The 143,842-nt window shown below is 39.1% G+C and overlaps 5 protein-coding genes and 1 pseudogene across 13 annotated transcripts; 3 read left to right on the forward strand and 3 right to left on the reverse strand.

The window, feature by feature from the left end:
- Positions 1 to 3,565: 3,565 nt before the first annotated feature.
- Positions 3,566 to 13,746, reverse strand: SLC7A9 (solute carrier family 7 member 9; the record flags this gene model as incomplete). Its single annotated transcript, XM_082290100.1, has 12 exons — positions 3,566 to 3,630; positions 4,604 to 4,778; positions 5,337 to 5,486; positions 6,243 to 6,339; positions 7,132 to 7,235; positions 8,200 to 8,323; positions 8,673 to 8,717; positions 10,036 to 10,135; positions 10,469 to 10,594; positions 11,148 to 11,390; positions 12,326 to 12,473; positions 13,642 to 13,746. The coding sequence occupies 12 exons, from the start codon at positions 13,744 to 13,746 to the stop codon at positions 3,566 to 3,568; spliced, it is 1,482 nt and encodes a 493-aa protein (XP_082146226.1).
- Positions 13,747 to 30,905: 17,159 nt separating this feature from the next.
- CEP89 (centrosomal protein 89) lies at positions 30,906 to 75,257 on the reverse strand. 3 transcript variants are annotated; one of them, XM_082289938.1, is made up of 19 exons: positions 75,180 to 75,257; positions 72,735 to 72,841; positions 71,390 to 71,545; positions 70,589 to 70,790; positions 69,197 to 69,302; positions 67,564 to 67,592; positions 66,326 to 66,380; positions 64,763 to 64,981; positions 64,238 to 64,380; positions 63,827 to 63,877; positions 62,653 to 62,736; positions 61,128 to 61,229; positions 56,133 to 56,244; positions 55,314 to 55,494; positions 54,273 to 54,440; positions 53,429 to 53,570; positions 52,004 to 52,093; positions 39,619 to 39,788; positions 30,906 to 32,597 (listed from the first exon to the last, which is right to left on the reverse strand). In XM_082289938.1, exons 1-19 carry the CDS (start codon positions 75,216 to 75,218, stop codon positions 32,360 to 32,362), a joined length of 2,394 nt encoding a protein of 797 aa, XP_082146064.1. In that variant the 5' UTR covers positions 75,219 to 75,257; the 3' UTR covers positions 30,906 to 32,359. The 3 variants fall into 3 exon arrangements, with proteins under 3 accessions (XP_082146064.1, XP_082146065.1, XP_082146066.1); XM_082289939.1 differs by lacking the exon at positions 54,273 to 54,440; XM_082289940.1 differs by lacking the exons at positions 71,390 to 71,545; positions 72,735 to 72,841; positions 75,180 to 75,257 and adding an exon at positions 71,085 to 71,197.
- LOC309577642 (E3 ubiquitin-protein ligase RNF182-like) lies at positions 43,695 to 50,428 on the forward strand (annotated as a pseudogene). Its single transcript has 4 exons — positions 43,695 to 43,758; positions 45,102 to 45,547; positions 48,636 to 48,761; positions 50,420 to 50,428. The product of its transcript is annotated as an E3 ubiquitin-protein ligase RNF182-like (transcript).
- A 286-nt stretch (positions 75,258 to 75,543) lies between the features above and the next one.
- Positions 75,544 to 79,405, forward strand: FAAP24 (FA core complex associated protein 24). 2 transcript variants are annotated; one of them, XM_082289846.1, is made up of 5 exons: positions 75,544 to 75,848; positions 76,105 to 76,253; positions 76,842 to 76,981; positions 77,296 to 77,448; positions 78,047 to 79,405. In XM_082289846.1, exons 2-5 carry the CDS (start codon positions 76,142 to 76,144, stop codon positions 78,287 to 78,289), a joined length of 648 nt encoding a protein of 215 aa, XP_082145972.1. In that variant the 5' UTR covers positions 75,544 to 75,848; positions 76,105 to 76,141; the 3' UTR covers positions 78,290 to 79,405. The 2 variants fall into 2 exon arrangements, with proteins under 2 accessions (XP_082145972.1, XP_082145971.1); XM_082289845.1 differs by having other exon boundaries at positions 75,544 to 75,843.
- A 3-nt stretch (positions 79,406 to 79,408) lies between these two features.
- On the reverse strand, positions 79,409 to 108,574 carry RHPN2 (rhophilin Rho GTPase binding protein 2). Its single transcript, XM_082289844.1, has 15 exons — positions 108,464 to 108,574; positions 99,794 to 99,909; positions 96,508 to 96,636; positions 93,679 to 93,754; positions 92,606 to 92,683; positions 91,801 to 91,925; positions 90,694 to 90,860; positions 88,229 to 88,416; positions 86,800 to 86,956; positions 86,213 to 86,332; positions 85,922 to 86,116; positions 85,061 to 85,137; positions 84,179 to 84,325; positions 83,204 to 83,359; positions 79,409 to 81,948 (listed from the first exon to the last, which is right to left on the reverse strand). The coding sequence occupies exons 1-15, from the start codon at positions 108,530 to 108,532 to the stop codon at positions 81,697 to 81,699; spliced, it is 2,052 nt and encodes a 683-aa protein (XP_082145970.1). The 5' UTR covers positions 108,533 to 108,574; the 3' UTR covers positions 79,409 to 81,696.
- A 7,142-nt stretch (positions 108,575 to 115,716) lies between these two features.
- On the forward strand, positions 115,717 to 141,992 carry GPATCH1 (G-patch domain containing 1). 5 transcript variants are annotated; one of them, XM_082289795.1, is made up of 25 exons: positions 115,717 to 115,820; positions 116,861 to 116,995; positions 117,277 to 117,362; positions 117,704 to 117,864; positions 118,205 to 118,302; positions 118,436 to 118,494; positions 118,824 to 119,069; positions 119,857 to 120,004; positions 120,741 to 120,820; positions 121,824 to 122,028; positions 122,626 to 122,913; positions 124,676 to 124,854; positions 125,121 to 125,248; positions 125,517 to 125,650; positions 125,980 to 126,149; positions 126,812 to 127,022; positions 127,740 to 127,841; positions 128,308 to 128,426; positions 128,941 to 129,086; positions 130,232 to 131,903; positions 132,637 to 132,806; positions 133,290 to 133,538; positions 133,948 to 134,047; positions 141,180 to 141,315; positions 141,906 to 141,992. In XM_082289795.1, the coding sequence occupies exons 1-20, from the start codon at positions 115,745 to 115,747 to the stop codon at positions 130,251 to 130,253; spliced, it is 2,793 nt and encodes a 930-aa protein (XP_082145921.1). In that variant the 5' UTR covers positions 115,717 to 115,744; the 3' UTR covers positions 130,254 to 131,903; positions 132,637 to 132,806; positions 133,290 to 133,538; positions 133,948 to 134,047; positions 141,180 to 141,315; positions 141,906 to 141,992. The 5 variants fall into 5 exon arrangements, with proteins under 5 accessions (XP_082145921.1, XP_082145920.1, XP_082145922.1 ...); XM_082289794.1 differs by having other exon boundaries at positions 133,948 to 134,015; XM_082289796.1 differs by lacking the exons at positions 141,180 to 141,315; positions 141,906 to 141,992 and adding an exon at positions 141,119 to 141,171 and having other exon boundaries at positions 133,948 to 134,015.
- Positions 141,993 to 143,842: the final 1,850 nt, after the last annotated feature.

Below are 143,842 nucleotides of genomic sequence, written 5' to 3' on the forward strand. Positions count from 1 at the left end.
GATCTACAGTAGCCCGAGCAATGCCCTGGCCTGCCACACCTCTTGCACTGGGGGATCGGTGTGTTCTCTTTTTGGCTCGGCTTAAGCCGTTTCCATTTTTTTGCGCGTTTGGGTTGCTTTGGTTCACGACCTGAAGATGCGTGAACAGGCTGCAGGAACGCAGCCAAAGCAGACCTTTTCTGGTTCCCAGATCCCACCTTAGCACAGGCTTCGACCACGTTTGTCACCTCAGGATCCCCTGGTAAGGGATCTATGATTTTTCTACACTCCTCGTTTGCGTTATCTGTCACTAACTGCCTTAACAACAAGTGCCTTAACCCATCATCCTCAACCTGCTTCTCAAGAGAAGCAGCGACTTTCTCTACAAAAGAGAGGAATGACTGATTTGCCTTGAACTATTTCAGTATATCGCTTTCTGGGTGCTGACAACTCTATGGTTTTCAACAGGGCAGCCATGCCGACCTGCTGAGCTTGCTGCAGGACACTAGAGGACAAAGTACCCTGTAGGCTGGGATCAGAGAAGGGACCAGTCCCCATCAAAGCATCCATCCCTGCTGCACGTCTAGGATCGGCAGCAGGGAGCTGCATATTCCCTAATGCAGCCTTGTCGGCCAGCTTTCTCCAGGTTTTCACAAAAACTGTAAATTGTGTATGTTGAAATAGGATTTGACCTAAGTGTCTGCTTTCAAATGGAGCAAACAAATCTGTATTTATCACCCTTATTATCTGCATAACCTCAGCAGAACCTAGCCCGTATTGTGCCACCTTGGATTGCAGATCCTGTGCAACCTTCCAAGTAATCACCTCATGCTTATCACGCTCGCCAGAATTTGGGAGAGCCTTATACACTGGGAAAGCTTGGATCTCCCCTTTTGGGGAGTCACTACCATCCTGAACTACTGGCACAGCCTGCAGATGGAGTGTAACAGCTTCTTGATTACTCCCAGAATCCTCAAATCTGTTTGGCATCCCAAGTGTTTCCAATAAATTCCAATCTCCCTCCTCCAAGGCTCGCATCTTAACTGACTCTAAGAAGCGACTGTAGTGAGTCAGACACACTGTCACCATGCAGTCCGGGAAGGTCCAGGGGCGCGACGGGAGCAGCCTTTTCTTTCGCCGCCCGGCTACGGCAGCTTTACGCTCCGGGGCCAGAACCTCATCTGCCTCACTGCCTGACAATGAATCATCGGGTAAAGACAACTCTGAGGTGCTGTGAGCGAACAGAGGGGAGCGGGGAGGAATGGACTGATCAGAGGCAGAACAGGCAGCACAGGCTACAGTCGGCTGCGCTGTAGTTTGAACTGCAGCCTCTTTCTGGGATGCCATCTCGGCCGGTTCTGACCGAACTGGTGCTGGAACTGCTGCGGCCATCTCCGGGGCTGCAGCCACGCCCGGCGCCGCGCCTGTCTCCTGTGCTGCGGCAGCGCCTGGTGCCACCACTGGCCGGGCCATGGCCACCGCATCCGCCGCTTCTGCCGCTGGTCCCGGCTCCGCAGGAAGCCGGAGCGCCGGCGCTGCGCCAGTCGCTGACACCGGCGGCAGCAGCGGCACTTCCGGTTTCAGCGCTGGCCGTGGCACTTCCGGGTTCGGTGCCGCGTCTCCTGCGGGTGCCGCGGGCGGTGCGGGCCCAGCGCACCCCACACGGCGGGGTGCCTCTGGCATCTGCAGCAGCTGCTTTTGCAAGCTGAGCAGTTCCGACAGCTGTCGTGAGATACTCAGCAGTTCCGATAACTGTCGTGAGATATTCAGCAGTTCCGGCAACAAAGGCAGATGACATTAGAAGGTCGACCGCTCGGGTCTGTGACTGCGCAGAACAGTCCGGCGCCATGGAGAGTGATGGGCCGCACCCGGGCATTGTCGGTGTAGCGGCTACACCGGCCCAGAAGGTGCCTCTGGGCAGTTTCGGCGCAGCGGATGGGCTAGAAGCCGCCATAATTGACATGGGTCAATTATGCATATTCAAGCTTTCCCCAAACTAGTTTACATGTTCCAGGAACTGTTCAGCATGGGTTCTCCTTAGATCTGCCTTTTTAGAGCATGCACATTTCTTGGCTGTGGTTTTAGTCAGTTTTTATCATCACCCTCAGCGTGGGCTTTGGTCGATGGTTTCTGCAGACGGTAGTTGCTGATAGTTGGCATGTCAGTAGCAGGGGTCTTCAACACATGTTGGTTGGATGTTATCCAACCAAGCAGACAGTTCAATTACCACAAGCAGAACTATATTAGCTATTTTACTATTATGTCTAAGTTTAGTTCATGACAGAAACAAAGGCATTAGTTATTGTTACAAAACTACATCTTTATAACAAAGCTACTTTAACATTATACATATAGCATCTATTTGTAGAAAGCCAATATTATAATATGCATCTATCATAATAACAAAGCTACTTTATACATATTGCATCTATTTTAACATTTGTAGAAAGCCAATATTATAATATGTATCTATCACATTAAGATTATGATCTGGGCTCAGAGAGAGAGCAAAAATGTAAAGGTACATGCAGCTGAAATCAAAAACCGTAACACATATGTGTGTTCTGCAGCTTAAAGTTGCATAGAGAAGTGATTCCCAGCACTGTCTTTTTATATTCTAGGATGTTTTTTAAGGCAGCAGACCCTGAGTGTGTCTCTGTGAGACTGAAGTTGTAGGATGCAATATTCAACTTCAAAGACTGATGTTTTGATAGCTAATGTTTGGTCTAAGAACCTGAGGAGAGAGCTAGTCTGGCATTAATGTGATTTTTGTCCTTTCTGTGATGCTGTAAGTAAGAGCTGCATTGTTCTTTCCATAGTGTCATCAAAAGCATCTTGACACTGTTGCTGCTAATTTCTGCCATCTTCATAACTGAAAAGGTTTTTGAGTCATTTTGTACGGAAAATCACGCTACGACAAGCCAGTGTCCACAAAGGAGACAGAGGAGTCCTGCAACTTTATTTGAATAAACGGAAAGAGGCCACTGGGGCACACACCCACCGGGGTTTCTCTCCGAGGTTTTAGAGGGTACAGCCTCCTTTTATCCTAAACTCCTGGCTGCATGTTGCCCTCTTCCTTTCCCCGTTGGCTGAGATACTAGGAAAGTACAGCCTTCCCAAACCACCTACCACATATCCCCACTTGAACCTGTCATTTTATCCCAAAGTTCAGAAGTTCAGGCTTGTGCGGACCCTTTGTCTGTCAAACAGTCTGGGTTCTGTAACAAACCTGCGGCTTGAAGTTGGTAGAGACATTAAGACCCATTTCAAAGACATTAAAACCCACCCCTTCAACCATGGAATTGTTTGTAAAGACATGAGCACACATCTTTGCTTTCAATTTTAATTCAGAAAACAAGACACCACAACTGATTAGCAAACAGCTGATTAACAAAAACAGCTTTGCTGGACACTGTAGTCTGGCTTAGAAATCTTTTATTATGTATATTTAATGCTTTAAAGTACTAATGTGTTGCAAAACTAATACACCAGTACAAATTTAGCAATTATGTATGTGTGCCAAACTACATTGAATCTACTTCAACCAGTACAGCACTTAAAAACAACCTGGTAGGTATAAAATACTTCACTGAGTAACTTCCTCTTCTGGAACAACTTCCAAAAGCATCTGGAGGTGCATAGTGATGGGCTCTGAGGAAAAGATTTATTGTGAGAGGCTTTATCAGAGAGAACAATATTTCAATTCAAACTATTTTTCTAAGTAAGAAAATTATCCTTCTGCATAGTTGTTTGTCTTACCTGTATTCCTATTTCAAAATGAAAAATAAAGGATGGGGAATAAACAGTCTTAATATCCAAACTACAGCATTCCACATTTCCAAACTTACATTAGAGTACAATGCTTCCAATTACATAATTTAAATTATAATTCATTACCATTATTTAATTATAATTAATTCTATTAATACATTATAATTAATAGGCCCAGGGGACAAGAGAGACAGTTGATGGATTTTTTGAATGCTGTAGAACTACTAATCCTGTTGTATTCAGCCAGTTCCAATTAGCCTCTTAGAAATACCTGTGTATCCTGTTTTACCTGAGATAATATCAGAGTTTCTCTAGCGACTATGCAATCAGTTAATAAATGGTCATGCTGGGTTCTTGCAGCTTTCACTATAATCAGCACTGGGATTATTTTTTTATCTTAATGCTGTTAACATTTTCTTTAGTAAGTATTGTAAAATTAATAATCAGACTTAAGAGCCCAGTGTTTGGTGGCATAAGAAGTTATGTCTGCTAATCTTTAGTTAATCGCTAAAGCAATGTTTTGAAATACAGATAACTGAAAAACTAACTTTACGGACTAATTAGTTCCATGAACTTTAAAAGTCCGTTTCTTTGTGCTACTACAGTGATGTGTTGTTTTTTGTGAATTAAGTCTAATTTTTCCTCAAGTCAGACATTACTTCTTTTCAACGGGAGGAAGTAAAATACAGTCTTCAGTAAAGCCCACTACATGCTAGGGAAATTGTTTCCCCCCACATCCTGCTCATGTGCTTTAGAAGGGATGGACCAGATAGTGAGCTTTATTATAGTAATTAATCTCAAGTTTAGCAAATGTTCTGTTGAGTTTGGAGCTGGCTACCTGATGTATACTTACTTGATATTTTCTGGGGCCAGTTGAATTTGAAATGAACAAAAAGTACATAAACTATAAGTCCACTAAGTATAAATAAAATACAGTACAAATAGGCCAGTTCAGGTGCACTGATGATTGGTGCCAATACCAGTAAAATTGAGACCAGTGTCACTATGACAGGAATGATGATGGGTATCTGCAAGATACAAAGAATATAAAGTCACTTCTTCATTCTTTAGCTGTTCTTACAGAAGTTTCCTGTATGAAAGAATATTTTGATCGTCTTATGCATTTTTTAATTTTAAAATTTCTGGAATCAGACGGGACAACTGAAGGAGTAGCAGAAGTATGGATAGGGAAAACTCTTCTGCTAAATTATTCACTAAGATCTCTTTGTCTGCGTTTCAAATTGCAGTGTACAAGTTTGCAGTTTAATAAATGTGGGACCTGACTTATGTGCAATGACCTGGGGTCTTATTTTGGATATTCTTTCAGCGGTAGTCTGCTGACTGCAATTACACATCTCTGAAAATTTGGCTTGTGCCCTGTGGTCTATACAAGTGAAAATCAACATCTTTTCCCAGTCCTTATGAGCTTAGTCCTAGTGCAGAACTACTATTTAATAGCTAGATTTCAGGTAGGGGGAGTAAAAAACGAGGATAATGCACAAGGGTCCCGGTTAAATATCCAGATACGTAGGGTGAATCCATGCTACAGCATCTATGGAATGGAGGAAAAGCCATACAGAACTTACCCTGATAGGTCTCCTGAGTTCCTTCCTTGTAAACCTCATAAGAATTAGTCCAAATACAGTTAAACCATAAAATATCCAGACTGCAAAACTGAAGTAATTTATGAGTGTGTCAATGTCACCAGGAATAATATAAATAATAGCAATGACACCCTAAAAATGAAAACAAAAATTAGTATAGTCTATTATAGAAGAAGGCTGAATTTTACTTATTTCCCAATACTGTTGCATGCTTGGTGTTCCAGAGAATGAACTGTGAATGTTTTTGCTTAAACATTTGGGTGTAAATGTATTGCAGCACCTTTAAAGATTGTGACTACATCCTGCCAACATGTGGTTATTTTTGTATGTAATCTTAATTCCATTTTAAGTCAAAATGCTTATAATTTTTATGCATAAATCTGTTTCATTGTTAATTTTATATCTTGAAGATACAAAATGTATTTTTAGGTTTTTAATGTTACTGGGATTGAATAGATCTTGTTTTTCCTGGAAGATAAATGGGTAAAATAAAAATAACAAGATGTTCTAGATTTTTTCTTAAATGTATTTACTGACTGGATTTTTTTTAGTGAGATGTAAATTTCGTATGTGGAGGAAACAGGGCAGTGATAGCTTGCTTGCAAGCATCCTGTGAAAGGATTCTGTAATACTAACCATTCATTTAAGTTTTTGATTTCATGCCATTGATCCTTAACCATTTTGATTTTTAAAATCCAGTTCTGGAATGAGTATGTTCAATTTACAGAAGTTGGGGGTTTTATGTAGTCTTTTTTCCAAAATGTATTTAGCAATTTTCTTGTCTAGATAGTTAAAGATATGTGTCAAGACTGCTTGTAAGAAACTGAAAGTATGTATTACTGGAGAATTTTTGTTGATAATTTTTCTGTACTTGGAATATATACTTACATAAAATATGATAGCAGGTGCTGGTGTTAAGTGCTTAACACTAATGTAAGATAGTACCTTTAGCATGTGCCCTTCACGACCTGCAACATAAACAAGTCTGACAAAACAAAAACAAGGCAATGTAGTTAGTGTGGCACCTAGACTTTAAGTGGCACTACTAAAAATAGACATCTGACTAATTTAATCAGTATTTTCTTTGATATGCATTGGGATTTAAAGAGTATTGTAGCAGTTTAAAATAAGGGAAATAACCAGTATTAAAGCAGTGAGCTAAAACAAATTCTGAACCAGTATTAAAATAGTACACTTGAAATTCATTTCAGAATCATTATTTTGCACATATAGTTGAAAATTATTTTGAGAAATGTTACCTACTGTGTCCCTTTTAATTAAATATTTCCTTTTTCATGTGCTTCATAGCAAAAACCTATATTGACAACCTTTCTCTAAAAATGGCCTTTACATCCGCATTGTTTTCAGGTGGTTTTGAAATTTTAAAATACTTTAAATAGTAAATGGAAGTGCTGAAGAACTAATAGAAAGGAATAGCTACTCAGTTACCTTTGCTGGTGTAGTCATGTTTTTACTGGTAACTTTTAACTGTTTAATTCTCATCTTTAAAACTGATGATTGATGAAAAAACCCTTTTGTGCTATAGTGCTATACCTGCATAGAATTGAGAAGAGACCATGTTTTCTAATTTTTCAAACCTGAATAGCCACTGTTTATTTTTGAAAATTAATCAATAAGGCTAGATTTACAGGCAATTCTAAATTACATTTTTTATAATGTGGATCAGAAGAATGTCTTTATGTCTGTAGATACATGCATATAAATTTTTCCATCCTTCAAAAACTTTAATTTGAAGATATTTAGAATGGGAACTTACCTGCCTGCAGTAAAACAGGTGCCATTGGCAGATCCAAGTGTAGAAAATACCACAAAGAGAGGAACTATCCAAGAGGCTGGATAAAGGACTCTATCTCCAAATGTCTGGGATATGGGATTAAAATTAATAATTTTGGCATTTTAACTACCATTTAGTATATTCAGTAATGTTAGAGCCTCTTTGTAGGTAAAGTAAATGGGTATCTGAGCTATGTTACCAACAAAAACATGTTATATATTTTGTGTTCTTAAACAAGATTTAACTTGATACATTCTTTGCTGTAACTCCTGGTGCAGACAAGCTGCTGAAATGCACAGAAGATCTAAATTTTAAAAGCTTTTATTTAAAAAAAAATTAAGCATTTCAACATGTGTACTTCTTCACTTTGCTACCCTATATACTGTTTGTTTTCCCCAAAGACAAACATTAAAAAAATTGTTGCATGACCTCAACAGTTATTTCAGAGACATGGAAAATTTACTGAGCAGAACTGAAGGGACAGATGTGTTTTTTAAGGTTTCAGAAACTTACATAGTTTCTAATTCTACCTGTAAGAGTATATCTTGCAAAAATGTAAAAATTTTATCTTTCAAATTTGTTAAGAAAAAAACCCAAAAAGAATAAGGGGGAAGTGAATGATGGACCATTTGCTGTTATCTCCAGAACAACAAACTTTGATCTACTGTCATTTGGCATGTGCTTCTTTCTCAGAAATACTGAAAATGGCAAAGCAACTGTCAAATTTTATTTCTCTTTCCATCTTTTTGATGCCTATGGAAAGCAGTCACCCTCTGAGCTGCAATGTTTACAAAACATTTGCTGAAGACTGTACTACTTTTGCTTCCTTCTTTTATTCCTATTGGGATATTATAGAACTACTCTTTAAATTAACCATTACTGAAATTTTAGATTAAGAAATGATAGTAGATAATGGGGGGAAAGGTGGCACTAACATCTTACACTAAAATTAATTTTATCTTAAAAAAAATTAATGGAACTGAATGACTTACATGACTTCAATGCACACAGCCTTCTTCAGATGTTCTATTACAAAATTAAGTAGCTTACCACAGCAACTGCCTGGGACTGCAGGAGCTCTGTTGAAGTCATTACGGTGAAATAGGAAATGTTTATCAGAACATAACAAACCGTAACCAAGGGGATTCCAATAATTATAGACAGTGGTAGATTTCTAAAGAATGGAAAAGTAAGATCCCATCAGCATTGCTGTATCACTGGTACAGTTGTCATAGTAAACTGTGGATTCTTTCTTTTCCTGATATGTTCTTTAGGTGTATTTACTTTTTTTTTTTTTTTTTTTACTGTAGAGCTAAGGAAATCAGGATTATAAAAAAGGAAAACTATAAATTATGCAAAGATACAAAGCCTGTAATACAGGCTAATTAGCTTTGTCTGTTAGTGCTCAAACCTTGAATAACTAGTGCTTTTAAAAAACAAACCAAAATATATGCTTGCTTGTAGAAAAATATTTAGTGCTTGATTTTTGCCAGTAAAAACACTGCTTTCCTACATAGTTTTACCTGTAAGGATTTTTAAGTTCTTCTGTGATGTAATTGAGTTGATTCCTGAAAGGAAAAACATTCATAGAGTATTTTAGCAGTCAGGTGTTTAAATATGACTATACTATAAGGTGAGGTGTTATTTCTTGTGTTATTGTTTTTAATCTTTTCAGTTTAAAAAAAAAATTTAAAAAAAAGTACAATCAAACTTTTAAGTGGGAAAACTGCAGGACAAAACCTGTGTGAGCTTCTTATCCAAAAGTCAGCCTCTTGATTCACCATCGCTTTCTGCATTATCTCTGTTATCTCTGAGACTCTGAAATCTTGGATAAAATATCCCAGAGTAATCAAACAAAAATTTGGTAGACACTAAGATTTACAAGATTGCCTTTCAACTTCAAGCTTTGCAGTATTTGAGTTTTTTCATATAAAAGCAAAAGTGTGCTGAGGGCAAGGAGTGAAGCAAGTCTGCTGGTGTTTCACAGCAGTTCTGTAAGTCATACTAGCATGAAAACCTTTTTAAGGATTATACCTATCTGAATTATAATTTCCAAATACTCATTTTTGCTAGAACATGTAGACAAATTGAAACAAGGTTTTTATATTCATCTGCTCTGAAAATGGGAAGAGTTAGTATTTACGGTTCAAAAGGCAAATTTTCAAATGTTAGTGCCTGATGGTTACATACACAAGTAATTATTTAGGAATTAGCTTCTTTGCCCTTTTAAAAAGTCCAAATGAGTGCCTGGAGACTTACATGCCTGAGTTGAGACACTCAAGCTTGGAAATAGAACCTAAAAAAAATCTATTTAAGAATAAATTCAGTTTCAGAAGCTTTTAAGTACAGACCTATACGCAGATTTTTGCAGTTTGTACATTTAAGAATATCAGTGGATTTGTGCCAACAGAACACTATGCCATTGTGACATTCCCTAAGAAAAAATCTGCAGGTTGAACATCATAATTTCTGATATAATGTTCTTTTTTATGTTCTCCTGTACTAATCAAACACCACTACATATTTTGCAAGAAATGGAATTTAATGGGGTAACCTGCAGGGAAAGCTATTTTGCCTAACCCACGGGAATTAAACTGTGTTATATCCTCCTCATCACTTCAGTTTCTAAGCACCTTCAGCAGCAAAGCAGTAGTAGTAGTAGTCCTTTTGGGGTCTAATATAATTTCTTTCCCTAGTAAACAGCAACTAAAAGAAGGTGGAGTTTTGGGGGGTTTTTAACCAAACGAGTGTTCTTTTTCCAGAACTCATCAAGACATTCTTAATAACAAGTCAGTTGTTAACTTTTTCAGAGAGTTCCACAGGGAGAGAGTAAACCAGTTAAAGGCTGTTAAAGTGTAACTGTTAAGGCTAATAAAGATTCCTTACCATCCATCATACGCCCAGAGTCCATTATAAAATGCCAGACTGATAGAGCTAACAGAAATTTTACTGTCCTTGAAAGAATCTTTGAAGTTTTCAGTTTTTCCTGCAAATAAGAGGAAGATTACTGATCAGTGTTAAAACTAATTCTTGTAATCCCCACCAGATGAAAAAACATTCCAACATATGTCTCATGTTTTGAAACTTTTCACTTTAATTAATACCCTTTTGTATTAATTGATTGGTAGTGTTGCATTTCCCACCCATCCCCGTTCTCTAAAAGAAAATACCATAGTTTCCAAAAGATGCAAAACTAAAACTCTGAATGAAGAGATTCAGGGCTGTGCCTTATTACTGTGTCACTTCTGTCAGTGGGGAACTTTTTAATGATCATAGCAAAAGCTAAAAGAATTTTTTCAAATAATGTATATTTTATTACCTTTTGCAAGGAGAACAATTCCACTTACAATAATGATTGTGACAATGATCATTTTAGCAGCTGTGAGAAAATTCTGGAGGTAGCTTCCCAGCTTCACACTCAGTGAATTCACAATTGTAATTACCACTAAAAGAAATCAAATTATAAATATTTGCATTGTTTGTCAGAATTTAAAGAAAAGTTGCCCCTCCCCTTATTTACTGTACTGCTTATCCCTCACACTTTTTGTCTATATTATATACAGTTTTTAATTACTGTGTTTGGATAACTTTTTAAATAGTGAGGAAAAACACATTTATGAATTAGATTTTGATAATACCTTTACAAAAAATATTTTGAAGTTGCACAGCATTCTGATAAATAAAAAAAATAGTATTTCCACACTTATTTTTTCTTCCTTTTCTGCTAGAGATAAGAATTATACAGCTGCATCTATCTTAATGAAGAATTAAAAACCCCTTGGACTAGGAACAAACCATTTTTAAACCTATCCTTTTTATGTTGTTGAATTAGTTATTGTGGGAAGGACTTACTGGACTGTGTCTTAAAGATTTCTGGTGTCTTTGTGAAGATGAACCTAAGGAAGTTTCAGGGTACAGAAATGCACTTACTGATGGGGTCAGACACAAGTCACTATGCAGTTTTGGATCTGGTCTGTCTTAAAAAGTGTGAGTCTTACCAATAGCAGCTGCTGCAAGACACTTGATGACAACTTGGGGTGGATCACAACCTGGATAAAAAGGGGCTGATGCATATTCTGCAAAGCTGAGACAAATGATTGCAAATGAACTGGGTTTTGTAACCAGTAAGCTTGTCCAAGAAAACAAAAATGCTGGAATTGGGCCAAATGCCTCCATAAGGTAAGGATATTCTCCCCCAGACTTTGTGATCATTGTACCAAGCTCAGCAAAACAAAGTGCACCTGAATAACAAGAAAAGCAGGTTCAGTTAATACACTTTTGAACCTGGGACTGCTTGAAGAGATGATCACTTTTTAATAGGTAGAAAAGTTAAGGAAATTTATAGATACAGTGCATCATTACTCTCTTCAAGTTTCTGTATATTTTACTGTATATGCAAAATAAAATTCTAATTACTTGTGCGCAATTGAAAAAAATACCCTGGAATTATTAAGATGCGGTCTAAAAATTACTACAATTGATGTTTAAGACTTCACCAAAACCAGTACAAACAAACATCGTGATTTCATTGGATTTCTGTTTAAGAAATGAACACTATAAGAAGTGTTTAAGTGGCTGACATACCTTTTGGAAACCTCAAAAAACAGACTTTCTGCACAATTTTGAAATAAAATGGCTGCTAAGTACAACATTAAAGTACAGTGATACTTCCTGTTCTATTGCTGTATGTGGCATCTTGAATTAAAGGTTTTCTGTATGCTGTCTGCCTTGATACAATGCTCAAAAATTTATTTGTTTTACTTCTTGAAATATTTTGAGGTGCTTAGTGCTAAATTTTCAGATAACAGAGTCAGAATCATGGAAGTAGAAAGCTAGCAGAAAGTACCTAGCTCACTACCAGTAAATTTCACATATTGTCAGTTATTTAAGTAGAAGAGTATTCTCTTTATTACAGTCAGTGGATGAAGCAGGCAAAACTAAAACTTTGTTTCAAAATAAATTGAGAGTGTGATTTACAATTTTAAAAACTTAATTTGTCTTCTATAAACACCCCATTTTAAATTTATGGTGGAGTACTGCTATGCATATATACAGCAGGATTTAGTTGATTTTGGTCTAGGTGCTATTAGCTAATTTGTGAAATGACAGTAGTATGCAGAAACAGCAGATATAAAGATTTAAGGCAAAGATTCAGATTCTTTGTTGACTGTTTTACCTAATGTTGCCAGAACTCCACAGGCTGCCCAGATGGTTAAACAAGGACCCACAGCTTCAACATTGGCAAGCACTGATTTTGGAGAAACGAAGATACCTGAACCAATAATTGTACCAACAATCATACAGATTCCACTAACGAGGCCCACCTTGAAATAAAATGAGATGTATTTGTAAGCAATTTCTAGTAATTCAGCAATTACTTCTCAGTATCATAGAACTATAGTAGTTGTCATTACTGACTTATTTTTATTGGCTTTCAATATATCGTTCTATAAAGAAATATATTAAACAATTTTGCAAGGTTTCACTCTTCTTTCCAAGATCAATGTGTACCCTGTGGTGTACTCCTGCTGTTTTCAAAAGTACATCTATTTGTGTTCTGCCTGCCTGTGTATTTCCTTTATTAAACTGTCTTTTGGATTGGGTCTCAAATATAACCTTGGATGGGTGAATTTGCCCTTTCCTCTCTGATTAAGCAATGACATTCTGTTACAAGCAGTTGGTGAATTCTGAATTTTCTAGAATTGTCTGTCATGGATGGAGTCTGCTTTTCTTTTGTTTTTTTTTCTTTTTGAGCAGCTGTTTTCCTCTCCTTGCTTTAAATATTTGTGCACAGGAATCGTGTTGATACTGCTAGGTGGTGATAAGATCATGTTCTCCTAAATTTGTAGTGACCTACAAGTGGCACAGGCAACTTCATATTTTCTGATAGTTATGGCTACTCTAATGACATCAGTATTTTTCCAGTCTTGCCATCAAACTACATCAAAACCACCTAGAGAATCTTTTTCCAGGTAACTTAAATTAATTTTAAGAGAAATGCCACTCCCATCCTGAGAGGAAGTGAAAACAACTGTTTTCTAAAGCATCTGTAATTTTCTGGAGGAGACAGATTTTCACTTGTCTTCAAGCACCAGTGCCTATTTCCTGGCTGTAAACACTAACAAATTTTCGTAAACAATGAGATGGACAACCCACTACAACTTCTGAAAAGTCCATGTGGAAAAAAAAGTAAAGTTTATTAAATGCCTCAGTTATCGACTTAGAATAAGTCTTTGAATTCTTTTTATATCGAATAACTTAAATGACATATTCCTAGGGTTTTATTCTGTTTATATCAGAACTATTTAACTATAGTAATTAGCAGTTTCTAAAAATTTAAACCAACCACATTGTTGAGATAATAGCATATTTCTGCTAAATTGGGACACAGTAGTGGTTTTTGTAGGCTGATGCATATGCACAAATACCCCCTTCTGCCTCCCTCTGCCAACCCCTCACACATGGATCAAAGGGGAAAAGAAAAAGGTTTGCCTGCTTTTGTAGGTTCATCGTTTGGGGTTCATGATTCTGAATGGATTGTCTGTCCTCTCTTCCTTTGTGCTCTCCTTTTCTTTTCTTCAAGCTTTCTTCACCCATTTGTTTTTCTTGTTGAAATTTCTAAGGAAATAAAAACAAAATCTCACTCTAGCATAATAATGTTGCTTGACTTTTGCTGATGATGTGGGTCCAAAATAGTGTAGGTAAATATTACCAGGAAACAAACACATGCACACACTCGCTCAAAGGCAAAGGACTTCCATCGAACTGCCTACTCAGAGAAGAAATCGAAGAGGAGAAGTTATGTCAACTTCTGATGTCTGACCTGCTGTGGATTTTCCTCATACCCACCCGGCAAGTGAATATCTGTGTCTTCTATAGCAGACTACATTCAGTTTCGAGGATGTCCTTACTGGAACGATCAAGCTTTTATAGCCGGTCCTTCCTCTGTATTCCTCCAAATGTCCAGACAGATTTTATCCTGCTCCCAAAAGCTAGTCTGTTTTCTTCTTATCTGGGAGACCTTCTTTCTGTTCTTCATTAAATTAGGCCCTGCCTCAGTTCCTTGGAGATGGAAGGATCTGATAAACAGAGTGTGGGCTACTGTAATTATCTAATTAGCAACTCTTTGCCTCAGGAGTCACCAGTCTTCTCTGTGTTGATTCAGGATGAATGTCTGCCACTCAACGTTTTGTCCTGTTTAGAAAAGGAATGTAAACAGTTTGTTTTCAAATTTTAGTTTAGACTTACAGTTTTTTTTTGGTGAGGATTTTGCTTGTTTCCCCTAGTATTGGCCTACAATACAGTCTGAGACAGTGAAGGAAATTGATCGGGTTAGGTCCTGAGTCTCTAAAGTGGATTCAGTCAGAATCTCTTCTCTCCTAAGACTCTACAACTGTAATTTCTTGAATTTGAATGCTGAAGATCAGTATGCTTTTATACAGATGGTAACCCTGGAAGGTATCATGTCTAGGAAACGTAAGTTGGGGTTTTTTGTAAATTAAGTAGTAACTGGCTACAAAAACTGCACCATTTTAAATTGACAGAACATCTATCTCAGTATTGTGGTCTTCAGAAACATTTGGGCTATAAAAACATCTTTTTGATGTTTTTTATCTTTTGAATTAAAGATTTTTTAAAGAATCATAACAAATCCAACTTTTAAGATTAAACCTGTGATAGAAAACACATGAAGAATGCAGGGCTTGGGTCCCTGAACTTCATTATAGCTTTGTGCCCAGCGTCTCTCTTTTAAAGTCATGTATTTAGACTGCTTCAATTATCACCTTTAGCAATTCTTGCTTTCACTTACCTTCTTTATTTATATTTGTTTGGTGTTAATCGAGTCCGGGAATTCTTGTCAAGTGTATTTCTCCTATTATTTCCCAGCCAGTTACAAGCAAGGAATGTCCATGTCTGAAACCAGAATATGCAGGAGCAGCAGCTTAAGTACACAGGTAATAATTAAACCCATTAAAAAAGGTAATCATTAAACCCATTCTCTGCCAAGAAGCTTTGAGTTAGGAACCACAGGTAAACTGATAGTCCAAGTAGTTTATCTTCAAAAACAAGTAAACCTGTCTTTGTTCCATTTGTGAGAATGTTTCTCCAGTACCTAAGTAGTGTATTACATAGTGGGAGTGAACCATAATTTGGAGAGTCTATTTTGATGATTTTTATAGCAGGCAGTTGCTAATTAAGAAATGCTTTGGAAAGATAACCTTGAAGTAATTGTCATATTATGAGTGCATTAAAACCATCTGTACAGATGCTATTTGAATCCTATAAAAATAGCTGATGTTTTTATCTTGAGAAGGTAGAGAAGCATGAGAAAAAAAGTTTCCTTTGTTTTTCATTAACCTGAGGCAGCTGAGTGGGCAGCTTGTGTTCCCTTTGCTTGCAGTTACAAATATTTTCCATTTTTGTAAATATTTAAAAATCTTGCTTCCGTGAAAAATGCCATTCTCTATTTCTGTGCAGTTGTATATCCAGGGAAAAAAAAGTATTATTACCCTGAATTCTGTAATAAGGCAACAGCTTTCATTTGAGCTAGTCATCCCTAAAACACTTGAAAAAAACCCCTTATTCATGTTAATCACTTAATTGTTTTTAGCAATGCAGTTGAACAACTCCTTTGCTATATGACATTCAAACCCAAACCCCTCTAAATGCAGATGAGTTTTTCAATAAATATCTACTGTTAAAAGCTAAAAGATGTTCAGATACTGGTTCCTGATGTTAACATTTAACGTTTGTTGCCTTCTTGAGATAATGCCTCATAAACAGGCAGTACAGGGCTGGAAACAAGACCAAATTGCTTGGCCTGAGTATCAACAAAACTATCCTAAGCATGATTTGATAGTCGTTTTCCTCACTTTTTTTTTTAACTTTTTAAGCATGCAGGATTGATCAACAGGAATTTCTTCTGTAATGATGATGTAAATCTGTGACTAAACATGGACTCTTAAGAATATGTGAAACACTTGTTTCACATGCCTCATTTGGGAGCAGGTATTATGTAATGTACTTCTGTGTTCCTTATACTGGTAATTTTGAAATGAAGATTTATAATCTTATCATTCCTATGTTGTTCATGAAATGCTACAGAGACTATTGAAATAGCTAATGTGAAAAGAAAAAAAGAATGGGAGGATCATATTATGGGGCTACCATTGTCCATTGAAATGAAGCAGGCACATCTTTCACATCATCTCTACCCTGCAACTTCCAAACCAACAACAACAACAAAAAAACCCCCTGAAAAAACGTGTAATTTTGATGAAGATAATGGGGTATGTAACCTTTAATGTTCTGTTAAGTAAGGTTTTGCTTGGGAATTTTTCTTAGATTTAGTGTAGGTAGTCTTTGATTTTTTTGTGTAGATGTATGCCTCAGTTGTCTTTTCTTTCTCCTTCAGATCTGTACTCCATTTTGTTTCTTCAGGTCCCATAAAAGCAACATTGAAAATATGCTGTTTGAGTTTTTGCCTAAGCAACCGGTTTCTTTAGTCAACCTGGAATGTCCATCTGGAGAATTCCCACCTGTTCAATAGATGTATTAAGTCTCTGCAGTGATTTGACCTTAACTAGTCTGTGTTTCTTTATAAAAATAGAAAAGTATCTTCGTTTATTGTCTAGATTTGTTTTAGGGGTTACTCTTCTTGGGATGTTGTAAACCTATTAAAAGGTTTGCAATTTTACCAGCAGTCCTTCTTTTCCTCAGCCACTGAAGTTAAAAATAAACATTGATTTCAAGGATTCTAATAGTATTTCCTTCATAGACAAGAGAAATGACATTTTACAGCCCTGGGAAAAGAGTCCTTCCTTCTTAAATAGGTACACAGATGAAGAGATGAAGGAGTTCTAATTCCAAGGGACTACACAGGCAAACACTCCAGGGCTGGTCCTATTTAAACACAGTAGTTTGAACCTTTTCAAAGGTTTTCAAATTGTACCAATTAAATTGTAAAAAGTAACTTTCAGGAATCTTTCAGGAAATAGCAAGGGCACAGTGTAGAAATACACTTTATTATCATTAGTTACTAATAATAAAGGTTAATGTTTGTTAGGGTTGGCATTTATTGCTTGCAGTAATGCGTGTTCTACTTTGACCAATAGTAAAGCAAACCATAAGGATCATCCTAACTTGCAGCTTTTAATTGTAGCTTAGCAGTATCTCAGAGTGGATACTTTCCATTCTAACCTTCCTGCTTACAAGTTATTTAATTTTAATGAGAGGACCAGTGTGTTTCCTTGTATTTGGCCTTGTTTGAATCTGACCATTAATAGATGTGTTCTATGATGTGATCTCAGTAATGTCATCCTTAGAAGCATTTTTTTCCTGAGTAATTGCAGGTATGCTGCAAGTGGAATATAAGGAAAAGGTCTTATTTAATAGCTATGGTGATGTTGAGTTATGCTACGGATTGCAAGATCTTTGCATCTTGTGGAAGTCAAGAGGAAATATTAGGTGACTGTAGTTCTTAACAGAACTACTTAATAGACTATGGTTTTTAACAGAATATATGGGGTTTAAGTACCTGTATGTTTTCCCTACATAGTTCTTGGTTACAGTGAAATTGATTTTTTTTCTGTGACAAATACGGCTTTTGAAAAGATATTCAGGTTTGCTAAAGGTTTTGTACTATACCTACCTGAATAGTGCAGAGTCTTCAGTCTACAGAGAGATTTCTTTTGGTATAATGTATTTTTTAAGTGCAGCTGTTCAGAGACTCTTAACAAATTCCTAAAAGCTGGGTACGTTGTTCTATCCAAAAGGTCATAAAAAAATCAAGGAGTCTCTTCATAAGGATATTCTAAGGGAATTTTGATGGCCTCTGAAGAAAATTAGTTTGAGTATGTCACACTAGGTTTTTTTTTTCAAAGACGGTGAAGTTTTTAACAGTGCATCAAAGTCTGATCAGAATCAATGATTTTTCTGGTAAACAACCAGCTTCTCTTTTAAAAACAAGGCCTGATTTTCATCTCCTTTTTGAGTCCAAAACTCACATTGCATTCCACTGGCCTTTCACCAAGGAGGGATTACCAGGTAACATTGATTTTGGAAGACCCATCTGTCTTGTGCCCATCTCTAGCTGAGGAAGAAAGCAGTGAATACTGAAGCACTCCACTGAGGTCATGATGTTCTGTGCTACTTTTGAAGTCTCATTTAATTTTACATTTATCAAAACCAAATACTTGAGGTATAAAACAACTCTAATTGCTACAATAGATATCCTTCTATATTTCATATCTGAAAGTGTGCTTATATAGGTATGTTGAAATAAATTTAGTACAGAAGGAAAACGTTCAGGACTAAAGAAAATCTGGAGAGCTCATTTCCTGAGAAACCACACTTTTGAACATAAAGAAGCCTTCAAAGTGCATCTGCTTTTCCAGATTCAAGCTGATTGACACCATGGAGTTTTTACCATACTTATTTACACTAGATTTGGAGAGAAGGATGAGTGCTTAGAATTCTCCTAAATGGAAGAGCTGTGCCTGGCCAAGGATTTGTAGTCCCAAGGGAAAAGCTCCTAGAACTCCTGATGCAATGTACCAGGGGAGTGGCATGAATTTTTCATAGTGAAAAAGTCCTAGTGGGTTCTCTCTTCTGAGCTGGTGAAAGGCAATCTGCTGGCCTGAAAAACAGCATCTTTCAGGCTTGAAAATAGAGGTAGGGGAAAAGAAAACAGCTGGGTTTAAATGACTTCTTAATGGTTGGGGGAAATTTTCTAGAAACTGGAAAAAATGATAAGGCAAGTATATGTCAATGCTCTGTCAGTTCACAGGACATTGGTACATACTTACCTTAATGTGACTGCTGAGCGTCAGACTCTTCCAGGTATTTATGCAACCAAAACACAGAATATGAGATGCTTTGTTTTGACAGTAGAGTAAGAAGTAATGCTACTATTTTAGCAGTAGTTGACAAACGCATTGGAACCACTGAGATTTACTCTGAACTCTCCTGTGGTTTTGGTTTTGGAAGGGTGATAGCAATGTTTGCTTTTTGAATACATAATTACATTACTTATTCCAAATTATAGCAACATTATGTTCAGTTATTATGGACAGAATATGCTCTGTAAATGCATCAATGAAACTTGAATGTGACTACAGTTCCACAAATCCTGAATTGTTTTCCCTTTTCTTGGTAGGAATGGAAGAATGTTTTAATGTTGTCTTGTGAAAGGAAGCTGAAACTACTTAATGGATTCGATTTACTGACCGGAAGATCTGGAAGATATTGTAACTGGAAGGCAGGTGCAATATAACGGAGTCAGGATGCTCTGCCAGCTGTGGTCAAGGGAAAAGAGCAAGTTGCTATTGTCAGGTGGGTAACAGAAAAAGAATAAATTGTCATGGGTAGAATTATTGTACTAGAATAAAAAGTCAATTTCTTAAGTCATCTAAATTTAGCATAATATCAAGGCAAAGCTATGATTTTAAAATTCTCATTGTTACACACCTTTTATGAAACATCATCTGGCAGTAGTGACCCAGTAAATCCTCCTATAAAGGCATTTTTTAGTCATCCTGGATTTTCTGAAAACTACACTGAGCATGGGAAAAAAATGAGAACAAGTGTGCCACCTTCATGAGACACAATAGTTAGCATCACCAAAAGCTTTTGTGGCTCCTCAGCTATCGTGTATAGAAGACATCCTGAAAACTTTTGAATTCAGGCTTGTGAACATCAAGCAGGATTCCAGAATGTGCTCTGGTATGTGATTTCTATGCAAATCATGCCAGCTGGAGAGAAGAGAGCAGAACTTTGTTTAGCTGATTGCTGCAGGAGGTAGAAGCTCTAAGGGTTTACAATATCTATATAATGTCCACAGAGTACACTGGAGTTTAGGTAACAAGTTCTTCATGAATATGCATCACAGAAGTTCTGCAGCCTCTGCGAGTTTCAGCATTTTGAGTTTCTTACGGCAGTTGTATAGGTCAGATTGTGCTTTTGATGTTATTTTCTTCCATGAACTTGAACCCATTACTTAGTGTGGTTCAAAGGTTACTAAAAGTAATTTATTTCCATTCTTGATGTTAACAGAAAAATGAAGAACGATTACAATTTTTTTTTCCTTTTCCCACATGCTCTGGGTTTGTTTTTTTTCAGTGAATTTTTCTCCCATGTGCTACCTGGAAACAGGACAGTGCAGGGGGAGAGCGCTGCCTGAGAGACAAATGGGGCAGTTAGGAAACAAAAGATGTAGCTGGCTAACAGAACATTGCATTGAAATAGCCCTGGCTGGGGGCGCGCTGATACCGAGTGGAAAAAAGTAAGGGGGCTGCCCGAAGGCCTGGCTGGGCGTTGCCTGGTCCTGTTTCCGGGGCCTGGGGAGGAAAAAGCTGTTCGCCTGCTTCCGCCTGGCTGCCCGGAGCTCAGAGCCAGCGCGTGTGGTGCCCAAGCTCCGGCCGGAGCCTCTGCCCGCGACGCGTTGCCGCGGCCACTCCTGTGTGCTGGACTCCGAGATCCCCGTCTGCTGCGGTTTCCAGCACTGCAAGTCTGCTTAATTTTCTGTTTCCTGTCCGGTTGGGGGGTCCGGAACCAACGTGTGGGGTGTCCCCGTACGGGCTACCTCTCTGCTCGGTAGGCCGGCAATCGCCGCCTGCTGCCCCCCCTGACCGCCGCCACAGCGCCCCCTGCAGGCGCGGGGGACCATCGCACCCGCCCTGCCCGGCGGGAGCCGCCAGCGCCCCTGGCGGCCGCGAGCGGAGCTGCAGCGAGGGGAGAGCGCCTCAAGAGTGGGCAAGACTGGTTATTGGGTTTGCGGTGTTGGTTTGCTGTTGCTGCCGTTGTTTGTTTGTCCTGTTATTTATATATCTATGTATATATGTGTGTGTGTGTATATATATGTTAGTAGAGAACTCTTATTCCTTTTCCCATATCTTTGCCTGAAAGCCCTGTAATTTCGAAGTTACAATAATTTGGAGGGAAGGGGGTCATATCCCCCATTCCAGGAAGGTCCCCACCTTCCTCGGGAGAGACCTGTCTTTTAAAGCAAAACACCACACTAGTTTAAAATCTATAACCCAGAGGTTCCCTCCAAATATGACACTACAGTAAATGTTATCAGATTATTAGTTTGCTTATCCTTTAGAAGTATGTCAGTTTTTTATGTAATAGCAAGGAGTGGAGAAAATTAAACTGGTCAATATTAGACTAGGGAGTTTAAAAAACAGTAGTAGCAGAGGAAATCTGGTCACTAGTGGGAGTTCAACAGGGTCTCTTCAACATCTTCATAAACAATTTGGATGCAGGACTCAAAGTGATAGTAAGCAAGTTTGTGATTGATACTAAATTGGGAAGAGCTCTTGACACCCTTGAAGGCAGACCCTGGCCAAATTAGAGGACTGAGAAATCACCAACTGTATGAAGTTTAACATGGGCAAACACTGTATTCTCCACCTGGGATGGGGCAAACCTGGATGTATGGACTGACTAGGGAATGAGAGGCTGGAAAGCAGCACCACATACAGGGACCTGGGGGTTCTGGTCAATGGCAAATGGAATATGAATCAGCAGTGCCCTGGCAGCCAGGAGGGACATCCCTGTCCTGGGGGCATCAGGCCCAGCACTGCCAGCTGGGCAAGGGAGGGATTGTCCTGCTTTGCTCTGCATTGGGGCAGCCTCACCTTGAGTGCTGGGGGCAGTTTGGTGTGCCACACCACAATATAAGATACAAAGCTATGAAAGAGAGTGCAAAGGAGGCTACGAAGATGTTGAAGGGTCTGGAGGGGAAGCTGTATGAGGAGTGGCTGAGGGCATTTGGTTTGTTCAGCCTGGAGGAGACTGAGGGGAGACTTCACTGAGGTCTTCAACATCCTCACGAAGGGCAGTGGAGGGGCAGGTAGTGATCTCTGCTCTCTGTGACTAGTGATCGGACCCAAGGGAACTGCATGGCACTGTATCAAGGGATGTTTGGGTTGGGTATTAGGAAGAAAGTTCTTCCCCCGGAAGGTGGTCAGGCACTGGAACAGGCTCCCCAGGGCAGTGCTCACGCCCCTAAGGCTGACAGAGCTCAAGGAGAATTTGGAAAATGCTCTCAGGTACAGGGTGGGATTGTTGGTGTGTGTGTGTGCAGGGCCAGGAATTGGACTCAATGATCCTTGTGGGTTCCTTCCAACTCAGGATATTCTGTGATTCTGTAAATCATCTTTCACTCTGTGAAGGAAAGATAAGATAACCAGATCCAAGTAGTTAATTGGGGTTCAGCTGTAGCTGTATCTAATGGTGTATGAGATAATACATTTAGATTTCTTAATTCTGTAAGAATTCACTATAGTAAAATACACTATATTGTTTACTCCTTATTCTCTCACCTTGTTTGCTTTCATTATTTCTTTCTCAGCTGAAGCCAGGTGGGTGGAGCTGTCTGTACCATCAGTACCGACCAGCTGAATGGCTTTTTGCAAGAGATGGCAGAAGGGTTTTACTGAGTGTCAGTTGGCATTGGATCAATGTTAATGCAAAAGCAGTAGCCAGCAGGTGCAGGTACAGTGTAACACAGTGAGTGCTTTTTAATCTAAGTAAAAGTACAACATCCCTTGCAGTCAAAAAAAGTCAAAGATTTGCAAAGGTGTTAAGATCACAGGAGATTAGCTACTATCTTGATATTGTAGCCCTTGACTGTTTTCACATGCATGTTCCTGCTCTCATTTTTTATAGCAATACTCAGTCTAGATGATGTTCATATCTTCTAAGTGTATCCTGTTGTAATCAACCCAGCATTCTGGAAGCTGATGGCTTTAGTCTTAAAACTGTTTAATGATTTTTGACACTGTCATAAATCTTATTCAGTACCATCACATGGCACATATAGGACAACCTAGGGATCAGGCCTAGCCAGCATGGATTTAGGAAAGACAGGTCCTGCTTGACAAACCCTATCTCCTTTTATGACCAGATGACCCACATATCAGATGAGGGAAAGGTTGTCGATGTGTCTACCAAGACTTCAAGCAAAGCCTTTGATACTGTCTCCCACAGCATTCTCCTGGAGAAGCTGGCAGCTCATGGCTTGGACAGGTGCGTCTTCACTTGGTTGCAAACTGGATGGATGGCTGGGCCAGTGGAGTGGTGCTGAATGGAGTTAAATCCAGTTGGCAGATGGTCACTATTGGGTTCTCCAAGGTTCAGTATTGGGGCCAGTCCTATTTAATATTGTCATAGGTGGAGTGGAAACTTCAGATGAAGTTTATTGGAGAAGCTCCCACTGAGTCACAAGGTGCAGAAAGGACCCTGTACTTTCTAAACTCCTCAGAGTGGAGCCCGGGGGCAGCTGGATCCAATCTTAGTCCCAAACTGTCAGTGACTTAAATCTAAGGAATTATAGACATGTTATTAAACCTTTGTACAACTTTGTCCTGCAGAATTAAGGATGGCAAATTAGATATATTTATATAAAAAATAATTATTTATTATGATAAATTATTAGACAAAAGATCTTAATCAGAATTAATTACTGCACAGTATAGAAGTATAGTATAGTATAGCATAGGATAGGATAATGCCCTATAGCAAAGCAATTGTATTAAAGCAATTGTATCAAAACTAGCAAAAAACCTGTATTATTAAGTAAAGATTTATGTAACTGACCCATACAACAACTTGGGGCAAATGTTGTTCACTCAGTCTTGAGGAGTAATTTTGAGGGGTGTCTCCACCCAAAGGAGGAATCTCCATCCAAACTCCAAGAATGGATATGTTAGAAGAACCTGCCATTTGGAAGTGGGACTGGACTTTCATAGTTTAAAGTGATTGACTGCCAGTCATATGTCTCCAGGTAGCTTAGCAGCTTATCTGCCAAATCTTTGCCTCACCATCAGGATATTAATTTGGGATTGATGTGTAATGCTGGTTTTAGGTTAATTCAACACCAAAAGCAGCACATGAGCCCCTCTCAGTCCACCACTGATAGCCTTGTAAATAGGCATTGTCCAAGTTGCTTGACCACATTCCAGGGCAAAGCATCTTGCTCCAAGCATCCATCCTTTATCTGGATGAGAAGGTCCAGTATGCCTCAGTCATTTCAAAGGCACCACCAAGCTGGGTGGGAGTGCTGATCTGCTGGAGGGCAGAAAGGTTCTGCAGAGCGATCTGGAAAGGCTGGATAGATGGGCTGAGGTTCAACAAGGTGGAGTGCCAGGTCCTACGTTTGGGGCACAGTCCCATGCAGTGTTACAGACTGGGGGAAGAGTGGCTGGAATGCTGGTCAACAGTGGCTGAACCTGAGCCCAGGAATGTCCAGGCAGCCAAGGCGGACAATGGCACCTGGCTTGCTATCAAAAATAGTGTAGCTGGACCAGGGCAATGATTGTCTCTCTGTACTGGGCACTGGTGAGGCCACACCTTGAGTGCTGTGTCCAATTCTGGGCCCTTCACAACAAGAGAGATATTTTGGTGCTCGAGCCTGTCCAGAGAAGGGCAGAACTGGGGAAGGATCTAGAGAGTAAGCCCTGTGAGAAGCAGCTGAGGGAGCTGGGGGGCTCAGCCTGGAGCAAAGGAGGCTCGGGGGGACCTTCTGGCTCTGCACAACTCCCTGACAGGAGGGGGCAGCTGGGGGGGTCGGGCTCTGCTGCCAGGGAACAGGGCCAGGAGGAGAGGGAACGGCCTCAGGCTGGGCTGGGGAGGTTCAGGCTGGACATCAGGAGGAATTCCTTCACTGAAAGGACTGTCAGACATTGGGAGGGGCTGCCCAGGGAGATGGTGGAATCCCCATCCCTGGAGGTGCTGAAGGAACTGGACATGGCACTCAGTGCTCTGGTTTGGTTGACAAGGTACTGTTTGGTCAAAGGTTGGATCTTGGAGGTCTTTTTCAACCTTAATGATTCTGGGATTCTGTCCATATGGATCACAGCCTTTGTGAGGTCAACTTCTCTGAAAACTAAAGCTTCATATATGCAGTTTGAAAAAGTGCTGAATTCCTATTGCTTCTGAAAATGTTTGTAGTTTCAATTCATGTATCTTAAAACAGGGTGACGGCAAGCCCTAGGAGTAGAATTCTGTTGTTCATGCACTGTACAGCTACATTGAAGCCATCAAATACAGTTTTCTCCCCATTTGGTATCTTATCACTCAAGGAGTTCAACATCATAAAAATACTTGTTTCCACATGCAGGTTTAGTTTGAATGGAGTTTCTATGGTTGCTTTTAGTCAGCTTTTCTGTAAAAAAAAAATTTGCCGTAATGGTAAAAAAGCTGCATCTTTTTCCTAGCAACTGTGTGGAATACATATTTTCTTTGCTGAAGCTTTCTCTGGCAAGTGTGTTTTTTAAGTTGGTTTTTTGAAATACCTTCTGTAACCTGGATGTTTGGATGTGCTAACACAGAACTGTTTATTCTGGCTAATTACAATTAGCCAGTTCGTGCCTCTGCACTATCCCTAGTACATTGCTAAAATGCAGGATGAAAGAATTAATTTTCAATTACTTTTCTGTAGTGTGATTCCACATCCTTTTGACTGCATTATTTAGATTATGTAGGTTAAGATTATTTTCCTACCAAAATTTGAGAAGTGCTTGGTTTTCTGCTTGGAATTGCAAGGTGATTAAAATTGTATGACCAGTGGGGAGGAGAACTAATAGGTATTAAATAGTGTTCAGAACACTTGCACATGTATGTATACAAAATGCTGATCACAGTGAATGGTAAAAGGAAAAAATTCACAGATCCGTCTTTGTATCGGAAGTGTTGACTTATTTTTCGCTTTTGATCTTTAGATCAAAATTAATCCTTAATTAAACATTAGATTGACTTAGATTGGACAAGTCCTATCCTAACTTGTCCACTTTGCTTCTAACTCTTGTAAGCACCTCTTTCCTGCCTTCCTGCTGAGTCCTGCAGCACAGCAAGAGTATGACAGTGAAGAGGAATTGCTGGGCACAAGGCAGCAGCATGTTTGAATTGGGATTTTAATACAGCTACAAAAGGAGAAGGTAAGGAAGGCAGTTGTGTCTAACAGCTTGTTGTGGTTTGACACTGGCCAAATGCCAGGCACCCACGACAGCCGCTCACTCGCCCTCTCCTGCTACAGCTGGGCAAAGGAGACAAAAAAAACCAAAATGAAGGGTTCATGAGTTAAGGACTAGGAGAAAACACTCCAAGGGCATAACAGGCTCAACTTAGAGGTACAAAGTGAGTTTATTACTAACAAAATAGAGGAGGATAATGAGAAGTAAAATAAGCCCTTGAAACACCTTTTCTTGCCCCAACCCCTCCCTCTGTCCCATGGACAGTACAGGGGGACAGGGCATGGGGGTTTGGTCAGTTCATCACCCGAGTTCTTCCACTGCTCAGGGAGAGGAATCCTTCCCCTGCTGCACTGTGGGGTCCCTCCCACAGGAGACAATTCTCCATGAACTTCTCCAGCATGGGTCCACTCTCACGAACACCAAAACTGCTGCAACATGAATCCCTCCCATGAGCACACAGTCCTCCCAAAACTGCTGCAGCATGGGTCACTCTTCCACGGGGTGCAGTCCTCCAAGGACAGGCTGCACCAGCCTGGAAGCAGGGACCCTCTCTCTCCACCAGGTCTCCCACTGGATCACAGCCTCCTCCAGGCATCCACTCACTCCAGCGTGGGCACCTCCCCCATGGGCTGCGGGTGGATCTCTGCATCCCCCAGGGATCCCCAGGGGCTGTGGGTGGATCTCTGCATCCCCCATAGATCCCCAGGGCTGTGGGTGGATCTCTGGATCCCCAGGGGCTGCTTCACCATGGTTATCACCACGGCCTGCAGAGGAATCTTGGCTCTGGGGCCTGGAGTACCGCCCTCCCCCTCCTTCACTGACCTTGGTGTCTCCGTGTTGTTTCCCTCACATGTTCTCACCTCCTCCTCTTCTCTAGCTGGAATTAACAGTGCCCCTCTTTGTTTTGATTTTCTTCTGAAATCTGTTATCACAGAGGTGTTACCAACCTCTCTCATTGGCCCAGCCTTGGCCAGTGCCATGTCCATCTTCAGAGCCATCAGGGATTGGCTCTGCTGGACAAGGTGGAAGCTTCCAGCAGCTTCGCACAGAATCACCTCTGTGGTGCCCCTGCTACCAAAAACCTGCCTGTACAAAACCAAGAAGTGTAATATTGTCTTGCCTCATCACTTCTCACAAATCCTTGGTGGCTGTACTGAGGAACTGCTGATCACTCTATCCTTTATATAGTGTTTCACACTATGGTGAGATGCATCTTTGTCTTCAGACCTGTCTGCCCGATACCCCTTTATTTAAGCTATTTTTCCTGTTGCTCTGATAAAGTGAAATGAGTTTCAGAAATACTGTTCCTTGTGACATTTGGTTACCAAATAATGCTATTAAACTCTCCTTAACTGCACCTCCTAGAATTATCTTCAATATTTGATATTCTGAAGCTGAGAAGATTAACTGCCAAAATACACAAAATGTCTCTAACTGGATTGGTTTCTAGTGGTTACTTTTTTTCCTTTCAGTGCTAAAAGATTATTTTCTTCTTATTTTTAACTATTTCTTTAGTGCGGAAGTGATGGAGATACATTATTTAAGTTCTTCCTTCTATCTAGCTTTTGAGACATTGGATTTGGTTTGATTAGGTACTGGTATTGCCTGCTAAGCAATTAAGCTCCTAAAATTATCAGTTTTGTTTGTAATTTTAGCAGGACTTTCCTGTTGGTTTTTGTTTTTCCTTTATATTTAAACGTTGCATGTTTTAATAAAACCATATTTTCTCGTTTTCAAAAGAATATTTATACATGTAATGCTATTCTTTTAATGTTTTTTCTAGTCCTAAAATCAATAGTCAGCAATAAGCATTATTTTGTGTACTTTCTGTACACAGAAATATACTAAAACCAAGCGGTTTAATGCAAGATGAAAAACATACAAAGCATAAGATTTATGTTTCTTCTGAAAGAGATTTACAGGAAAACCAATTCTTTCAGCTGTTAACAAAAGAGAGAATCAATTTCTTTCCTGTCAGAAGGAACTGGAGGGAAGCGCCTGTCTAATCATCAATTCTATTTGTGCAACACTTGGCACACTTGCAAATGTGTTTACTTTTGCTGATCTAAAACAATTCCAGTATTTTAATGTCCAAGTATCTCAAATGGGTGATATGTTCATATGTATTTAAAATATCCTATAACAGGATTATTTGTTATGCCAAAAAAGTGTTCCTGAGCCACAAAAGGACCTTTTCATCCATGGGACATAGTTTTTTTCTCAGTTTTTCCTGTGGAAATGTCTTGGTTTGAAAGACAGGTGTCTTCTAAGGAAGGTAGAAGCCTCCCTTGGAATAGCAGATGCAACCCCCTTCCCTCTAAGTTACTACAATTTTGAAATCAAGGGGGGCTTTTAGGCAAAGATGTGGGAAATAGGAATAACAGTTCTTTACTATTATATATCTCTATGTGTATAACCAGTCAAACAAACAGCAATAACTCTGGCAGTAACAGCAAACAATCCCAAACCCAGTGCCAGCCTTCTCGGCTGTCAGGCCCTTTCCCCTCGGGTGCAGTTCCGCTCGCAGCCGGCAGGGGCGCTGGCGGCTCCCGGTGAGCAGGGCAGGTGCGATGGTTCCCCCGCGGCTGCAGGGGGCGCTCCGGAGCGAGCTCGGGGAGCACGCGGCACCGGTGCCCTGGGATCCCGGGGAAGGATGGAACAAAGGAGCTTCACAAACCCCTGGGCAGCCGATCCCGGTGTCCGGCCGGACCCTCGGGAACAGCAGGCTGGAACGGCAGGGACGAGCACAAATCCCGGATGACAGACGAGATGTATCCAAACAGGGAACCCCCCAGAGGTCTGGGCAGGCAGGGCGAGCACGGCTACAGCACAGCGAAGGCTCGAAGCAGCGGCGGGGCAGGGCGGCCACAGCTGGGCTCCGAGTGGGGCAGGGAAGGTGGGCCGGGGATCCTGGGGTCTTTTCTCCACAGAAGGAAAAAAAACAGCCGATGAAAAAACAGCTTCCCTCTCCAGAGTTCGGGGACCGAACTGCCCACACACCCAGGTGAAACAAAAGAGTAGCCAGGTGCACCCCACCCCCAGTGGGTTAGCTCTTTGTTTTCATTAAATACCCAGCAACTGTCCTCCTAGCAACAGTATGGGGGGAAAATTCCTTTAACAGAAAAAGACCTAGGAGAACTCCTAAAACCCCAACAGGAAACTGAATATGGAGAATCACCCATGGATTTGATTAAATGTTAGCTCATATAAAGTTTAACACCATATTTTAATGATAAGCAAATGACAAAGCAAGTGTAACATTTCTGAACGAAGTCTTAAGAGTGTCACTGTCAAGGTGCTGCCCTTTGAACCATGTATTAAAACTTACTCTAAAACAAGAGCTGTGAAAATGTGCAGCAGGTGTGGCGTAACTACAATTCTAAGACATTGCCAGATCACTTCAGTGGAAGAACAGGCCAATATTGAGAGTTTTGAAAATATTGCTTCTGTTTCTGAGGAATTACCAATACAATAGTTTTTCCTTGTGAAACTGCTTATTTTTACAAACTCTTTTAAAACATACTCAAAAGGACAATTAAAACCAGATGAGAATATTGTAAATATTAAATCAGTTCTGAGATTGTATGTGCATATTCAGAGATGCTTATATTAAAAAATATGACATGAGAGGCTTCATTTTCTAAACCTGCCTTCAAAAACATAAAAAGCTGTGGGTATAGCCATGTTCAATGCTCTTCCAGGGTCTGCACACCTGCAGGTTGAGGCTTGTGTGGAAACAAGAGGAGTGTGTATGTATGTATCTAACATCTCTTAATATTTAAGAGGTATTTCAGACCTGACATTTCAAATCAGGTTTTTTTTTTTGGTCAAATTCAGGGAAGAGAGGAGACAGGACTGGTTTAGCAATAGCCCAACCCCATGCCAATTTCACTTATTAATGAAGATATTTAAGATCATGTTTAAAAATAGTTTCTGGTTGTTGAGGCATAGAGTCCTAAAATAATCAAGTTGAAAAAGCCAGGAGAGGCTTCGAAAGGATTCAAAGGTGTAGCTCTTGTTAAGTCTCTGGGCATGGACCAAATGATAGTGTGCTGTTAAGAGACTAGTTCTGTTAATCAGTGTCTTAATGACTCTGGCATGCTGAAGTTGTATCTTGATGAGCTGGTAAGGTTGTTGCACTTGTTCTATTCCTATTAAAGGCAAGTAATTAAAGCACATCTTAAATCCTGCTTGCATATATATGACTTAGCTACTTTGGTGGTTTCCTATAATCAGGGCAGTATCTGAGTGCACGGAGATTCTGCCAGTGCTTTGAAAGTCTGTAGATTCTTTAACTTTGCACTGTACTGCAGAACCTGGCTTTGAAAGCTGTACATCTATCTGTCCGTGAACATCATGGTGTGACAGGAAGTGCTGTCCCCACCCTCTCCTGAATAAAGCCATTCTGCTGAGTCATGGCCTTACCCTGAAGGAAATTGCTGCAGGAACCTTTCTAGACACAAACAAGATGTAATTCTTTTGGTATTTTAACTTGGTTTTCTGCTCTTTTTGTTAACTTTGATCAAAGCCAATGAAATTCTTCATTATTTCTAATACTACTGTGAAAAACGAGGTTCGCTCTCCTGTTAGAATTTAAAGAGTTTAATATAAAGACAATAAGAGACACATAAAATAAAGCAAAGGGATAACGGCCGGGTGCCTTGGCACTCTGCCAAGAGCACACCTGATGCTCGAGGTGAGTCCTTTTTATACCATTTTTACTGTCTGTTCTCTATTCATATTCAAACTTTTCCGGGAGCTGTTCTGCATGGCCACTCCTTGGGTCCGCCTTTTTAGAGCATGCGTAGTCTTCTGCCTTGCGGTTTTATTTCTTTTGATTCTTGGGGTTGGGCCCGCTAGGTAAGAGTCGATGGTAGGGTGGATCTCTTAATTCTCCAGACAGTCAGGGCTGATTGCAGCTTTGGGCCTCTTTGTCCCCCGGGCAGAGCGGTGATAGCGGCTCTCGGACCCTCCCGGCCGCCCTTTCTCTGGGCGGAGCAGCCTTTGGGCCCTTTTGTTCCCTGGACAAAGTGTTGATCAGCAGCTCCTTGGGCCTCATCCTCTGCTCGCTTGGAGGTTATCTTGCTCACACTTGCTAACATTCTTGCTAAAACAAGAGAAAACTACATCCACACAGCAAAAAGCATTTCTAACATTATATAATATCTACCTTTATACTTTGCGAGAAGCCAATATTATAATACATGTTTAAAACACTACACAACTATGATAGTTACAGGGTTTTTGTATTGTTACAGTTTTCTGGTACCATTTACATTTTGTTGTGAAAATGAAGCAAAACCAAAAAGCTGATCCAGCAAGTTATATGTAAATCCAAAATAAAGTCACATAATAGTAATTACATGCTACTACAAAGCTGATGTGCAATATTGTGAAAAATCAACAATTCTGAAAGCTAAGACAAATACATGTCAATAATCTAAAGACATAAACAATAAGCATTGCTTCAGAGAATACTTTGGAAAGAAGTGGCTTTTGAAGCCACTGAATCTGAAGCAGGATGAACAAAACAATATGGAGGAGAACTGCATCCTGTGCTGGCAGCTCATCCCCTTGGCAAAACCAAGCTTCCCAACACCTACAGGGTTCCTGTAAATCTACATGGTGGACAGTTGTGCATTCAGGCACCAGAGGTTGTCATGAGGATGCTTCAGTCTTGTCTGCTTCACAGTCAAGTTTTTCTCTGTCCTTGAGATGACAAGATTTTTTGGCACACGATCTAGTATAAAGGACATCCTTGCATCTTAGAAGTCTAGATGCTTCATCATGAGAAAAAGTACAAGCCACACATTTTTTTTCAGCTTGGATCATACTCCATCTGGTGTTCCAGGGAGAATTTACTGAAATTTGTCCTTTTAATTTTAATAAGCACTATCTCGCTGTTCACTTGTTTTGTGACAAGGTATGTATCTGGGCTAAACACCACGCTTACCAGCTGCTTATCCTGTTGACTAGTTACTTGTTGTTAACTTAAAGCTGTATCACATTTTGTCTTAAGGAGGAATAGCCCTTTCTTCAAATACCAAAGTAGTATTTTGGGCTAGATTTACACTATTCATAGTACAAGTAGAGCATATGTTGTTGTCATTTTGATGACCTTAAAAATACAGTAATTGTATTGAAGAGAGTAAACATTCCATTACATCTTGTGTTGCTGAAAAAGTCAAATTCAGGCACCAAGTTTTCTTTCTTAGATGAGATGCAGGTTCTTATCACTGAGATTCTTGCTGAATTTCATTTTTAGTAGGGGATGAAGTTTTCACATCGCAATAGCTAAAATCATGTCCATAAACTAGATCCTTCTGAGAGCTTTCATCTAAGTGTGCTTCATGAACTGTGACAGCACTCCACATGTTGCTGTTCCTCAGGGATTTATGTAAGAGTTCTCTCATTCTCCTGTTTCCTTTGGCTGTGGATCCCCATATGATTTCAAGTTCCCCTTCTGTTTTCCTAGGAAAAAAATGAAGAGAAATCCTAATTTTAACAATATTTCAGCAGTACAGAATAACAGTATGTGGATAAGCAAATTAGAAATGGCTGGTATTTAGGTGCTTGAAATTATCTGATAGAAATTCATTCCTGCTTTGCTTTTGAAAAAGCTCATTAAATGTAATGCTAAATAGGATATGACCAGAAAATTACCCATGTAAAATTACCCATTATTGAACCCATGTAACAAGCTGGATTAAGTCTGCACATAGAGCAGTACATGTGAGACCCAAATACCATGACTACCACTCTCCACTGACTTGGGCTCCCTCGTGACCACAGCTCTGCTTCCCACATAACACTGCCCCTTCTGCCCAGAGCACTGGGCTCTCCACTCCAAGGCCCAAAGGGTCTGATCAGAGTGTCAGACTCTGTGCTCAGCTAATGCATCCTTGTGGGAACCAAACAAAAGTGCTATAAACTTAGAAGGTAGACAAAGCCCAAGAACCTGGGTTTCCTTTGACTCCTAGTGTATGTCAAAATACAAAATAATAAAGAAATGAAGATCAATTGATGTGGAAAGCATAGCTGTTGCATGGAAAATGAGCACACATTCTAATACCATAGACTAATACAGTCCCCTCGAGGGCACTTTCTGAAGCACTGAATAGAACTAGCCTTCTATACAAATTGTCCCCAATACCAGGCTCTAAAATCGAGAAACAAGTCAATGCAGAACATAAATGAGTTGAGAGTAAATGCTGTCATTTACATGTCTACATTGAGGGCAAAAGGTGTACACTAGAAAATACAGAATCAGTACATCTTACAGAATCCTTCGTGATCGATAACATTGAGAATGAAGTGATGAAAAGTGGCCCAGACATAGTACCAGCCCACCTTGTGTTTCACCTTATGACTGGATATATAGATGGAAGATAAAATAACCTTATGCAGAAGGGCTTAAGATTATTCTTGTACATACTGCTTGGAATGAACTTTTGGTGGTGGTGAAGATCAGTAACCATTGAGAATGGAATTAAAGCAAAAGGTGGCAGGTGAAAGCAGTACAGTTGGCTAACAGTTCAAGACTTTGCCCAAGAACGTGAGAAGCCACAGGTAATGGGTTGGACCTTTCCCTTTCTGCCAAGCCACTAAAAAGCCATTGAGAAGCAATCTTTCATTTTTGAAACACCAAAACTGTAGATGACTTTGTTCTCACAAAGTATATTTTTCCAAGACTGTCTAATACTACCAGTGCCCAGAATATGCTTCAAAATGCTTTACACAATGGCATTTACCATTATCCTCAGCCTGCATTTGGGGGAGATTTGAGGCATATACACCACATGACTGAACTCCCCCAACTGGCAGTCCTCAGTTTCACTCATTGGTTGATCTTGGCCCTCTGTACTGTGATCTTGGAACATTTTCAGCATCTTGTTTTTAAGTGAACTTGTTTATCTTGATAGGTACACAGTCCTGTTCTCTGTTGTCCCTTGTCTTTAATTGGAGTCTTCAGGCACTGTGCACAGCACTCTTATGTTTGACAATTCATACACAAGAGCTTAATCTGGTTTATCATTATTGTAGTACAGATAATATTTGTAGTACAGATATTGTAGTACAAATAAACCCAGGGTTTATTTCATCTGCTAATTTCTGAAATTGAGACTTCTTTGGTTTTTTACGGTTGTTTCATTGTTAATGCTTTCATGGGCCTAAGGCATAGAAAATTTGAAGTAAGATTATGAAACTAAAGATCACCAAGTTCTGAATTATACATTAATGCTGTCAGCATGCCTGACAAATAGGATTGCCATTTTCAGTCCATGTGTTCAGTTTAATGGCAACTGCATTGATTTTAGAAAAAAATTAGTTCAAAGAGGTTAGTTTAAAAGTGTCCTCATGCTTAAAATTACTTCAGTAGAAAGAAAACAGATACCTTTAGAGGTAGCAGTTTATCTATACTCTTCTTGGAGGACTAATTTTTAAACAGAGATGAGACATGAAGAGCCAGAGTGCTAACTGACTTGGCTTTGGAATGAGCAGTCAGAGCCCCTGCTGCACACAGCACACTGCAGTCACAGGTAAGGCTTTTCAGTGTGGCACAATGTACTGCTTCATAGTTCAGCTATTCTCCAGGTGGGCATCTGAGAAGAAGCAGTTGCATCCCAAGTGTAGTTACACAAGGGGATTTTGTTTGAAAATTCTGACCTGATGGAAATTTAAAAATGCATTCAGCAGAATGGGTTGGGGAGAGGGTGTCTTAATTCTTGCTAGTCACAACCTCCCTTTGGATTACAGAGCAGCTTGGTTAATATAGCTGCTGATGGTCTGTACGTTCTTCTCAACACCAAAATTTCCTTGCCTCTACAGCTGGTTCACCTCTTAAAATAAAAGTCTTTTCCACTTGGCATTTAAAACTAGATACATGTTCTGTTTAGATACATGAGCTGTTTCTGGGTGTCTTTAGTCAAAAGGCATTAAGTTTATTTCTTCCTAATCTAGGCTGTTATTATTTAAATAAGTAAAAATAAAAATTTCATTCAACCCGTAACCTAGCCAAAATGGAAGATTTTATATCTTGTTGAGAGTAAGCAAAATGCCAATGCCCACTGATGTCTGATGAAAAAATTACCAGAAGTAGGTTCTGAAAGCAGATTCTTCTTTAAAAAAGACAGTTTTCTGCCCTCATTGAACTAAATTAATTCAGCCTTAATCTCAGAATCTTATTTGGGCTGGCTCAAGAATTTATTTTCATCTATCCTGTAGCAGTTTATTTAAATATTCCTTATCACAAAGATCAACAGTTTTTATTATGGTTATAATTTCATATGTCACCTCACAGGTAAGACAGCTCCTCCCCCTTGCCTATGCACAACTGCAAAGCTTTTCTGCTGTTGACCTTCTTCTAAGGACAGTTTAATGTACTTTCAAACCTGCCTTCTGCATCCAAAGCACAGCAGCTGTAACTACCTTGAAGTACTGTTTCTTTGCAGAAGTCTTATGAAATAAACTTTGACCTAGAAAACTCATAAAGGTAAATGTCCTGTCAAATTACTGGAAACATTTATGAACCTGTTTTTTAACCCTAGGATCCCATCATGAACTTCTTTTATTATCTCAAACCTCTTCCTTAAGGAAAGGTATGTGATACTGATCTCTCTTAAGGTTACTCAGTGACTAGTATTAAAGATGTCACTATCAGCTGCCTGAAGAACAAAATACTACTGCTTTCTTATCAGTTGCTTTAGGTGAAAGGTTGCTGTGAATTTGCAATATTGTCTAGCAAAAGCTGTAATTACTGAAAAGGCTCTTGTCATGGGTTAGCAAGCATGGTCCCAGAAGTGATGTTCTTGCTAAGGGGTGCTGACAGCTTCCTCTGTGACCTGACCTGACAGAACCTATCAGATGGCCAGGTTGAATATGGACAATTCTTTAAGCCACTTAAAGTTGTGAACACCTCTGTGATCCACACTTAAGAACAGACAAACCCTGGGGGCAGAGGCCGGTCTCGTTTCCGGTGCTGGGACACTGTGGGCCCCGTGTGGGGCTGGCGGGCCCAGCCCAGGCCCTGCTCGGGCCAGGCCGGGCCGGGCCACGGCCATCCTGGAGCCGATGGGCCCTGTTCCACCTGCGGAACCCCCCAACTTCCCCTATCCCTGCTGTGGGCAGCCGGAGCGGCCCGGCTCCCCCTCTCCGGTGCGGCCAAGATTCAGCTGAAGCTGCCCTGCTGTCTGGCAAAAGAATGTGTGACCAACAGCGATAACTGACATTCCAGCTGCAAGGCCTGGGTGAGAGTAACCCTTTTAGTGAAGAGCTGAAAACCTGAGGAAAGAGAAAGAGGAGATGCTTAAAGCTGAAATTCTTTGTAAAGCTATGATGCATCAGAGTACCCATTGTAAATTCATGAAGGCATTGGGGGGGAGGAGAAGTGTTCTGAAGGTGTGGTATGATTTTTTTTTCTTCTTTTAGGTCAGTTAATAAACTTCTTTATATTCTTTCAAGTTTGGTGCCTGCTTTGCGTATCTCCTAATTCTTATCTCACAGAAGGTAAACAGTGATGAGTATCTTGGACCAAACCACTACAATAAATTGGTGCTTCTGCTCAGTTACAAACCAAACCCACTACAGCTCTACAGAGCAGCTTCCAGGAAGGGAAATCTGCATATCTTTAGAAGTTTTTTTTATGTATCAAAAGTACAACTACATCTGTGTTTCTTTTTGAAAACCAAGTAGAAAAATTCTCATCCCTTGGATGCAATGGGTAAGTACTGGAACTCCTGGTTTTTGTCCTGAGGTGAAAGAATGCAGGAGGGGAGAAAATTTCAAAGGCAAGTCATCTCTGTTATGTTTGATGAAAGCCCATGCTAGTTTGGATGTCGATTTGTTAAAAATAGAATGATCAGAGAAACAGCACATGAATATTGCTACTTTGCCTACACATGCATTACTTTTGACCATGTTGTGACTGCAGCAACTCCGCCTCTGGGCACACAAGGGGCTGTGCAATGTGCTGTGACCTGCCACCACTCAGGTGTGCTGCACTCCTGTCCAGATTAATAAGGTGGGGCTGCTTATTTCTGTGCAGGGTCTCACTGAAAGAATGGTACTGTTTGCAGATCTGAATTGGGACCTTCCTTTGCTTTACAAGAAAACTTACCAGCAACAACAGGTACAGTATGCTTTTATGATAAAGAATTTTATGGTGGCAGCTAAGTCAGACTTGCCCCAATCTCCTAACTCCATATTGTTAAACTAAATGCAAGAGCAAAATAAATTATATGAAAGAGTTTTCTGTCTTCACCTGCTTACAGTGATTCACCATACCTTCAGCTAGATTTTAAAGTAAACTGGCTTTTCTGCTTAAAATGTGGCATGCTACTTTGATTTCCATTACCTAACAGTAAAATTAGAGAATAAATCAGAAATTAGAGAATAAATATTTATTGTATGCACTTATCTTAATGTCTATGTAGGCATTTTGCACAGAAACATTATCAGCTAGACAGTATTCTGGACTAAAATTCTGCTCTGTAAACACAGCTAGTCACAGTAAATCTAAATGTTTGGTACTTTCCTAGCACTAGCAACTTTGGTTGCCAAGCTACAGATGATGAGCAACATCTCAACTACAAATAATTTTCCCTTCCTTACTCCTGTGACTGTGTGGAGGGAAGGGAGAGAGAAAATAATTAGCCTTGTAAAATCAGAAATATACAAAGCTGACCAAAATACATGTTTAATTTCTGCCTGATAGGCATAAAAGTGTAGATGCATATTTGGATTACCTTGGGAAACTACTTTATATTGCAGTACTTGAGAAGAATAATGGAATATGAAGAAACTAGCTCATATGAACAGTATCAGCCATGGTGTTAGTTGGTTTTATTGATTTTGTTTCACAAGCATAAAAATTTATTATTTCTTATATAGGTGTAGAACTCAGCTGACTTATCAGTAACGTTTTTTTTTTAATCTACATTTTTTTTAGATAGTAATCAAAGGAAAATAGTGAATCATGAGGTTAACCAAAATACCACTTGAAAGATGACTCTAAAAATTCTTTTTTATTTTTAGAGTTGTGTTCATTATATTATACTCTTAATAATCACTGTTAAGATTTAACTACTACCAGAAAAAAGCAGTCACCCGTCACACTGTGCACTAATGCTGGAGTCTAGAGAAATGAAAGACATATCTTGCTGGGGTTCATCTTGGGCTTGTTTCCATAAACCACTTTTCTTCATCATCATACAGTTAAATGGACTACAGTGGTGTAGTTCCAGGTGCAGACCTTGTTTCTTAAAAGTCAGCTGCAAGTATTAATTGTGTGTGTTTACTGAAGAAAAAATGACTTAATTTAGACTGAAAAGGTAAAAGTGGTTTAGTATACTGTATGGAAAGTGTAATTAATTATTTTACACATCTGTGTTACACCATCTAATTTGCCTGCTTTGGGGCTATAAGGGTGAATTTTGAACGATCCATATTTTGGGACTTCAAACTATGCTCTATCCTATGTTGAAAAAAAACCCTCTTTATTTCATTGCTGTTCTCTACAGTAAAAAATTGTAACATGAGCCTAGAGATATGAAAGGCACTTAATTAGTTAAAAATCCTAAATAACTATTTCCAGAGAAATATGGATCCGTTCAATCTGGTTTTTAATGTAAATTTCAGAGATTAATGGAGTGTTCATTGTACAACTCTGCTACTTACACCTGTTTAATTGCACTGTATAAAGTAACTGAGAGGAACTGTGCTGATATAAAGGTAGATGATACCAAGCCTTTTTTTTTCTATTGTCTGTTAAAATCTATTTAAATCTATTATTTCACAATGGCAGTGATGACTTGAGAAATGACTGCTTTATTACTTTTTTTCAGTTGTAAAACAGTTTTTCCTTTATGCTGATAATGTGAATGTGCTATGAAGCTTTCCACTATCAGAGGGAAAAAATAGCCTGAAAGGACTCTATATTCAAAGGATATTTCAACACTGCAGTCATAATCTTCTATAAATCTGTTAAATTATAATTTCTTCTCTTCATTTTGCATGTAGCCAATCTAAGTCACTTATTAATAGGTCAGTAAGATAGATTCAAAACAGAACAGTTCTTTCTCATTAGATTCCCTTAATACCCTACTATTCTGAAAACTGTTCAGGGGTGTGAATGGGAAAGTGTTCAGCCTTTAGCAGAAGGTGCTATTACATAAATTAACATATATCTTGATTTATAGAATCCTTTCAAATTATCCAAGATTCTCTCAGATTGATATCCTTCTAAAGAAGTCTTAAAAACAGCAGTAGCCATCTGGAAGAAATTCCTCCCTCAAAAGATGTTTCCTGGAGCTGGGAATTATGAGCAGGGTTTCAGCATTTTCAGTATTGCTAAAAAGAGTGAGAAAAGCGACCTGGAACATACCACGTGAAGACTCTGCTGGAAAGTGAGCGCTGGTGGCTGTGTGCAGGTGCTTTCCCTTGTCCCTTTATCTGTTGGACCTACTTGGATTGCTCCCGGCTGTGCCCCACTCACCTGTTCTGCTCCAGTACTTCATTGAGGGTTTCCTGTTTGTCCTGCAGCAGATGCTGCAGGTGCTTCTTTTCTTGCTCATACTGAGCAGTCTTCCTGGAAAATTCTTTCTCCTGCTCAGTCATCTTAAGACTGATATCTCCAAGCTTCCCAGCTGCTTTCTTTTTATATACCTATAAGGATTAAGTTAATAGAAAAAAATGGGATTATCGGAGAAATAAGGACAAATCATTATCAACAAAAGAAACAGCTAGAGATACTGATTTTCAGTTTAATCTTTACATCAATGCTGCCTTGCTTAATTATGTCAGGTAGGTTGCATTATGGGATTTTTTAACCTATTTGTTAATTGGAAGGTATTACACTTCATTTTGTTCTGCATATAAAACTAGTGTGTAAAATGAATACCATACTGTATGTTTGTTTTATAGTGAACAGAATTACCTGCAAAAAAAGGTTTGTTTTCCAAGATGCAAAGCTACATTTTACAGCTTACCACTTGCTGAACAGCACTTATCAAGTACTGCTGAACAGTACTTATCTACATACCAAGAAAAAGTGTTTCTGTTTTGTTAGTTGTTTAATCTTAATACTAAGAGGAAGAAAAGAATAGCTTTGCTTGTTGCTTCACATAACAGTCCTTCTGTTCAGTGAAGCACAAGTGATTTTTTGATCAATGGCTCTAACAACTAAATGATAACTAATGATTGGTCTCATCTCAAAAATAAGAAATAATTTTTGTACAAAGTAACTTTGCTTTCTGACATAACATCCCCATTAAATTGCATAAGCACACAAGAAACTGAAAAATGTTGTTTGTGTATTGTTACACATTTCTAGATGCTGCTGCTCTTGACAATACCAAAATCCAATATTAACTTTTAGTCTCATGATTACAAACAGAAGGCTAAAACTGTTATTTTCTCTGCAGAGTATGATGTTTCCTACAGGCTATAGAACAGAGTTTTGGGATGGAAACACTGCCTTTAATAAAACCGTAAACTAATTTAGTGAAGCTTTGAAAATACTGCTATTTATGTGTTGCTAATACAACGTTTTATCTCAGGTGCTAATCACTAAGGTTTTATCTTAATCTGAAATGGGGGAGAAAGATTTGAGTTTGCCGTTTGGAGGAATTTTTAAAAAAGCATTTTTAGACATGCTGTAAATAAGGCTATATAATCCTTTCCACAAACTGTTTCCTTTCTGGCTCTTGCAAAATGTGTCATTGTGGAGTTTAATTTTCTAGAAGAAATAGGATGATAATAGATAATAATATTTACCTAGAATATTAGTGATTCAATACTTAAGCTTGACTTACATAGGGTTTTTATCCTAACTTTTCCCTGACAGTTCTAATAGAATAAGAAGCCTGCAAGTTAACCAGTCACATCACTCAACTTTATAGATTCCCAGAGAAGTCTTCAAAATGCAGAGTAATGCTATGGAAGGCTAAAGGCAAACAAGTTCCTTCTGAATAGAAGGTTGGTCAGAGCCAGCCTAGAAGTGCAGAGTATAAGGAAACAGCTGAACTTTCCCTTCCGTCAGTAGAAGCTCCAGCATTTGTCAGGTTGTAGTGAGTTGAACCTGAGTTGATGGACAGTCTTTTAGACTAATGACGCTTCTCACAATTTACATATTTAAACCACACGGAAAGGCGGGAATTGCCTTTCGTTCCAGCTCGCCCGCCAGAGGGTGGGGGGGGGCCCCGAGCCTCCGGGCCCTGCCAGGGCCCCTGCCCTCTCCCCTTTTCCCAACGCTGTGGCACGGACCCTGGGTCACTGGGGGGGACTGTCCCAGAGCTGCAGGCAGCTAAACCCAGCCATGGACTGCTCACAGCTAAACCCAGCCATGGACTGCTCACAGCTAAACCAGCCATGGACTGCTCACAGCTAAACCCAGCCATGGACTGCCACAGCTAAACCCAGCCATGGACTGCTCACAGCTAAACCCAGCCATGGACTGTCACACAGCTAAACCCAGCCATGGACTGTCACACAGCTAAACCAACCATGGACTGCTCACAGCTAAACCCAGCCATGGACTGACTGCTCACAGCTAAACCCAGCCATGGACTGTCACACAGCTAAACCAGCCATGGACTGCTCACAGCTAAACCCAGCCATGGACTGCCACAGCTAAACCCAGCCATGGACTGTCACACAGCTAAACCCAGCCATGGACTGTCACACAGCTAAACCCAGCCATGGACTGCTCACAGCTAAACCCAGCCATGGACTGCTCACAGCTAAACCAGCCATGGACTGCTCACAGCTAAACCCAGCCATGGACTGTCACACAGCTAAACCCAGCCATGGACTGCTCACAGCTAAACCCATCCAGCGCGGCTCCCTGGGGCAGGCGGGTCCTTCTCCTCTCCACGCGGAGCCGGCGGAGCCAGCGGGAGCTGGCGGAGCCTCCTGTCTGCAGCCAGCACACTTCGTACTGAAGAGGACACCACGCAGCCAGCAGCACAAAGGGAGCGAGGCTTTCTCCACCGTAAAGCCCGAACAAGAACACTCTTCAACACGGCGGCTTCAGAGTCAGAGAGAAAGAGAAAGCGAGTCCTGTGGGACAGAGCTGGAAATGGCGACGGGAGAAAAGAGGGCGGTGCCGCGATTCTCGCGCGTAGCTTAAAAAACCTTCTTGCATGCCGTGGTAAGAAACTGTAATACCACAAACTGTTTGTCTCTTTGATCCATTTGAAGTACATGGGGGGATGAAAAGTTCACGTGTGGCCTATGGAAATTGTGAAGAGTGCCTATGCCAGGCTACAAAGAAGCATTGAGAGGCTTTTTAGAGACTTGTGGCGAAGAAAAAGCCTTTGTGTTCAGGCCAAAGTAACTCATCCTTAAAAAGATTAATAACCCCATGTGATGGCCCATGTTTTGCAGTGTGAAGGAACTGTGAGATTTTTCATGGAAGAGATGCTTTATACCACAGCAGATTGATTGTTTCTGGGCGGGTCTGCTGTTGGTGGCAGTTTGGGAACCACGTGGAGCTGAAGGAAAACCCCTTTTCTTCCTTAAGCGTAAGAGAGAGACTTTTCAAGAACTGCAACACTGACTAACATCCCATGTTACCCTTTGTGTGAGTTGGGTAAAAGGAGGAAAGTGCTGGAAAGGGGGAGGGGGTTTGCTTTAATTTCTTGTTATTTACTTTTAATTCTATTAGTAATAAAACTTTCTTTGTACTGCAACTGATTAGGTTTATGCCTGCTTTGCTTTCTTCTAATCCTTATCTCACAGAGGGAGAATAATTAAGTGGTGGATATTTTGAGCCAAACCACTACACTAAACTGGTGTTTCTGCCCGGTTTCGAACTGAACCCGCTACACAGGTCCAGCTCAGGGTGCAGGACCTGAAATGCCCTCTGTAGGTCAGATGCCCATAATAATTTCAAAGAACAAGAGAAAAGTTCCTCTCTCAATTTTATCACGAAAAAGGGCTGGTGAAGTGTAGCATTGGTGAAACCCCGTTTTTCATCAGGTGGTCACTGACTATTCAGCTACCGGGCGGTCTGTGTTCTAAGCTGAGGTTTGTGTTTTAAGCTGCACTCTGCCTCAGATGCTTCAGGTCTCTGGCTCCTCCATATCCCACAGCTGCCTCTGTTGGCTCTGCACTCCTGCTCTACCTTTGCCAACTGAAGCTGAGTCTTTGCTGGCTGCAAAATCAAAAGGCAAAAGTGCACCTTTTTCTTATGGCCATACGATTATAGTCTGAAACTAGATATGAGTGGTACCTAGTTCTGATCTTGCCTCTATGGAGGGATTATAATTAAGTCTGTGTAAAATGCAGCCTGGGCAGGTCGGGCTGGTTCTGGACACACTGACACGTGTAGCTGGCGCTTACAGAGCCTTCGCAGCAGGCTATTACCTTTGAATTGTTAAAGACAACCTATTAATGTTTTCTGAAGTGAAGCAAGTAGCAGCAAACGGACTGGTTGAGATGACAGTTTTCAGGACGAGGATATTAACACATAGCTCGAAGTCATAATATTTTCCTCTAGAGCTGGATGGGGCATGCCATGGCCAAGGTCACGGCCTCCCATGTACATAGTAAGCAAGATGAGGAATGATCATGGATGCAGGTGCTGGTACTGAAGAGGACATAATTTACACTCTTCTAAAGTTGTTTCAGGAAGGTATCCTCTTCATCACCATAGTTCTGTTACACCTTTTGTACTGAATTACAAGCTGAAAGTTGGAGAACTCTGAATAAACAGCCAACAAAACATTATTTCTACAAACACAGGCTGCTGGCTATGATATATGCAATGATCTGGTCATTTGTTGAAGTAACAAAGATATTTTCTGTCAATTGTGTCTTCTCCCATCGTTTACCAGTAAAATTAGTATTGTCCCTTTCAAAAGAGAGCAAAGTACCATCTGAAGAAAACTGTCCCACTTCTCTATAGAAAATGTTATAATTCTGATCCTCACAGAACAGCCCTGTAATGGAAGTACTGATGAAATTTTTACTGTGTGCTACAGAACACTGCCAGTTTTCTCCCATGGCACCTAAAAACTTCTAAAATATTTTAAGATCACTGACAATTATCTTCAGGGCTGTGTAAAAAAATCATACATGGGGCTTGGGGAAGGAAATTCCTCCTTAGTAGTAGATGATGACAGTGCTTGTATCTATAGCCTTCCCAGGACAACTGGACTGGGACAACTGAAAAGTGACAGCCTATATATTCAGAAGGTTTAGTGAAAGTTTTGTCAGACAGTACTCTGGTGTTAATAGGGGAAAAATACTTCCTCTATTCTCAGTGAAAAAGATGTGAGAAAACTGTAGAAACTTTTAAATTCAAAAGCCAACAAAATCAGTATTTTGGGAAAAATATTAATATTTTTGGAAAAAGTTAATATGTAGTATTACGTGCTAGAGTAAATAAGCTTCCTTATTTGCAGATTGATATTGGCACAGAGATGAACAGTAAATAGTTGGGAAAGCAATAAAAAGGGAAAGGATTTATACTGGAGAATCTTCAAAACTATATGTCCAAAGGTATAAGAGAATTGTCTGTACATGACCTTTGACAAAAAATAATCTAGTATTAAATGGAACACTGGTAATAGGAACATTGTCTCCTTCAATTGTGCTGGCATCAGCAACCGGTTATACAGACACGAAGCTGTGCAATGAGTACACGTAGTTCTGAAATACACAGCTCCTCAGTGATCAGGAAGTGTTAGGAATAAATCTTTATTGCTTTCTCTTCACTAATGACAATTTTGTACTCTAAATGCAATAGGTAGCAAAATGCCAGAAAAAAAATTAAGGCTGAACTAGTAAACTTGCATGAAAATGAGGACAGTTACAGTAGGAGATGCTAGATGGTAGGTATCTTCAGTACAAAGGTTGTTTCTGTTTTTACTGAAACCTCATGACTAACAAAATTATTATCAAATAGAGATTCAGAACCAATGAACTTGTTGTAATCTAAATTATTTTTTTTAACAGTGTGTGCATAATTTAAAGATTATAACATTTGCAGTGAAGGAAAGGAAAAGGTGTCTAATGATGAACTGGAGTGCAAATTCTGTTATCAGAGATTTACTGCTCACAGTTCTATGTCCAAAATCTTGGATTGTTTTCACAGAATTTATACTAGACGTTTGACTAAAATACTTCATAAAAAACACAGATTTTCCTGTGTTATCTATCCCTTTTGCATGAAGTTGAAGGACTCCCTGATGAGACAAACATTATGTCCAAGCTCATATTAAAAGAGAAAACAGTGTGGAATTCTGACTGTAAAGAAGTAGTTTTAATACCAGAAAAATCTGCTTCCTCAAATTCTTGTCATGGATCATAAATCTCCTTGGTAATTACAATTATGGAAGTACAAAGAGACCCCCAGACAAAGTACTGGCTCAGGTTATCATGCTGACCATGGCACTGAATCAGTATCTCTCAGTTTACAGAATCACAGACTAAACTAGGTTGGAAAAGACCTTTGAGATGATGACCTAACCTCACCTTATGAACTAAATCATGGCACTGAGTGCCACATCCAGTCTTCTATTAAACAGCTCCAAGGATGGTGACTCCACTACCTCCCTGGGCAGCCCGTGCCAATGCCCCATCACTCCTACTGTGAAGAATTTTTTCCTAATGCCCAGCCTAAACCTCCTCTGGTGCAGCTTAAGGCTTTGTCCTCTTGTCCTGTCACTGATTGCCTGGGAGAAGAGGCCAGCCTCCTGTCAGGGATGTGTACAGAGTGATAAGGTCTCCCCTGAGCCTCCTTTTTCCCAGGCTAAACAACCCCAACTTCCTCAGCTGCTCCTCACAGGACTTGTGTTCCAGACCCTTCACCAGCCGTGTTGCCATCCTCTGGACACTTTTGAGCATCTCAATGTCCTTCCTAAATTGAGGGGCCCAGAACTGGACACAATGCTCAAGGTGCAGCCTCACCAGTGCCGAGTACAGGGGAAGAATGACGTCCCTCATCCTGCTGGCCACAGTATTCCTTATACAGACCAGGATGCCATTGGCCTTCTTGGCCACATGGGTACACTGCTGGCTCATGTCCAGCTGCAGTCGACCAGTACCCCCAGGTTTCTTTCTGCCTGGCCACTGTCCAGCCACTCCGTTCCCAGCCTGCAGGGGGTTATTGTGGCCAAAGTGCAGGACTCGGCACCTGGACTTGTTAAATCTCACATTGTTGTACTCAGCCCATCTATCCAACCTGTCCAGGTCCCTCTGCAGAGCCCTCCTACCTCCTACCAGCAGATGGACACTCGCACCCAGCTTGGCGTCATCTGTAAATCTGCTTATGGTGGACTCAATCCCCTCATCCAGATCATCATGGAAGATACTAAACAGGACTGGCCTCAACACTGATCCCTGGGGGGACACCATTAGTGACTGGCTCCCAACTGGATGCAGCACCATTCACCACCACTCTCTGGGCCCGGCCATCCAGCCAGTTCTTAACCCAGTGAAGAATGCACCTGTCCAAGCTGTGGGCTGCCAGCTTTTCCAGGGGCATGCTGTGGGAGATGGTGTCAAAGGCTTTGATGAAGTCCAGGTAGCCAGTATCCTCAGCCTTCTCTGCATCCACCATGTGGGTCACCTGGTCATAAAAGGAGATCAGGTTGGTCAGGCGTGACCTGCCCCTTCTAAAGCCATGCTGGTTGGGTCTGGTCCCCTGGCCCTCCTGTAGGTGCTGTGTGATGGCACTCAGGATGATCTGTTCCATAATCTTGCTGGGCACCGAGGTCAGGCTGACAGGCCTGGAGTTACCCAGATCCTCCTTCCAGCCCTTCTTGAGAACAGGTTTCCTCAAATTCTTTGGCCATCTTACAAATTCATTGGCCAGCTTACAGTCATCTGGGCCCTCCCTGGTGAGCCAGGATTGATGATATATGGAGAGCAGCTTCACAGACTCATCTGCCAGTTCCCTCATCACACTAGGATGGATCCATCTGGTCCCATAGACTTGTGAGCATCTAAATGGCTCAGCAGATCTCTGACTGCTTCCTCCTAGATTACTGGGGGGCTATTCTGCTCCCTGTCCCCATCTACCAACTCAGGAGGACAGCTGTCCTGAGAGCGACCTGTCTTAGTGCTGAAAATTGAGGAAAAAAGGTGTTATGTACCTCTGCCTTTTCCTCCCTGCATCCAATAAAATATGGAGGTTTTCCTTGCCCCTCCTTTTGCCAGTAATATATTTACAAAAATATTTTTTATTATCTTTCACAGAAGTGGCCAGATTAAGTTCTAATTGGGATTTTGCCTCTCTAATTTTTTTCCTACATCACCTAGCAATATCTTTAAACATTTCCTGAGTTACCTGCCTCTCTTTCCAAAGGTGATACACCCTTTTTTTTCCCCTTAGTTCCTTGAAAAGCTCCTTGCCCATGCAGGCCAGCTCATCTTTTGGCACATAGAGACAGTCTGTTCCCGTGCCTTCAAGACTTCTTTCTTGAAGTATGTCCATCCTTGCTGGATTCCTTTGTTTTTAAGGGCTGCTTCCCAAAGAACTCTCCAAATCAGTCTCTAGAATAGGCTGAAGTCTGCCCTCCGGAAGTCCAGTGTGGAGGTCTTGTTAATGCCCCTCCTTGTTTCACTGTATACTGAAAATTATTATTTCATGGTCACTTCCCCAGCGGTCCCCAACCATCACATCTCCCACCAGCCCTTCTCTGTTTGTAAACAGCAGGTCTAAAAGGGCCCCACCCCTGCTAAACTTGCATAGCTTGGAAAAGAGCTCTTGATCCAGCAGACTCTGAGCCCTCTTGCTAGCCATTCAGGCGAAGGGAGGGGCGATTTGCAGGCAATTTACAAAAGGCTCTAGGGAGGGCAAGCGTCTCAAAGCACAGCGAACAGGAGTGGGCAAGCAGGGGCAACTACAAGAAGAAGCGATCCTCCATACACACTAAGAACCTCCTAGATTGCCTCTTCTCCGCTGTGCTGAGTTCCCAGCAGATACCTGGCAGGTTAGTTACCTACAAGAACAAGGGCTGGCAAGCTTGAAACATCCTCCAGCTGCTCGTAGAATAACACATCCACCTCTTCATCCTGGTTGGGTGGTCTATAACAGACTCCCACCAAGATGTTGGCCTTTCCACTTCTTCCTTAAGCTCTGCCACCAGAGCAGATCATTCACCTGCTCACACTGCACGCAGGGGTCTTTTGCACTATCCTCTGATACTACCACCAGGCTCAGACACTCTCTGCAGCCAGAGGTCTGGACAGCTGCCTACTTCTTGGAGAATTCTGTTTGTTAGTACGCTTTTACTAGCAATGGCTTTTGATAATTTGAAAACAATTACTGGGAAAAAAGAGAGCGAAAAAAAAAAGACACAACCCACCACCAGGAGGGTGGTGGCAACCCTGCCTTTGCTAACTGCTGAGCAAACTGCCATTCCATGCCCTCACAGACTGCCATGCCCCTGCTTGCCCACTCCTGTTCGCTGTGCTTTGAGACGCTTGCCCTCCCTAGAGCCTTTTGTAAATTGCCTGCAAATTGCCCCTCCCTTCGCCTGAATGGCTAGCAAGAGGGCTCAGAGTCTGCTGGATCAAGAGCTCTTTTCCAAGCTATGCAAGCAAGCACTCAGTATACTGGTATGGCTGCTTGGATTTCTTTACTTTGGTTCCCCCCCTCTTGGGGTCTATTTACTAGTGATTCAAAAGGTGGTGTGTGTGTTTTGTTTCCTTCTAAGTGTATGTGTCATATATGGCTTAGTGCATCTGCCATGGAATTTGTGACTCCTCTTCATAAATATGGTATGTAGTGTTTTAGCAATTGATGAATTTTTAACTGAACACAAACTTTGACCTCTACAGACTGTTAAAAATCCATATAATATGCCATGTATGTATTTTTGTTAAAGCACAATAACTTGTATGAATATTGGCAAAATTGCAACATGGTCCTGTGTTTTTCCTTTTACTAAAAGGATGGTGGTTACTATCACCTGATTCTGATGTTACAGATGGGTTTTTGACCACCATCTCATTAACTGTTAATAAAACAAATATTTGAAGGTTAGTTATTGTTTAAAAAAAATCCTGTTAAATACATTGTCACTGTTTTTAGAAACAGATGGAGATTGGAAATATTCTGTGTATCACTGTTCGAAAAAACCAAACCAAGTTCCATTTATAAGCTGCTTCAGGTCTGAGTCAAGTATTTTCTGATGTCAAAGGGAAATAAAGTTGCATGAACTGTTCTGCTCTACAACTGTTGAATCCTAGAGGGCCAACTAAAGAACAGTTTTCAAGTAAGCTTTTAACACTTTCCATGATTCCATCTGCCTGAAAAATTATCTGACATAAGTCAGTAGAAATAAACCTAAAAATGTTTTCAGAACTAAAATACCAAACTAAATTTTGTTTCCTTAACACAGTTCCTGCACAAAAATGATTTATTTTGTATTCAACTTATTTGATTCTGCTCTATCACTCTCTACATTTCATGTGGTTATACTGGTAGCCTACAAAATGTTTTGCACAGTGAATGAGTTTATAAAGTTTGTTTACAGTAATATCCAAATCCCAAACTAAAAATGGGTATTTATAAAAAGAATTACTTTTAATTTCCTATATAACTTCAGCATATACCATTTAAAATGTCATAAAGCTATGTATATAAATATGGACGTAGTTTGGGGTTTTATTTTAGCAATAATCTGGTACTTAGCTTAAGATTTTTGTCTTAGGTAACAGATCTGCCAAATCTTGATTTGAGATTTCTCAATGAAAAACAAAAGCCATAGAATTTTGTTAATTTACTTCCTCCAAAACAATTAATTAAAAGGGAGAACTCTGTATCAGAAGACCAGATCCATTTTTATGTGCAAGGCACAAATGACCTGACTTCAGAGGGAAGTGTGTGCCATGTGCTTCCAGTGGAGAATGGCTGGCCCACCTAGCCTTCCTTCTTTCCTTCCATCAAGAAAGATTTGCAGTGAGGTGAAAGAAGCCCCAGGAAAACGTTTTTAGACACACACGGTTGCATTTGACCTGTAACAGTTTTGGATGAGCTTGTTCCTGAGATACAAGGCAACAAACTCTGCAAAAGGCAAATGTAAGTATACGTAGTTATGTCTAAAAAATTGAAAATACAAGTGCCTACAGCGGAGTCTGTCAGTAAACTCAAAGCTGTAGGCTAGAAACTTTTCTCTCCTCATAACCTGAGGACTCTATGCTCTACTTCATATGTATAATTTGTATTCCTTATCTTTTATCTTGTGGAAATATCGGAAGATAGCTAAAAGCCAAAACAAAATAACCTTTTCTAAGATAAGAAATAGCCTAACACATTGTTAATAACTGTGTTTTCTTTTCAGAAGAATTAATGCGTTTTAAGTACTATTATCACTGGAGACAGATAACACTCAAATACCTCATAAGAGGTTTATCCCAAAACTCAATATACAGGACAATTACCCAATTGGTGATTTCCTAAAGCAGCAAAGAAATAAATTATACTAGCTTTTAGCAAAGCTAAAATATATTAATGTATCCATTAATACGGTAACCAAAGAGCATATGTTTGTAAGTGTTGTGTGACTATTTAAACCCTCTGCTTTACTGACAAAAATAAAGAATGAAAATGTTTTGCAAGTAGATTAGTCTTACTTTTGCTAAATAGAAATGAAATAGAACTTTATTTACAGGCTTTTTTCTGATTTCCATTAAGAGTTGATGGGTTGAAGATTTTTTTAATTTGGGTTTACACTTAAAAATTCACTACATGTAAATGTTCTTTATTTTATGCCAACCTCTTCTCTATCCCTTACAGTAATCACAGATCTATTACATTGCATAAAATCCATATTTAACAAGAATACAAGCCACTGCCTTAGTAGGGGAGCCAGACATGAATGAGGGTGAAAAAACCTAAAAACATTTTATGGCTGTATCAGTACAATTAGGTAAATCTTTTAGGGTAGTGTTTCATGCATTCAGGTATTTTATGAAGGGTTCCTTACAAATTCAAACTGGTTTTCAGCTTACTGCTCTCTCTTTAAACTTGGATTTAATTTATTTTCTTTGTTGCTAATTTCTATACTGTATCAATCCTTAAAAGGAAAGTGCAGAAGGAGCTGGTCTCCATTAACATAGTGGTGGTGCACATTTGTGTCATTTGATGCAGGAATAGCAGTGGAGGTCTTGACTGGCAAAGTGTAATACAGAGACTCTCTGCTTTAGGATAAACTGAACAAATTTGACTTAATACAAAACAGCTTTTGAAAGTAATATATACATTACTTTTTACATATAGAAATCAATATGCCAGGTATCTTTCTCCTTTCTTAAGATTACAGTAAAGGAAATCATGGTTGCACCAAAGATGCTGAAACATAAATGTTTCAAATTTATTTCACTGTTATATTGCAATTACATACTGTGCTTTTTATTTGTTTGAGTTGTAAACATAACTTATAATGTATTCTCTAACTAGGCTGGATGTTTGAACATCCTCTGAGTTTCTAAACCTTCTACACTATGGTCACATGAAAGTACTTGATGGTAACTGTACACCTGAGACAATGCTTTTCATTCTTCCAAATCTAATTGTAATGGACTTCAAGTTGAAGGAGTGGTACAGCCTCAAAAAAGTAGAAGACAGAATACTTGGGTTACACTACAGAGCAAAAAATGAAATACAAATAATATTTAAGTATTATTACAACTAGTCATAATTCTCCAGGTAATGATGTAAACGTGATGATCTGGCAGGCATGCAATGCACAAATACAATGGAAGAAGAAACTAGTGAAAATTATAACGATGATCTATTTTGCTTTTTGAAAACTTTTAAAGATAATCCGTAAGTCTTTCCTAAAAACATTGACATAGATTTACTACTTTTCTCAAAAAACCTCAAACATTTCACAGTAGATATTTAGCTTAGAAACACTGCTTACCTTAACTTTTTCTTCCAATCTTCCTAAGCGTAGACTGCCTTCTATAATTTTCCTGAGAACACCATGATTCTCATTTTCCAAACATCTGGCCTGCAACCATGCAGTATAGAAAGCTACTTTAATAAAGCTAAATAAGCTAAAATAATATAATCATTAGATTTGTCAGGGCAGACAAAATGCATACACTGAGGGAGACACAGCAATTCCATTTTGAACTCCAGCAGTCTGAAGAAGCAACATGGATAAAGAGTCCTGGAAATTATTCTCCTAATGGCTCATTAATAATTTGTCAACTGACTGTGAATACTATGAAACAGTATTATTCTGAAATGAAACATACTCTAAACCCAACCAATTCTGTGATTTTTTTTCTACAGATATATGTATGTATACGTAGGGATCCCATTTTTATACATGAGACTCATCCTTCGGGTCACATTATGCAAGTTGCTCTCAAACAAGCCCTTGAAACTGGCAGAGGTTTGGGCAAGGATATTTCTAATATGGTATGCCTAATATTTAAAAGTAGGTATCCCAGAGATTGAGATCTAAGAATCAGTTCCCCCAATTCCTAGGAGACATTTATTGTGCCCAGTTTCACAATCCTGAAGTCCAGTTTGTAGTGGACAAAGATTTGAGTTGTGTCACCATCATTCCTCTTCTAGAATTAGGAATTAACTGCTGTATCTTTTTACCCAAAGCTGATGACAACCTTTGTCTACCACCTGAACAACAGAAGTAAAAGCAGCCTTATTTTAACAAAGTTTTGTGAAATGATTTCAGATTCAATTTGAAGAAAAGAGTATGAATATGAAAAATTGAAATTGTGTCCAATGCCTTGTAAAAGAAACAAAATGGGCTTACAAAAAGCTTAGAAACCTCCATGCCAGGCACTTCCACTAAACAGAAGTTGTTCCAAAACTCTTAATTAGCCTGTTAAAATGACTGCTAACCAATAAGGAGCAATAATATGCATATGCATTCACAGCAGAAGGTCCGTACAGATCACTTCAAGGATAACAGTCCACCCTTAGACTCAAAACAAGTATTAAAATTTTATGATCATGTGCTATTTTAAATACATGTAGCTCAACATCAACCTCTAAAACCTTTTAACCTTTAACTAGGTTAAAAAAAATCTTTTAAACTTGATATGTGCCATTGCAGACCCTAATGCTTATGTGAATTAAGGCTTAATTATCTTAACTTCAGAAATAAGGGTAGTTGCTTTTAATTACTCCTCTAGAAAAAAATCTTTCACTGCTCCTATTGTATTTGCTGAAGTCTACTTAAATAGAACTAAATCCTTAAACTGAAATTATAGCTTTATTTTTTGATAATTCAGATTAGCAATAACTTGTGCCAGTAGCATGATAATTGTGTGAAATATCAATTAATGCATATTAATTATTTAAAGGTAATTACCAAAAATACAAGATGATCACGTTCCTTAGCTATCTTCTCCACCAGCCCAATAAGGTTTGTTAGATAGTGATGGGCTGTAACTTCTTTTTCCATTGCTTCCTCCAGCTGCAGTTGCAAAAGACCTATTTTCTTCTTTAATCGTCTATAAAAGAAAAAGGAAAATCTTTGGATGGGGAATTAATAATGGCCTTAAAAAACTTGCATCACATGTGCAAATCAACATGTACAAGTCTCAAACAATCAAACATACTGTTAAAAATGCATTGGCCCAGAATATTTGCAGTGCCAAAAGTATCATGTCCCAATTTTTGGGGCTGTTTCTTCTTTACAATATGTTATCTGAATAACAACAGTAACAATGATTCAGAAGAACAGTTTGTGCAATGGCTACAAGTTCATAATTCTTAAGATATAGAGCAATAGTATTGTTTTTACTTTTTAAAATATTGTGAACTCATCTCTAAGCAACTAGGTGCATGAGAAGATCTGCAAATAGTGTAAGTCTTATCCTTACCTAACTGCAAATAGTGTAAGTCTACTCATCTTCTTTTCAGATGAGTACAGCTAATGATTAATTGCTATAGCTAACTACTAACTACTAAATTAAATACATATTCTTAATTTGCAGATAGACACAGAAAAGTGAGCAGGAAAACATACAAAGGTTAGCAAAATATGACAACCAGGCCTCAAGACATGACAAAGATATGTTTAGGAAACATGTTTTTTCTGCAGTAGGTAGAAAATACACTTTATGGGAAGTTAGATGGTATTTTTTCAGGTGTTTCTGTTGTTTTTAGAAATAAAAGTATTTCTATACAAGAAAATGAGACTGTGATAAGACCTGTTTGTCTTTTGAATCATTTGCATCTCACTTTCCAGGATATTCTTGTCAGCCATTAAGTTATTTTTCTCTAAGAGCAGTTTCTTGTTTTCAGTTTGCAGTGATGCTATCTTTCCCATTACATCTTCCACCTCGCAGCGCTTTTTCTCCTGCTCCTGTTGTAAACAGCTGCAAAAACCAACAGGTGTCATGTATAGATTACTTCACTAAAATGCTAAGTTACAGGAAGATACCCAGGTTGAAGTTTCGAAAAAGATACACTGAGAATGCTCAATGTTAAGTGATGACATCAGAGGTATTACAATCTCATATCAAAATCACGACAATTATTCAAGTAATTCCTTTGGACTGCACTTTATTTAAATTACAAAAATATATAGTCCAGATGTAATTTTTTTTCCCAAGAAATTACTAGCAATGCCAAAATACAAGGTTTGAGAACTTCTCAGGATGGCACTGTACCACAAAGCAGTAATCTGCACTATCCAAAGACTTGAAAGCATACAAATTTACAGAATGTCTTCATGAAAACATTACTCTGCACTCTGTGCTGCATGACAGCACTCCTGAGTTGTGCTGTTTTGTGTAATTTCCATATTGTCACAACTGGAGAAACTTAGAACTTCTAGTTTAGAATTTCAGGATCCTTTAGACATGTTCCAAAGATGGGAACAGAAGAATGAAAACGTTTTATATATAGTATTGATAGAAGCAAATAGATTTGACAAAAATGGTATTTTAAATGCATCCTCTTCTACTATTTAAAATGGTACAATTAGCAGTATGTACTCTATGGTAAAAACACTTCTACCAATGTTTCTAGATCTGGGATTTCCTTTTTGTCATTTTAAATGTCTCTAAAAACCAAGTCAGTATTTTTTAAATACTTCTTTACCTTTCTTTGTGCTTTGGTAGTTACCTTCCTGGATTACCAGCAGCAGTTTCCACTGGCCTCCTACCTACAGAGTGCTATGTATGCAGCTCTGTTCATGTGCATGCCTTGCACCAATGTTTCTCTGTGCACCATATGTAAACTCATACCTTTTTAAATCATTCACCAAAGCCAAGTGCTCCTCTGCTGTTATTCTGCTATCCATTTTGGCTTTCAGCTCTTCACATTTAGAACACAATGTTTCTAGCTGCTTCTGGTACTCTGCTATTTCTTCCTCTTGACTCTGTTTCTTACCTTCTAAGATTACTATTTGTTTGGTCAACTTCGAAGCTGTGGAAGGGAAAAAAAAAAGTCAACTGGGTATAGCAGAACTAATTCAATGACTTGTGAAACTCCAACAAAACCATTAATACATTAATTCCTAGTTGTTCACAACATTATGTAACAGTGGATTTGTCAATTTGTATTTTAACAGTTTGGACTTGATTTTTTGCTGTCTCAAGCAACTTGCTTTGGAAAAGTGCAGGAACTTCAAGAGTACTTCTTTTCAGGGCTATAAACTCATTGAAATGTCATTTTACTCTGAAAAATTCTGATTCAGTTGAAGTGCTCTTCAATTATGAAAAGGACTGTATTGCTGTTTAACTTAAAGTTCTTCTCACTTTTTCAGAAGCAGTAAGTCAGAATGGAGTATTTTTTGTAGTGTCAATAGGTGATAACGACATTTTTTTTCAGTATCAGTTGACATGCAGAGCATGATCTCCTATTAACGTTACCTACATTCAAGGATGCTTTTTAGGCATATACAAAGTCGCAAAGAAAACCCCAGCTAACCAAAACCAAAACTCCACCAAGCCTGCCAAAACAAAAAATGACAATAGAAAACAAACAAAAACCCCTACAAAAATCTAAACCTGCACTACCATCTTTAGTGTAGTTCAGATGACTAGCAACTCAAGCACTTTTACCTTCGTGAACGTGCTGTCTGTGACTATCTTTTGCTTTAGCTTGTTGAATTTCGAGTTGCTCCATCAACAATCCATTTTCATCCAAGACCAGCTTGGCCTGAGTTTGCAGCTGCTGCCTGCAATGATAACCAGCTTATAAATAAAATATAACTCTAATGTTAACTTACGTCCAAAGAACAAACACAACTGATTTTCAACAGTGTAAACTTATAAAATCATATTTGAACCTCTTTAAAAAACAGATTAAAAATCCTTATTGAAAGCAATATCAGGACCTGAGGTAAGTTTACTGGAGGCATGAACTCATAACAATCAAAATGTGATTTATTTTAAATAATGTTTAAAATCTTTGAGTAATGGAAGCAAAAATTCCCTATAAAAAGAAGGAAAAATAAGTATGTGTGAATTAGGATCATAGCATCGTAAAATGGTTAAGGTTTGAAGGGACCTCCAGCCTCAGGAGGTCACCTGGTACAACTGCCCAGCTCAGGCAGGGGCACCTACAGCCAGCAGCCCAGGACCATGTCTAGATGGCTTGAATATCTCTAGACATGGAGACTCCACAGCCTCTGGACTGCCTGTTAGAGCACTCCATGAAAAACTATTTCCTTGCATTCAAAGGAAGCCTCCTATATTTCAGTTTGTGGCAGTTGCCTCTTGTCATTTCACAGGGCACCACTGAAAAGAGCCTGGCTCTACCACTATACCCTCTCTTCAGGCATTGATATCCAGTGATAAGACCTTCCCCGAACCTACTCTTCTCTAGGTGAAATGGTCCCAGCCATTAAGAAAGAGAGAATTAAAGCTACATAATGGTGCAAGATTTGCAGACATCTTTGCAACTAGTACCTGAAGCAAATTTGTTTCCAAACATGTTTATAAGATTTGGATTTACTTTGATCTGTAGAAAAATACTGCCAGTGAGTTTTATGAGCCTATAAGGAACATGGGTGTTTAAAATGAACTATCCTGAGCAGAGAACTTAACTCTCTGCTTTTTAACTTTTATTAATTCAGCTTTTAAAAAAAACAATACCAGTCTTTCTGATGTTAAAAAAAACCCTTTAAAAACTATTCACTGTTCTAGTAAAAGCTTAAAAAGAACTATTAGCCAAAAGGCATGCAGAAATACAGTACAAGTGTCAGATGATAGCACATTAATTTAAACTGAAGTTCTCATCAGTCAGTAAGAGTAGCCCAAACCCAAACAAAATGTAGCAAAAGAGACTCTTAACAAGGATTTCTGATGATAAGAACTAACAACACAGTGTGTATCTGCTTTGTTCATGTGTGGCCTGACCTACATAAAAATGCTTCCCATTGTGCACTGATCTAGACAGGGACAATTTCCCCTACTATCAAATTCTATTCTGACTAAAACTGAAGCTAAAGCATACAGCTAACAATTGGCAGCAGAAAAATATAAACAGTCTACCCTGAAGATTTTTGCAAACACAGAAATGGCAGTCAACTTACACTTCTATTCACTAAAACTTCTGTGTACAGAAGCTTGCAAGTTTAGCTGACTTCTTTAATTTACTGCACTGGGCATAAGAGAAGAAAGGAAATGTGTATCAGCCACTTGAAAATCAGTCAATAGCTGTCAAGCTACATCCTGATCCTCAGCTATGCCTGGCACCATAAGGCTATTTTATTAAAAAAAAATTTGAAAAATTGCTGCAAAAGGGGGATTAGTTTGATGAAGACCAATTCCTTCATGCGTAGAAAGTACATTCCTGCAGCAGTCAATACAAATAAAAGAGCGCTGCACTGCAATGTTGAGTGTGAAGAAGTCACTGAAGGTAGAGAGCAAAAGCTACTTAAAGTGATATTGCTGCTGGCTTCCATGCCTTGCTGTACTCTCCCTTAAAAAACAGCTCCCAGATAGAGACTATAGACAGCCTGATATAGCTCAGAGTTATGACTTTCTCTCATTCATTTGCGGAGGGGCAAAATTAAAAGCAAAGGTGTTAACTGAAAAAATTAACATTTAAGAAGCTGGAACACCTTTATGAAGAGCATTTTGAAATTTGTGGACAGTATAAGCAGCTAAGGATACCTGAAATATCCACAGTATTTTATTAAAGCACCTATACAACACTTACGATACCTTTGTAAAAACCTGCTTAACCAAATCTATACAAATACTAACACCTGTACTTCTGCCTCATCGAAAGTAGGTCTATGCTACTGGGTGAATCAGCAGAAATACCTAAGATTATGATGAACACCATCTCTTCCAAAGTCCCCCTCATGTAGACACTGTGTCATCCAAGCACTTGCATGCAACTACCTGTGTCATGGGTGCAGGAAGAATTTTTATGTTCACTCATACGGGATGCTGTTCCAAAACCTGTTACACTGGTTAGGAATTATCTTCCAATTTCCACTTTAAGTTTGTTTATGGTGAATGAATACCCAGCTGTTGTCCTAGTAACACCATCCTGAGTACCATAATTGCAGCAGAACTTTTTGTATACGCTATGTCTCCTGCTCCTGCTGTACACACACAGAGCAACACTCCTTTTTCAGCCTTTGTTCTGTAAGTGAGAAAGGCCAATCTGCCTAAGTTCCAAATAAAAGAGGCTCTCCATTTCCTTGGCTACACCACACACCCTTTCAGCTTTGATTCTCTGTACTTAAATATGTGAACTCTCTGGAGATTTCCATACAACTGTATTGTTATTGTCTAACCTCTACTGGAAGGACCTATTCTAACATACCCCATGACCTTTCTTTCTCTTTATAGCTGTTACCCTAAAAAGCTGACAGTCATCTTTCAATGAACCAGTACAAACAGATTCTTCTCCATCTCAGTTACCAATCGATGAATATCTCACTTAGGTAAACTGTTAGTAAGTCTCAAGTATTTTTTACTATTGTCCTGGTTAGAAGGAAAGGTGTCTGCCAAGGAACGTGGGAACCTCCTTTGGAATGGAGAATATGACTCCCTTCCCTCCAAATTATTATAACTTGAAATTGAGGGGCTTTCAGGCAAAGATATAGGAAAAGGAATAACAGTTCTTTACTACTATATATATATATATAAATAAAAAGGCAAACAAACAACAACATCACCAACAATGAACAGAAAAAAACCAGGAACCCAGTGCCGCCTCTCCCGGCCGCAGCCCTTTCCCCTGGGTGCAGCTCCGCTCGCGGCCGCCAGGGGCGCTGGTGGCTCCCGGCCGGGCAGGGCGGGTGCGATGGCTCCCCCGCGCCTGCAGGGGGCGCTGTGGCGCCAGCTCGGCCGCCTCACTGCACCTGGTTAATGGCTGGCTCAGCTGGCAGGAGAGACGGAAAAGGGGCTTCCTCTACAAATTCACGGTGGGCAGCCGGTCCCGGTGCCCCTCCGGAGAGCGAAATGGGCTGTAGCAGGAACCTGGAACGCCAGGGCGGGCACACCCAGGGTGGCAAACAAGGTGTAGCAAAAACTCCGGAGCCGTGCCAGGAGCCGCGGGATGTCCAGGCAGGCACCGGATGTCAGGTTAAAATGTAGCGCAAAACCCGAAGCAGCGGCAGAAAGCAGCGGGGCTGGGCAGTGGCAGCCAGGTTTCTGCAAGCAGCTGCCGCACACAGCCGGGAGACGCTCCCTCTGGGAAGGGGAGAGTGGGTCGGGGTCCCCTTCCCAATGAGCTTGGGTGTTGGAAAAAGTCCCAGTTCAACAGCTGCTCTTGCGAGCAGAAGCTCACCCATGGTAGGAGAAACAGTGAAGGACAAAAACTCTGCGGTGGCAGCGAATTCTCTGGGCACCAACAGTCTGGCTCCAAAACCGCACCTGTCCACTCTGATCCCAAGACCAAGAGAGCGAGGAGCTGAGCCCAGCCCCCGATCCCCCAGCCAAAATCTTGCGGTATCTCTGCACTTCCAAGGGAAAGCCCCTCAGCTAAGAGACTGCAGTCAGCTGCACCCTTCCCCTTCCTCCTCCTCCCAGCCACATCTTTTGTCTCCCAAGTATCATTGTTACCATCTCTTAGGCAACAAATGGGAGAAAATTCCCTGGGAGAAAGAAAAGCAAAAAAAAAAGGAAAAATCCTAGCTTCCAACAACTACTTAACTTCATTATGTTTGCATTGTTTCAATTCTCAAGAACGTCAAATTCTTCTAATGCCACATTCCAATGCCATTATATATTAGTGGAAAACTGATATCATTAGCACACTGTAATGGTATGTAACCTGCAATATCTGGGACAGAATTACATGGGCTGCAGGTGCAAAACTCCACTTTCATATTTAATCTTTACTCCAAAATTATTCCAGGCATTGCAGATCAGCACTGTTCCAACAGGACAACCGTGGCGCTATTGAATCAGGGGGACGGGAAGAAGAAGAATTAGTTTGTTAGGAACAATGCATCTAGCTTGGTCAGCATACCAGAGCAGGAAGAAAAGATAAGAGACCACTGATAAGGGCAGGGGGAGTCTTGGACAGACATCCTGTGCTCAACCCAAACCTAGCTCAAACCAGTCTCCAAGCTTAAACTTGGGCCAGGGGTATAAAGAGCATGCGCAGGGAGGAAAGGTGAAAAGTTCAGGATGAGGAAGACTCCTGACTTCATCGGAGGAAGACCCTCGGAGACCCCTAGCAAAGCCAACAGACAACACTGTGCAAGCACAACGCGGATGTAAATGACTTTTGGGTTCATTATAATACGAAGCGAGGCTGGGTGGGGCTAAGTGATGAATATGTACAGGCGTGTTGGGAAATTTAATGAATATGGAACTTGTAACCCGATAAATACCGAGCTGAATGCAGTCAGCACGCATGATTTTGGAGGAGCTATCCCCTATTCGTCCCAGTGCTGGAATAAACATACCTACTTTACTACTTATTTAGGAGTGGAGTCTTTTCCGCTCATCACTATTAATTCTTCAGAAAAACAATTTGTTAGAGGGCAAAGAAAAAATTCCTTAAAAAACTTCTGTAATTTTAAAAGTTTGTATGAAATAAGCAAAATAATTAGTAACTTCTAAATTAATTTCTAGTATAATAACTTGCCATTCTGTAGGGGTAATAAAGTTATTTAATTGCTCATGCAGATCTTTATTCTCCTTCACCAACTCTTCAACTTGTGCTTTAAAATTCTTCATATCCTCCTGGAAGACAAAGGATTTAATATAAAATTCTTTATAAGTATTTTAGTTTAATTTTTACATCAACAAAAAATTTTGTAAGTACACATGCTTGGGTGCCTTCGTTCTTGTCTTAACAAAATATTATCTCACTACTCACTCATCTCTAATTCAGGTATATCATATTTGATTTCTAAGTTGTTTTATCAATCTAGTAATATTTGATTAAAAAGAATACTGATATTTGACTTGTGCCACATTTTTGCAAGTTGTAGATCTTTAGAAGATAGGTTTAAAAAGCTGAATTCTGGAAATTACTGGATGATACTACCCATTTTCAGTGGGAGTGACATGGATTTGAATATGGTAAGGCAACACAGTGAATTTACAGTAATATAAAAAACCCTTGCTGTTTTCTGCTAATTTTATGGCTTAAGTTTTTCAGGGAAATACATTTATTTTTAAAACCCAGGAAAGTTCTGCTCTGAAGCAAATAGCTATTTTTCAACGATTCAGTGACAAAAAAAATACTGCTAAAAAGCAAAAAGAATACCCATTCTTTTAATACCTAGAAGTAAGTATTCTTCTACCACAAAACCCACAAGCAGCTGGAAGGGCAGCAATACAGAGCACTGAGTTCCCATTATGAATGACAGTTGTAAATTCTTTCTACCACTGACTAGTTTACTAGTCACTGACTAGTTTTGAAAGGAATGAGAGAGATTTGTCTTTACAAACAAACTGTGGGTCTGCTGACAGGTAAAAGCTAGACACTGAGAGGTGAAAGAAACAATGGGAGGAATTCCACTGATTGATGAAAGGAATGAGAGGGATTTGTCTTAACAGACAAACTGTGGCTCTGCTGATAGGTAAAGATAGATGCTGAGACATGAAAGAAGCAATGGGAAGAACCATGAATTCCATAGGAAAAGAAAAAGAGGGGGTATACATTAGAAGGGGGTCTGTATTAGGTAATTTCTGAAGTCTGTACCTCTCAAGTACCTCAGCTAATGAGGAAAGAGAGGGAGAGTGGGAAATTCGGCCAGGAAATTGGGATAAAAAGGAGGCTGCAGTCCTCTAACAATTTGAGAGACCCCAGGGGAAATGCCCCATGGCCTCTCCCTTTATTCGAATAAAGTAACAGGACTCCTCTGTCTCCTTTTTGGACATAAACCTCTGGTGTTGGTGGATTAATTTTCCTGACAGTTTGCTCTATTTTTAGAGCACATCTTACATACTTACTCAGTGTAGTGTGTGCTCCTAAATGTGAACAGGCTGTCAAAATCAAACAAGCCAAGTAGGATAAGAGAGCACAATAATTATGCATGGAAAAGTAAAACAAAGTCACTTTAAATTTTAGTCAGACAACAGCTTTGGCAATTCCCTTTAAAAAAAGTCAGTAATTTATTTCTGCTTTAGTGTCTATTTTTTCCAAATGGAAACTTGCCTCATGTTCAAGAATAAAATCTTCCTTTTCTCTTATTCTGTCTTCATATGCCAATAGAAGAGGTGACAAATACTTCGTATCCAACTTAAAAGAAAATTAAAAAATAAATACATGTAACTTAATTACAAGCCATAATTTCATCTGTATTTTTTACTGCTGCTATACATTATTAGTTTTGAAAGCTGTTAAAGGGGTTTCAAATATGACTTGTAGTCTAAAGTGCAGAACTTATACAAGCATGCAGACAACCATATGCAGAACAATGTTGCAGAAACACTTAACAGCACTGTGTTAGGAGCAAGTTTTGGAAAGGAAAAGACTCCATGCTTTACTTGCACCTTTACTTCACTAAAAAGCAGCTCTAACTTATCACCATATGTAGCACAGCAGAATGTGGATGCAAATGAATACAAAACAAAATTCAAACACTACAGTGAATACTACTACTAAAAAAAAATTATCCCAGATTCATTAGTAAGCGGGAAAGGAATTTTTACACTCTCAAACCTGCATCTTTAAGACTAAATACATACGTATATGATTACTGGCTACTATGGCTAGAAAGACAGAGCAGGAGAACTTTCCCATTCTGTATAGTTCTCAGTGACAGTGAAGAAGGAAAATACAAGATCTGATTAGTATTTCAAGGAGAAATTGTTTTACATATTACAAATGCATTCCCTTTCACAGACTATTTGCCTTCCCCTTGTCAGAAATTCATAGGCTACTACTGGACCCATGACCATTCCTACAATCAGAAACATTCTGTTTCCTTTTAGTATAATCTTAAAAATAATAACAGCAAAAGATAAACAATTAAGAAGATTAACAATTAAGCAATAGATCTTGAAAGATCTTGAAGCAAGCTATATGCTAGACAATTCTAAGTGAAGATGGCATTTATGATTCTCAGTGTAACAATACTTTTCAAGAGCTCAAAGCTGGTGACTATGTGCAGTTTTGTAGCTTACTGTACATTCAACTGGAACTGCACACATCCATTACAGAATTCTGCCCTACATATTTTTCTGCAACAAAAGAAATGTTCATAATATTCTATTAGTATTTGATAGTTCAGCAGAGTATTACCTGAATATTTTGATTCCGGGAAAGAAATTCTACTACTTTACTTAGAGAGGAATGAACAGTTAAGTGAAAATATTACTTGACTTACCAGCCATGGTGGTGGTGGTCCTTTCATGGGTAAGCTTTTCAGCTTTAGATTCTAGAGTAGATGTTTTAAAAGATACTGACATTACTTCCTGCTTTTTGAAGCACCAGCAACTGCCCACTGCAGTCCCAATTATCACCCCAAACAAGCTTAGGTTTCTAATTGCATGTGTTGCATATGTAACACATACTCAATAAAACTGGAAGTTCAGTATATTATTGATACAAAATAATACCGAATTCTTTATATTAGACAATGATAAATGCTTATTCCAAATTATTTTAAATTTCAGAAAAAGCCTGTGCAATTTGTAGACTGTGGAAATTTGGAGAAAACAGTCATAAAAACTCAAAGATTAAGTAACAGACAATGGGACATTTCAGTAGGAACTGCCCTGATAACCATGATTCTCACCTCTTCTTGGGACAATGACCTGAATTTAGTTTGATAGCGACTTAATTCTACATTTAAACGATGGACCATCATTTTCAAAGCATCATTTTCATCTACCAGTTCTTGTGCTTGTTGTCTGAGAGAAAGTAATTCTGTTGCCTCCTCTATTAAAACAAATGTCCAAAAAGAAAGTTCCATTAAAATTCAAGAAATGTTCACAACAATTTGATAATTGCAATGAAAAAAATTAAATAAGCTAGAATAATGATCAATAACTTCTCTCAAAATACTGTTATGGAAAAATACCATGAAAAATTACTAGCAAAAAATCCATTATATATCAAACAACCAAGCAACTTTTTTCTTATCATGCATGTATTCCGTGACAAAATTTCTACAAATGTAGAAAATACTGTTTGGAAACTACTTCTGCATGGATACTTGCCTACATCAATGACTTGAAACCTACTACTAGAGGAAAAGGTTGGAAGAAATTAGAAAAATCAAAACAAGATAACTACAGAATAGCTTTTATGTTTCTCCCACCTTCTCTATGTGAGTTCTCTGCAGCTTCTTTAAGTCTTCTGTTTTCTTGTTCTAGTTTCTTCAGCTTTAATTGCTGTTCTTCTATGTGCTGTTTTGTTCCCTCAAATTCTTGGACCACAGCTTGGTATGCCTTGTTCAGAGACCAGTTTTCCTGTTTTAGTTTTCTGAACTTTTCTTTGATTGTATTTTCCCATGCTTGCCTTGCCCGAACAGACGCATCTGTAGTGCCACAGTACAAAGTATTTAAATGCTATCCAGACTGCAATAGGAGTTTCAGCAAATTACAATCCATTTGTTTCTAATATTAGCACTATATATGTATATATATATATATAGTAAGATCTAAATCAGCTCATGGCTCCTAAAGGATAAGACTGGAAAGAATAAAAAAAGTGGATTTGGAAAGAGCTGTGGAGTAGCTGCAAGTTCCCGTCTTTTCTCTCAGACACCAGAAACACTCCTTCTTTAAAAGGAAAAGATCATGTCAGCAGAGCTCTCTCTCCCAAACATCAGTGACTGGAGAGGTAAAACTGAAATGTCCACTGCAATAAGCAAAGTGTTTGTGCCCTGCAAGGACTAGTCAGTATTCTTGATCCCTACAAATTTTAATCACCTATACAATGAAAGTGTTACATTCCCACTGAACAGCTTCAATGTTAATGAACAGAAGTCACTGAACAATTCTTATAAAAGTAAACTTTTAGATAATCTGCAAAACTGTGGATATATTGTTGCATCAGTAATAATGGATCTTACTTCCAAGTTTTTCTTTCCATCTGTATAAAGAGCTGAAATGAAGGCAGAGATTTTACCCCTACCAGCACAATCTAACAGCATACAGGTATCAATACAACTAAGTATAGGACAGTTCCTTAGTTCCCTCATATATACGAAACCCAATACAGGGCTATCTATTGTACTGATGATGTGTAACAACTTCAGGTGTTCAGTACTATCTCAGGCAATTCTGGCCACTGTTAAATTCCTGTGAAAAGGCGTAAGATACTTGGACAGCACAGACACACATAAAACCCCATGAACTCGTAATAGGCACATTTCCCATCATGAGACATGCAGAGCTCAGAAGTACTGTGCCTGAAGTTGCCAGGTGGATGCAGAAACACACAAATTAGCTGAAGGTAGGCCACGTATCTCGTGACTCTATGTTTACATTTCACAATTTCAATTGTGATAGGATACTTAATAATGGTGACATCTTCTAGTGTAGATTGAACTTAATGTATTGGAGAGGTCCAATATGACTTTAATTTCATTACATCATTTCACAATCATTTATTTACTTTAGACCTCAAAAGTCACTCAGATTGGAAAATAAAAACAAGTCTAAACCACCTAACATAAAAAGTCTGAAACCATCATTTTTAAACATATCACAGAGCACTTTCTCATCTCTTGTACAGGAAAAATACTTTCACAAACACACACACACACACACACACAAATTAGGCTTAGAGAATACAACCAGGAAAATGTGTTTTCATATATGCATGCATATTAATAAAGTGAAAACGTGTAGTGAAGTCATAGAAAAATCCAAAGTACCTGGGGATGGTGGAAGTTTCTCACGTACCAGATTTTCAGCTATTAATTTTTCCTCCTAGCAGAGAAATAAAAAAATGAGACAATTTGCTTTAACAGCATTGCTACTGGAGAACTTAAGAAATAAAACTTTTGAAAGAGTTTCTTTTATATCAACAAAACTGAAGGTTGGATTCACTGCTGATACTACACAACTTATCATTTACTCATCTGGACATCATTTTGTCACTTATCACTGCCATCAGTCACTTGTAGACACCTGAAACTCACTATTATCCTTAGTTGTCAGAAATGTGCAGTTGTCATAACCATTTTTTTTACGGCTGACATAAAAGTCACATAAACACAAACCTTCTTGACAAAACAGGAAGGGTATTCTTCCCACTTGTTAGTTTGTATAAAGTATGACTTTAGACTAGTCAATTATGTCAGTCCCTAACTGCGTATCAGCAAATCAATTAAAATGTAAAATGTTTTTCAAAGTTGAAAAACTTTGTTCTTGCTTTGCTGGAAAAAACCAAAAGTATTTGTACATTTTCAAAAGGCTTTTTCACCAGGAAAGAATTACAGTGTCATTTATATTAATGTATTTACTTGAGGTGAAGGTGATACAGAGACTTTCTCTATGTTTTTATGAAACAGTAATGAAGTTTTGTAAGGATATGCTGTCATGTAATTTAACACACTGATGATACTGAGTGACACCAGTGACTTAATGAGACAAAACTCATGAACAATTTCAAAGAAAAATATGTGTGGTCAAGAACTTGTAGAAAAAAGTTATGATTATAACAAAAGAACTGACCGTTTTAATAAACAATACTTTAGCAACTTGATCTGAGAAACTAAATTTTTGGGTATTCCTTTTCAAGCTTATGAAAGCAGTCAGATCAGCCCAAATAGAAAACTATAGAAAAATGTGGTGAAGTCAGGTTCAGAATTTTAAAATTATCAGTGTGAGCTCTCTTGCTCACATGTTGTCTCTCATTCTCAGATTCTTTCTTTCACATGAGGAATAACAGAACACATACTATAAAAAAACCCCTCAACAACTTTTGTATTGCCTATTTGCCTATATAGTTGCATTTTTTCAAAAGGAATGATTAGTCATTCTTGTACTCCAAAAGAAGAAGATTCTGTAGTGGCAATAAATTAGTTTTCTGTGACTGTGAATTTAGCAGCTTTTTATGACACCCTATTTTCCAAAATGCATCCTAAATCAACTTTTATTTAAGTCTTACCTTTAAATTCAAGCCCAGATGTTGGTCTTCTGTCAAAGAAAAACAGATCTTTCAGTCAATTAAAAATTATTTTAAGTCCATAAATTGTAAGGGTTCACAAGGATATGTATGCACACATATTATACATGCAAATAAATGTAAGAAAGTCCTCCCCAAACCACAGATTAGATCACTAACTTTCCATTCTCTCTTTCACGGTGTATCAGGACACTGATGTGAGACCTCACTTTACCTCACACTGGATAGATGCAAGTGTAGAAGAAACGAAGCTGTATTGTTGGCTTCCATTGTAAGTTCAGAATTTGACTGAAGAACAAATGAAATATTTTCATTGATTTTACTGGACTTGAATCCTGTTGCATCTCTGAACAAAGCAATTGTAATTCTGACAGCTTTCAAGACCTGCAGCACTTACTATGTAGAAGAGGGATTAGAAACAGTGTATATATCCTGTATTTTTTCAGTTTAATGCCTCACTTGTCAAATGATTTTATCAAAGCAACCCATTCTTTCTGAATATTGCTCTCTATAAAACTTTTCAAATTACTCCACCAAACTAATACTGAAAAAATGCTGGGATCCAATATAAAGAAAATTTAGAGACAATTTTTTTCAAAATTGACTCCGTTTTGCTTCCTCTTTCCTATCCACTAGCTACAGAGTGCTACCATCCTCTGTAAAAACTGCATCTTCCAGCTCTGAAATGAATTCTTATTTCCTTTTCCAGATTTTAAAATAAAAGACAAGATAATTATGCAAGAAAACTTCTATACAAGTACATTGGTCTTGGTCTATTATAATTATTTTCTCCACAATATTCTATTGTTACAAGAAAATAGCCCAATGACAGGTCCAGTAACAACCCAAATGTCCCTAATCTAATGAAATTACTTATTTAAAAAAAATTATTTGTGAAGCTTAACAATTCAGATCTTAGGGTGATAGCCTGAGACTGATGATCATGCTTATTTCTCTATTTTGAAGAAACGTCCTCTCTGACCTGATGTACAATTTTAAGGCCCAGACCTTAGAAGACAGCAATAATGATACAAATTCTGTAGAAAGGATAAACAACACTACTATCACGCCATCTGATTATTAAAAAACTCAAGAAGTTTTTGCTACTGTTTTTCAGACATGGCATTTTCACACAAGTAAAATTACTGATTAAAAATGTTTTCCTCTATCTCTAGCTTTCTTTTTTTAACATTGCTAGTTTCTATAGTTTCTGCTTTTTTTCCTTTTTTTTTTTTTTTACACAGTAACACTCCAAGAGGTTCCAGAGTACAAACGTGACTGCTTCTGGCACATATATCAACAAAAATAGCAACAAAAATAGTAGAGAATGACTGTACTTGACAAGACAGAGTTCACAAAACTTTCCTCCCTGCCCCCTCCTTTTACAGTGGCTGACAGTTCGTTCCACAGTGAATATAGACCAATCTTTCCTCTTTATGCAGGTTTTTAATTTTCTGTAACTATTAGAAATTGCGAAGTATTTAGTAGCATTTCTTTAATTGCCCTTTCAAAAAAGGAATATAACATTACAATATAGTATTAAATTTATTTATTAAAAAGTTATTTTTCCCAATGGAAATGGAATGGCATTTTGGCTTAAAGTAAATTTACTTACCTTCTATTTGCACACTTGACTTATCCACCACCACCTGACACTCAGTTTCATGGGAAGAAACCCCTTTCTTGTCAGCATTAGGAACAGGAGATGGTGGAAACTGTTCCTATGTAAAAATAAGACAAACCTCTCTAAATCATGAGATCACTGTTAAAATAGCCCATGTACCTTGGTATCTGTATGAAACATTTAGTGTATTAATGTCCCTGTCACATTTAGAATTGTTCACTAATATTTTAAGATAATAAATGATAAGATTTACTTCTTCTCTTGTTGTTGTTTTCTTGGGGTTTTTTTGTGGGTTTTTTTTTGTGGTGGTAGTGGTGTTGTTTAGGACTTTATGTAAATAAAATCTAGCTTTACAATGATCAACAGGAGGTTAGCAAGTATGATAGTGATTAGTTCAAGGGCAAGTATTCTCTTGTTCGGTTACACGAGTCCATGAAATTATTCTCCGTTTGCTTGTTTGCTGTGGCATACCTAATCTTGATCTTAATAAAAGATCAACCATTTATCTACTATATCACAGCAGTGAGGGATTAATTAACCATTTTTAACATTATCCTTGCTGGCTTTCCCACTGATCACATACCAGCGTTCCACATATTCTACTCACACCCTTTTTTTTTCTTTTGTTCCATCCCCTTCCCTCCTCTTACCAGCTACTGTTTCTTCACCTTGTGGTGTTTTTTGATTTCTTTCACATTTTGGGATTCGTGATGTACATTATGAGACTGATATAATGTACATTATATGACTGATAAGTCAGTCTACTTTACTAGTGCTGGGTTTTTTTGAAGAGGCATTTTTTAAGAGATCTTTCATTGCCTTTTTCCTACTCAGGTACTTCTTTGTGTTTGTTAAATTTTTGCATCATTTTTGATTTAACTTTAAATGTGCCTTAGGAGTATTAAGTTCATTGCTGGTTAAGACAATCCAAAATTATAGCATACAAAAATCTCCTGGTCTTCAAGACAAGGTTAATTTATTTTGTTCAATTCTGAATCTCCCTATAGGTCTGTGCTCATTAGCACAATCCTGAACCATTAACTAAGCCTTCACCATTTAACAGTAAAGTTACTAGTGCTTTTAACAAATCATCTACTATATAAGTACCATGCTCCGTGTAAGTTACTGGACATTTTACAAGACTAAATTACGCATGATGATTATATACAATACCAGTGCGCTCCTAATAACCAGAGACAGAGACTCTGACAACCAACAAACCTGCCTAACTCATGTAAGAGTAAATGAATCACAAAAGTTAGCATGAAATAAATATTGAATAAACATCTGAAGAGTAAGAAGAGAATACAAAGTATCCAAAATATTAACGTGCATTAACATATTAAAAGATGGTAAAGGAACTAATGCATTTAAAAATCCTACCTTTTTAGTTTTGCGGGGAACAGCATAAATAGCTTTGGTGCTAAAGCTTCCTTCCCTTTTCTCATTACTCTGACAGCTGGACTCTGCCTCTTTACCATCGTCTGAAAGATATGTATCCATGTCCTCATCTTCACCATAATTGCCTGGTATTTCCAAGGACTGTAGAGGAGATCTGTCACAACCATCAAGTCTCCAGTTAGATCTGCAAAAAAGCAATTTAATGCCTGTTTCAGCACTGCTTACTCTTCAAAAAATCCTACACTAGTAAAGTAGAACCATCAGTCTAACAATGTACACAAGTCCAAAGAGGCAGATATCTAAGCTTCTGTTAGCTGCAAACAAGGAATGTAGTCTATGTATGCTCTAAACCAGACAATTAACACTGGTACTACCTTTTCCTCTCTATCTTAAAAAGACAGATTAGAGATAGAAGGTTCCTAATTCTACCAAAAAGACAATTTGAAATAATCATTTTAGCACAAAGGAAGTATCTTACATGTAATTCAGGTGATTCCTCAGTTCATCACATTTTGTAAAATTGATCATCATTTGACAGAAATAGTGCTTTACTTATGACTGTTGTACAATCCAAATCTGCCTCTCTGAAGATTGCATGTGTGACACCACTTTACAAGAAATGGAATAAGGATTGTTAGACACTTCAAACTCAATTTATGATGCGGTAAGAAAAAAGTAAGTAGTTGTAACAGCAGGAGTTGCTGTCACTCTTTGGTAAAATTGATCATTGACAGATTCCATTTCTAACGTAAGGTATCAAACCAGAAAGTATACACACACTACCCTATTCTGAGCTCTGTGACTGTTGCATATGGCTCAAAACATTCTTGTTCCAAGTAGGTTGAATCACTTTCAGAAAGTGATCGTTGCCGAGGCTGAGGAATAGCAACAGTGCGCCCTGTTAGTGCTGTTGCAAGGACAGCTGCTGCTAGAGCAGACCTGGAAGAAAACAGAAAAATGCAATGAAGCAATTCTGATGCTTTCTCTGTGCTCCACATTTTATATCTTTTCCTATGCAAAATGTCTGCACTATTTAAGCAAAGCAAAATGTTCACAGTTAACAAGCATAAATACCACTGAATGCTATGGGACTGGTTATAAACTATTACCTCCCAAAGTAAAGCACAAAATGGGGCAAGCTATTGTAATGCAGCTATCCAAGAGTAAGGTACAATACCTATTGGTTTTCCCAAATCACATGCATGAAAATTATGGAATATACTGAGTTACTTTCCCAAAATTCACATTAATAATTTACAGTATTTAGCATTCACTTTAGCCATAACAATACTACCTGGTGTTGTATTGAAAACTTGTTCCATATCCTGCTATTTTGTCTCCATTTTTCCCTACTCTGAACCTTTTACTGATGACTCTGAAGTTGTTAATAAATGTTGGCGTACTGCAAACCAGGACAAGCGTACATAAACAAAAGTGCCTATTTGTGGGATGCTATGGAGTACAGAGAAGGGTATGATGAAAAGGAAAAACAAGTAGTAATTAAGATTAAAGCAGTGAAATGCTGAGAACTGTAAAATGAATGACAAGAACTAGAGGCCAAAAAGGAAGAAGAAATTAACTAGAATTAAGTAGGAATGTTACAGACACTAGGAAGATCATGGAAAACAACCAGAATTGAACTAAATGCAGAGAAAACATAGAATAAAAACTGTAAAAACTACAACTTTAAAGAAAAATAATCTCCATTTTTCCAAGCCAGTGTGGTTTTACATGCCAATTTTTTAAGTCCCTGGTATGGTAGCAAGGTTTAATTTATGTTTTTCTAATGGGCTAATATTTCCTGACTCACAGCACTAGTGCTGTGCAGTCCTACACACTCCTGTAGCAGCCAAATTAAAAATTACACTATCTTTAAATAGTCCATTCGTCTTTAATTGACTCAGATAAGTTACATGTTCATAATGGTTACTGTCTTGAATATTTACCATGCTTAGGAGTGGGGAAAAAAGTTGAGAGTAGGAAACTGCCCCCCTTAAAAATATATTATTTTTATGAAAAGTTTTATGTAAATATTTCAGGGATATGCAATTCTTCTAATCAGGCTTTTCTAGTATGCTACAATACTTGATGAAGCAGGAAAAAAAAAAATCGAAACATCAAAACATACCTGGGCCTTTCTGGAGAAGGGTTTGGACTACGAGGGGGAGGGGTGCGGGGAACTGCAGGTTTAGGAGCTATGGTAGCAGCAGGGACCAGGCCATGAGCTATATGTTTCTAAATGATTTAAAATAAAATTAGTTGACAATGACTTTAAGGATTACAGTGAAAAAAACCACAGAACTGAATGTGCACAAAAACTAACTATGCAAAATAATATAAAAAGGAAGAACAACTGCATGCAATTAATGTAAACAGAAGACTTGAAATGGCATTTCATTCCCCTTAAAATCAGAATCCCGCATAAAGCTGGCAAGTTCATTTAACATTTATGAGCAGCTGCTCTTGAAGGTTAGAAATGTAATTTACATGAGACCCATGAATGTATGTTTTCTATCCACTGTATAACAATTTGCAAAACCAGAATTTTAACTTACCATTTCTTCCTATATATATATACAAGAAAAACAGGACTAGAAAATAACTTTTTTCAAAATATCTGAATGATGCTTCAGAGTAACAATATTAGTCCCTCTCTTCTAGAGTTTGTCAATCCTCAGTCATAGCAGCATGAGACAGAAAAAAAACCCCTACCACTAAGTCTTGCAGTCAAAGGTTCAACCTTAATTAAAAAAAACCCAAAACAAAACGAATACATTTTAATTGGAAAACACAGTAATTTTTTTTAAAAATAGGATAATATTAAATACCAGCTCAGAAAAACTGGGACCAGAGTTCCTACAAAAAGTACTGTGAAGGGAACCATATACTGGTTGAGGTTGGAAGGGAGCTCTGGAGATTGTCTAGTCAAAGTTCCTGCTCAAAGCTGGGTCAACTACGAGAGGATGGCTTGGGATCCTGTCCAGTCATGTCTTATGTATCTCCAACCTGGTCCAGTGCTGAACCACCTCACAGTATTTTATTACTATATTTAAGTTGAATTGTCTGTGTTTGAGTTTGTGGTCACTACCTCTTGTCCTCTCTCTAGGCATCAGAAAATACTATGCCATAATAAAGTCCATCACCTTCGGACAGATGTTACTTTTTTATGGAATGAAACAGGCTAAGTTCCTGGTATTTCTGCTACAGATCTTTCTTCCCCCAATTATTCTTTAATTCACTTCTCCAACAGGAGAATGAAGATGCAAACTGGGAAATATTTCTGGTTTTACACAAAGGAACATCAAATGATTAAATGGTGCATTAAAAGATTCTCTTTTTACTCAGTTTTGAAACTGCACTGCTCCCTAATTCTGCATGTCTGTCTGGCATACACCATTTCATTTACTACAGGCTGTTGACTGTAGATACGACTACGACTGACCCTACTATGACTACCAAGGAACACAGCTAAAGCCGAAGTCATTCCACGGTAAAAGTGTAACAACAACATAAGATAAATACTTCCATTCTAGTAATAAAAAATAATTCAGTTAGTTCAAGTGATTCGGCCAAATTGGGCCAAGAGACACTTCCGAGGCAAAATCCAAGAAGCGGGTATTTGCTTTGTTCAGCGTGCTGTGTATGCGGGGATCGCTCCTTCTAACATGCACACACCCCAGGCACACGGCAGATTACAACATAAGGTTGCACAGTCATATGCATATTCATTCATTCATATTCATCATTTTCCCTAGAAAAGGTGTGGTTATGCAAACTGTTTCTTAGAACTCGCTATTATCATTACGCCGAGCGCAGGCCCAGGGCTCCCTGGTGGCCGCGCTGAGGAAGGCTCGGTGGGCATTTGATGAAGGCTGAACGTCTTCCTCGCTCTGCACTTTTCACCCTTTTTTCCTAGGCATGTGCAGTCTCTTACTAGCTGTTCCAGCATTTTCTTCACTGGATCTAGCAAGCTTCTGTTCCCTATCTTTTGCCAAGTTACTCAGCTAGCTCTACATTGGTTACAATGTATCTTATTCTAGCCTCAGTATACCCAAGCATGCCTAAGTACATTGCTTTTAACCCTTTCACAAGTACGTTGGAAGAGAACACCCGCACAACTGCTGACAACCCTACAGCCTTTGGCTGCTCTGAGCCTTCGATCAGAAGGCTTTATCAGTTCACTTTACAGCACTGAACGTGCTCTTCCAGGATCGCCTCGGCAAGCGCTGGGAGCGAGCGCGCTGCACTGCCAGCCCTGGCCAGCGCCCAGAGCTTCCCGGAGGGGAGGGCGCGGGAATCCCCCGCCCCGCCGAAGCTCGGCGTTTCTAAAGAAGCCGGGCAGGCCCGGGTCTGAGGGAAAGGAACGCACCAGCCCCCGGACACCATTTTGTCTTTGCTGCTTAGGTTTCATTTTTCTCCCCGATTTTCACTTCAAACTGCTCAGTGATCACCGGCATCAGCCGCAGGGCACAGCCGCCTGCCCCGGGGACCACCCCTCCTCCCACTCGCGCACAGAACGCTGCTGTCCCCACTCACGAGAACGGAGCCCCACGCTAGGCGGAGCGATACTCACGAAGGGGCCCCTCCGGCCTCTCCTGAACAGGAATGCCATCGGGACGGGACGGCTCCAACCACTGCCTCTACAGCCGCTTCCTCGTCGCGTCGGTCGCCTCTCGCTCCGCGATCCCCCTGGTAACAACGCCCCGGCGGATTTGCTGCGAGCTCGCACTTCTCCAATCAGCACGCGCCTTACTCACCCCCCGCTCGGCCTTAGCGACCTGCCCGAGGCGGGGCCCGCCCGCTTCCCCTTCCTCATTCGCTCGCGGCCTGCGGAGCTCTCGCTCCCGATTCGCGGCCAGCGCTGTCGGTCGGTTGTCTCCTGCCGGCCGCGCCTCTGGGCGGCTCAGCGCGGGAGCGGCCGCGGCCCCTGAGGCGTCTCCTCGCCCCTCAGAGCGGACCCCGCTCTGCGAGTGGTTCGGTGTGCGTGTCTGTGTGTTTGCGGTGGTACCGGCTTGTCTGTGGTGCTTGTCCTCAAATCATGCCTTAGTCTCCCAATTCTCCTTAAAGTCAGAACACCGCGTAAAGCTGGCAAACCTGAAAATAATCTCTCCCAGCAACTACCTTTTAATAATCCGTCTGGAGACTTCCGCCAGATGAGGGATGGAGGTGCCTCTGGAGTTGGCTTTGCAATTCAAGAAGATTTTCTCCCAGCAAGAGTGGATGAAGGCACGGAAAAGGCAATGTGTGTTTTCTCACATCTATGTGTTTTAATTCTGGCGTTTTTCAGATTGAGTGGTAAAGCTGAAACTGGAATTTGCAAGCCAGCAGCCTGTATTAAAGTGAACGGAGTTGCTGGCCGATTTTTATATGCTCACCTTAACTGTAAGGACGCTTGAGGAAGGAGATAGTGTCTCTTCCAGAATATTGTATCCTAAATTTAGGATTAAAATGTATAAGCTTGGAACAGGCTTGTAAAATGTGTTGCTATTTTTCCACAGTTCTTTCTAAGGTGTAACTGCTACTAAAGGAGGTCTGATGACAACAAAAGTGAACTTTCCTGTAACAGCAGGATCTATAGTTGTCCCTTACGGGCACGTGATTGGAAATGAGAAGTGGAGAGGCTCAGAGGTAGCCCAAAGGCTACAAGGTAAGTACAAGCAAATTGGAAGAGGAGAAGCAAGTCAGGCAAAACATTCCCCTATATTGCCCAGTAACGTTAAGAATGGCTGGAATACGCTTTACTCTGTGCCTGACTGGTCCCATATGTGTGGTACAGACTATGTTAGCAGGCTGAAAGATCCCGTTTGTTTGCCATGTATTTATGTGATCCGCTCAGTTTTCATAGTTGCAGAGCAGTGTTGGGAAGCAGCAGAATCTGCTATTGTGGGCTTTGTTCTCCACTGAACTCCCTTGAATTTACACGTATACTCTGCTACTGTCTTGCTGGCACAACGAACTAAATTATGATGATCCCTCCAGAAAAGCATGTGATATTTTTGCAGCTCTAGTAATTTTAAATCTCTAGATTGGAACTGCTATTAATTGGCATTACTAAAGACATGACACAATAGTTCAGACTGCTTGTAATAGATTTACTTGAAGGGAAAAAAGGCTTTTTATAAAGTTCATTATGAAGTCACTAGACTTATTGACGCTTTAGGAAGGTTGTGCAGTAAAACAATTATTACTATATTTTTAACTACTGTATTTTTTCTTCTAACAATCTCACCTTAAGGGAAAGTTAGACTCATCTTCGAAGGTTGCTTGGGACTGGTGGACTTTCATCTTTCAAACAGAACTTGCATTCTATTTATTTCTGAAGCAGATTTGGTTGCAGGGGATGAATTCAAACGAAGATTGGTTAGGTTTAGAAAGGTAAGTGCTATATAAAGAGAAAAAGAAAAGTTTCCACTTGGTATTTGTTTATTCCACACTTCTGAAGACATTCTTCTTGTGTTTTTTTTCAATTCCAGTGGAGCTGAACTTTTGGGATAATTTTCACCTGAAAATTGAAAAATTCTGCAGCTGTGTGATAATGCTGTATTAAACCTCAGTCCTGCTGCTGCAACTTACGTTCTTCCTCTGATTTGCTATTAGGCAGCTCATACTTGAAAGAATTTCTCTCTGTTACATTGCATCAGCTTGTCATTAACAAGGTTTTTTCTAATTTTTTTTTCCTTTCAATACAGGCCAGCAGTCTTAGGGGAATTGTAATTGTAGAGAAAACCCAAATCAGTGATCAGTACTACTTAGGAGTACAAAAATTTGTTGTACTTGAACTTGGAATGGTGTTGCTTCCTGTGGCAAATCAAGGAGAAGCTTCTCAGCTTATTATTCAACTAGTAAGTTTCTGTGTTATATTAATATCTGGGATGTATAGGAAAGTAGGTAGATCTCATCAATGATCACTCATTTTGGAGAGAATACAGAGGATCTTAAAGGAACACGGTATCATTTGAACGTAAGGAATAAATCTTCTGCAACAGTGATATGATAGTATAGTTCAGTGGAAAGAAGGCTCATTTGGGAACAAAGAAAAAAGATTGACATTTGCCCAATGCTACCTACTGGCACCTCAGTACCAGATTAGATTTAAAAAATCCAGGATCATATTCTTCAATGTCAAAACCAACTTGATATTTTGCTTTCTCTAAGGCTAGGGAAACTGTTTTTAAATTGTTTCTTTTTACCCTTTCTCTGACTGCATTAAAAAGGTGACAAAAATAATTTTCATTTGTTGTTGCTATTATGAAATGGTTTGTTTCCTAGTAAGATTTTGTCAAACTGCATCCAATAAGGGAGCACACCTAAGGAGGGAGCTTGTTTTTAAAACGCCCTAGTGATTGCATTGAACTGTTTTGAGATGAAGCGATTTTAAACCCTGGAAGCAGCACTCTGGCAGAGGCGCTGGGTGTCGCTGACAGCTCTCTTCGGCTCCAGGTGCGAGAGCAGAGCAGGGATCACGGCGCTAACCCCTTCCTTCGCAAGCAGCGTGCTCAGCTGGCAGAACCGGCAGTGCTCCAGACAGTGCAGCAGATACCCGGAGTTGGGAAAACCAAAGCTCTGCTTTTACTGCAACGGTTTGGAAGCATCCACCGGCTTTGTAACGTATCCATCAATGAGCTTGAGGAAGTAGTTGGACAAACAGTAGCACAACAAATTTATACTTTTTTGCATTCCTGATGCGCATGTGCAGTGGTCTTTTGCAAAACTTGGGTTTTTTCTTCTGAATCATAACTTTTTGGGTTTAGTAATCACATATTATGCTAATTTCCATAATCATGGCTAGCAGCAACTGGTGGATGTTGACTAATTGTTTAGACTCTGATGCTTCTTTTTTACATCTGCTCTGTTCATATAGATTAAGCTGTGAAAATTGCCTTGGAGAGAAGGCTGTAAAGTATTTTGCATCTATCTGGAACAAAAAACCTAAGAAACCTGTCTTTTTCAGCATCTGTGTTAAAAAATGGAAGAGCAATATGCTTGCTTACTTTGGTCTTCCAGAAGAAACACCATATGAATATGTGCATAGTAACTTCTCAGTAACTGGAAATATGTTACATGCTTTTAAAAAGTTAGCATATACTACTTTACAGTAACATCTTTGATTTGTAACCTTTTGGAGTTCCTTTGGAAAGTCCTACTGCAATACAGGTTTGACTTTACACTAATTTATTTCTCTCGTTACCCCTCCAGTTCACAGGATGTTATCAAATTTATTCCCATCTGATATCCAAAATCTTTGTTAATTCATGTTGTCCTTTTGAATATAGGTTGGGCTACTAATAATAAATTGCAAAATACTTGGATACATTAATTATAACTTTTAATATGTTGATTATACTATCAATTATACTACAATATACACTATAAAGAAAATAATATGGGAAGCTTTGAACAAAATTCATACTACTCTTCCAGTACTAATATTTTGAAAATTTATTTGTGAAGAGGATTGGTTTTCCTGGCAGCTTCCATTTTTTAAAAGTTATATTCTTATCCTCTTTTCTAAGGGTAGAATTGCCTTTTTCCTTGAGGAGGTGTGTGAAAAGCATCTTTCATACCAGTTGGGAGTTTGGATCACAGCAGGAAAGCAACTCAGTAGGATTTTCAACTCCCTTTTGTGGGAGCCTTGGCACCTCTGTAAGTCATCTCTTACACTGGTTAGCATGGACAGCCGATAGACCTGTTTTTTATATTGATTCTGTACTTGGGATGAAAATTTTTCTGTAACTTAGATATAGTTATTTCATTTAGTGAATAATAAACATCAGAATTTCCAAAAGTACAGGAAAAGATACTGCTTTTTTTCAGGCAACTAGGGAGTACTTAAGCTTCTTTATACATGGGTTTGCTTAGATTTTATTCCCTCTTCTCTCAAATTTTGTCAGTTTGCTATGAAGACTGGATTTCATGTCTAAAGCCATGTGGCTATTATGTTGCAAGACAACCACCTTTTTCCTATGACAAACGGCCATCTGCTCAGTGCATTAAATAGAGTTCAGTTGAAGTAGTAACAATTACCATTAATGGAGTTAGAGGCTGAACTACTAATCTACTGCTAACCTTTCTTTTTAGGGCTTTACAGCAACATCCTTGTGGGTAGACACTTGTTAGAAAAATTCCTGTGGTCTGAGCAAGATATAAGGCACACACTCATTTCACTGCAAGTTAAGTTAGCTGTTGGCTACTACTCAGTGTAGAATGAATCTTTCGTTAGCTGTCAGAAAACTAAGAGTATTTCTATATATACTAAGAGTATTTGTCCAAATTTTTACTTGAAGTGAGGGGTGTGTTTTAAAAAGCCAAACTTTCCTCAAGGGCAAGTGAGTGTGATGATGGGAAGGGAAAGACAGTTAATCAGGAGCTAAGAGGGAAAGTAGTTCCAGGAAGACTATCATAGTGGGTTAAGAGAAGTGAAGAGCTGGAAGGGTGATTAGTGTTACTTTGCTAAAGGTTTTGTTACTTCGATAGCAATTTCAGCACACATGTGAAGTCAATCTCATCTGTCTGGAATACTGTATGGCAGGGGTGTGCAGATCAGTATCTGACTGCTGCTGCTTGTGTGTGTAAAAACACTACTACCAATACACATAAAAAGTAACTACTAAGGATAGGCAAGTCACAAGTAATTTACAACTTATTTTTTTATGCAACCTTTATAGGGAAACTAGAAATATGTTTATACTCTTTGTAAGGCAGTTGGTTTTAAACTCTTAAGTTTATATTGCACAATACAGGAACTTTTCTTTGAAGTTTCTTAGATCTGTGTAAGCAACATTACAGAAACACACACATGGTCTGGCAACAGTAAATAGCTAAAACCTGTAAATTACACTTTATCCTCCAACCTGCAGCAGAATCAAAAAGCTACTACTAAATGACAGCATTGAATTTTTATTCATAAATAAGGGTCATCAAGATATTTACACCTACTACACAAGAAACTAAAAATAAATGACAACTTTAAAGTTTACACCAAGATGCAAATTTTTGTTTAAAGTATCTATCTCTCTACTCTGTAGATAGCAATGTTAACTAACACTAAAGTGTTAGCAATTTTCAATTAATTTCAAGAAATAGAAGATTCTCAAAGAAATGCTCACCAGTTATTTTTTGTCCCCCTCCCTACTATAGATAGAGCTTGCTCATGAATTGTTTCAAGGATAGAAGGATTTTTTTGTTGCGTGATGTGATAGTAAATAAATATTCTGCCACTTAGCACAAGCACTTCTTTTTTCATATTTTAAAGCATCACTGCAATTTATGTGCCTTTGAACCAATATATTATAATATGTCCATTTTGAGATTTGTTTCACAGCTATCCATTTTATCAAGGCTAGTGAGGTACAAGTCTTAAGGTAAGTAGGTTAAATAATATTTGGAATAAAGCCTGTTTTTAACAACTGAATCTGCAGACATTTAAAATGTAACCTAAATCAGAAAAAGAAAAGAGTAAAAGCCTTTTGGAGTTCAAAAGATATTTTAAATTTTAAGCCTTCTAATTCTCTTCCAAAATTAAATTACCTATTCAGTAGACTACACCTAGTACTCTGAGGAAGCATCTCTGTATAAAAACACAACTCTATGACACTGCCCCTTGGCACAAGACTAGTTTCTCGGAATAACATTATTCCCTCTCACCTGTGGTTAGTTAAGATAATTCTTTAAAGTAGTGTTAAGTGATTTATTATTGACCCTAAAGTTTAAGGGCAAAATCATTCTTTAATGTGTCCCTTATTGTTTTGCATTCAGCATCAAGTTTGTAATAAATAACTCCCATCTAGCATAGTTATAAAAATCAGTCATAACTGTAGTTTGAAATTCCAAAGAGTCCAGTCCTCATTGTCGGCAATTCTATAATCTACATCTAGTTATTGCATATCTCCCAAACCACTTCATTCTAACCTTCAAATACGTAAGTTTTACAGTTTCTGCCAGCTTCTGACCTTCTCATGTGGCTCAATGCACAGCAAATGAAGTCAACAGTATTTATCTGAGTTTATACATATGCATATGAAGATAAAATTGATCAATATTTTCATATACATTTTAAACAAAAGTCACGTTAACAGATCCTTCTGAAAGATTCAGTACAATGAACTTTCTGTATTCAAAAGCGTGAAGGGAGAAAGCTTCTTCTTAATCTGAGAACTTCCAGCCACAGCTGAAGGAAGGCAGAGTGTACTTGCAGCTTTCTGTCTATTTTTAGTTCCCCAACTTAGAAAAGGGAGTTTTAGTGGAGCTTTCTTGGTCTGATCAATTTTATCCTCGTCCATGGCTAAACAGATTAAGGAGTATGTCTTCTGCATTCCCATAGAGTAAGTTGCACTCTTGCTATGCTGTAGGAAAAGAGAGAAGCATTGTACGAATCAGTCATCTAAAATGGGTCAAAATTTTGACAATAACAAAAGGTTACTGTGCAAATAGTTTTCCAGGGCAGACTGCAGCAAGCTTTCTGTGCCAATGACATTACTAACTGAGCACAAGGCCCTTCAGAGTGCTGTGATCCTGGTATTTTGCACATGTAGACTCAAGGGTACACTCTGCAAAGCATAAAGGAACTTGTGAATCTTTTCATGGATTGTTAAACATTTACTGGCTTCTAGCATAACTATTTATACACACACTAGCCTCTCTACATAGCTCAAGTATGTAGTTCTTGCACAAATCTGAAGGGGAGTCCTTTTGCCACCTTTGGACAGGTTCTATGTTGATCACAACTATAAGAGCTCCTGTGTGACATTCTCTTGGAATACCTGAAAGGCACAGCCTTCTCTTTCTTATCTTAGCTTTGCGCTGAAGGAATTTGATTCTATTCTAGCCTATTCTTTCCAGTTACAACTTGGAATGGCAGAGGTGTAATTCCTTATTTTCAATACGGAAAATCAATTTAAACAAAACAAGAAAACCTAACAGCAGCAAGGGCACCTTAATAGCTTCTAAGGCAACACTACTTGAGTGTCTAAGCTGGCCAGGGAATGTTAAAAGCATGGAGTGGATTTAGCTGAGCTACAGGTTCTTCCACACAACTAGTAAGTTATTTAGAGCTTAATATTTTTTAATCTTGTGATGACTTTCCCTTAGTCTACAGCTTCTATAGTAGCTTAGTAACTGACTAGACAGTTAAAAATCCACCAAAAAAATACATACATTAATCCATGATCTAATACAAAAGTCACAGATCATTTAGAATAACAATGCACAGAAAATAAACATGTGATCTTGGATTTTCTATTTCATTCCATTATTGTTTAATTGTGGTTTTTTCAATGCTAAACAGGGTAGTGCCTTCATCCTCTGGGACAAGTTAGGGGAAATAAACTATGTCTTCAATTTTATCATGCAATTAATCTAAGTAACTCCACTACAAAAAAGCCCACCACCCAACCATTCTTATGCAGACAGACTACTTTAGCTTGCTAGGTCGCAATGGTTTAAACAGATGGTTTAAAAGTGAACATGTCTGAAGGCTTTAAATATTCACAGGTTGAGTGGGATATCTGACTACATGGAAGTAAATCAGGAACTGAATGCAGGCAAGTGAAAAAACTCTCGCATATCAAATCTACAAAACATATTTGCCTCATTACATACCAAAGATGCCGCTGTATCCTGGCAACTAATAACATCAAGCTCTATGGGCTGCTTTCCCACACTTTTTAATTTTTCCAGCACCTCATTCACACCAAGCCACTTGCAATCCATGCCACCAATTGAAACAATGTAGTCACCTTCTTTTAGGCCCGCTGACTGTCAAAAAATTGGGCAAAGGTTATTATCTGGAATTATAAAGACACGTGAAATGTTTTTGTCATCATACAGTATCTGCCCCAAAGGCATTTCACTCTTAGATGCTACAAGCCCGTTCTCTAGCCACACATGCACAACTTTCCCAGGTACACAAATTACCTTTTGAGTTACCATTGAAGTGATTCTGGTATTCTCAAGTGTTGGCTGTTTTTATGTTCTTTTCACTTTTCTTCTTAAGTAAATGAACCCTATGCTACGCTATTGTCCCCTACAGGACACTGCATTTTCTGCAGTGTTTTACTCTTTCCTCATTATTTTTATTTGTACTTCTGTGGATACTTCTGCCTTTTCTATAGCTAAACTGCTCATTACTACATGCTGCTTTATCCCTTTGGATTTTCCCCGAAAGAACAACATTACAAGCCAATAAAATGTTCTTGCCCCTCTTTCCTTAGGCAGACGCTACACCTTGCATTCCCTTCCCGATCCTTATTCTTGTTGCTACTTTTTAAAGCATTTATCCCTTCTAACTTCCTGAATAAGACAGGAAGTAACATTTGCTTTTATTATTTGTGACTTTTTAACTATTAAGAATGAACAGAGAAAGAAATCAACTCTGTTTCATGTAATGTCAGGGATATGATTACTTCAACAATCTACAGCATATATAGCACTGAAAATGCATTCAGATTATATGAATTGACTATACTAATATATAGAACTCAATAAATACTCCAGACACGAGTATGAACAAGCGAAAGGTACATTTTAATGCTAGAGTCTGCAGAGAAATTGTTAATATCACACCAATATACTTACTGCTGCAGAACAAACTGGATCAAGACAATAAACCTGTACTGGTGAACCTCCTTTTAGACTGAATCCAAGCTCTCCTACTTCACTGTGAAGGCGAATGGTACGTGGAGCCGTCCATCTCTGCTTGGCTGAAAACACTGTCAGTGGGCCCTGGAGGTAACACAACAGCAGGCATATTATGGTTTACTGTCACTTACAAGCAAGCATTTCTGGTTTTGTAAGTCATAATGCTTTAAGCTCATCTTGTGTAGATTTTTACTCAGGTTAACTTCCAGCTAATTCCCCTGAAGTGCTAAATCCTATTTCTTGACTGTTCAGTTGCTACTTCAAACAGAGTGGGATAAAGGCAACCGCCAAGTTGTTCCAGGATCTCTATTACAGTGTGCAGAATCTTTTGGCTGCATAGGCTCTAAGGTCCTACATTACTCCATTTCAGAGGAGATAAACTAATTCATGAAACATTGTATATTCTGATCCTAACCATAACTCCCAGTTCCTTTTGCTCACTGACACATAGACACCTGAAAGACTGGCTGTGTCACACACAAGTCACATGTTCTCCATGCCTGTCTCCACATACTATGTATTTCTCCCCCCTTTTAAGTTGTGTGCAATTATCTATTGAGACTTCATGGGACTTTTATGAAGGTTTTCAAGACTGAATACCGTGCAAGCCTTATAGAAATGGCACTTTCATTCTTTGCTGCTCTTGACTTATACCTCTAAAGCTAAGGGTGATTTCTCCAATAACTTCTGAAAAAAACCCAGTTACTACAGGATAATTTTTTCAGGCTATAATACCTGTGTCCCTTCTCTCATGTTAAGGGTGAATTTATAGTTGCTATCAAAATGGCAGAGGTTGGTCAGCATTAGTATGTTACATACCAGCTTGTGAAAGAAGTCTTTAACTTTCACCTTGGAAAACTGAGGAGCAATTGTTCCTACTTTATGTTCTGTTTTAGCTAAAACAAAAAGAAAACAAAGTTAAAATTAAGTATTAGTTAAGAGACATAGAAATTTATTTTTCTTGCATTCCAAGCTAGATAGGAATTTGTCCTAAATTCTTCCTAGACTGTAGAAAAATTAATTTTTGTGGGAATTTGTCAGACAGATATCAGAACTGCCTTAAAAATATTTTCAGAGCTCACAGTATCAATACAGAAAACTTTTAAAAAATCCATCTGAACAAAACTGTGCTATTCCCATCGTTAATTTATTTCTCTTTGAGAAGTTTTTAAAACCAGCACTCATAATTTCCTACTGCTTCCAAACAGGAAAAAGTGTATGAACTGGATTAAGGTAGGGAAAAAAAAATAATAGCAGTCAAATTGAGTTAACAATCCAGACTAATACAAGAGTTGGGCTCAAGAAACAGTTACTACCATTTTTCCCCCATATAATTTTAACTTTTAAAGTTTCCCCATTTTCTCTAGGTCACAAAATAGTCACCAAAAAAAGCCGGATTCTAACTAACCACCATCGTTACCTACCCCAAAAAACAGTGTTGCTTGAGACAGGAACACTGTAAAACAGTTCTAACAAAATATATTGATCAAAATATATTGATCTGTGATTGAAGAAACGTAAGAAATCTGAACTCTACAAATGTACAGTATATGCTTACACATTATTTATGTGTGGAAACGTATTATATATGTATTCATATATATAAATTAAAGGCATATCCCCATGAAAGCATATTCACGTACGGTTAGACAGCCTTTATTTCTGGCTGTGTACACTTACGGAGTATATCTGGAGCCTGGATTAGACTTAGAAAATCATCTTCTGTCTCTTGCTGAGCATATTTGAGAAGTGAACGCTTATGTGCAGCTGTCAGAACCTCCTGAAGAACCTCAATGTTTCGAAGCTTTTTGCATAGCCCACAGACTCTTAGAGCTTCTTCATGGTAAACAATGGCTTTGCGTAAATGTGCTTTCCCTGAAAACATTAGAAGCCCTTGGTTGTCATCCACAGACAATAAATACAAGGTAATTTTCAAATTGTAGCTAGTAGCTGTGTGAAACTTGCAGTTACCTAATTGTTTTCTCTGAACTTTGTCCTTTAAAACAGCAAGAACCATCAGCCCTTCAGGCACACAGTCATACAGCTGGGACAAAGCTTTCTCCTGCTGATCTTTGTCATCGCTGGGCTGCACTGTAATAATGGATAAAAAACATTAACCATACACATCTCTTTGTCTCCTGTTCCTTTACGTGTATTGTTGTGTAGTTATTATTACATTCTCTCCCAACGCAGTATAATACTTATATACGTGTATATGTGTATATAAATATATAAATTTTGGTTTTGGTTTTATCATCTACAATATGCAAGTAATACTTACATGCCAGAACATATTGATAAAATCTGAACTATTTAGTAGCATATAACGGATATAACTTTTCTTTTGTTTCTGTAAAAGTTAATTTATTGAACTTTCACATTTTTCTCAAAAAACAAAAAGAGCATGGCCTCTTTTGAATGGAGAAAATGACCACAAGTTAACATATACTGAAGCACCAAAGTTCTTGTCTCCAAGACTTATCCACAGACCAAATTATAGCTGTTGGTGCATTTATTATTTTTATTTATATGAACATATAAAGAAGTATGGTTCTTACATTCATGGTCACACAGAATGGTGGCAATGAAGTAATGTGCCAGAGCTTTGTAATGGTCTGACTTTATTTGTGCCAGCTTAGACCAGGAATAGGGAATATTCTCTTTCACTGGTTCCTGATTCATTGCAATGTTAACCAGCATGTAAACCTCTCCCACCTAAAATAAAGCACATAATTGAAGTATGAGAATTTAATACTAGGTATTAGGAACTCAAGTAAGGGATATAACATTCAGGCTTAAGATAATTTCATGTGCAATCACATCAATATGGTTAGCATGGGTTGGAAATAAGTTTGGAAAAAAATTTGAAATGTCATCGCAGATTTTTCCCTCACAAGAAACGTAAATCAATTTTGTAGAAGAACAGATGGACTAAGTCAGTCAATCTATATGGCTTCATAATTAAATAAAAACACCATATAATAAACAGGTCTTAATTTACAAATATATCTCATTAATTCAGTTGAAAAAAAGGGTGAAGCATAATCAAACAGTAGATTTGTGCTTCACTTTGAAACTGTGGAGTCATACATAGCCTTAGGTTTGTGTGGTCTAGTTAAAACCGGGATGTTATCCTTTATACAGAGGAAATAAAATAGTTTTTCAAGCAGTGAATGCTGCTTTAATGGATCAAACTACTCCAACTGACAGAATCAAAAAATCTTTCCCCTGCAGCTGATCAATCCTACAGAAATGTCAGGGTGGCTTTACAGGGTTGCTGTGAAAGGGTTTGCCTGTTTTTCTAGTATGGAACTACTTATGTATCTGCTACTCTGAAATAACTGAGAAAGCATAGGAATATCTTCGTGGCATACCTCTTTTTTGGTACATAATCAAGTATTAACACTACCTTCTGGGGCAAGCCTATCTCCCCATTTTCTGGCAAGTCCCAAGATAGCTCTGCAGGTACCAATTTGACTGTCATCATCCTTGCCTCAGTAACAATTTAGTTATTCTTTCAGATTAAGCTTTTTAGGTTTGCATCCCTTTCAGCTACTGGGAAGCAAGACAGGTTGTGTTCAATACTTAACAGGGAACCACAAACAACCCTGGCCTTTTATATGTACTTCTGGGGATGAAAACAGTACTGTTTGAAAGACCAACATAAAAAACTTGTAAAAAACCTTCAGCAAGTTCATTGCCTGAGTGTTTCAAGATATTTCTGTTAAACTCCATGAATTATGAATTAAATAAATTGTAACAACTCTAAAATAATATTTTAATTTCATCTATTCACGTTTTAATCTTCTGAAAGACTGTGCTTTTCACTGTGGTTTGTGAGCTGTCCCTTGTTATTTTTGGTTTTCAGTAATGGTTGTTAACATTTAAATTTAATAAATTCCGTTAGTATTACTAAAAGCTGTAGGTAGTAACACAGCATTGTAAGCAGTTATTTTAAAGACTAGATTTAAAAGTCCCGTATTTTACCTTGGCAACTTCCTGTGTCATTTTTACTAGTGTGAAAAACTCATTGCGTATTCCAGAAAGACCAATCTGCTCAAAAGCACACTCTTGAGCTTGTGCAAGCATCATTTTTACTAGTACGTTCAGCATAGCTGGGCTCATATCATAACTTGGTGTGTGAGTAAAGGTCTCCTTTAAGTAGCTTAGAACTCCTGTAATTACAAAATGGTTTTGTCAGCATTACAAAGAGAAACAAGTGAACTTAATTCTAGCATGTACCATAATAATTAGGATTGAAAGCATATTTTCTAGTACTGTACTACAGCAGTCTGAAGGGATTCTTGGTACTTAAGAAGTTAGACTGACCTACAGGTTTTCCTTTGCATTGCCATCAACCATCCCCAAGTACAGTTCTCAAAATTACATTTCAGAGGAGCAACAGAAACTGCAAGTTTTGATGGCACTGCCTTCAGATTTGCTTGTAAAAGTTCTTGTGGTTGACCATAAGACTGTGCTGAACTGAATGTGACTTGTATGTGGGAGTGGTAGGCTACGGCTTATCCAGGGAACAAAGAAGAGAAAAATCTGCATAGCTATAAGGAGATGACAGTATTAGAACCTCTGGATAGAAGGAAAAGACACAAGCATATAAACTTAATGAAATATTAATCTCCTCCTCAAATGCTGCTAAGTGCATTGTGTGTCCCAGTGAAAGCTCCATTCCATGCCTGTAAACTAGAATTTTTATTTATACTTATAAATATAATAGGGTAAAAATAAGATTCTTCTCTAGACATTTGGTTCCACCAAAATATTAATAATTTCTATCATATATCAAATTTAAAACAAACACTAACTGTAGTGCAATACTAAGTAACAGTTTCATGGATGGACACATAACCTTCAGTAGGCATGCCACCCGACTGGTTTAGTGAGTTCAACTAGCTTGCTAATGCTGACAATCCTGCAAAAAGTATAACAGTAAGACCTCTGCCTTTTAAGTATTCCAGCTTCTGTAATCTTACTTCTTGCCACTACACTCAGTTCTGGCCATGTTGTGCAGTATTTTCCTACTAACAGTGTCTGTGATTTTTGATTTTTCCATGTTACACTTTTATCTGATTTTTAACATGCCATTACACAAATTTCAAATATGGCCATGCCTACCTTTTTGCACTAAAAAAATTAATCCCAGACTTACCAGGCATATCCCAAGTACTGATGGAGTGCCCTACTGAAAGGGACCGAAAGTATAGGAGGAAAAAATTACGGGTTTTTTTGTTCTCAAAATATTTCAGCTTATATTGAGGATAAATTCTGTGCAACATCTTGCATTCAACACTGAGAAACAGTTAACACAGACTCTGTTATCATGCTTCTGCCAACACAGTGAAGTGTTACGGCACCATGCACAGGTACAATGAAATGCCTCCTGCACATGGGGCCCTGCAAAGGTATGTGGTAGTAAATAACACCTTTCCACTTCTGCATTAATTCTGTTCTGCAAACATGTTGAAGTGAAAAGCAGTGATTTTTTTTTTATTTGCAAAATGGAAGGAGCAGCAGTAATATTGAGAAATTTCCCAACTACTGAAATTTCTTTTAGGTGAAATACAAAGGTTGAAAAAGAATTTATTTTAAATATGCACGAAGAAATACTATAAATTTTTTTTGATAGCTGTGTATTCAAAGGAGGGGATTTATACAAATTCAACTCTGTGCTCCACAGTTTTTAGCTGATAAAGCTACCCATACAGTGCAAACCAATAGCCACATATTGTTAGTGCAGAAATCAATCTTACAGTACATATTAATTACAAAGGACATGTCTTTAAGTATTACATGTAGCACAGATGATACTTATAAAACAAATCAGAAAATCTATTTAAAAGCCCCCAACAAAACCAAAAGATTTTGTAACATATTAGTTCAAGGGATAGGATTCCATTTAACGGAATTTCTATTTCTCCTTGCTTGGGACAGAGATTGATTATTTTGGACCTGTTTACCTTTGGAATCTATGGAAAACAGGTAGTCAGCTCCCAGTGAATTTCAACTTTCACCAGAGAAAAAAGCAAGATTAATTTTTAAGACCCCCATATAAAAAACCAGGCTTAAAGGGTTTTTATCAAAGCTGTGAATTGTCTCTTGTACAGATTTGACACCAATGTGCTATCACTGAGGTAAAACCAGTTAAAAGTTGGTGAAAGAAGGAATGAAGCAGTTAATGCTAGTGCTGTAACTTGGACCTTTGAACTGCAGTTTAGTAATCATTAACCACAGTATTCACTATCTTATCTGTATGTTCAGACTACAGTTCCAGGTTTTGAATTGAAGCTTCACCTGAGCTCTTCACTAGGCTTCTTGAATGTCCCTGTTCTTCTTTTTTTGTGTAATGAGCTCAGCAGCAAATGCAGAAATCTGTACAACATCAGAATGAGATTGTGAACATTTGCATGAAGATCTTTCCAGTATTTTAAGATGTGTACCTGCAGCTTTCTGAAAAGCATCAACAGCATTTTCAAGTCCAGCTTGGGTCTGACGATTGCATCTTGTTGCAATCTGGGTGTAGAGAGCTCCAATGTTGAACAGAACACTAGCTTTTTCCAGCAACAGATTTTGTTGACACACTGGGACACCTGTAAAGGAATCATACCTTGGGAAACAAAAATTAGAAGAAGTGTTAAGATTGGCAGAGTCCATTGAAAAAACAAGTATTTTCATTCTGTTTTTCTGAGTAGTGGAATTCTTAACTGTTCTGCCACAGTGAAAATGAAGGTGAACAGAAACACCACTATGTTCTGCAAGGACAGCCCACATAATTAATGCAAGCCAGAGAACAGCATTATTTGAGACAGTTTTCAGTAGGTTTTACAGTAGTGCCTCCATAATGTCATTATATTTAACTCAGAAGTACCTATAAAATATCAGAGGTGAAAAGCATACCAGGAAAGTATCCATATATGCTGCTATGCTCTCCTACTTATATGTTGCCAAAGATCAAACATTGGCATGGTCAGATCCTCTACTGTTTGTGTTTAAAGTTTCTATTTGCAGTTATGACTAGAAATTTAACAGTTCCTTTTGGCTACATGGTAGTCATGTTTTTTCATCATAAAAGTTTTCAATTCAGAGTCAAATTTGGCTCACAGCTGCAGTAAAGACTCCCTTATAAAAAATGAAGTCACTCCTTTCTTTCTTCTGGCCCAAGTGGTCTTCTTAACAAACTGTAGAAGGGGAATTAAGGTCTGACTCCATTCCTTGTCCTCATTTTGTACACCAAGGTTCAGAATTCGGAAACATCTGTAGCTGTCCAAAATTAAGGTTATTTTCTCTCTTTCTGCCTTGTGCTAACCTGTAGCCCAAACCATAATCTAGTCAATGGTTTCACTCTAAGCACAAAAAGGGTGTATTGTATTCGGGTTTACTCTTAACTTTAAAAAAAAAAAAAAAAAAAATTGACAACACACCCTGCAGGGATTCAGGAGGAGAGACACACTGAGATGCTTCAGATTAAACAAAAGACAGTTCATGATTAACCAGTGTTCTGGGGGGAAAAAAAAAGGACTAAAGAGAAATATGAACTACACACTTACCACGTAAATAAAACTCCAATGTGCCTGGTGGGTGGGAAAAATCTGTTTTCTACATAACCAAGTTGCAGGAAATAGCTTATCAACATCTCAATGCCAGCTTCATCTCGGCTGGGAGTGCGGCAGGCCTTGAAATACAATGGATTAAAATTAAGTGCATACTGTTGAGTTACAGGATGAATACCAAAACCCCGAAGATAAAGCTCTGCTTCCTTTGGACTTCTGCATATTATAGAAATGTGTGCAATGTGAGAACAGTAAGCTTAAAGCCACATGGATTCATGCCAAAAGTTTTTCAGCTGCACACAAGTAGCACGTAACCTTTAAAAAAGCAAACAGAAGCTGTTTGGCAAGTCTCAAAATTAGAATACCTACAGTCTTTATTTAATTATGAAGGCTACAGAGAAGGCTTATGTTTCTAGCATAATACAGGAAACAAACAATAGTTAGAAATACCCACCACTCTATTACAATATTTTGCCAGGTTAATCCACTTCAACATTCTTCCTGCTAAATTTAAAATACTTTAAAATAAAATGTAGTAAGGTAAGACAAGTCTTGGATCAACAAGATTTACAAAGTTGTGTCAATAGCTCAATCATTTTGCATAACCTCATCTGTTTCTTCACTTTTTCTTTACTCAGATTATAAAGCTTTTGAACAATGGAGATTCATGTACCATGTCACAGAAGTGAAGTCGGTAAGAGCATAGTAAGCCCTAAGTAATAATGTCATATTTTGATTCCATACAAATGTTATTTACAACTGTATATTAAAAGACCTCATAGTAAACCATACTTGAACTTACTTGTCTCAGATCCATAAGATCTGCTATTTCATCTTCATACTCAGAACTGTCTTCACTATAATGTTCCAGAATAAAGTCCTAGAAGAGGAAAAAAGACAAAAAATTGGAATATCTAAAACTAGCCTAAACTATTTTTCTACAGTTGTAAACGGTACAAAATTGATTCAGTTGTGATTTTAACAGTGTCTACTCCCTTCCAGTCAATAGTACAGTAACATTTAGCAATGAGACTACAAAAAGACAGTAGAATTAATAATTTGATTTGGTATCTTAGACAAGAAATTTCACTGTGATGTAAAGGAACCAAACATCTCCTACATCAGCTCCAGTGGGTTTTAAAACAACAACACTTAGTGGTTTTGAAAGGGACCCTGTTATTTAAAATGACAAGGGGATCAAGTGACCATAAAAACTTGTTAACAGAAAGAGACTGCCAAATTCTTGTAAGCTATACTGGGGCAATTCCACTTAAAATAACAAAGCTGCAATGACATGAAGTGGTACCATGATCTGACCATGGAATTTAACCCAAAGAAGTAAAAATAGAGACAAATGCTACAGTGATACAAGATGGTTTACTGTGAGATAAAAATCTATATTGCACAATACACAGTAGTTCAAAAAATACAGACAATGGCTCAAATAGCCAGCAAAGTGTATTAGCCAACAAACAAGTGCTCAACACTGCTTCCCAACTGAGCTACCCTGGTTAGTGCAAGTTGATGTATCACTACATTATGCTGAGTAAAATCTTCATTACTACTTCCTTTCACACTTGTATCAGTAATCAATACTCTTATTAGAAACAAAACCACAGAAGGAATTTTTATTCTCTTTGGTTTAACTCAGTCTCCAAAGGGGAATTTCTCATAATATTTTCGGACTCCTTGTCCTGATTAGATAGGAGCAATGACCCAAATAATTGGTAGTTAATTTTTAACATAGCATGATCTTGATTTTAGGGCAAAACAAAAAATAATTTGTACCTAAATTACTTCTGTTTCTTTAAACAAATCTGAAATGGAAGTTATCTCTGTTAACTCTTCATTCTGAAACGTATATGTAAAATTTACCTTGAGGGGGAGTGAAAAGTCTACATCTTTGGTTTCCTTCAGGCCAAGAGGTACCAAGGGAATACTGAAAGTCTCTCTATGGAAAAAAAGCAAAAATATTCAGAATTTTTTTTCTGCTTGTCTGTTATAGTTACTTTTGTTTTATTTGACGACAGTAAGTTTGTACACTAATGGGGTAAAGGGAAAAGTATATAGTTTGTAACAATTCCCTATTGCACAAGAAAATCTGCCTAATGGCCTGTGACTTCTCAAGAAAAGAGTGAAGAAAGCTCCTTGCCTGCGTTTTTTTTTCCATTTAAGCCTATTTTTCCTTCAGGCAAGGAAAAGGAGACTCTCAAAGGCTGGCTCACTGCAATTTAGCTCCACAGCTGCTAGGAGATATGCCACAGTAAGAGCCACGGTAAGTATCAGTAGCTATAATCAGTATTTTACGTGCTACCAATGGTTTCACATGTAGTTATGTATGTAACAAAGGGAGAAGCAGGGCCAAAGTATACCGAAAGGTCTAGGAGTACAAAGTCCAAAAACTACTTAGTTTCTAGACAATGCTAGGTGGTAGCCTCTAGACAAGTCAACCTCTAGAATATCAAAGAGCAATAAGGATGAGAACTGACTTAAAAAAAGAACAGAATTGCTTCCAGATATATAGTTTGTTGTGTACATTTAACAGATCAGTTTTAAGTAATTATAAGGTTTATATAATATTTTAATTTTTCCTGAAAACAACTTTTTGACTGTCTAATCATTGTTTAGAGCATTCCATTCCCAGCTACAAAATCCCCCATTCATTTATGGTCTCATTAGCAAAACCAGCTTTCTTATTCCATCTTAACAGGGTGGCGGTAGGAATGCAGATTCCTAAGCAGAGGAAGAGTCTTTCATAATCCAGAAAGTGGCTCTGCTAGCTTAAAAAGGACTTCCAGCATACAGAGCCAAAACGCCACTTCAAGTAGTGCAAATGATCTGATTTTTGATGAGGCTTTTAGAAGAAACCTCAACACTTCCACTACAGATTATATCAAGACTTTTTCCTCAAAAAGGAAGTGAGACACATGGAAAAGAAATCCTAACTTACTGATGTAATCAATTCTAGTACCACCTACAGTCCTTGTAGATATCAGCACTGGTCACTTAAAGAAAGTAAAGTTAATTCTTTTCCACAGCTAAGGTGTCACACTCATGCAGCCAATGTCATGGGTGTATTGAACAGTTAGGGAAGTGATCCTGAATTTCCAGAACTGAGTAGAAATAGCATCATGCTTCTCAATCCAGCTGAGATGTGTGCAAGTACCGGGAAGGCCAACCCTTCAGACTGTTTTAACACAATACAGATTAATCCAGTAAACCATGGGTGTGACCTCATGTTGACAACTGTATGCACAATAGTTAGAGAGCAACTATTAATAGCTACTTGCTGTTAAAGGTTGGAGAGCAGTTATGAGTAAATTAATTATTTTAGCTGATGAAACATAAAAAGCATTTAGAGCTTAGAATGAAAGAATGAAAAGCATAAGAAAGGAAAAACACCATTCAAAACAGATTGGGCAAGTAGGATCAGGAGAAAATAACAAGCATACTGCTGTCCAGCCTCAAGGCTTCTGCCTGCCTTGGGGCCTGACCTACTGCGCATCCTTCAATGAGAATCCAAATATTTTTAATAGTCTGCAGCTAGAAGAAGAAATAGTACTTGTGGAGCCCTGCGCTCATTTCCACAGCCATAACTGCTCTCTGTGCTCACATGCATCTATGAAGACCAGTAAAATCTTGAACAAAAACCTCAGATCTCAAAAAAACCCCAAAAATCAAAAATAAACCTCAACCAAAAAACCCCAAAACATTTTTGCATCAAACAGTTGTCAAAGTTTGCCATGGAGGTGGAGGGTAGGAAGTTTATCAAAAGTTTCTGTTAGAGAAAACTACAACGTAGATGTTTTGCATTAAGTCAGCATTCAGTTGGAAGTTACCTCTCTGGAAATGTGCTTCATCCTTCAACATTAAGAATTCCTTGTAATCCACCAGGAAGTTTAACAAATAACTGAGAACAGTGCTAAGAGGGACCCAAAACTATACCCCCATCACATGAAGCATTTCAATTTGTACCTTGAGTAGCTGTTAGTTAAAAAGAAAATATTTTGGTTTAGGAGCAACAAGACGTATAACTGACACAGAAATTATTTCAGTATGCAGGCAATGAATACTCCTTAACTTTGAAGTTTTACCTTTGAAGGATAATCCATTGCAATTTAAAAATTAGCGTGCTCTTCAAAGTGGAGAAAAATATCTTGGGAAAAATCCAACTTCATCTACTAGAAACTCCTCTGCTTTAGCCAAGGAATTTGTGGTTTTCTGTCACTGAAGGGCACACATTCAAGATTACCTAATCTGCTCTGAATATCAAATCAGTATTGTGTTTCTGTTCTCCAGCTAGGGAGGACTGTTGTAGGCACCACATTTGAAAAGAAATATTACTATATCACTAAGTTCGTTCACTCCAGAATGCACTGAGCCAATTAGCCACTCCAGTACTGGAAATTCTGCTAAGTGACAAGTGTTTGCAGTATAGCCTCACGAGCTTTCAATTCTCACTATATTCTTCTCTTCAAAGGAACTTCATATCCAAGGATTAGTGGTACATACATTTCCCAAGAGAAGGACAAATAAGCAGACTAACCCTTAGTCAACAAAATCTACCATCAAATCTGTGCTCTTCCTATCAAGCCCTCTGTTCTTTCACATGATTCATGTCCAACATTCACAGTCACCTAGAAACAATTTTGAAGGGTAAACAGAAGATCTGTTAATAATTGAATAACTTAGCTTTATACTTACTCTGCATTTTGATAAACTTCTACTGAGATATTAAGTCCTTCCAATTCTTCCTTTAAGATCTGCAGGTCTGAGTTTACAAAACTCAATTCCAGTAGTACCTGCTCTCGTACTTTGTTGTTGGTGGTTGCTCTGCAGAGACATATCAGTTTTTTATTGCTGAGGAAAAGGTTTTCTACAAGCTTGGTTGACCCCCCCCTTCAACCTTCAATGCAAGCATTCTCAGCATTTTTAAGATTTTTTTATCTCAAGAGATGATACAAGACCTCATGTTTCAGAATTTATTAGGTTTTTCTGTCAAGAGAGTGCCTGGGATAGTTTCCAGATAATAGCATGCAGCGACAGAAGATTTCCTATATGCCAAATTTTCCATGTAAGATTAAGGGTCAAGCTTTTTTCAGATACATTAATCAACAAAACTAAAGCATCTTAAACAGAATCACTACCCTATTTTCAGATTATGTGATTCCCCCCCCCCCCCCCAAAGAAGATAGGTGGGTGGAGGTGGGAGAAGTCAGGAGACATTTTTCAAGAGACTTCCCCACCTTATAAATTGAGTAAAGATCTGTTGAGACTTCTGATCTTAAGAATGAAATAAAATAACTTTATCCCAAAAGTTATTACAGAAAGAAATATCTTTCAAGCACATCTTTTTAATACAAGACAACTTCCTCTATAATTTGATTTTGTTGGATGTAAATATGATTTGGTTTGCTTGTTTTATTTGCCATTTATGTATTTAAATGGCAACACTTTGAACTGCTAGCACAATGGATGTTGGTATTTAATACCCCCTGAGCATTTCTGTGTGATGACTTGTGTATTTATATCACAATTTCTAACCTGATTCTCCATACTGACAATTTTATTAGAATATTACTCTTTTCAAGATACTTAAATAATCTCTATCTATAAATCCACAGGTATGAGTTTAAGACAAAAGGTATCCATGCTTAAGATACTGTACCCTTATATTAGAGTCCAAATCTTAAGACAATAACGAACTTAAATTTGCAGCATTTTGCATTTACCTTTATTTTAAGACAAAATTCACCCTCATAAATATTTATGAACAACCACATCATAAATCTAGGCTCCACTTGGAGCAGTTCTCCAGTTTTATGGAGCACCTTGGTGAAGAACTAAATATTCCAAGACTAAAATTCTAAGTTTGTTTTTTATATTCTAAATTAGTTGTCTCTGAATTTTCTATGCTGTACTTTATTGAATACCTTGGATTGCTTAAATTAGGCAATGTTAATATCTGTTGCCTTCATAAGTCAAACTGGATACAAACATATGGTGGAGTGGATCTTCCTTGAAAAAGGCAGCACCACAGAGATAAATGGGCAAGTTTTGATGCTACAAGCACTTTAATTATGATATATTAAGGCTCCATGTTTGGTCTAGCTTACCATCCTCCACAGGAGGGATTCTATTATCTTTTTCAGAAACCCCAAAGTTCCATCCAGATTGACTTCTCTATTGGCTCTATTGCTATGAACATCCATTTCAATTAAAGTTAATTTGATTACCTTTTCATGTTTTTTACACTGTACACATACTTTTTTGTGACAACCAGGCAAAAGGGACAATGTGATATTGTTGAGATCCATATAACTCTACTCTGAATTTAATTTTAACTCAGAACTCTCAGAACAAAAAGACAATGAAAAGGAGAGGGTGACTTTTAGAAATTCTAAGAATAAAAGTCTTTGTACTATATGGACCATGTGCTTCAAGCCTAGTGCTTGCTTTCAGCCAAAAGTAAAGAAACCTGCATTTCCAGATTTTTTCTCAAGTCCTACTGCAGGAGGCTCCTTGTGGACAGCAATTGGTTTCAGTTTCCCTTAGAACTTGATGAAATTCAAAAAGAATCTGCAAACATAAAGCTTGTTTATGTTTTTCCTTATGAGACTGTAAATACAACTAGTCATCAGGTTACTTTTAAAATTGCTTCTTTCAAAGAACTAGCAAGTTTTAATAGTCCGACAGGTGTAAATTCATTTTAGATTTCTAAAGTCTTAAAAATAAGTCCGTTCTTCTACATTTAAGTAGATTTAGTTCCCACTCCTGTAAATAGCAACTTCAGTATTTCAGCAGAAATACTGGCACCAGAAACTGAACTTTAGGATATTTAGGTGAAATGCTACCAGTTTTCACATGAGCTATTAGCTCTCTTTAGCCCTTCCAAAAGACTCCTGAATAGACAAGCAGAAACATTAACTGAATGAAGCATTCCATTTCAAAACCAGATATAATAATATTGTTAACCATACAAAAGGTAGTAAAATTCCACATCAATTACCAGAAAACAAAGCAAACTTAAGTCAGCCACAGAGGCTAAAATTACCAAAGTTTTCAACCTGTCACATCTCTTGCAAGAGTGAAGATAAAAGCAGGTAACAGACAATGGGCAACCTGTTGATTATTGACAAGTTTAAGAAAATTGAATTTATCCAAGCATTTTCACTTCTTTAAGTATATTTACTAGGTTTTGTTTTTGAAGACCCATTGTTGCTTCAGTTGCAGAGAAACAGACACTACAGGAAACTACTGCAGGTGAGCACTGGGATAGTTTTCAGTTCTTCTGTGTAAGATTGGAAAGCTACAGACTGTTTGCCAAGCAGTTAATCACGGGATGTAACAGCCTTAAGACAGGGTCAACAAAAGGCTATGCCTATGGGGACAGCGACATATGAAAACATATCCTAAAAAAATGTAATAGATGAAGACCAAAAATCACTTCCAGTTATGCCAAACCATAGAAGAATTTGGTGGCAACTGGTGGTAACCCAGCTCAAATTACATGTGTGCCACCCTGCTATTCCTCTATCATTACTACTACATGGAATAAAGAAGACAACTGACAGTCCTTCCTACTATGCAGCACAGAACTAAAGGATCTTGGGAAAATCCAAGAGCATAGTGGCAATACCTTTATTTGATTTGAGGAGTAAAAGGAACTCGTTGCAATATTCAGCAGGGTTCACTTGCCATTATCACAAGCAATAAAGCTGAACAAAGAGAGCAACCTAAGAAAGGCTAACATTCAGCTCATTTACTGCAACATAGCAGTACTGAAAGTGCACTTGAGAGAAAGTAATGACTCTATAGAGCTATAGCTTGAAAAAATTCAGGGAGATTCACAAATCATTCTACATTAATAGAGGCAGCATGTTTGGGGGAAAAAGGGAGAAAACACAACAGCTAAGAGACTCCTACAAAATTAAAAGAAAATGAACCAATTCTTGCTTGGGCAAGAGAATTAGGAAAGCATGATCTATACCTTAAAAGATTTTCAGCACCAGCTCTCATTCTCACTGCTCTTAAGATCTGTTGGTTTAGAACAGCTCTTTGATTTTGCAGTTTGCTTCGTCCAGTCTCGGCAAGAGGATTACATCCCTAGAATTAAGAAAACAAGTTTTTTGTTGCTGTTGGAAGAAACTTAAGAGGGACTAACACTGAATTTAAATGAACTTTAATGGCATACGTTCTGTATGAATACAAATTAGCTACACTGAGACGAGAAATACTGTCATTGATGTCAGATCATCACTGATGTCAAACTTGGTCATTAAAACCAAAAGAAACCATGACCACAGTACATTTTAACATTAAAATCCAGACAGAAAATATTTGTTTTAAATCTTAAGTACACATGTGAGCCAGTCTCTTCTCCCCTAAAAATATTTTCAAGATATTTTGCAAATGCAACCAAATTTGTCAGAATGTTATTAAATTTCTAGGATTTTATGAAAACAGTATCCAGAAAGACAGCAACTCCCATCAAAGCTTCTGCTTAACCTTTGCAAAGTATCAGAGTTCCATACTGGGACATATACAGCCTTGAAGTACAACTCTGTCCAAAACAGACTTTGGTGCTCAAAGTTTGGGGCTCAAAAATCTGCTCCCAGTTTTAGGAACCTTTCAAAGGATCTCTGATCTTTCGTTCTGGTAGCTCAGACCTTCAGTACAATTCCTATCCCTCCTTCCCCAGGTTCATCTCTTTACATCTCAAATTTACCTAAATAGAGCTTAACAGGGTAAGATGATTACACCTTCAGACTCTTATCAAATTAAGCTCTTAAAAAGTAAAGTGTGAAATCCGGAATTCACAAGAATGCTCCCATATACGTGCATACCTTACACAAGTAAAAGACTCAAACTACTGAAACCTGTGTTTGAGCAGGACTGAGCCATTGTATTCTGGTGAGCATTGAAAAGCTAAAACTGATACAGATGAATAGGACTGAATGCTTGTCTTTTTTGTTTGTTTAAGGGAAACACAATTTTAACACCTTTTTAAAATACATTAGAAATTTCCCTTCCACACCTTTATTCTTTGCCCCTGCCACCCCTTTTTTAAAAGGTATCAAACGCCTTTGAATCTTAAGACTAATTCTGAAGCAAATAAAACCACTGTTTTAAGGCTTACCCTTAAATGAAGAATGTCCTTTTGAGTGGCCTCACTGGGTATCATTACAAAGCTTATCAGAATCCTGCTGGATTGTATGCTACACAAGAAGGAGGCTCAGACCTCCCCAAGTCTTCTTTCAACTATTCCAGCCACTAAATTATGAGCTATTTTGGACCTCTCCCTCTTAGTTTTGACTAGAAAAAATTGGTTTTGATATAAGAGCATTTAAAAGTCTATCAACAAGTTCTAATTATGAGGGGTGAAGCAATGACATATCAGCTAAACAAAAGCAAGTATTTAAATAGAACATGAAATTCTAATCACGAAGCTCAGTTCTTATTTTTGTTGTCAAGTGAGAGCCAGTTGACTTGACAACAGAGAAATGAGCTCATCAAACCAGATTACACCAGTTCAACTGAGAAGGCACACAACCCAATACTGTTAATTTTACATATGTAGTTTGAAAAGTTTGTAATAAATAGGTAAAATGACAGAAAGCTTGTGCAAACATCCTCAGAAGCACGTAACTTGAAAAAACACACCACACTGCATTACTGCATTGAAATACCACTCACAGCACAAGCCTACAGTTCTCTTCATTGAGAAAGCTCTCACAGCAAGCTCGACACATAGAAGATGAACTTTTTACTCAAGAGAACACACACAAACTCATTCATTCACATCAGATTAGAAGTAGTCCTTTAACTACCAAATACTTTACGCTCCTTTACACACAATTATACACATAAGCAAGGCACACTTTAGTGCATAACATGGTCTTGTAGCCACAAGTTGCTTTCTGCTCTTAGTCTGGTTCTTTTTCTGGGATGCACCTGTTCTTTCCCACTTTGCTTCTCCTTCATTTTGTGTTGTATAGTCTTTTTTACTACTGCTATTCAAAGCCTCATCTTCTTCCATTCTATCTGTGACATTTTTCATTTGAACCTCACCAATTATTTCCTCTTCCCCTTGCATTCACTTTGAGTATTTAATTCTCATCTCAGACCTGTCATCTCCATATTCATGCACAGGTATTTCCTTCCACCTTCTTTCTTGACCACTTAGTTCAAGCATCCTTCTAAAATGTATCCTTGCCTTGCCCTTCATTATTTTTCTGTAAAGCTGCAGCTTCCTCCCAGAACTCCCTTCCCTTTCTGTGAGCCAAACATGTTTGATGACATTGTTCAAATATTTCTTTTACAGCTTCGCTTCTGGAAATTTTTTCCAGAAGATCCACTGCCTCATTCCCAAGTCCATGAAGCTCATAGAAGTGATTTGTTCATTTTAATGAACTTTTGATCAAGCTCCCACTGAACAATGAGTACAAAACAGCAGTGATCTGAAACTCTCTGCAAAGAGAAAAAGCATAAGAGGCGTTTCCCTGCACTTCAGGTCCCCAGGCACTAATCTCTGTCGGAAGGAAAACCAACCCTGGGCCCTAAGAGGACAAGGCACTGACAGATCAAGGCATCTGTATAACCTCCAGTGTGCCTGCAAGTGCAGCAATTTTGATAAAAGGCTTCTTATGGATAGAGGAGTCTGTTTTCAGGATATGCTCACCTGTTGCAAGCATATGCCTCCCATTAACTTCACAAGGCCTATAAGAAATTAATATTTCACTTTTTGGAAAATGTTGCTTTTTACATCTCCTGCACAGGGGATGAGGACACTCAGCTAGTTTGTGTTCATTTGCAGGTTTAAACTCTTTATTGTAATCAAGCTGCCATAAAACTGATGGGTAGAAGTCTACGTAGAAGGCAGCAAAAATGACCAATATGTGAAAAAACCCCACAAGAAATACACAATCTGGGAAAGATACCCCTCTGCGTGAAGCACAAATTCTGCATACTAAAGTCGTTTAGCAAACAGGTCCAAACAAGTGCTTAGTTTCATCTTCCTCCATGTACAAGATTGCTTTCCCAAACAGCATTTCTACATGGCTGACATCAGATAATCAGTCATGATGAACACAAAAATCATGACTGTTTGCCAAGCAATGAGTAATAGCAGTAAGTATTTGAAATTAACATAAATATGATTTACAAAGTATTGGTTTGAACTTTTAAGATGAGCCACACTGTCTGAAGGTGACACAGAGTTGAAACTGGGTGTGCCTCCTTACTTAAAGGAAAACATTCCTTTCCAGCCAGTGAAGCCTGTGCTGCTTGTCAAGCCCAACAGTGTACACAACTGGCCATATCCTCCAGGTATGTAAACATGTATGTTTAAATAACAAGTATGTATGGAACTGCTCTAATAGCAATTGCAGCAAACAGCGTATTTCACACCAGCATTTCTAGAACTGATCCCAAGTCCTGCTAAATCGTCATTTCCTTACTTTCTTCCAGTACTATAATTAGTGTTTCTTTTTGCATGTTACCACTAGTTCAATTTTGAAAATTTAGCTATATACTGTAGATCTTTCAGAAGTACAAGGTTTATCTGAGGGATTTGGTTGTTGTTGTTGGTTTTTGTTTTAAGAAAAGAGGTGGGGAAGAACTGGTCTTCCAGAGCCTGGTCTACTTGTGCCATGAACAAGTGTTTTATAGTTCTAAGTGCCTGGCCCAAAGAGTAATATAAAGTTAGAGAACTAATTGTATTGAACTCCAAAGATGCATTTCCTACATGAACTCCACTCACTAAGCAAAATCAACATTCATATTTCATCAGAGACATCTGTCTCTTGACTAACCAAGTTTCAGATGATTCTTAGTTTCACATGAAGGCCTACTTTCTGTTTTAGGTTTTATGAATTTGTATATGTGTGTGAATATGAGATGACAAGGGTTATGAATCATTGCTATGTTGTTTCTGTCCTGCAAGACAAGTGGAAAGAGAACAAATAGCCAAATAAATATTCCTGTGTCAATGCTAATGTTGACGGTTGCCTGGCTACTAATGACTTAAAAAGAACCCCATGAGCTAAACCTCACTGGAAGGACAGGTGTGGCAGGTTGGTAAACTGATACATTAACAACAGGTGGGGGGAAGCCCTGCAGAAAAAAGCCCAAAAAGAGGGGAAGGACATGCAGAGCTCATTAGGGAAGTGCTGATTCATGAGCTAGTTACCATACCTATCATTTTCAGTCTGATGCTTCATTTATGGAACTGCTTGCTTCTGCTTTTAGCCTTCTTCCCTGACACAGGGGACTAATATACAGTCTTTCTTTCTGAATCAGCTTGGTCTATATGATAAGTATCTAGTCTCACAGATGGAAGCAAAGCTTTAAAAAAGAGAAAAGAAAATATGCATTGTTGTTCAGTTGATCAGAATCTAAAGATTCATTAAGCTACCTGTCCTACTGCTTCTGCCTCTGTGTAGCACAGTGGACTGCTATCCAGAACAACCAAATTGAAGCTGGGATGCTTCATGCTGAGCCAGCCAATACCTAGAGAGCTGCAGAAGTGGTAACCTTGGAAAATTTAACTATGGCTTTTTCTTACCATTTATTGCAACTTTCTGACTGATGAGAGAAATTTGAAAAGTTATGGCCAGTGTAAGGTGTGACAAAGCAGTTAGTCAAGGTGGGAAAAATAGAGCAGAAAGAACTTGCTAGGTATCTCTTCCTTGCTCCGCTCCTATCCACCAAAAAACCAAACAAGAAAAAAAACAACAAAAAGCATCCCCAAAAAACAAGGCAGGCATAGCCCTACTAATAGGTCATCACACAAGCATTGGATCCTGTGACTGGATGAGTACTATATTATAAATATCCTGACTTCTGCATGCTGATGTGTCTCGGGGATATTTACTTTGCAAAAGCTTACTGATTAAGTGGGGTGGTGGTGTGCTATTTAAAAAAAAAAAAAAAAGAAAGAAAAAAAATAGAAGGGGAGAGGAGCTTGAAAAAAGAAAACTGTTTCTCTCACAAAAATTCTAAGGTAACTAAAAAAACCCTGGAAGACGTCACAGAACCATAGCACGTGTAAAATTGTTCTTTGCTCTTATCATTAGTTTTGTCATTATTTTCATAGGGAAGAAAGACTGGGGCAAAATTTGGATGGATGTGTGGGATATGCATGGTTGATTCACAGATCAGTAACTGAAATAATGTGAAACTCCATACAGAGTAGGTCCAGATATGAGGGTGATGGTCCAAGAGGACTCACACCATCCAGGAGAACAGGTACAGTTTGCCCTGGCAATGTACACTAAACTAAGCCAAGATAAACAGAACAGTAGCAGAACCAGTTCCTGGTACATTATCTTCCCAGAACTTAAAAAGTTCCATGCAGAAGCTCCATCTTCTTTTTGATGGAAAGTAAGGTGCTTCTTCCATTTTGCCATTTTGGTGTCCTCTTCAGGACACCAGCAAGGATATTTCTTGTTGTTGTCTGTTCTGCTTTTAAAAGTAAAATTCTTCTCACAAGTTTGGTTGCAGCTCATCAAACAGCTGAAGAGGGTTGTTTTGGAGGGGAGATATAAGAGGAAGTGAATAGGGGCAACAGTGACAGAGTTATACATACCCTGTGTGGCACAGGTAAATTTCCTTAAAATTAGATGATCAAAAAAGGAAAACCACCAACAAAAGACACACAAGGATTGAGCCAGCTCAAAGCATCTTTCAGGTTTAAGGAAAAACCTCATTTTGCATATATAAATGATAGGTCTTTGCCATGGGGAAAAAGGAGATAATGGAAAAAGACAGGGTAAGGGAAAGAGGAAAAGGTCTCTCTGGAGCAGCTGTGACATCACTGGAAGGGAATGGGGAGGGTAAATCTGAGAAAGGGTGCAAGTAGACTTCAGTTGCTGGCACCTATCACATCTCAGACTCACAGGGCAGTCACTTTTTAGTGTGACAATGGAAGTCAGAGCAGGAAACACGACTGTGCATCTGTGTCCCTATTTTTAGCCAGTCACAGTTTTATGGGGCTCCCTCCCTATGTTAAAAAAGAAAAAAGGCACTGAACAAAAATTAAGTAAATAAGTTGTTTTACATACTGCATCTTGGGGATACTGAGGGCTGCTTTCTGGTATGCTGTATTTAAAACTTCAAAAAGCATAATACACAACAGAGCAATACAGACTTTGAGCCCACTTCCCATAGTAATCCATTCATCAAAAGAAAACATCAAGAGTCTAAGGCAACCTCATTGTGTACATAGTGCTTGGAAGCCATGTTTGAGCAGGACCGATGCAAAGCAAGTGTTTTCACCTTGCTCCACAACTTACAGAATAAAAAAAAACCCAATTAAGTAAGCATCTTTTGACCTAAAACCACAAGGACTATCCTTGGAAATTGATGTGATTCTGCACCAACAGAAGGGGTAAACCAACCCTGAAATCCTTTCAGGAAAACAAACAGTGTGATTTAAAAAGGAAGGAGAAAGCAATACCAAGGTAACTCAGAGAGGAAGGGGGAAAGACCCATGGACACCCACAGAAAGCTCCATCACTCATTTCAGTCATGTGAAATCACCAAGTATACCATTCACAGGGACATGCATATACTGCATTTAAAGCATCTCCTTGGGTTCACAGCTTGTACCTGTTAAAGATTCCAGGAGTGGGATTGTTTCAGTGAGGTTTTTTTGGTGTTTTGTTTTTCCTCCCCCCTTCACCTGGAACTTCTAAGTCAGAATTAAAGCTCTGACCTTTGAGACCATTCAACTCATGTATAACAAGGTATGCTGGTTTCCTGCTTATTTTTAGGGACCGAAGGCTCTGAGCATCAAGCCTAATCTGAAGTTCATAACATTATTAAAGACACTTAGGAGCTGGTTGAACCTTTCCAAGATCTGAGGGAACAGAGGAAAGAACGCTTCACTGCAGCACTTAGCTCACTCAGATTTTATCAGATTCCCACATTTTCATTACTTATGTCTTAAAGCAGTACGCAATAGGAAAGATGCTCATCATTAGATATTAAATTGATCTTACAGTATTTTCATATATGAGAAAAACTTCATTCCTGTCCTATAGGCTTTACATTGATCTTACACTGCTTCAGTGACCTTAACTGTAACATATAATAATTTAAATAACTCAGTCCTTTAGCAACTCTGAGCGTAGGAGATTCACTACTCTTACGACCTGAGGCACAACTTGGCTACTAAACTTCAGTTAGCCCTTATCAGTAAAAACAAATAGGTGGAAAAGTTGATTTATTTAACTTAAGTTCATGAAAAGTCAGCTTTTTTACTAACATGCCTCAAGGCAGCCTATGAGCTTCCTACAGTGTAGAAAACATAGCTATGAAAACTAAGTAACTACAACTTGGCCACATTGTATGATTAGCTGCTACAGAGTACTAAGAAAAAAGTAATTTACTCACCAAATATTATAGTAGGATTACTCAAATGAAGAAGCCAGACAAGATTTGGGCAAAGTTTTGTTTCAGTCTGTCTAGTTATTTACAAGGTGGTAGTGATTCCTTGCAGCATGGCTGGCACAGGTAAAGCTTGGCTCTTTTCAGCTAGAAACAGTTCCTCTGCTAAAGGGCAATGGTGTTGTTTAAGCTCCTGCAAGCTTATGAATTTGATAAATACTACAGCAAAAAAATCAAACAGCCTGTAAAGATGGCAACAAAGCAAAGCATGTCTGCCTCCCTACCATGTCATCCAGGTGGTTGCTGAAGTGTGTAATGGGGCTATTTTTGTGCAAAGGCGGGCAGCAACAACCTGATGTATGCAGCTTTTTTTCCCCCCTCCACAGACTAGACGGTTCATGGTTTTGGATCCAGAATCTACACCAAAACCCCCGTGTACCTACACCCCGACTTGAAAACTATGGACAAAAGTTGCAGGTGCTGAGAACATAAAAACAGCAAGGGAAGGCCGAATCAAAGCTCTCTGAAAACAGCACTTACTGCCCTTTACCTCCAGTGAAGTTCACAGGACCCCACAGGGCTGCCTGCATTACAGCAATACTTAACTATAATTACTGTTGTGAAGAAAGAAGTCGGGTGCAGGTTATGGCACAAGCCGCCCAGTCAGTCTGAAAAGTAATTAGGGCAAGTGTTCATTAGGAACTTCCTAACGAATCTGTTAACTTCGTTACCTTATTCCAGTAAACTTTCTTACAGGTACATAAGGCAATTTACTAGAGAGCGCGCGAGGAGACGCAGTGTGAAGCAAACGGGGAAGAGAGCGGGTGGCTGTAGGGGGGAAATAAAGGCAGCAAAAAGAAGGCCGACAAGCGCAATTTGACTCGTTCTGTGAAGTTAAAAGTGCTCCTGTCCTTCAGGGTGACGCCCAGCTCAGAAGCAGGGGAGGGCCGCCCGGGTCCCCGCGCAGCGCCCCGCCAGCTCAAGGCGCATCCCCCCGCCGGAGTCCAGGCCGGGCAGCGCCGGCAGCCGCGCTCTGTCTGAGCGAGGTCCCCATCTCGCCTCCCTGCCCCGTCGCCCCCCAAGGCTGCTCCCCATCCCCGTGGGCTGCCATGGGACGGAGCCCACGACGCTCCGCCGGGAGAAAGCAGACCGTGAGCGACGGAGAGGGGGGCCTCCCAGCCCTGAACCATCCTCGGGAGGCGCTGCCCCGGGCACACAGCCCACTGTGCAAGCAGCCCACCCGCCCCAGGCCAGCCACCGAGCCTCCCACCTTCCGAAAGTAGCCGTCCCCCGCCGGCTCCGCCGCCTGGCAGCCGCGGGGTAGCAGGGCGTCTGTCATCTCTGGGCGGGCGAGCGAGCGAGCCGGCCGTCCTTCCACCGCTCCTGCGAGACGAGCTCTTCCCCTCGAAGCCGCGACCCCGAGGAAATGCCGCCACTGCCCCACGGCACCGCCCAGCCCCACCTCCGGTGGTGGCGGGGAGGAGCTGCCCCACCCCACGGCGCTGCTCCTCCGCCGCCCAGTGGGTCCTGTCGAGGTCGCTGCAGCGACCCCCGGGCCACTTCCTGTAAAAGCCCCGGCGGAGCCGCTGGGGCTCACCTCGTTCGGAGACGGGCGGTGGCTGTGGCTGACTGAGAGCGGAGCCCAGTGCCTCGCTGCGCGGTGGCAGCTCAGCTCGCTCCTTTTCGGCCCTCCGGTCGTGCTCCACTGGAGCGTGCCGGAGTCTGGCTGGCTGCCGCGAAGGCACCGCTCGCCTCCTGGCGCTTCCCCGCGGCTTCCCGCGCCGCCCAGCTTGGCGACGGCACCGTAGGGCCGCCACCAGCTTTCCCTGGGGGCCGCCTTGGGTAGACAAGGTTCCCCGCGGGTGGCTGCCCCTCAAAGCAGGCTCGTTCATCTGGGAGGGATGCTCCCAACCCCGGAGGTGCCCCCCGCAGCGAGGAGCATCACCGTCGTGGTGCCCAGGGCCCACACGGCCACATCGCGCTGCAGCGACCGGCTTTGGGGTGCGTATCGACCTGCCGGCACGGTTCGCAGGACTGGGCTCTCCCTGGGCTCTCTGGGGGGCCCCGGCCGCCCGCACCCTGATACGTGTAAGGGCAGGAGCCTGGGAGAGGTCCCGGAGCCCGGGCCCCTAAAAAGGGCAGCGGTATCTCGGTGAAAGGTTCCGGGAAACTGCTACGGGACCCACCTCAACATCTGCAGTTTTTCGTGCTGCAGAGAGACCACCTGTCTGAAACACTCCATTGCGTAACCGGTTTCACAAATACTATTGGACACTTGTGTGAGGAATTTGCCGATATTGGTTCCTATTCCTAGCCATGCCTAACCTACAGAGCTTGCTGCATAGTTAGCATTGAAAGATGGCAATACTTCTATCGGTATTTACCAAACTTACCTTCCTCCCCACCTCCCCTGGCCTATTCTCTCTCTTTTTTTAGCTTTGTTAGAATTACAGTGTAGTTGTGTGAAGCAAAAAACTCTGAGGAGAGAACATCTTTTTACCAAATGAAAAAATATCCTTGGAAATATATCCTTAAAGGAAACGGTTCTTTGAAAATACTGGGGTCTCCAGAGGGTTCTACAGGGCAGGCTGGTTAAACTGTGTGTCTGTCTACTGGACGTTTTTAAGGAAGAATACTAGAGTCAGTAACTCAGAAATTGGGATCCAAAGACTTGCTGTCTTGAAATCAACTGAATGTTGTTTTCTGTGATTTTGCTCACTCTCACCTCACTACCTTTTTCCCCCCAATAATTCTAAAGATACTGGATGAATGTATCAAAATATGTATTAAATATAAATAGGTGAAAGTAGGAAACTTGCTCCAATTTCTGAGTTTGTAAAAATGTTTTAAATTTTATGCTATTAGAAAAGGTACTTATCTGATAAAAAGGATTTTAAAATTAAAATTTTGCAAATCAGTATAAAGTTCCAATGCAATACATAGAAACTATTTGAAGATAAATGAGTCATTTGCTTGCGCAGGCTGTGCTGATACAATCTGGCAATTAAAACAACATTAATGTGACTATCTTTCGAGTTTGCACTGCTGTCACTGGCTTTAGTGAAAACTGATCTCATTGAAAGGCTACAGCTATTACTCCAAATAAACTCTCAAGAGCCTGTAGTCAGGCCAAAGGCTCAATTAACAACAATGATGATTATCATGGTTATGTGTAAAACAAAAATTTGCAGGAATTTCTGCATGATATAATACCAAAGACAATTTCTAATGTATGCTGGTGACAAAATGCAGCCTTTCTTCGTTGCTGGTGGATTCTTTGAATAAAGCAAAGTCAGCCCATCTAGTAAGTTTCTGTGGTAAAATCAGGAGTCCAAGATAACATGCTTCCTCCCCATTGTTAGTGTCCGTGTCCAGGGTGTATCTCCAGCACCCTCACACCTGCCAGGTTAGACTGTGCCTTCCCCTTACTTGGATAAACGGTGTTTCATCATGACTGCATGAGGACTGATAGAGTATTTCTTAATTAAGTCACTGTAAGTTTTGTCTGCATATGGTGAAAATGTTTTTTTTGCAAAAGGCACATATCGATTGTATGGTCTCAGTAGTGCTCAGCTGTGTAATGACTGGGTGGGAGTGCTCTCTAACCCTGGAATGTAAATTGCAGTTTAGAACATTCCAAAACTCGATTACCCTCAAAAAAACCATGTCCCTGCTCTTTTCATCATCTTGTCTCCACTAACTTTTTGGTTGCTATTAGAATCCCTAAATAGAGTTGGGTTCATACTGCAAACTTTCTCATCATTACTGCATGAATCAGAAGGCTTAGTTGCTGCATTGTAAAGATTGAGATATACAGGCTAGAAATATAGATTAATGCATTCAGAAAATGGGTTGTGTAGGTACAGATGTTTGCTTGACATTTATCTTTAATATTACAAGAGAGTAAATTCTATGATCTAGTGCACTGGACATGCACTATCTGTAAGAAAGCATCAAATGCTTAAGAATTTGCATCTAAAGAATATCAATATGTTCTTAATGTGCTGAGGCCTGAGCAGCAGGCCTAAGCCAGGGCTGACTTACACGATGAATCCTGGGCACTATGTGACTAACACCATCAGTATTACTTAGCTAAAAATAGATGACCAAGACACTTAAGGTAGCTGTTTAACACCAAACCAGCTTCTTTAGAAACTTTCACATAACTTTGTGTAGTTATTTACAAGAAATGTATCATTTTAAGAAACTTTCCCAACTGACATTAATAGAGGCTTGTTTGTATGATATTTTAGGGAAAACCCTCCCAAGCCGATGCCTGGGCCCTAGCCAAGCCCTGGCCCCATCTAGTTGGGAAGTGTGCCATCAGACCCAGGTGTTTCTGCACTAAAAATATAAACAAGTCACTTTGACTGGCTGATTTGGGCCTATAAAAACTGGACTCCCTCTCAGGGCGATTTTGGAGACTTCACCTATGGGTAGACACACTGTGTAGGATTTTCCCAATTGCCAGGAAGAATTCTCCAGGTCCTCTCCACGAAGTGGGGCTCCCCAGCGATTGCAATTGTGGACTCTGGATGACGGTAAATATTTAGGCACTTGGTGATGTATCTTTCTCAGTCACTATTTTCTTTCTTCCATAGTAATGATTAAGTGCATTACTTGCTTATTTTTGCTTGTTGTTAAAGCCGAGTGTGTTGTTATCATTTTAGTAAATGTATCATTTTACTTTTGTGTTGCCTTACTATTCATAGTAAAATAAGACCGTTCTTTCCATTGGTGTCTGTGTCCTTTAAGTTGCCCCGTTAATTGGCAGAACAGTTCTGCATGAAGTGTTGAATCTGAAAGCAATGATTCTTATCTCTGCATAGTATCTCTCTTAGTTTTGCAAAACTAGGTGCTAACTGGCTTTGTGCATTTTCACAGATAAAGCAGCCAGGTGATCTAGACAATGACCATGCTGGAAACTGGCAGAGCTTGAGTTGTCCCATTTCTTTGTCCCACAATACTAAAGGTAAGAGGGACAAGAATTGGGACCAGAATCTGAACACCCTTACTGCAGACACATATATATTATATATATGTACATATTTATCGTATGTTTGTATCACTCCACTCAGTCTCTTAATCCTCTCCTTCTCCTCCCCCATCATATGAAAAAATATGTGAATATATGAAATCCCATCAATAATCTTCTCTTTGGCCGCTACGAAATAGTCCCAGTTTGGGAATTTAATTTCCTGCTGGGGTACTTGTTGATGCACTGTTCCATACCCAAGATAGGAATCTGGCCGCTGTCTGGCGAGACAATGTTTCTTATCTCAGATTTTACAGACCTTTTGGCTACATCTTTTGTCCCAGAGAGACCCAGAGGCTTACCAGCAAAAGCACCTTAGAGTTACACTGTATGAAGGGAGAAGTATGCATCAACTCCTGCTGTTTCTCAAGGTAGGTTTTTGAATTCTGAACCTGACAGATGGTTACACATTTCAGTTCTTATTGTTGGTGGCTTTGAATATTAAATCTAGATTCTGATCGGAAAGACAAAAAGATTTTATCAGTAACCCTGACAGCCTGTTGCTTTATGTCAATAAATTTCACTGCAGTGATTCAGTTGAGTTAGTATAATCTTTTATTTCTGAAGATTGCTGTTCTTAATGAAGCAAATGTCTGCCTACTGTAGGCAAATACTAGGTGAGGAGTGAGAAAAGGTGATCATAGGTCGATTTTTTTCCCACTCTCTTTCCAAATAGTATTTGTGGGGAGAAAAAAAAAAAAAAAAAAAAGATTGCAAATTGCAAAAATAGGGCATGAGGCACAGTAGTAGCAGTGATGTGAATCTGCTTTGACACTGTCAGAAATTTACAAGATGGTGTAGATTTCCTTGCCAAGAAATTTACTGAGCAACAGTAAAATGATATGCAAATGGTACACAAACTCAGTATCAGGGCTTTGGATAACCACAATATGATTTACTGTAGGTGCAGTGCTCCACTGTTGCTTCTTCACCTTAGCGGTATTAACTGCATGTATTAACTGCAGCGTTATCTTCACTGAAAAAAATCCCATTTACTATTAAATAACTAATACACGTTGCCTATTCTACTATGAAATCACAATGGAAACAAGACATTGCAGTTTATGTGGAAACTGAGACCAAACATGGGCAAAATCATCCCCACTTTTCCCAGCTAATGCCTTGCCTTTAACTGAGATCAATAGATGAAAGTCTGTGTATTTAAGAACAATATGTGTTATCTCTTTTTATTTTCCAATCCTTTAAAAAATTAAAGTAGCACTTTGGAGAAGCTAAAGCAATGCCCCAGGGGCTGACCTTCAGGTGACTGTTTTGTCAACTGATACAACAGCCCTGAGCTGTCAGGAGGAATATTCAGGGAAACATTCCCATTGAATGCAAGATAAGGCAGAGATTAGTTTGTCTCTTTTTGTTGTTTGTTTGTAAAAAGATGGGATTTTTATACTTCCTGTACTTATATTTTTGTTTTCTTTCTTTAATGGGGTTTAAAAAGCCTTTAAATGAATCAAGGTTTTGCTTTTTTGTTTTATACATCGATTATACCAATTTTAGTCTGAAGTTCCAGTGACTCGCATGACTTAAAAATAAGCAACAAATCTATTTGAAGAAGTGGTTTTAAATAACACAACAAAAGACATAGCAAGACACTTCTATGCCTGATCTTTTTGATGAACCAGTACAGAACCAGATGTGGAAAACTATGTATTGGAAAACAAAAGCCTGAAGTCCACCTATGGCTTTAGGGCTCAATTTCAGCCTTACATCCACTGGCAAGTATGTGACCTTTCATTAAAAAATGCAGACTGTTGGGGTTTTTTTCACCAGACAAATTTCTATAAAAATTATTTGAAACATAAGCGATTCAGTTCTACTAATATTTTAGTTTCATTGCAATTAAAAAAGAAGACATTGGAGTTATTGTCTTACTTAACAGCAACAAATAGCAATTGTCACCTGGTTTAATAATTGTAAACGAGAGAGTTTACCATGGAGAAGGAAATACCACTGGGATGCAAAAAATGGGGAAAAAACCTTCAGTATTTGATTACCCCAGCTCTTTGAATTCATCAGACAAAACGCTCAAAAGATTTTCTGTTAACATTGTGTAAAAAAGGTTTATTTAAACCGGTGTGTTAAGTCAAAGTCACATAGTATCGACTAGTCAGGAACAATTATTTCCTAAACAAACAGAAACAGCAAACACACTAACAACTCACTTTGCCACTGTATGTTCTAGCTAAGTGCTTAGTAATGATGAGAAAAGATAATGCCCATCGATACGTGTCTGTGGCTTCCACTCTATTGTTTCTAAGTGAATTAGACCTAAATGAAACAGAGTACTCCTTTTTCGCACGGAACCGTGTAAATATTTCCTATGGAAACCTGAAATCACATGAAACTCCGGTAGTTTCACTTTGAAAGAAACCAATTCTATGAATACAAATGAAGAGAAATAGAAAATATACAGAAGTCTTACCTGTTAAGGGCAGGAATCTCTGAAGACTCTGTTTTGATTTACTTTCAAGGATTTCAAAGAAACTGGTGATACTTACAAAAGTTGTGGATTGATAGAATCTTCAGCACAAATTGAAGTGTTTCTTTTTTGTTTGGTTTTTTTTTGAGGGGAAGAGGTAACACTGGAAATTAAAATCCAAATTTTGAACACTTGGGTCCTACTGGTGAATACTGGTCTTTGTACAAAATACATTCAGTAAACGTTTCTCTCTCGATACGGGACTTCCCAAGGAGGTACGGAGATACCTGAAAGCGTTCAGGGGTGAAGCTCTTTGAAGGAAGGTTTGAACTCTCTGACTTCTGCCCTGATTTCTGTGCAAATTCTTCTTGAACAGCTCGTAAAACAACGTGGTTAGGCAAATTTTGACATGTATTTGGTTAAGAGTACAATGAAATCCACAACTCCCTTGATTTTGATTCAGGATGGAGTCCGCTTTACACCTTGATTTAAATAAAATCTGTTTCTCAGAGTCGTTGCTGCCCTTTTCCTAGCCCTGAGTCTGCGGGGGCCTGATCTGTCTGGTGCACTCGATGATTCGAGGGAGTATCGCATGGCTACTGATGACCCAGAGTTTGACATTATGTGGCGTTGGTAATTTTTAAAGACACCAGACAACCATCGGACCACTGATGTGGAGCCGCACACGGCAGCTCCGCAGAGCTCCCAGACCGCTGGGGCTGGGAATTTTTCAGCCAAACACGGTTGTGCTGGAGGGACCCGCGCGGCCGGGACGCGGCCCGACCCCCGCCGTGCCCTCCCCGCTTTGCCGTCGCTCGCCGCAGGAGGGGGGACCGAGAGGGGCCCGCAGGACCGCGCTGTGCCCGGCGGGCAGGCCCAATGCCGCGATGAGGCCGAGAGGCGCTGAAGGGTTCCAGGGCGCTCGGCGATGCCGCCGCTCCCGTCCGTCCCGCGGGGCCCCGGGGCTGTCAGGCGCCGATCCGCCGCAGAGGCCGCTCTCGGAGGCGGGAGGTGCCGGGCGCGGGGCGGCCCCGCCTACCCCTGTGATGCCGCCGCGACCCAGGCGGCCACCGTCGGGTAAGATGGCGGCGGAGAGCAGCGACAGCGAGGAGGAGGATTTGGTGAGCTATGGAAGCGCGCTGCAGCCTCTGCAGGAGGGTAAGGGATCCCCGGGAGGTTCGTTTGTTCCTCCTCCGTCCTTTCGTCAATCGTTGTGGCGAGCGCTGGGGAGCGGCCCGGCGTGAGGCGCTGGGGCCAGGGTATCCCGAAGGGCCTGCGCGGTCCGGTCCGGTTCGCGGCTGAAGGCCCTCCATCCCTTACTTGGGGGAACTGCGGCGCGTAGGCTCAGCGCAGACCTGCTTCCCCTTCCTCCTGCTGCCGCGGGGCGTGGGGCCTTTCTCGGCAGCCGTGCTGCCCTGGGAGAGACTCTGGCCCGACACAGGGCGAGCCGCCTGGGAGCGGAGTGGGAAAGGCCTCGGCGCTAGAGCGGTTTGCGGGTGGGGCTGGGGTACCCCGCGGGTTGTGGCGGCGCTGCACTGGGTGGAGCCGGGTGCCAGTCTTTGTTTTTGTGCTTTCCCCAAGCCTCAAAAAACCCCAAACAAACAAAAAACCAAACCCAAAAAAACCCAGACAGTATAGTTCAAGTATAAAAGTTCGAGTGTACGCAGTGGTTATGCTAATCTGACCGCCCGATGCTTATCTTGATGAGATGGACAGGGCATCGTTGAAGGACTAATGTACAGTTGTGACTCCCAAGTCGGTGCCACTTTATTCAAGATATATTGTTAAAAAGGGAAAAATGTTTATGTCAAAGTCTGTGGCTTTTATGTTTTGTTTTAGTTTAGACACTTTTGATGTGTAATTTCTCAAGCAATTACTGAAGAAATCCTGCCAGAGATTTTGCACACTTAAAAACTAAAAATGTCCTTTCACAGAAAAAACCCCCAATGTTCTCAGAAGTCAGTAGAATTAAGAGTTTTGATGTGAATGCTTCACGCTTTTCCTTTAGCAATGTGCATCAAGGGTGTATACAAATAGTTACAGTGCAGTGGAAATAAATGTAAACTGCTGATGCTTTCCACTTCAGGGTGGCTAGTGTTTGATCCTGTTCTTACTTGAAGGAATGGCTTCTGGAGGAAGGGGGAAGTCTCTTTTTCATGTAGAATTGTGTCTTACTTTCTTGGTTTATTTCATTGTAGGTGAACGAATTAAAAAGCCAGTTCCTCTTCAAGAGCAGACTGTTAAAGATGCAAAGGGACGATACCAGCGTTTCCATGGAGCATTTACTGGTGGCTTTTCAGCTGGTTACTTTAACACTGTTGGCACAAAGGAAGGTTAGATATTTTGCTGTCTTCTGGGAATAGTTAAATTGAGAACCATATTTTCACATTAGTGAAAGCAAATTAACTGTCATTAAGCATTTTTGTTCCTGCTATTCCTTATACTGTGAATAGTTGAGACAGTATTGCTGAAGTTATTTCTCCTTGAGTCTTTGGACTGTAATTTTACAAATGTTCTTTGATGTATACTTAAGATGTAAGGTTGAAATATTTGGATTGTTTTCAAATACCATGTTGCCTTAAGTACCTTACTTAAATATTTATCTTCTTTAAAGGATGGACACCTTCAGCTTTTGTGTCATCACGGCAGAAGAGAGCAGATAGAACCATTCTTGGACCAGAAGACTTCATGGATGAAGAGGTAAATTTAGAAAGGAATCGAAAACTTGTGTAAATAGTTGCCATAACAGCAACTACTAGGTCATAGAGATGGTTTCACGGGTTCACTTAAGAAGCTCCTGTAATGTCAATATTGAATAATAAAACCAGAACTCAACCCTTTCACTTTATCAGAAAATGCAAATGCTTTTGAAGCGGTTTAAGATATTTCCACTAAAGCTATTGAAAAAACTGCTGTATAAGTAGCTTGAGAAAATTAGCCAATATGAAGGTTATGTGCCATTTTCATTACTTTACTATTACAGTAAGTAAGAATTTGAGGGATGTTTAATCTAAATGTTTTCATTTTGTGTCTATTTACAGGATCTTAGTGAGTTTGGGATAGCACCAAAAGATATTACAACTACAGATGATTTTGCATCTAAAGCTAAAGACAGAATAAAGGAGAAAGCTAGACAGATAGCAGGAGTAATTGCTCCCATTCCAGGAATCACTGCATTTGACGATTTAATAGGACCATCTAAGTAAGTAAATTTACATAAAAGTTTGCCAAACAGTTCCTTTCACTTAAAAGTGTTGTACTGCTTAGTAAAGTAATGTTTGGCCACAGTAATTGTGAGAGACTGGAAGATCCTGCAGTGTTAGATTTCCTATGTGGCCTCCACCTTGAATGTGCAGACTGGTACCACGTAAACATTTATAAATGGGAGTGTGTATGCAAATATTAATACATTCAGATTTGATTTTAAAGTGGGATATAAAAACAGAAGTTCAAATATTATATAGGTATATTATTTATCAACAAATAATAAAGGTGTGGTTTGAAGTAATTTTGGGTTTTGCTTCCTTTTGTTTTCTTTGTAGAATAACAGTTGGGGTTGAACTGTTACGAAAAATGGGCTGGAAAGATGGACAAGGTATTGGACCACGAGTCAAAAGAAAGCCATGCAGACAGAAACCTGGTAAGTTCAGGGAAGTTCCTGAGCTAATTAACTGTCTTGTTAGTAGAAAGTTAATATTAGTAGAATGATTAGAAAGTTGATTTCAACTTTCTCCTTTTATTGATGTAATGTGGTGTTACGATGTCTCTTACAGATCCTACAGTGAAAATATATGGTTGTGCATTACCACCTGGACTGTCTGAGGCTTCTGAGGTATTGAACAGGCACAATTGGTTTGTTGACTTATGTAAAAATATGTGATAACATATTAAACAAACAAAACAACTTCTTCAGTGTCCTTGAACAGTATTTAAAAATGCATTTTCAAATCTCCTTGAAAGTGTTTATAAATACTTTTTATGTTTAATGTGAAGAAAGGTTTTAATACCTAAATTTCTTCTTTTGCTACGTAAGCAGGTATAGTTCATATACAATTCAGGAAATGCAGACTTGCCTAGGCTCGTGTTAACTGAATGTTGTATAAGCTCAACATACAGAACTTTTAGTCATATTTGCTCTTATAAACTTTTATTTTGTACAAGGATGAAGAGGATGAATTCCAGCCAGAGAATGTGACGTTTGCACCGAAAGATGTAATGCCTGTAGATTTGACTCCAAAAGACAATGTCCATGGACTTGGCTATAAGGGTTTGGACCCCTCACAAGCTTTGTTTGGTGTATCTGGAAGAGAACACCTGAATCTTTTCACAGGTGGTTCTGAGGAAACAAGCAATTTACTTGGTGATCTGAGACACAGTAAAGGAAGAAAACTAGGTATTACAGGTCAGGTGAGGATATTTTTTTAATGTGTTTAATGATTAGTGCAGTAAAATCCAAATATTTTTGTTTTTTCTTACGTGAAAAGCTCCTAGTCATTGTAGTATTATTGTAAAAAATGTTAAGTGTGGTTTGAGAATAGGATTTTTTAGAACTTATTTTGAAGATGTGGAAAAATCCTTAGAACTCTCATATGCCTTCACTTATTGAAACTATAAAAGACAACTCTTAAAAAATACCTGACTCTGAGTAGCTGGATGGAAAAACATCTTGTGTTACTTTGATTAGATAAAGTTAATATTCAGTATAATTTAGTTTATGTTTCTGTGTATTGTACTTTCAGTAATGCTGTATCTGTCAGCTAGAGAGGTTTTGTGTTGCTCCAGGGTATTTGTAGTTCTTATCTAGAAGCACTGTCAGTTTATGTTTTCTGGGAATTCTACTTGTTTAATTTGCATGTTAACTGACGTATTTTTTTCCTTTTGAGAACTTAACCTGGTCTTAGTCAGATTGCACATGTTATTTTACTAGAACTGGTCTTCTGTCCCTGTCCTGTACAGACCAAACTTGCTGTCCCTCTCTGCCAAGGGAGTGGAATGTGTTTGCTTTTGTGCTCACTAAGGTGTGGGGTTTTTTTTCCACCTCAATTTTTGTGGTGAAACTACACTTTTTCCAGTATATATATATTTGTACTGTAGATTTTATATAGTTGAATAGATGCACATGCAGATGTGTTCTGATACGCGACTTAAAAATACTTTTACGCTTTCAAGTTCTCACTTAAAATATATATTTTAGGCTTTTGGTGTAGGAGCTTTAGAGGAAGAAGATGATGATATTTATGCAACTGACACACTGTCAAAATATGATACAGTTCTAAAGGATGAGGAGCCTGGAGATGGCTTGTATGGCTGGACAGCACCGAAACAGTATAAATCCAAAAAAAGTAAGAACTGCGGTTCTGTCTAAAGAGTGAGTGTAATATGGGGGGAAAAAACCCACAAATGTAGTCTCTATTTGCTATGTATTTTAATTTTCAGCCTTGATATCTGAAAATTCAACTAGTCCTCCTTCTGTGTTGAAGTGTTCAATTACAGAAATAATTTCCAAAGTCCTCCACTAATCCCAGTGCAGATTAAACCCTCAAAGCATAATTTCAAAAGGACAATATGTGCTGCTTTGTGAGATACAGCATTTGGTTTCACTGAAGAAAACATATGATGGTGAACCACAGTTACAAAATATGACCCAGCCCTTGAAAAGAGAACCTTTTTTTTAGATAAACTTCTGTATTTTCAGATAATTTTTGCAAATTCTATCTTGGTACCACTTTATTTTTACTGCACCGCTTAAGTGCATGAAATACTGTAGTAATTTCTGGGGTACCTGCTCATGTTGGCTGTACACATTAATGGCACTGCTGGTGTTTGCTGTGCACAGTATGGACACTGTTGCTTCACTATAAACCATGTTCCCCCTGCACCAATCACTCTGGTAGCAGTTTTTACTTGCATAATACTAACCCAGAATCAGAACCCTTAATTTTAAACGAAAGGTGGTGAAAACAACGAACTACAATTATAACTCATAATAGACAGTGACAAATGGAAAATATTCAGAAAAAAAAGAATTGCCTAGCATGCATGTTTTAAATATTGACCAACTTTGTGATCATTTTGTAGGGCCTGAAAGAGAATTTAAATATATAGGAAAAATCCTGGATGGTTTTTCCTTGGCATCAAAATCATCAGCCCCAATCAAGGTAAGCAGATAGTGATGTTTTATGTATTAAGAATAGCATCATTCATCATGTGAACTGTTCAGACTCTACTACTTGTCGGTGTTTTTCTGTTCTTAGAAATAAATGTTCTGGTCAGCAGTAAAAATTGCTGAATGAACAAAATTATAGCACTGGGGGCTGTTCAACAGGAAAACCTAAAATTTATCAGACTCCTGAAGGTATTTAAACCTTGCCTGTGTACTGGCTTTGAACAAGTGCCTTCCAGACTATTCACTGCTACTTGCCATAAAGTTGGAGGAATGGTTTAATTAAACTGCAAAATAAAAAAAATTACGTATTTTGGTTCTAGATCATTCAGTTTTCTGTAAGAATCAGGCCTCATGCTTTGTCTGCTTTGCTATTTTGGTGACAATTTAATTTCTGAGTCCTGTCTTCAAGTTGATATAATTCATGCCATACATATTTGTATGAATTGTATGTATAAATTGTATGACAGGATCCTCTTTCAAAGGAAGAATATTTGTGTGGTATATAAAATTGCATTGTATAGGGAACACAGGAGAACCTTTGAAGTAACAGCTTGTATGAAGAATGTGGGGAAAAACACTTTGAAAGACATAAAAATATAGTAAGTACAGAAGTACTCAGTAGTCCAATTAATTGATTAAATCATTTGACTTCAGTTAAAAAAAATAGTAAGCAATGTTAAGAGGTATTTTCTCAAATAAAAGCAGTGCATCTTAAGACTCTTGTTAATTTTTCTGTCACTTAATGTGCGTGTTTTCCTGTTTTTTCATAGTTGACAATATATTGTCAATGTGTTTGTTCCCAGAGTTTGTATTACAGTGCCGCTTACTGACAGGGTCTAAAGGAGTTGGTAGCTTGCACTATCTGTTTTTACTGCTACGATGTAAATTGAGGAATTCTTAGGTTGAACTGACTTTTTCTGAAACACAATAGTTACTGCATACAAAGTTGTCTCCCTCAGTGGATTTTTTTGTTTTGTTGCCCCTTTCCCCCCCAGATTTATCCACCGCCCAGCCTGCCACGAAATTACAGACCAGTCCATTACTTTCGACCTGTGATAATAGCTGGGAATGAGAACTGCCATTTACAGAAGACATTGGAGGAATCGACTGGGAAACTGGAGAGTGATCCAGCACAGCAAAGCAGGCATGCTTTGAATGCAGCTCAGAGGAGGGAACAGCTAGGAGAGACTGAGCTGAAAGGTACTGAGATACGTGACCGTATTTTTGCTTGTGTTCCAGGTCCCCTTTTGTTTATAGAACGGTAATAATTTGGTCTGGCCTTGAATGCTTATTTTCTAACATAAATACATCAAATCTAGTTACCATAGCAAGAATACCATTTCATTGTTCAGTTTGATCTCAGCAGTTGAATTGTTGACATAGCTGTCTGTATTTTCATTTACTTAAAGACAAAAACTATGTGTTGGATTTTGTTTTGTTTTGGGGGTGGAGGGGGTTGTGGCCTTTTTTGAATATCCTAGGCTGTGAGGATTTTTTCTGTAAAATGAGGTTTCACTGAAATACATTCAAATATACAAAAAAGATATACAAATGTGGCTCACATTTGTATCTACAATAGCAAACTTTATTAAGTTATATGTAAATAGCATAAAAGATGTAATAGTGGCCAAATTTTTATCTGCCATGTATGCCATTTTATTTTTAATTTCTGCTTAAGAGCATTTTATCTGAATGTATACGCATGTGGTAAGGATTTTTTCCTCTGCTAAAGGGGAAGAAATAGTTATAGTAATTTTTCATTTCTATTTATCTTTTACTGCTTTCTTTCTGCTTTAGGTCCAGCTCCTTCTATTTTGGAATATCTGTCTGAGAAAGATAGAGAAAGACTCAAAGAAATTAAACAAGCATCTGAACAACAAATGAAAGCAAAAATAGTGTCTCAGCAGTCACCAAAAAACAGATTCCACCCAGCCTCTTCAGAAGATGCTGCTCACAAATGGCAAATGCTGCTGGGGGGACAGTTAGCAAATGTTGGTTCTAGTGACTTCAAACCATTTGCAAAAAATCCCGAAAAACAAAAAAGATATGAAAATTTTGTGAAAAGTCTTCAAAAAGGAGAAAAAGGTGAAATACTGCTTGCTTAATTTTTTTTCTCCCCCTCCCCGTTTGGTTTTTTTTTTTTTGTCCCAATGCATTTTATATTCACTATGAGTTCTCTTCCTTAATTCTACAGCATTTCTCCCTTTACTTCTTTTAGGACCAATGTTAACAGATTTTTTTTACTGATACTTAGTCATGTTGATTTCAGGAAAACTGCTCTGTTATTCAATTGTCAGAAAGTCTTGATTTTAGGCATTACATTTCATACTTCTACAATGTAGCAGAAGTTAAGTTCTACTTCATTTTCCTGGATTTCCCTTACTTCAGCTTTGGTTAGTGGAACAAGCCTTTTCCTTTAGTTTCTTTCTCTTTGAGGAGTTAAACTGACAGATCATATAAAGGCAGAAAGATGACTGGGTAACAGAATCAAAAGAAACCCCATACACTCTGCACCAGGGGGAGATAAGGACCCTAAAGTGAATGAAGTATTTCACACTTGTCAGAGCTTGTATTATATGTCATTTGGATACTCAAACTTCTGCTGTCACTTATGTTGTTCTCAGAAAAATTTATGACTGTAAAAACACAGTATACATGCAGAGCTCTTACTCAAAACCAAAAAAAATCCAATCTCCTTCATCACCTCTTTTCATGCTGTTTCAGTCTCCTTCCATTTTGTTTAGGTTTTTGCTATTAAATTATACTGTGGTGTATCTGAGATTAAACCAGGTACTGGCGATGCCTTGTGGTGAGTTTTCCAGTACTGTGATTTTTCTGTAAGGCATAAAAAGCTGAAATTGATCTAGGGAGTTCATCATCAGCTCATGACTCTAGATTGCCTTGAAATAAACTTTAAAAAAAAGGGTTGGGTTTTTTTTTCAAATTTTGAAGTACACAGGGGCTATTGGGGAAGAAGAGGATGGGCACCAGGAAAATTTGACAGAGGAAAGCACATAGTGATAGGTAGAAAACCTGGGTTTGTTGTTTTAGTTGTGGTTTGGGGTTTTTTTGGGTTTTTTTTTAAGAAATCCTTTTCATTATATAAAATAAATATTTTCTGGTCAGTAGCCTCTTCTGGTTGCTGCATTGGGACACACTACTTGAGCTTTGAACCCATAGTTCCTCTGTTCAGGACTGGGATTTTCCCTGGGTAAAATTGAGTATTCTCAATTATGACTATATGACTCTAAGTGCCTCCTGAGTCATAATGATGAAAATGTAGGAATGTATAAATAACTGGAATGGTCAAAGGTCTGTTCTACTGTGAGTGTATTTGCTTGGCTGGTATTATTTCCTCTTCCTTCTGGGAGAAAAAGTGAACCTGTTGCTGTAAACCTGTGTCCAAACTCTGTATTTATCAGTGGGCACTTTATGTACCAGAAAGCCCCTTAAAAGTTACAAAAGCCTAGCCAGGCTTAAACTCTTTCATTCTATATTTTATTTATTGATAAAGCTTTGGATTATACTTTTTGTTTTAATCACCTGTTAAATCCGTTAAGTATTTTGAACATTCTTTAGAGGGCAATGAGTAAGGAATCAGTTTTACAAGTAAAATTATTTAAAATACCCATTTTGCATTTGGCAAATGCTGTCATTCTTGCTGTCTTGAAAAACTACCTCCATTTATCAGGGATTAACACAGTTGAGATTAATATTACCCTTACGCTAAATACACATTAAATATTTGCAAGGATGTTTGCTTATTACCTTATTTTTTGTTTGAAAAGTGTTGACCTGAAGTAAGCTGTAATCTCTGCTAAGCATTTCTCTCCCTATCTTACAACAGATACATTGGAGCGCTTTTTAGACCCGAATATGTCAGAATGGGAGCGAGGCAGAGAACAGGAGGAGTTCTTTCGTGCAGCAATGTTCTACAGATCCTCAAATTCAACACTGTCATCCAGATTTACCCGGGCCAAGTATGAAGATGATGTTGACAAAGTTGAAGTTCCCCGAGACCAAGAGGTATATGCTGTTTACAGTCTTTTAATACATTGGAGCTGCAGTTGTTGCCTTAGCCCTGACATTGTTTTTCTTTTAAACTCTTAGGTAGATATGTTGCTGTTTTATTGCCCTTTTGTTTAGCAGCTTTTGAAAACACTCGGTGCATACGGAGTAGTGATTTGTTAAACAGCATTTAAATATTTATGGCTTTGTCCTGTTCTTAAGTCTTACAGCAGTTCATTAAGTTGTTACTTATTTAGCAGCTATAAATGTTTGACCTTTTTCAGAATGATATTGATGATAAGGAAACAGCTGTGAAGATGAAGATGTTTGGCAAACTCACAAGAGACAAGTTTGAATGGCATCCTGATAAGCTGCTGTGTAAAAGATTTAATGTTCGTGATCCATATCCTGAGTAAGATAATTGATACTTACATTTTTAACACTTTTTAAAAATTCTGAGTTTTTCATTTGCTTGTGGAAAATCTGGCTTGATGTTTTCTTGTATTATAAGGGAATACAGAACTGCCTAATATTTTTATTTGCATCATGAAATACGGTGACCTCTGATAAAATAGCATGCATTTGAAGAACTACTGTAGGTGCTTCAGCTTGTTGTAGATAATTTGAGGACTTTTCTGTGTTGAAAACAATAATCAGCAAACACTTTTATTTCCCTCTAGTTCTTCTGTAGTGGGTTTACCAAAAGTGAAACGAGACAAGTATTCTGTTTTTAATTTCTTAACTGTGCCTGAGCCCACCACGTCTGTAACTCAAGCAACAAACGAAAAGATCCAAGAGAGTAACAGTCTCAACAGTAAGTTTGTTGTTACTTTATTAATTTAGCTATACATGAGATAATAGTACAGAAAAAGCATCTTTTTCATTGAGAACCTAGCCACATGATTTTTTTTCGTTTAAAAAACCAAAACAAAGAAATTGAAAATAAAAATTCAGGGACATAAAAACTGAAGTTAGTGATATAATGCTAATTTCTTCTACCTGGAAGACATTTATAGGTCAAGTATTCATTAGAAAGATTTTAAAAATGTCAAACTGAAGAAGCAGAGTAATTTAAAATCAAGTAGGCCATGAAATGCAGAACAATTTGGCATGCAGATGATTTGAATATTTTGGATGTTTTAGAACCAAAGAAACCTTCAAGGTGGGATGTGTCAGATAAAGAGAAGGAGAAGAAAGATTCTATCAGTGAATTCATTAGTCTTGCTAGATCAAAAGCTGATGTTCATCAGCAGCCACCAGTGCCAATAACAGAAGAATGTGGAACTGGGACAAGTGAACCTCTTCCCACTCCGGTGAGTGTACAATAGGATTTGTACTTAAAGGGAATTGCTGTAAACCTTGACAACCCAGAAATAAGATGGGTCAATATATGAATTGATTTCATACAGGTCAGTGTGCACAAGAGCTAGCTCAGGATGAGCAAAGGCATGAGATGGCACTTTGAAGAATTTTGAGGTTATAAATCTGGGATGCAAGATGTTTGCAGCTTACAAGGACTGCAGATCTGATTATACCTGAAGTGGAGCTTAAAAGAAGAAGAAATGTAGCTCAGTAGTCTGGGAACTTAATTCAGTGACTTTACCACCACTCTGCTCACAGGCAGAGAATGTATTTATTTCTCCTTTCCATAGAGGAGAGCGCATGTTTTGTGGAGAAAGGTGATGTTTTCGTTTTGCTTTAATTTAGTATTATATAATTGAACTTTGAATTAATGAATTAGAATTTATAATATCTGGGGATCTGTCATCACAAACTGCACTACTCTTTACAGGACACTGGCTTAGTTCTGCAGTGTTTCAGAGCTTTACTATTTGGGACTAAGATTTATTTCGCAGCTATTGTGCCATCAAAATGTTTTGTAAATACCTGTCAACATGCTTGAAGTTATTCCTTATCAGAGAGAGATTATTAGTTTCTTTAGTGTTTAAATACAGTCTGTTATGATGCTATTTAGCAGGTAGCTAATGAAGATAAGAATCAGGAGGAAGAAAGTGGGCGACCACCCATGGACTTATTTAAGGCCATCTTTGTGAGCTCCTCAGATGAAAAATCATCTTCCTCTGAAGAAGAGAGTGATGAAGAACAGCAACCAACTACTTCAGAAAGAGAGTCAGAAACCACCAAGCAAGTTGATGTACCAGACAGTTCTTCCTCTAATGTACAAGGTAATACTTAATGGATGTTCATTTTCATTCAGCATAAAATAAATACCTTGTAAAAGTTTCATTTTTGAATCACGCATTCTTGGACTCTTAGGACAATGTGATGCTCCTGTGCAGATCATCTGAGATTGGCGGAGCTGGCCATGTAGAAAATGTGAATAATACAGCACTGCACAAGGCCTTGCATGTTACAGTGTTATTAGCATTGCCACGTACCTTTTGTGTAGATCTTACAAGCAAACTGCTGTATGGAATATGCCTATTATACAGTGAGGGGGAACAAAACATCTAGTGTTAGAACATGCTTAAAATGAAAATACTTTGTCCACTTACTGTCACAGTTGGTTCTATTGACATTTGACTTTTAGTGTTTATTAACCTTACACATCTCATGGAGTTTTTTATTCATTCTGAGTAGTGGAAAAATAGTACTGTGTTACAAAATGGAAGCAAACAAATGCACTGATAATAATTTAATTAATAATTGTATAGTTTAAAAGGTAAATTTTGATTTAAAAGAAAAAAAACCCACAGTGTGTCGACATGTTTCAGAATGTCAGCTACCCAGTTGGCCAAAGCAGTCCATAGAGATAGAGGATGCTGATGAGTTTGCTTTCTTAAAGGTTTTTTGAAAGCCTCCTTGAACTTTCTTTAACACTTCTTGGAAAAAGTATTTCCTTATTTGCCTTTCAAATATAGCAAGTTTTGGTTTTCTCATAGAGAGTGTGACTGCTACAACTGATTCTTCGTTGCCTACTTCAAAGGAGGAACTGGATGCAACAGAGGAATTCGGACCAAAGTTGCCACCAGCTTTTTCTTCTGGTAGGTTCTGTAAGCATCTAGAGTGTAAATTCTGCACATTGAAATTGTATATAAAATATATGATAACCTCTCTTTAAAAAAGGCATTTCTGAGTAGGCATTCTATCTCTTAAATGTGTGTGTTATGTCAAACAGCCATCAGCAAACGTTTTGTTGCCATGCTATGACCCACCAACAGGAACCTCTTTGCCTGTGTACCAGTTTTGTTTCAAGTCTGTAGAGGCAGTGATAAAAAATTGATGTGAAAATATAGCAATTTCACTTTGTAACAGATTGCAAAGGCATTTAATTACAATAGGGATGTTGCAGTTAGGAGTTTTAGACATGTAATTTCCTTTCTAAAGCTTAGGGGTTTTGTTTGTTTAACTATTATATTAGGTTAAAAGTAATACAGAATGTAATAACCAAATTACCCTTCTTTGGTCTTTTTTTTTTTTTATTCTTTATGCATTTGCTTTGTACTTTAGGCACTACTTGGCAGCAACAAACAGTGGTGCCACCAACTTTTCCTGGACCTAGTAGGAAAGAAAAACATAGGAAAATCAGAGAGAGGCACAAGACTAAGAAAAAACGCAAAAAGGAAAAGGTATTAAATTTAAATACTGATTTTTGACTTGTTGATTCTTTGATCTGCCTTTCGAAATGTTTTATTATTTATGCTTGGTTTAGAAAAAAAAATATATACACCGGGACTAGAATGTAAGCAACAGAATTTCTCTAATGTTTTGAAACCAGAAAATTATCCTGCTATGATGCTGGTTTTTCCATATATACATATATGTGACTACAGGTATGGTATTGTGGGTAGTTTCATGTTCTATGTGGAAGATGTCAGGCATATTCTGGGAATTGCATTCCTGGCTTATATACAAGTAACTGTAATAAAACTTCTATTTTAGGGGGAGTTGAGTGCTTGGATTTTGGTTTATCTTTTTTTTTTTTTTAGCTCAGTCTGAGTAGTGGAAAAGAGTCATTGATAAGTGTTCTGTTTCAGTTAAGCTTTGGGTCCATACTGAAATAAACTTTTGTCGTTTGTTGACATTCTGAAAAATCCAAGTCTTTCACAAGGAGATAAAGGATTATTTCTCTTCTTTTTACAGAAAAAGAAGCATAAGAAGCAGAAAAACAAAGGAAAACACAAGAATAAAAAACCAGAAAAAGACAGCAGCTCAGACACTACAGATAGCAGTGACAGCCTTAGTGATATGGATACCACAGGCTTGTCACCTAAAGAACTTCTAAGAAGGTAAGCAGAAAGGTTACTTTAACACTTCAAACTTTGCAGTGAATAATTAAAGCATCAATTTATGAGTTGTCATTCTAGTGAACCTATTTGCAGCAAATGTGAATAAGCCAGTTTCTTTATGAAGGTAAAATATTGCTCACTTCGGTGAGGAAAGAGTACAAATATTAGACGTTTTAATCTAGAGGGTAATTAATTCTAGGATAGCCTCTTAAGGTAAAGGCCACCATATACACAGCCCTAGTAGGGCTAATGGACATTATACTTAAAGATGATTGATATTTTTGGATGGTATTTTGAATCGGAATTTAAAATAGAACAAGTGCAGGTGGAGATTCATATTTTCGTTTATGTACTTCTGTTTACTTGGGAACATTGAAGAAACATTGTGTGCTAAGATTCCATTCAGATCTGTTGTGTGGCGCCAATGCTTAAGCTAGTCTGCGCTTCAGCAAGGGACAGTGAAGCAAGCAGAACAATGCTTGAGCCATGTACATGTCTTCTAAATTTAGACTGCCATTACATTTTTGTAAACTAGAGACTTGAAGATAGTGCTAACATAAATGTGAAAATCAGAAGAGCACAGTTCACAATATTTTGCTTACATGCTTCAAGTAAGGTAGGAACAAACGTAACTGTGTCTGATGCAGATCAGTCAGCTTCAAACACGTCCCATGTGGAACAGTTGCTATATTGGCATCTGTTTAATGTCTCTTACTAGCTGAAGGAGAGGTGTCATGGTATTTCTTGAATACCACATCCCTCTGGTCTAATGGCAGAGTGATTGGGGTTGAGGTGTGGAGTAGAATGGATGTACCAACTGGCATTAGAAAGGGCTCTGCCTTCCATTCCTTTGGAACTGAGTGTCAGTTATGCATTGGTGTTTTCTTATTAAAAAACAATCTACTACTTGGATTTCTGAATAGCTAAAATGTGTTATTATGCATTTTGCACAAAATAGACTTCTTTGTACAAACAGTTGTTTTGGAATCTTCACATTTGCATGTCTCATCACTGAGAAAATGTTTTTAACTAATGTAACTCAGATCTCTCTCTGAAACTAAGGTTTAAGAAACTGCTCGAGTGATTAAATGTTCTTAATGTGGTGTGTGACTGTTTAGTGTGACTTTTTTTTCCTTCCTTTTTAGGTTAAAACAACTTCAGTATTGAAGAGCTCTCTTGCTTTCTTCAGTATTGTGTGACTTGATCTCAAATTTTTGATCTCCTCCGTGATGGTAGATCAGTGGTGTATAATGTGAAGCACTATAGATACAGTATTCATATTGAATTTCTTTGAAAGTAAATGTGCATATGTTTATTTTATGATGTTTCATGAGTTCCAAATGTATGGATTGTAGAACATTAAAAAGACCCCTTTCTGGGCATAATAATCTGAAATACTGCAGGCTCTGTTTTAATTAATTAAACAAAGCATTTTAATAAACTTTATTATTGGAAATAAGCTTTGTATAGCGATAATTTTTTATGCCTAGGTCCTCTAAAATGCTGGAGAATCAGTTTCAGTCTGAGTTAAGTTAGAAAGTTAAAACTAAAGCAATGTAGAATTTTTATTGGGTGCACGTATTTTTATTGAATCCAATGCAGAATTTCGCATTGCAGTTTTTGAGTATCCAGGTATTATTTATGCCTCTCCAAATTGTCTAACATTTACTATAGCTGCTCTAAACCTTTGATAGAATCACAGAATATGCTGAGTTGGAAGGGACCCATCAGGATCATCAAGTCCAAGTCCTGGCCCTGCGCAGTTCATTTCACACAAATTATTATGGCTAATGTGCTAAAACATTAGTACTATGATTATAATCTGCCTCATTTTATGTAGTTACAAAGAAAACTGTTCATGCTACTTTTTGTCCACAATTGTCATATTGCAGAATAATTTAAATATGAGCCATGAAATAATACTGAGCTGCCCAGAGGTGGTGGGCAGCAGCTCTGGGGCCAGCTTGGAGCCCTGGCAGGAGTTGCTCGTTCAAGTGGTCTGGGAAAGGCAAGCAGGCTGGGGCAGGCTGGGCCCCACGCCCACGGGGCAGTCTGGGGATGAAAAGCTTTGTGTCCCTTTGTGTGTGGTTAATGCTTATAGCAGCTGGTGTTTGTTAGTTCTGTTCACACAAACACATGCTTGACAGTCATGAGCAAACTCCCAAATGAGTGAAGAAATGACTTTTCAAAATATCTTTGCCAAAATTTGTAACAATCTTGGTTAAAACGTGTGGCCTAAGAGCTCGATGTGCTGCGTTTTGGTGGACTAGAATCAAGGAAATGAGTGTTTGAAAGACTTGAGAGACTTCCTGAGATTAAAGATTTTTTTTTTTTGAGTGGAAGAAGAGTTGGAAAACAAACCAAAACAAACCTCCAGAAAAATAAAAATGCAATACCCATCTATCAACATTTTCTTTTCTCAACCAGATTCGGTAAATCTGCTCCAAGGTAGTACCAAGGATGTGAACTTTGCTCGGTCAAGTGGAATTTAGGATACATTCTCCTATGGTTCCTGCTTTCATACTCCCCCTCATGGACTAAACTGTCAAAAATAATCTCAAGGAAAACTATTCCTAAACATTGTTTCTTTACAGATTCCATTTAAAATTCTGGGAGGACACAGTGATAATGTGAGCTCCTGCCATTTTTGCTTCGAAGACACAAAAATACTTTCATGTTCTTAGGCAGTGAAGCTCTTCGTATGTTATGAATGCAGCAACAACAAATTAAAAAAAACAAGGAATCTCAAAGCTGAAGTTAGGCAAGAATGTTATACAGGCATGAAGATTGACTGAATCATCATGGAGCCTTCTGAAGGTATTTTACCGAAGTTTAAAAATAGTGGCTGTAAATGTTTTTGCAATCACAGTTAATAGGAGAACACCTATTTCATGCTTAGAACATGTTGGCGTTAAAGGGTGACTATTGTAAGCACATGTTGCATACACTAAGATCTCTAGTTTATTAATATTTTAAAATGTGAAAGTTGATACACAAAGGTTGCTTGTTATCCTGAAAGTTCCTTTTTTTGACTTGTTAATGTATGTGACTGGGGAGTAGGAGAAGTCAGGGGTGGGACAGTTGTTACCACCACTGCCATGTTTTCATACTTGTCACTGTCTTTTTCCTTGTATTTCAATCTCAATTGACATGCACTCTTTTCTTGCTCCTCTTGAGTTTTGTGTAGTTGGCTGGGTTTCTCTAAAACTCCATTCACCCTGGGGAGAGGAATGGTGAGATCTGAATGGGGAAAGTGTACACATTCCAGGTGATCAAATCTAAATTAAGTCTATTAAGATAGCTTGGAGACATAGAGTTATGTGAACCTGTGAGTGCTATGCAAGCAAATGGCTGTATCTGTGCTAAGCAGATGGCAGGTGTTGAGATCTGGCATACATTAAGCAGTCATGATTTAATCTAAGAATTGGCAATGAGTAGTAGTGCATTAATGTCATATGAATTCAGATGAAATAGTTTCATAAAGTATGTAAAATTTTGATTTCCTGCTGTGCAGTGCAAGGTTTCTACTATAACCAAAAACTTTTTCCAGGCATACTGAAAAAGCCCAAGAAGCCCAAAAGCATAAGAAGTCCAGACAAAGTTCAGCATTATGTTATCCAAGAGCTGTGGATGGCTAGCTCAAAGAAACCAGGAAATCTAGAAGGAATAAAGTCGCATCTTCTAATGACGAGATCTGAAGTAAATCAGCACGTGGCAACTGTAAGCATATATTGTTGATTGGACATATAAAAGTAAGTGTCTCAGTGTGTTAGTCATGACATTTATAGTTTAATAACTGTCAGATTGAGAGTTCCAAACTTTCCTGCTTTGTCTGAACTCAGTAGTGCAACTTCATTTTTCTGTCTTTAGCGAATTCAGCTCTCTTACATATAAGGAAACTGAAATCAAGACCAGAAAATAAGAAGATAATCCATTAATTTTTTTCAAGTACAGTAAATCCATGAATGTTCTTTTTGCTGGAAAGATAATCTGCCACTTGCCCGGAGCATCTAATTTCTGTTTAAGAAATTTTATCTTTGTAATTTTTATCTAAGGAAGTTTTCTTTAACACTTGTTGAGCAATAGTTATTTTTCAGAATCTATCTAAAAGTATTTGCCTGAATATTGGGAACTTTCTGACAGCAATGTACAGGCAAGATTATGTAAAATTTATTAAGACAAGCCTAATTTCCTCCCCTACAGGAACAGATGAAGCAATTAGAATTCAGGAGAGTATGGTGGATTTGGATCATGGGGGGTTAGGCCAGCCCTGACAATTTTCACTCTGGCGTTCTCCTTTTTTCCCTTGGAAAGAGAAGATACCAAATGACTGGCTGTAGTGAGAAAGCATTTGAAGTTCTTCTTGACAACAAACAGTGTCTCTGTGAACTGACAGTCCACATACCTTTTGGAAAACAAAGATTAATAGTGCATGCAGCAGACAAAGACTGGGTAAGTCTAGAAGGGTAATTTTGACTGCAAGACTTTTTTGGCTTGATAGAACAAGAACATGCAGTGGCTTTGATCTATTTTTTTTCTTTGATCTTAGAGACATTCCTAATCATTCTGGTGTCAGTTAGTACATTGACACACACTGAAAAAAATAAGTGAAAAAGTTAAAAATAAATTTACTTTCAAGTTTTGTCTGTTATCAAGAGCTGCCAAGTTAGCAGGATAGCTCCTTCTAGTGAAAGTCCTTGTGAGGGAGCAGCTCTGGATCTGAGGCTTGGTGGCAAAAAGGGCAGTTGTAGTCAGAGGTACAAAACTTTATTCTCATATTGAAGACAAATGTAAGAACACATCATGAAGGGAGTTTACATTGCCTACTTTCTAACTGATTCTAAAATATCTTTGTACTTAGGCAAACAAAAATCTGATTGAAATAATTGGGTTAATCATGGAAATGGAAGATGGTTTACCTAGGTGAAGGTATGATGACTGATCCTGTGATACTCTGAAATGTGAGTTAATCTGTGTGTCAGCAGTCCTCATGGGTTTTTGTGTTAGATACTTACAGTCAGGTGGGCACCATGATCCATTTGTAAATCTTGATTCATGTTTTTATTTGTTTTACTATAGAACTTAATAGAAACATAGAATTGTTTGGGTTGGAAGGAGCTTTAAAGATCATCCAGTTCCAACCCCCCCACCGTGGGCAGGACACCGTCCACTATCCCAGGTTGCTCCAAGCCCTGTCCAACTTTGCCTTGGATACTTCCAGGGATGGGGTGGCTACAGCTTCTCTGGGTAACCTGAGGGCCAAGGCCCTCAGGGCCGGGGCCTCACCACCCTCACAGCAGAGAACTTCCTCCTAATATCCAGTCGAAACCCACCATCTTTTAGTTTGAAGCCATTTTCCCTTTTCCTGTCACTTCAGGCCCTTGTAAATCTCTTTACATCTTTCTTGCAAGCTTGCTTCAGGTACTGGAAAGGCATAATTAGGTCGCCTCAAAGCATCTCTTCTCCAGGCTGAACAATCCCAATTATTTCAGTCTTTCTATGTAACAGAGCTGCTCCAGCCCTCTGAGCATCTTGGTGACCTCCCCTGGACCTGATCCAGTAGCTCTATGCCTTTTCTGTGCTGAGGACCCCAGAGCTGGAAGCAGTACTCCAGGTGGGATCTCCCCAGAGCAGAGTAGAGGGGCAGGATCACCTTCCTTGACCTGCTGGCCATGCTGCTTTTGATGCGTTACTTCAAAGCTTTATTTATGGGTTAGGATTGCATTATGTTTTGAATGTCATACAGATACAACAAGAGGATAGCCCTTTTCCTGAAATCACTTAAAACTCTGTGTGTAACAGGGTAAATAGATAGGAGATGATGGGGAAGTACAATGGCCTCAGGTTTCCCCATGGGAGGCCTAATTTGCATATTTGAAAAAAATTCTTCATGGAAGGACTTGTCAAGCATTATAACAGGCTACCCAGGGCAGTGGTGGTATAATCATACCCAGAGGGATTGGTATTGTAGATGTGGAGGAGGTATTGTAGATGTGGCACTAAGGGATGTGGTTCACTGGTGGACCTGGCAGCAGTAGGTAATTGGTTGAACTTCATCACCTTAGAGGTCTTTTCCAACCCAAATGATTCTATGATAAATGAGCCAGTAATTCAGTATAGGTCATTATCTCAGCACTTCAGCAATCTGTTGATTGCTCCTGTATCAAAACAAAACAGATGTTCAAGTGGGATTTTCTATTATGAGAGAGATTTCCAGATATTTATAGGTGAATCCTTCAAATCATGAAGGACAGCAAAGGGAACCCGATAAATTTTGAAAATGTAACAACTAAATGACAAAGGATGGCATCAGAGGTAAGGCAGAAGGGAGATGAATATCTGAGACTAAATCACAGAGCTTTGTATTTGAAGACAAGAGCTTGTATTTGTGACTGAGAATGAGGAATCAATGAAAAAACAGGGAAGGACATAAAATAGACATTGGAGGGGAATCTGTGTGTTGGAGGTTAAGATTTTTCCATTTTTTCCCTTTCTCTTAGGGAATTTTGTGCCATTTGTTGCTAAGAGATGATAATGACTGCTACTTAGGAGACAAAAGAAGTGGCCAAGTTGGGGGGAAGGATGCAGCTGCACTCTAGTAGCTGAGGAGTTTTCTCTTGGAAGGGCAGAGATACTTCGAGATTTTGGCTGGGGTCGAGGAGCTGGGCTCGGCTCCTCTTGCTCTCGGCTCAGAGGAAACGCTTAAGCTGCTGCTACTGTGGAAGAATTCACCGCCATCGCGGAGTCCAGCCCATTACTGTTTTCTCCTACCATGAGTGAGGCTTTTGCTTGGAAAAGCAGCTGTTGAACTGGGACCTTACTAACACCGGATCTGACTGGAAAGGACCATTGAAAGGAAGAAGATGAATGTGTCTTTACAAACAGACCATGCGAATCTGCTTGTAGATAGGGCTAGGAGCTTAGAGATAGGGAAGTAAGAGAAGAAAACTCTCAGTTCTAGAAGATGTTACTAATCAACACAGACTGTTGCTCAGCCGAGGCATTCCTGAACCTAGAGAAAAAGAACAAAAACTTAATAGAATTATTAATAGGTTTTATTCTTTTATATAACAAAAAGGGGGGGGTGCATATCAGAGGGGGGCATAGAATAGGCGATTTGAGAAGTCTGTACCTTCTGAGTACCTCAGCCAGTGGGGAAGAGGGTGCTGCAGCCAGGAATTAGGATAAAAAGGGGGTTGCATCCCCCAACAATTTGAGAAACCCCATGGGAAATGCCCATGGCATCTCCCTTTATTCAAATAAAGTTACAGGACTTCTCTGTCTCCTTTTTGGACATAAACCTCTGGTGTTTGTGAATTAATTTTCCTGACACCATTTACTTGGGTGCCTCAGGAGAAAAACCTGGGACCCTGAACCCCTTCCCCTTCCCGGAGGGCGCGTCTCCCTGATACAGGGGGCTTAGAATTTTAAGAGTTAACTACTGACCGTGGTATTGCTAGTATTGCTAAATTTTGCAGCTGCTTGCTCAACAATGTATATTGCTTGCTTAACACTCATTGCGTGTGCCAGGCAAAGGGAAGGGAAGGATATAAGGGAGGATAAGGGGAGGATGCAGGACCGTTGGCAAGGGGAAGAAACTGTGACCAAAGATCCTGCTCGGACCCTGAAACCAGCCCAAACCAGCTCTGAAGTTTGGACTTGGGCCAGGAACTCAGAGAGCATGCTTAAGAAGGCGAGGTAAAAAAGTTCAGCCTGAGTACTTAACTTCATCTGAGGAAGACCTTTACTTCATCCCAGAGACCCCAGCCTGCGACCACCAGGTGGCACTGCGCAAGCACACTGATATGTTAATAACTTTAGCGCTAATTATAATATGAAGCAGGGACAGGCAATGAATATGTATAGACATATTTTGTAATTTGATGCATATGTCGTTTGTAACTGGATAAATACTAAGCCAAGAGCCACTGAACGTGCGCATGTCTTTGGAGGAGAGATTCCCCCATGCACCTTAGCTGATTAAAACATACCTACTTTGCAACTTTTGAGTTGTGGAGTCTTTTCTGTCTATCATCCCGTGCTGCGTGCAGCAGCTGCTGCAGAGAAGCCCAGCTGCCACTGCCCTGCCCTGCTGTTTTCTGCCTCCGGCATTTTCGTTACACTTTAACCCAACACCCATGTCTGCCCAACTCCCCACAGCTCCTGCTAGGACTGCTGGGTCCCTGCTACATTTGGTTTGTCACCCTGGGTGTGCCTGCCTCTACCATTACAGCTGCCATTAACCGCGTGAGCTCCAGGCTCGCGCCACGGTGCCCCTGCAGTTGCAGGGGAGTCATCGCACAGCACCCCTGCCGGCTGTGACCAGAACTGTGCCAAAGGGGAACGTGCTTAAAGAGGGGGAAGAGACTGGTTATTGGGTTTTCTGGGGATTTTTGTTTGTTGTTGCTGCCATTGTTGTTGTTTGTTTGCCTTGTCATACATATTAGTAAAGCACCGTTATTTCTTTTCCCGTATCTTTGCCTGAAAACCCCTCAATTTAAAGTTAAAATAATTTGGAGGGAAGGGGGTCATATTTTCCATTCCAAGGGAGGTTCCCACCTTCCTTGGCAGAGACCTGTCTTTCAAACCAAGATACTGGTGGAGGAGTGTTGCACATGAATACAAGAATGGGAGGCTGCACTCATGAAGAAAATGATGTTGCAATAACTGATATAGGAATGGCAGGCCTTGAGAGCCTGAGTTTTAATTATGTGAAGGAAAATGGAAAGCCACATAATTTATGAATAAAGACTTGCTAGGATTTAGGTATGGACATGGATGTGAGAGTCTAAGAAGAACTCTTTTCAAGAAATTTCTGGTGAAAACTGCTGTGATAGGAAGGAGATAAATAGAAGTCTGTGTGTGATAGGGGAAGAACTCTATTTCAGCTGGTATTAAAAAGAAGGAATAGGGCACTACAGCCCTGTCAGTCTCACTTCAGTGACTGGTAATATCATGGAAAAGATTACTGGAAAGTATTGAAAAATGCCTTGAGGACAACACAGTCATCAGTCACAGCCAGCATGGCTCCATGAGAGGAAAGTTCTGCTTGTCAAACCTGATTTCCTTCTGTGACAGGGTAACCCACCTGGTTGATTTAGGAAAGCCACTAGATGTAATCATTTTGGATTTCAGTAAAGCTTTCAATACTGTCTCTCCCAGGATCCTTCTGGACAAAATGCCCAGTGTTCAGCTGGATAAACACACCATGGGATGGGTGAGCAGCTGGCTCACGGGTTGGGCACAAAGGGTGACACTGACTGGGGTGACATCAGACTGGGGGCCTGGGGGGTTCTGCAGGGCTCCATCCTCGGCTCTGTGCTCTTCAACATCTTCATTACAACCTGGACCCAGGGCTCGAAGAACACTAAGGAAGTTTGCTGGTGACACTAAATTGGGATGAGCTGTTGACTCCCTTGAGGGCAGAAAACCCCTAAAGAGAGACCCAGACAAATGAGAGAGATGGAGAATCCCCAACCATGGGAAGTTTGAACACAGGCAAGTGCTGGATTCTGCACCTGGGAGGGGGCACCCCTGGTTGTGTGGATGGACTGGGAATGAGAGGCTGGAGAGCAGCTGTGGGAAGGGACCTGGGGGTCCTGGTCGATGGCCAGTTGGATCTGAGTCAGCAGTGCCCTGGCAGCCAGGAGGGACATCCCTGTCCTGGGGGCATCAGGCCCAGCATCACCAGCCACAGCATAAGAGAGACATTAAGCCATTGGAGAGTGTGCAAAGGAGGCCATGAGGATGGGGAAGGGTCTGGAGCAGAGGCCTTATGAGGAGCAGCTGAGGGTGCTTGATGTGTTCAGCCTGGAGAAAAGGACATTGAGGGGAGACCTCACTGAGCTCTTCAACATCCTCCCCAGGGGCAGCACAGGGGCAAGTACCAATCTCTGTTCTCTGTGACCAGGGACAGGACTCCGAGCAAACAGCATGAAGCTGAATCAGGAGAGGTTTAGGTTGGCTGTCAGGAAAAGATTTCTCCCCCAATGAGTGGTCAGGCACTCGAACAGCCTTCCCAGGGTAGAGGTCACAGCTCCAAGCGTGTTCCAGTGTTGTCTTGTAACTCCCTTCCTCCATGCTCCTACTTTTCTCCATCATTGCACAATCATTTATCCTACGCATACTCTGCTAGCAGACTGTTTACCACCAGCTTCCTTCATCCACATGAACTACCATAAATCTCACCTTGTTCTCATCTAAAATTTGTAGAGGATCTCTTAAATCATTTCTGTTTTGCATATTATGTCTGCTGAATCAAACAGGAATCTTTTTGTTGTTTTAAATGCATGTTGGAATAGTTTGATAGTTTGTAGCCTCTTTCAGGGCAAAGGACTTGTCTAAATCTGCTTCTGAGTTCCACAGGGCTGGAAGTCTCACTGCCCTGTGTTCTGAAAGTTATATATAAATATATATCACTTATATAAAAGAACAACATTGAATTAGCCAACATTCAGGGAATTGTTTGTCAGTGAGATTTATACCTTCAGAAAAGTTCTCTTTCTCTATTCCATAGCCTTTCCATTAAACCTGTCTTGTCAATTAAAGAAGAAATGTATCCTGATCCAGTGTCAATCTGTGGACATAATAATTAAAATAACTGCAGCATTTTTAACATTTGGTTAAGTAGCCATGTAGTGCCTCCACTGGTACTATTTCTGGCATATTTTATTCCTAAATCATACTTTAAATCAATTTTTATCAGATTGCGATGTTAACTGATATGTTTTTTGATCACTAAATAGTACACATGCTATGCTGTGTACTGCAATTGTGTATATTTTTTAAAATTGTTGAACAGAAAGTAAAATACCATTGTGTACAGCTCTGTGAAACAATTTTCCAATCAAAAATGCTGCCAGTTCATAAATTTCATGTGGTCTTGTGCTTTATGTATTTCTATTTAGGAGCAGAGATTGTGTTGGTTGCAGGAATTATGCACACATGGAAAAAATAAAAAAATTTTAGTAATATAGTTGTATTTTTAGTTGTTAGAATGTTAACAAGTCAAATTTCTCAGATGAAATATGTAAAAGTGACAGTTTATGCACTTCATAAAATAAAAAGAGAAAATGTTACTAAAATGTTTTTCACATCTAGTGACCTTCAATATAAATATTACTTTGGATATCTGGGAATATTTGAATAAAAATGCGTGAGGGGAAAAATTTTGCCCCATTTAATGGAAACCTGCCACTTTTAGTAAACTTTATTGAATAGCTTTGATGTCTAATGCAGCATTTGTGGAAAAGGGTTACCCAGCAACATAACTACTGAAAATCCAAAAAACCCTACTGATGTGAACAGTTCACATTCATTAAAGAAATATTCATAATGGCTTCATATGGCTATTATTCAATGGTTATTTATTCTTCATATTTATTCTAATGTTAGAAGTAATGAAATATATTGTAATGATGAAATGAAATTGAATTGACTGCTTGCACTGAAAGTTACATACATGACATTTTTATTCTTAGTTTATATCTGAAATATAAATAATCCGTTTTTCAACTAAGCTGTGCAATAATTTTTGCTGTAGCCATTAAGAATCTACTTTCAGTTAGTGGGTGTGAGAAGGTTAAACCATTGTCAGAATTAAATGTTGAAGAATACTTGTATATATCCTTTTAAATGCATCTTGCAGAAGATACAACTGCAAAATTTCTATTTATTGCTTTGTTATTGAGAAATAAGAAAACAAACATTCTTTGTTAGCACAATAAAATATAATTAGGGTAAGTAGGCTTGATTTCAATTCTAGTTTTGGTGCTGCTGATTGCTTGCTCTCAGGTAAGTCTGAATATGAGCATGTCTCGCTTTTTTCAGATACAAATGGGTATGATTATAATAATCCATCTCAGAAGATTTATTTAAGATTGATTAAATTAACATTTTAATATTTCAACAGGGTGTCCTTGTCTAATTCTAAGTTTATTACTAATGAAAAAATAGAAAAATTTGATTTAAAGACATCAATCAGCTTTTACCAAAACAAGGTACTAAGGATTTCTTTCCTAATCTGCTTATAGGTTATAGAAAGTCTGCCATAAAACTCTCTCAAACCCTCAAGCATTGTTATTTTCTCTTTAGTGGACAGTAGAACATGAAGATGTAATTTCATGTAATATTTCCTTTGACAAGAAGTATGGGGTATCTGGTTCAGACAAAGAAAATACCATGGAAGTTTTTTATGCAATACATCCAACAATAACAGCACATATCCAAGGTAAGGCAAGATTTATGACTTTTACATCTTGTTAATGCAGCTCTTGATTTTGTAAAAATGTGTTATAAAAAAAAATTGAGAAAATTAATTAATTTCATTCTGTTTGAAGATTTTTATTTAAGAAAGGCAAAAAGACTCATCTGTAAGACATTAAACCTAGGGTTCTTTAGCATATGCTTATAAAAAGGAGATAACGGGCCAAAATTACACTGAACAGTGATTGCTTTTTGAACAATAATTTTCCTTTGAAGGTAATTTTGCTACTGAGACCTCAGTTCTGTGAGGCTTTGTCTTGCAGATGGTTTATTATCTCATCATTTGGGGGGGTTGATCTGTTTTTGTTTTGTTTGTGCTTCGGGTGGCTGCTGTCTCCGCCTCACCCCCCTCCTCCCTGGCTCCAGGACTATGGTGATGAATGGGAGCCAGCCCAGGGCTTCCGGAGGGAGTTTGGGGCAGGCTGAGGGGCAGGCCCTTTCTTTTTGGCACAGGCTATTCAACTGGACACACGTGGCTGGTACCGCTGACTGGGGATATTGCTGCTTTCTGTGGATTTTGCCTGCTTCTTTTTTTTTTTGTTTGTTTTCCTGCAGTACTGTGACTGGGGTTGCTGCCTTGGCTTCTTCTGCTGCTCTGCTGTTGGGAAGCCCAGAGCCAGTGCGTGCTGCGCCAGTACCGGGGACCACCCTGCTTTCCCACCAGGGGCTGCCCTCCCACCCTCCACACAGCCCAGACCCTAAGGACCAGCCAGAGCTGGTGAGAAATCCCGGGGGACCCTTCCCCTGCCGTGTTCGAGAGCCAGGCTGCTGCTGCCCAATGCCTGCTGTACCCCTGCCATTGCTCCAGGTTTGTGCTCCACTGTAGCTTTTCACACCTGCCTGCCAGGAGGACCCGTGGGTCCAGCTACAGCTGTGGAGTTTCTGCTGCCTCTTGCTTGCTACCTCCAAGTAAGTCTGCCCTGCAGTTCCACCTTGCTTCTCTGGAGGTTCCTGCTACAGCTCCTTTTGCTATCCGGAGGGGGCACCAGGATTGGCTCCCGCTGTGAGTCTGTAAAGGAAGCGCCTTCTCCATCTCTATTGCCGGCTGCCTCAGCCATTGTAGATGTGGAGAAACATGGCCGGACCCCTGCCACAGCGCCCCCTGCAGGCGCGGGGAGCCATGGCACCCGCCCTGCCCGGCCGGGAGCCACCAGCGCCCCTGGCGGCCGCGAGCGGAGCTGCACCCAGGGGAAAGGGCTGCGGCCGGGAGAGGCGGCGCTGGGTTCCTGGGCGTAAGGTTCCATCCACACTTTCAATATCTAGCATTTATTCAGGTTTTTTTCTTTCTTTTTCTGTGCCTTTATTTTTTGTTAATAAACAGGTTTTTTCACTTTCACCCTCTGGTATCTATTTCTCTCATTGGCAGAAGAAAAAGGAGTTACTGAAGCCCTTTTTTGGTAGAGCAAATGCTCATTCCAGGGTATTTTCTCCTGAAATTTGTCTCAAAACTGAGACAGGCTTCCACTCAGGTCAGTGAGTTTGACATTCCTTAAGAATTGTCTTCAGAATATATAAGCAGCCATACAAATGTAAAGTTAGCTCCAGTGAATCAGAGCCTGATGGTAATTCATTTAGATTTAAAAACAAAAAGTGCACCAAATGGATTGTACCAGTTAGAATTCTAGGTGACACTATCAGGAGATGTTTTTCCCATATCATTTTTCCTCATATGCTTTTGAAGAAGGTCATTCCCAGTGCCAGAAGCCTTGCTCAGCATGATCTCCTGAGTCTTCACCCAGTAAGCTCGCTTTGAAGTCAGCCACACAGGAAAACCATTATGTCAATTTAGGGCATTGTTACAATTCTAAGAAGGAAGGATGCAACAACAGAGATGTCAAATCAACTCTTAAGAATATTGACAGCATTATATAAACTCAACCAATTTACCTTTTCATTCTTAAAGCAATAATCACAGAGAGTCTGCCTCTAGACACTATAATAAAATTGTCTTTGAAGAATTAGGAATTACTTTGGATGGGATGGGACATTCAATCTAAAACACTGCGAGGTTTCTTTTAAATTGCAGTGACTACAGCATTGTTTCCTGCAAGAGATGCTCATAATCTTTTTCCCCTCTGTAGATTTCAGGAAGCACTAACATTCTGGAACATCCAGATTTCTTTTCGGACTGCTTTGAAAACTGGACTTTAATCTAGATTTTTAAAATATTTTTCCTCTGAATATTTGAGTTTAAATTTATGCATAGAGGTAGATGGATGCTTTTTATTTAATGAAAAATGGGTAGCTTTTTTTTGGTTTTTGTAATGTATGTTATAAATGCATGTAATAAAATGCAGGTGTGTTGTAGCTGCTAAACAATTTGTCGTTAAACTGCTTTTAACACAGAAACTACCTGGTCATTTGTTCCTTAATAACTTGGGTTCAGTCCTGCAAAATGACCTTTCAATAAGGCTTCAAGCCTTTGCTGGATGTGAGATCGTAAGGAGCTCCAGAGAGTTCACAGAACTATTTGTGTGATTAAAATTCAGAAT

The sequence above is a fragment of the Coloeus monedula genome (assembly GCF_965178545.1).
Source record: "Coloeus monedula genome assembly, chromosome: 13".
Classification (NCBI taxonomy): Eukaryota; Metazoa; Chordata; class Aves; order Passeriformes; family Corvidae; genus Coloeus; species Coloeus monedula.

Coding starts and splice junctions, on each gene's coding strand:
- GPATCH1 (XM_082289795.1), top strand. CDS start 115,745: ATGGCGGCGGAGAGCAGCGACAGCGAGGAGGAGGATTTGGTGAGCTAT. Junction 122,029..122,625: donor AGGAGAGACTGAGCTGAAAG/GTACTGAGATAC, acceptor TTTCTGCTTTAG/GTCCAGCTCCTTCTATTTTG. Junction 127,023..127,739: donor TTCTTCCTCTAATGTACAAG/GTAATACTTAAT, acceptor GTTTTCTCATAG/AGAGTGTGACTGCTACAACT.
- CEP89 (XM_082289938.1), bottom strand. CDS start 75,218: ATGGCATTCCTGTTCAGGAGAGGCCGGAGGGGCCCCTTC. Junction 64,381..64,762: donor AGAGAACTCACATAGAGAAG/GTGGGAGAAACA, acceptor TTGTTTTAATAG/AGGAGGCAACAGAATTACTT. Junction 52,094..53,428: donor GTGATCATCTTGTATTTTTG/GTAATTACCTTT, acceptor GCATGGTTGCAG/GCCAGATGTTTGGAAAATGA.
- RHPN2 (XM_082289844.1), bottom strand. CDS start 108,532: ATGACAGACGCCCTGCTACCCCGCGGCTGCCAGGCGGCGGAGCCGGCG. Junction 96,637..99,793: donor GGTGCTGAAAATCTTTTAAG/GTATAGATCATG, acceptor ATGTCTCTGCAG/AGCAACCACCAACAACAAAG. Junction 81,949..83,203: donor AGGATACAGCGGCATCTTTG/GTATGTAATGAG, acceptor CTTTTCCTACAG/CATAGCAAGAGTGCAACTTA.
- FAAP24 (XM_082289846.1), top strand. CDS start 76,142: ATGACAACAAAAGTGAACTTTCCTGTAACAGCAGGATCTATAGTTGTC. Junction 76,254..76,841: donor GGTAGCCCAAAGGCTACAAG/GTAAGTACAAGC, acceptor TCTCACCTTAAG/GGAAAGTTAGACTCATCTTC. Junction 77,449..78,046: donor CTCAGCTTATTATTCAACTA/GTAAGTTTCTGT, acceptor CTTCGGCTCCAG/GTGCGAGAGCAGAGCAGGGA.